This window comes from Pomacea canaliculata, linkage group LG6 (assembly GCF_003073045.1).
Source record: "Pomacea canaliculata isolate SZHN2017 linkage group LG6, ASM307304v1, whole genome shotgun sequence".
NCBI lineage: Eukaryota > Metazoa > Mollusca > Gastropoda > Architaenioglossa > Ampullariidae > Pomacea > Pomacea canaliculata.
Genome location: NC_037595.1, coordinates 25,577,708 through 25,686,304, shown reverse-complemented (window position 1 = coordinate 25,686,304; position 108,597 = coordinate 25,577,708). Strand labels below are relative to the sequence as shown.

The 108,597-nt window shown below is 40.3% G+C and overlaps 5 protein-coding genes and 1 long non-coding RNA gene across 17 annotated transcripts; 2 read left to right on the top strand and 4 right to left on the bottom strand.

The window, feature by feature from the left end:
- Nucleotides 1-1,254: 1,254 nt before the first annotated feature.
- On the bottom strand, nt 1,255-16,590 carry LOC112566604 (cytochrome P450 2B4-like). Its single transcript, XM_025242862.1, has 4 exons — nt 15,305-16,590; nt 5,034-5,555; nt 3,232-3,672; nt 1,255-2,611 (listed from the first exon to the last, which is right to left on the bottom strand). The coding sequence occupies exons 1-4, from the start codon at nt 15,669-15,671 to the stop codon at nt 2,418-2,420; spliced, it is 1,524 nt and encodes a 507-aa protein (XP_025098647.1). The 5' UTR covers nt 15,672-16,590; the 3' UTR covers nt 1,255-2,417.
- A 217-nt stretch (nt 16,591-16,807) lies between these two features.
- LOC112566606 lies at nt 16,808-22,284 on the top strand. Its single transcript, XR_003099660.1, has 2 exons — nt 16,808-19,541; nt 20,560-22,284. It is a non-coding gene; the product is annotated as an uncharacterized LOC112566606 (long non-coding RNA).
- LOC112566605 (F-box only protein 3-like) lies at nt 21,303-31,959 on the bottom strand. Its single transcript, XM_025242863.1, has 11 exons — nt 31,537-31,959; nt 30,650-30,739; nt 30,009-30,163; nt 28,046-28,163; nt 26,510-26,594; nt 25,922-26,084; nt 24,975-25,059; nt 24,322-24,447; nt 23,714-23,829; nt 23,353-23,466; nt 21,303-23,073 (listed from the first exon to the last, which is right to left on the bottom strand). Exons 1-11 carry the CDS (start codon nt 31,635-31,637, stop codon nt 22,967-22,969), a joined length of 1,260 nt encoding a protein of 419 aa, XP_025098648.1. The 5' UTR covers nt 31,638-31,959; the 3' UTR covers nt 21,303-22,966.
- A 138-nt stretch (nt 31,960-32,097) lies between these two features.
- Nucleotides 32,098-38,730, top strand: LOC112566601 (isobutyryl-CoA dehydrogenase, mitochondrial-like). Of its 2 annotated transcripts, none has more exons than XM_025242857.1 (11): nt 32,098-32,230; nt 33,236-33,336; nt 33,592-33,761; nt 34,144-34,253; nt 34,487-34,563; nt 35,162-35,299; nt 35,587-35,722; nt 35,909-36,006; nt 36,119-36,271; nt 36,707-36,809; nt 37,783-38,730. In XM_025242857.1, the coding sequence occupies exons 1-11, from the start codon at nt 32,113-32,115 to the stop codon at nt 37,836-37,838; spliced, it is 1,260 nt and encodes a 419-aa protein (XP_025098642.1). In that variant the 5' UTR covers nt 32,098-32,112; the 3' UTR covers nt 37,839-38,730. The 2 variants fall into 2 exon arrangements, with proteins under 2 accessions (XP_025098642.1, XP_025098643.1); XM_025242858.1 differs by having other exon boundaries at nt 32,106-32,234.
- A 138-nt stretch (nt 38,731-38,868) lies between these two features.
- On the bottom strand, nt 38,869-47,901 carry LOC112566602 (GDP-L-fucose synthase-like). Of its 3 annotated transcripts, none has more exons than XM_025242861.1 (10): nt 47,780-47,901; nt 44,366-44,524; nt 43,607-43,721; nt 42,525-42,653; nt 42,125-42,198; nt 41,721-41,854; nt 41,220-41,351; nt 41,006-41,085; nt 40,787-40,886; nt 38,869-40,576 (listed from the first exon to the last, which is right to left on the bottom strand). In XM_025242861.1, exons 2-10 carry the CDS (start codon nt 44,503-44,505, stop codon nt 40,521-40,523), a joined length of 960 nt encoding a protein of 319 aa, XP_025098646.1. In that variant the 5' UTR covers nt 44,506-44,524; nt 47,780-47,901; the 3' UTR covers nt 38,869-40,520. The 3 variants fall into 3 exon arrangements, with proteins under 3 accessions (XP_025098646.1, XP_025098644.1, XP_025098645.1); XM_025242859.1 differs by lacking the exon at nt 47,780-47,901 and adding an exon at nt 46,049-46,201; XM_025242860.1 differs by lacking the exon at nt 47,780-47,901 and adding an exon at nt 45,742-45,881.
- A 4,834-nt stretch (nt 47,902-52,735) lies between these two features.
- Nucleotides 52,736-76,304, bottom strand: LOC112566599 (protein quaking-B-like). 9 transcript variants are annotated; one of them, XM_025242850.1, is made up of 9 exons: nt 76,059-76,304; nt 70,030-70,154; nt 69,282-69,419; nt 68,802-68,945; nt 66,372-66,489; nt 64,801-65,070; nt 62,643-62,705; nt 61,681-61,763; nt 52,736-59,883 (listed from the first exon to the last, which is right to left on the bottom strand). In XM_025242850.1, the coding sequence occupies exons 1-8, from the start codon at nt 76,183-76,185 to the stop codon at nt 61,690-61,692; spliced, it is 1,059 nt and encodes a 352-aa protein (XP_025098635.1). In that variant the 5' UTR covers nt 76,186-76,304; the 3' UTR covers nt 52,736-59,883; nt 61,681-61,689. The 9 variants fall into 9 exon arrangements, 8 of the variants coding, with proteins under 8 accessions (XP_025098635.1, XP_025098639.1, XP_025098641.1 ...); XR_003099658.1 differs by having other exon boundaries at nt 61,681-62,705; XM_025242854.1 differs by lacking the exon at nt 62,643-62,705.
- Between the last annotated feature and the right edge of the window lie 32,293 nt (nt 76,305-108,597).

Genomic DNA, 108,597 nt, shown 5'->3' with positions numbered 1-108,597 from the left:
GCACAAATTTAATAATGGCGGCCAGGAATGATTTATTGTATGATGTTTCTCACAATGCAAACATCCAATTTAAATATTTGGCATTAAGAATTCAACATTATGATGAACAAATCTGTGTTTCTGGAGAACATTCCTTTCGGTTGATTTTTTTTCTTGATTTAGTCCATTCTGATTACAGAATGTGAAAGACTAACGAGAAACATCAGCTTCATTTCGACAGAGAGGTTGGTGGAAAGATACCGTGTGATACATACGTGAAAGTAAGTGCGCGAATAAAGTTAAATGTTACATTATTGTCGCGCTTCAGACATTTTCTGTGCCGGCCATTCTCTCAGTGCTTGGAAGGCACCAGAAAAGCCGCTTACAGCAGACGACGTTTGACGCCATATTCCAGGCTATTTTTATCCGGTTCGAGGGTAAAGGTCGAGGCCTTTTTCCGCTGACTGTAGCAACACCTGACGTCATGCCCATGTTACGTCACGGTCCCCAGGCGAGCGAGTGGGGATTGTTTCCCTTTTCGACAGCTATGATTGCTCCCTAGAAATATTTTGTTAATTTTTAGTTGTTCTAAGAATGTTGAATTAAGGTTTTTTATTGTTGAATGATTAAATTTTCTTTCTTCTTTTAACAATAGATGTTTCGAAGTATAGTCTGAATGTTCCACTTAACTCTTTCATTACTTTCATATATAAAGTATATAAATACCTGCAAAATCTGGTCGATGTTGATACTATCCCTCCTGGATTGATGATCGCGAAGGTATCTATTTCCTTCGTGCGTAGCAGACAATAACGAGGTTTTGCAACAGACTGTTGGCACGTACCGCGAGATACCAATCCTCTATATACAGATGCTTGAACCGTTTATGTGGGCCTTTGGATTGTCCAACGGTTAGCTCCTGTCATCAGTCCAGTGAGGACTGTCGGTCCAGAGTTCAGATTTCACCTCGATCACAGTTTATTCAAGATTCAAAAGAGTGAGTCGCTGTAACAGCCCTACGTAATATAGTGTAGGAGAGAGACTAAACGGTAGGCATAGTTGTCGTAGTTATAAGAATAGCTATCGCACTGTAGTAGGATAGCTTAACCGGTATTGCATACGTAGGTCATGGGACTATACACAAACTAAAGCAGCCAGATTGATACCAGAAGTTTCGTGGGGGTGGGGGGTGGGGGGTGGTTGATAGTGGGTTGCTGTGATAATAGTGACTATACGATGGCAGCACAATGGAAGACAAAAGGAATAGCTTCATGGTGTAGTTCTCTTTATTTTTTTTCACATTTTCATGGGATGTGTACTTGAGATAACAAGCAAAAGGGACTCGTGATGACAATGAAAAGAAAACAGAATCTCACTCACTCTCTCACACACTCTCACGCACTTCCTCGTTTCCTATGTTTATGCAGCCGAACACTTGGATGAGAGAAACATCACGTCTTTAGCAACCAAACAGATCCTTGTGTAAATAAATAACTTAATTAACAAATATCAACACGGTCGGAAACCATAGAGACAAGTATTGCCAGCTCATGCGCGTAAACATATCTTACAACGCGCATGCGCTAGATTAAGGTAAACACTCATTTTTTCCGTTTTGTTTCTTTACACGGTGCGTTCTATAGAGGTCATGATTTTGTTGCTTTGCCGAGGTAGGGTTAGGGAAACGAGCTTTTCTGCTCACAAAGGTTGATACAGATAAAATTGTTCCCGAACGAATAAGGTAATGAATTCGTCATTTCTGATGAGTTCCCTTCTCCGTTAGAAAAACATTGCTTTTAAAATAAAATGTACAATATCGAATATCTACAATATCGAATCTTCATAATATGACTGTTTAGTGATAACATTCAGCATTTCTGCTTTCTTAAGGTCTTCCTTCCACTGTGACTATAGATACGTGAGAAGCAGAGTGTTGCCGGCACCTGGGCAGCACGAGTTAGAATGCTTGTTAAAATTGTAAAAGACACGGTTGAAGACTAGATGAAATTTTGATAAATCCCTAGCAGTTTAAATTCCATGGTAAAGCTGGTAAATTTGCTACAAACCTTCGTAAACACACCCGATCCTAAATGCTATCTTACTGACAAAACCATTTTTAACATGAAAATACATATAAATAATATGAGTTAACGTTCTCAACATATGAAGTTAAACTTTTCAGGCTCCTCTCTATTAAAATAAATAGATGCACGAAAGCAAAAGGAAAAGTTTTTTCGAGATCAAGGAATTTCACTACAGACAAATGGAAAATTGACTGTGCCCAGCTCCAAAATGTCACACAGCATACGAGAGGCCGTCAGCGCTACTCCACCACTCCCTCGGTCGTCCATCTGGTTCGGTAGTCCTTGCCACCTGAATGTCAACGACAAAAATTATTGTCCTCGAGTTGGGCAGCCCCAGCATGCGAATACCCGAAGTTAGCTGGGAGTGACCGGTCGACAGACGAAGCGGACCTTGTACTCGCACGGCGTGTAGGTGATGCCAACCTTGCCGTCCAGCGACGGCAGCTGACCATCGTCTGCTGGCAAGATCTCGAAGCGCTGCAGGATGGTGACTATGAACAGGAACAGTTCCATTCTTGCCAGCGCCTCTCCTGGACACGCTCGCTTGCCTGCACGTGAAACGAAGGGAAAAATTGGCACGTGAACATAATAAAGGAAACTCGTGAAGGGTGTCATGAAAATGAATCTGAAAATTGAATAATAAATTGAATAAATCGGAGTGTTGCAAGAGGCAGAGCTCAAGTTAAAAGATAGCTTAAAGATTACTTTAGCCTGGTTCTCTCGTTCTTTGCACCTTTTGTTTTTAACGTCTGATGTGTATATGAATCACACCATTGCTAGTGCTCGCTCCAAGAAACTCATATATCACCATTTCTCAATGTAATATTAAAATTTTATTAACATGATCTATTTATGCAGCAATGCTTTTACATTAATTCTTAGTCCGGTGTGGAACTGATGAAATTCTTCGACTGACCCCTTCAAACATTTTAAAATGCAGAAAAAAAATCATAGGACGTTACCTGACATGTACGAAAAAATCGCATAGCAGGTGTAGAGGAATGATTGATGATGATTATGATGATGATGATGGATGATGATTATGATGATGATGATGGCTGATGGCTGGCTGGTTGATGGATAGTTGATGGATGGATGATGGATGATGATGATGAGGAGGAGGATTTAAGCAAAGAAAGAAAGAGTCCATGCCGACTACACCACTTACCCATAAAGAAGGGAATCAAGGTATCCGGCCTGATGACGTGGCCTTGGGAGTCGAGGAATCTCTCTGGCCGAAACTCCCCGGGGCAAGGCCACAACACGGGGTCAAAGTGTACCGAGTGAATGTTCGGAATCACCATGGTGCCCTTGGGAATGCGGTAGCCCTCCAGTGTGACGTCACGGGAGGTGGCGTGCGCGAGGCAGAAGGGGGCGATATCCGCGAAGCGCTGGCACTCCAAGATGGCGGCCTCCAGGTAGGGCATGAGGGGCCGGTGGTGGATGGAGGGAGTGGTGCGGCCGGGGCACACCGCATCGATCTCCTGACGAATGCGCTCCTGCACGTGCGGCCAGCGCACGAGGAATATGAGAAACCACCGCAAGGTGGTGCCCGTGGTTTCCGTGCCGCCCACCAGCAGATCCCCAACCAGCTTCAGCAGCTGGTCATCTGACACACACACAAAAATGAAGTGAGGCGAAAATATAAACAAAATTTAAAGTGGGAGAACAAAGGCGCAAAGGCTTGTGGGAAGGTAGAGAAGGAGTGACAGGGAAGAAAACTGTGACGTAGCGAGGAATTTTGGCGCCTGGAGCGAGCAAAACCAATTGCGCCCTCTGGTCATTGTCTCTTAATTAAAATATTTGCTCCTATCGTAGAGAACAAATCAAAGAGGACTTTAAAGGATTAAGCCTCTTCTGTTAATCGAAAAATATTCGCAAGTAGGCGGTTATTGCGAAGAAAAGAAATCTGAGAATCAGCAAACACTAAAACTAGAAATCTGCAACATAATTAAGGACGGTAAAGAAAAACAACAGAACAAAGTTTCACAGAGATTTCAAGGACTTAACATTTTGAATTAAACCTCCTATAAATACTTTTCTTATCGGGTGAGCCTTTAACTGACTAGAGTTAGACAATGTTTGCACCCGGGGTGACTGGATTTCCAAGGCTTAGAATGATGATGTGAGTTGTAAGGCCTTTTGGCACTACTTCGTTGTTTCACGCATTTCTTCTTTTATCTTTTGCGACGCCTCCGTATCTCGCATGGCTGAAGTGTATTCACCGTGAACTGCTGGACCACGTTAATTGCCGTAGCATTGACGTCACGTACCTGACAACTGTTTACCCACAGGCACGTGCTGCAGGCATCACACCTCAGTCCTAACTGTCGCAGGCCCTCACCATACCATTTTCCATCCCACGCCCACAAAACTTCCAGAACGTTCACTAACGGAGATAACACACCACGAGCGCCACGACTAACTTGCTATCAATGTTTAGACAGCTTGGTTGCACTCTAAATACCCATAAACTCTCACCATAAAGGAGCTTTTCAATCAAGTCCGTGCAGCTTTGCTAAAACAACAGAATTACTAGGGATTTTATTAAATATTTTGGATAGACGTCTGGTTTGTTCTTCGATTGCTTCAAATGGTGCGTTACAAGGGACTAGTTAGCTCTGGGAAAAAAGAAGGAACAGACGAAAGAGAGGGCGAGTGAAAATGAAAAGAAATATGAACGAGTAGCATAAGGCAGTAAGAGTAGCACGAAGCAGAAAGAGGGAAAATAAAGTAGAAACACAAATCTGAACAGATTCTAAACTATCTTTTAATTGTCTCAAATTATATATATAATACTGTTTTGTACATATTAGGATACTAATGCTGTGCCAATTTCTTATGCTTGAAGTACCACATCTTTGCAATCCTTACACTGCTTCTCTCCCTCAAATCTATCTCCCACCATCCCTCTCATTTTCATCACCAGCATACTCTTTCATTAAAACCCAGCATCCGGAAATCACTCACAACTGAAGGTGGTGTTGGGTTTGTTCTTCTTCTTCTTAGCCATCTCCGCGAAGTAGGCGTCGATAAAGTCGGTGACGTCTTCGGGGTTGAAGTGTTGCTGATGGTTGTCCAGCCACACCCGGAGGTAACTCTGCACGTACTCAACGTTCTTCAACGCCAAGCGAGAGCGGAACATGTCTCCGGGCAGATGGCGCAGCGCGGGGAGAAAGTTCAGGATGGACGTGCTGCCGGCGATCTTCATGTTGAAGTCAAAGATGCGCAGAAAGCGGACGAAGACAGGATCGTCGTACTCGAAGCGCTTGCCGAAGGCGATGGAGCAGACGATGTTTGCTACTGCCGTCTGCAGGGCGTACTGGGGATCGAACTCCTGGCCGCGAGTCTGTTCGAGGACAACCATGAAGGCCGACAGCTCCTCGTTGACCTTGTCCTCGAAAGACGCTTTGCCGATACCGAGGTTCCGTAAGGTGGTCAAGGTGAACTTTCGATGCTCTTTCCATACCTTGCCTGAGGAGTTGACCACACCTGCATACACACACAAAATATCAAAGCAAACGTCAGAGCCAATGTGATGGGGCGCCAAAAAGGAAAATTCCCCCACACAGGGCCTCATTATGAAAAGAACTAATCAAAATTAATGCACGAATGTATGAATGACAAGTAAAAGAATACAGAAAAGGTTAACGACCCCACGCAAATGATATTCGCATTCCCTACCCCCTCCACATCACAAGCGTCAGCTGTCTGTCTGGGGTAAGGTCAAGGTAAAAAAGTAAAGAGTAAAGTCAGGATTTATGGTCCTATGAGTAGCGAAGTGGTTCACAGTCTCTAAAGGAGGGGGAAGGTGTTTTACGTCGAGCTAGCAAGTAAAGTTATGTGACAGCAAAGCAGCCGACCTCTTCTGAACCCAGGAGATTCTGAACCAGGGACACCTAATCCTCAGACACTGCACAACCATCTCCGTGGCCACCTATTACCCTGATGAGACCCCTAACTTTCTTTATCTTTGTCACAGTTCGTCATCATCGTCGTCGTCGCCGTCGCTTCGAGAGTTTAGGAAGTATTTCCATGGGTTCATATGTTCAGTGTCATATTTCTTGCTCCTTGAGAACGTCTGTAGAGCTGTGTGCAATCGGCTCGAAAATGGGTTTTCATATTTCACGAACTTGTATTACTGGACTGCTGACAGACGATTGTTTCCAGTTAACTATAAAACGAGGCAGGAGTGTACAGAGCTTCCGGCTTAGTCACATTCATTGTTTAGGCTCGCCGAGACTAGCAGCGGAGAACTTCACAAGAGGCTCAACGTTGGTCTCGGCAGACAGCACACGTCAGTACACGTCCATGCATGTTTTTCACTGTCAGCACAGTTAACCATGACCTGTAGAACACTAACGGCTGGCCAACCGAAAACAAAATTGACCAGCAGAACAGAAACGATGTGCAACAGGAAACATGAACACTGTTCTGAGAAAACATGAACAACGAAAAAAGAGAGAGAGAGAGAGAGAAATGCAACCCAAAACCATGAGGAGTGAAACGACATTGACCGTCGTCGTCAAGAAAGCATTATTGTTCCCGGAAAATCATTCTCTCTCCTCTCCCCACACTTCCCCACTCTCTCTCTCATGCATGCCATGAGCAGGTGGACTGTTTCAGGTTCTCAATGTTTGTTCACGTTCCTCTCTTGTTTTGTGTGCCTCACTTATCTCTGTCGTCGTGCTGCGTTCTCCACTGCGGGCGACAGGAGCTGCAATCAACTGCTTTCATTCTCGCAGACAAAGAGGTCATTTGTCATAAGAACTGGGGCCCGACAAGCGAGCTTTATCCACATTATATCCCTTTAGCATAAAGAATTAAAAACGTTTGTTCATGAAAATGAAATATTTCGTATCTTTTCTACAGAACAGTAAGCGATTCATTATATTTATTTACATGGAGTGCCACTCCTCCAGCTTATCGGACTATGACGCAGAGATTCTCCCTCCCTCTCCCCCCCGGTATCTCCAAGTAGTTTTTCAGAACTTTAGACCAGACTTGTTCCAATGCTTCAACGTCAGAGTAGGGGGAGAGGGGTTAGACACCCTACCCTGACATGGAAATTAATTATGGTCGGTGACTGTTTTCAGAAGAATGTTTCTTCCACTTTTAGCAAGCCAGATGCTAAGACAACGCATTAGTCTCGTTGTGGTTATTTATTTACATCTATCCTACTCTCCAGTCTCCATGTCTCAGTCACTATTCACTCTTATTTTCTACTCACCCGAGGTATATGGGTGGAGACCAGTCCCTCCCCCACTTTCCTCCATAAAATTCCTGTAAATGTTATTAATGGTGGATTTTGGTCACTTGCTTGAGTCTAGCTCCTCTGTGACCCAAAACAGCCGGTCTAAACTGTTAAGGACTGGTAGTGGTTGAATCAAGTGCGCCCAGCAAATGTGCATATACACGATTGTACATCCATACTTGATTTTTTTTATCTGGATTTTTACGAGTTTAAATGTTATTGTTTTTTATGGGAGAAAACTGAGAAAGGTGGAGAAGGGACCTAATCGGTCGTTAATTCCATTCACCAATTCATTTTATTTCTCTCTCTCTCTCTCACCCACACCCACACCCACGCACAATAAGCACGCTTAATTGCAAATTACGAACTACACAAACCACAATCAAATCATTTCTTCCACGCAACAAAGAACAATTACAGGCATGGAGGACAAGGCTGCTTAATTTCTACACTGGCATGCAAGACACCCACGAAAATAAAACTGATTATCCTAAGGATAACACAATAACCCCAGTCGTGTGGGTAAGTTAAAAGTTCATTCTTCAATAAAACAAAATGATGTGCAGTCTACCATTTCACAATGGCACATCCTCCCATCAGGGAGGACATCCCACAATCCTCTGCCGGAATGCGCTCTGACGTTTGTCGTAAAAAGGATCAAGACCTGTCTGCGGTCAAACAAATCCCTAGCGGAGGTCCAGGCTATTCAATCTTTCTCCGTCAGAACTCTGCGGTCCTCCTGCTTAAAATATGATTAACGTATGACGGTTACCAGTGTTCGTATCCGTTTCCGTAAGTAAAATTGTTTGTAAAGTACAGCGCACAGAAGAGAGATGTGTGGCAGAGCGTTTGGACGACATTAGGACACACCAACAGTCACGTCTTCAGCCTGCGTCAAAGCTTGTGAATTATTACGTCATGTGATGACGCAGCAATGAGTCACCAATAAGTACGTCATAAATAACGCAGTTTTTTTTCTTTCATCTCCAGTGACCCCTGACATGAACCCATTTCTCCAGCTTGTGTCATGACATGCTGACAAGGTTCTGTCTCACGGACACAGGGAATTGAAGAAAGAAAAGCTGTTGTAGATGATATTAATTAATGCATGCGGAGGTACATATTCAAACATTGATATATATTTTTTGCAGCCACTTAACTACATTATCCGAACAATAATATAAAAATAAAGATAATAAAAATAATAATAAAAATAGAGCATATGGCAATAAAGTAGATTGAGTGAGAATAGATAATACTACATGTAATAAGAATGAAGATGAAGCATAACTGGTTTTCATCCATTTGAATACTCTATGAGCGCCACAATCTAGGAGAAAAGAGAGAGTTCAAAAATAATATTAATTGTAAATCTGGCGCCAATCATAAGTGTGTAAAAATATGATAAATATAATCTATTTAGCCACGCGGAAGTACCGTTACCGCCTACACATGTGTATATATATATGTATTAAAAAACCACGGTCACTATGGCAATGTGAAGCCCCCCGCACCCCCCCCCCCATACACACACACACAATCTTCCTCTTGCCTTAACACCAAACTACCCAAATCATGAACATTAATTAGTAATTTTCTCCACAACGCTTCATTATAGCAATTAACGCATTTTCTGTAAACAACGTGCGCTAACGCTTGCTGACCTCTGTGCGAAAATCATAAGCACGATGGATACATGAATGTGGTGAATAATTAAAAAGTTATTTTGCTGTTAGATTCCCAGACACAAGGTCGGCTCGATGAGTAATATTATGAATGACATATACAGATATAGCACTGTGTAACAAATTACAAATCATAGAAAGGTCAAGTACACAGGTCGCAGTCCACTTGACGCCAGGAATCTGTCACCACGCCTTTCATCAGCTTGCTGGAGATGGAGAGCTGTTTGTCAACAACGCTCTTAGTCTGATGTCCCCATATTTTTTTTTTTTTTTTTTTTTTGAGTGTGCCAGAAAAAGATAGTAAACAGCGAGAGAAGAGAGAGAGAGAGAAAAAGGAAAAGGAAAGAGAAATTTCACATACTAATGTAAAGGTATATACCAAAGCTCATACTCTTTGTTACTTTGAAGAGCACGCCATTACCAGCAGGTATGATCTGACAATATGTCTCCCTGTCAACGTGGGAGCGGGGGACAAGCTAATGGTGAGGACTAACAGGCTTGTAAGCTCAAGTGTAGTTCAAGTACAGCCGACAGACCAACTGACTACTGACTGCACGAGCATCGTGTGAAGGTAACGGGAATTCCCGATGGCGGTGCCGTTAGGTCAACGTCAGTAGCAAGAAATTGACAACTAAAACGAGCAACAATGATCTTTTATCGATGAAGGAATCAGTTAGCCACAGAAAGTTAAATTTATTCATTCCGATTTAGCAATATTCCTCCAGCAAACATAAGACGACTTTACTTACATTGGTAAACAAAATTACCAGAGAGGGAAACAATGTCAGTTGCAATGTTCGGTTTCATCTCTTATGGCGTCTGGTACTCTCTGACGAGAATTGCGATTCTATCGCAGAGTTCTTTGCTCACACACTATAATTTAGTATCTTTATTAGTCATTTAAAAATAACTTCGCACTTGATCATAGTGTGATTGAGTTAGCTTCCACACATCAAAGTAATGGCGGCAAGTGAGACCTTGTTGCCTGCGTCTCTATTTTTACCATTCAGGCTCCTGTCATCTGACACATTATCGGCTTTATCGCTGTCATTTCCATGATGCGGTTCTATCATCTGACACATTGTAGGCTTTATCTCTGTTATTTCCATGATGCGAATTATAGCATCTGACACCTTGTCAGCTATAAAGCCATCATTTCGTGTCTGTCATTTCCATGATGCGATTTTATTTTTAGCCCCTGATACCATCTTGTTGCTCTCATTGCTATCACTTTTATTGCCAGGGTGTATTTCAAAGCTATATATATAAATACACGTACAGGTGTGTACATATGTACATATTTGTAATAGTTATACGTATATGTATGTGTATTTGCGTCTGTGTGAGAGTGAGAGAGGGAGAGAGAGGGAGACAGACAAATACAGACAGAAATTCATAAACCCACATTGGCAAACGCACACATAATTATTAATTACGATAAAAGCTGCTAGAGCGAGAACTGGCCTTGCGTATTCCACGTGGGAACATGATGTAGTCCTCCCTCCTGGTGACGGGAGGGACACTAATCACAAAAAAGGGACTTAACGATGGCTGTTACGAGGACTAGGACATCACATTCGCTAGGTAACCTGATCTGCCCTGCAAGAACAAATACTGTCGCACCTGAAAATAGAGATTACAGATCAGTTTAACCTTTCCCTGTCTGCTTGGGGGGAGGAGGAGGCGGGGGAGTAGGGGCACGGACTGTTACACTCCGCCTACGAGACACGCGTTGCCCCGGCTGGTCACGTGATTAAATTCTGCTGTTCAAACATCGAACACCCTCACACGCATTTTTGGCATGATTGACAGAGGGGGAGCTGGGAGGGGAGGGTCAACGTACTGGGTTATCTCCCCTGGAGATAGCGGGGCCGCCCACGTGACGCACGCTCCAAGACACAGTCAATGTAGCGTCATCAATGCACGTGAAGCGTTCAAACATCGATTACCACAAACGGCCAAACAGGGTTTGTCATGATAAAAGGAAAAGGGAAGGTTCACACTTACAGGGTTTTGCTTTTCCTTTGATTCTTCCTCATGCCTTGGACATTCAGTGAGAGAATGATTGATACAAACCTTAGATTCTTTTCAAAAATGAAAAATTCCCTGAACGGGTAAATATTTTGAATACAACTGAAATATTAGTTTACATGATATTTAATTGTTTATGGTAGTTTTAAATAATTCTCTTAATTTAAAAAGCGATTCTGTGATAACCGCACTTTCCTCTTTTTTTCACACTAGTCATCACTGTGGATCTGACTGATCTCTCTGTGGTTCTATGTACGGCCAACGTAATCCTGGCCATGAAGGTAAAAACAAAAAAAAATGTTCGTTTGAGCTGGGTTAAACTTTCGGCAGGATGTGGTTAAAACCGTTGTCAGATCTGACCGAGAGAGCTTATTTTAGATAGAAATGAAAAAGGACAAGGACGGGTGCTTCTTCACGATGACCGACAGCAACGGAAGATGTACCGTCATGACTAAGGAGCAAAGGAAAAAGAAAAAACGACAAAGGCTTTTTACTTTATGTTGCTTTCAATACAGTTTCAATGATTATCAAAGGACTTAAGATAACCACATCAAAAGACTTAAGACAAAGTCCGAGGTACAAAGTTTGGGTAACAGTTCACCAACATTACAGCTGAGTACATTTATTTCTCTATTTTATCTATTATTTATCCAGTATTGTAATCCTTGTGTCACTGTCCTTTATAGATAACTGGGGGTTTCCATACACCCAGGAGAGGAAAAAAAAAAAAGAAAGAGAAAAAGAGAGAGACTTGACACCTATATTTTAAGTTCATTGACTTCATCATTACGACATGTGGACAAGCATAATACTAACAAATCAAAGCAAAATATAAAAACCAGTATATAGGAATGAACATTTTCGCTCCATTCGAATTCAGGAATGTATCTGTGACCATCACGCACAGCAATTTTATGCATGATTATTAAGTATTGATGCTCTAATTGAAAGTACTTCGTTTCGTCTCTTAATAATGAAGACATATAAGCATACATCCTGTGTATAATAGTATACTTGTTAAATCAGAGAAAGAGAGAAGGTGGGTGAGACTTGATATTCTACAGCTGACATCGGCCATAAGTAGTTCCATGGGTCAGGGTTATTTCGCGCAGTGGTTTTTACGCCATTTTCAGGTCCGGAGTCTGGGGTCAGTCAAGGATGCGAGCAGAAACATGGCGGCCTGCATGTCGCGCGCCTCGCGGCTAGTCACGTACTCTACTTCCGCTTGCGTCACTGGCTGACCCTGACTGACCCTGACTGAACGCTCCCCCGCCCCATTCCTCGTTCACGTCCTTTGTACTCGGAATGTACAAAGTACTCGGAGTGCTGGAAGAAGGGAATGTTCAGTTCCGGTAGTGAGAGTTGTTCTGCCGACATGTCACTAAGTGCGTTACGCGCGTGTCTTTTATAGACAGTCTCACCTGTCTACTTACCTGACGTTTGGAACGGGACCCGAATATGCTACTCCACTCCCTTCTGAGGTGGACTTGAAACAGGACTATCAGTTGTCTGACTCCTTTACGTCGGTAAGGAGATCTTGTTTTCTTCTGATTTTTTCTTTCTTTCTTCTGAGTCTCTTGCTAACTGTCGAGAAACCTACAGGTAGCATCAAAGCCTCATGGTGTAACCTCATTGCCCAAATTTCTCTACACTCCCTCGCCCTCAGCCAAAATTGATGCCCCTTTAGAAACTCTTCAGTTTCAACTAAAAGAAATAAAACTCCTTGATTAAAAAAAAAATAATAAAAAAAAAAGGAAAGAAAATAAAGTCGTCAGGGCTGCACCCTGTCACAGCGCGGTGAAGAGCCTGTAAGCACTGGCTGTGTCGGAAGGTCACTCAGTGCGTCTCATTTAGACCTTTGATGTACCGGCGGCGCGTGTTCAGCCGGGCAAGAGGTTGGCGGGAGGATGGGGAGCAGGGGGGAGATGTCTGGCAGAGCTCGACGGTTTGAGCATGTGGCGTTAACCAGGTGAACGGGAGTAGTTCGGTTTCAAGAAACAGGTAATTTTATAATAAAGCTTCCGAAAATCAGATTATTTCCACGTTAACATCCGTAGACGTCGTTCTTGCTTTGCTTTCTCTCTCTTTCTGTTTCTATAAGAAAGAGAAAGTACCAGAGAGGGAGGGGAAGAGTGAACAGACAGGCATACGAACGGATAACTGACAGACGGACTTACTGTCTCCTTGCTGTAACAATATTTTGCTCTAGTCTATGGCACATTCGCGTACACACACACAGAGGAGTGAGACAAATTAACTCGGTATAAGACAGTAAGGGTCAGAATAAGAGGAATAGCCCTGCCACACTGAAGATACCGGTTCTCGCTGCACCCTCCATAAGCACCACCCTTTCCATAAAAATGTTTATACATCGCCGTCTGATTTGTCTGCAGCAAACTGAACCTCATTCACACGCCTATTCCATCGTTCTCCTCCCCTTGCCAGTGAAATTGTTTACACGGTGCCATTTGATCTGTATGCAAGAAACTGAACCTCACAAACACCGCCATGACATTATCATCCTATTATATTCTGTAAACTGTGGGGCGGGCAGGGCTCAGTGGGGCTGACTTGAAGCGGTTGCACCATATTAAGCGGTCATGTTACTTGGGGAGGAGTGAGACAGGACCCAGTGGGAGGGTTCACGGGGAGCCCAGTGGGGAAAGTAGCAAGGTCGGGTCGTTTGGTGTGAGGGGAAATGGCAAACAATTGCCGTATACTTATCTTCACGCTAGCGAACACAAACTATAGACAGGGGAAGGACAAAGCTTACGTAGCATTATGCTCGAAGTTCTCCCATTGGCTGTGTCCTTCGTTGACGTCATTAGCTAGATTTTAGGTCAACCGACGTGGTTATTTTCAGAAAATGTTAAATACAAATTTATAACACAATTTTATAATGAATTAATGACAGGACACTATTTTGCTAAGTTTCCAGTAAGTTTGAGTTTCACTAGTCTCCTTAATATGCCACCATCCCTTTTGATGCATTACTAGTATTTATGCTGTATTTCAAAGTCTTCTTGTCGTGTTACCTGTCTCTTTGCTGTGGGTTACCAGTATTTTTGCTCAGTATTCCATGTTTCGAATGCTTCCAGCATGTCTGATCCCCCTGTCTCCTAGCGACTTCGGAGCCCGGCTTCGCAATGATTATTATCTGTTTCCCAGACATAGACTTGTCCTGAGGCATGTTCACATAACGAAATTTATGGTCACGTATTTGTAGAGACTAGAAACAATATCCAGGCATATAATCCGGTCCAGACGCAGTCAACAGAGCCCGAGGACATTCCAATGGTCGGCGAGACCTGGTCACAGTGACACAGACCTCGAGGACGATGACATCTTTCAGGCAATGGCTGAGACAACTGGACACCGCGACCCGAACTTGGATGTTTACCTTAAATTTCTAATATTTGAAACTATAGTCAGTTCCAGAAGAGCAAGAATTACTGTCTCCTCAATAAAGGAGTTTCATCGCATGATGTCCTCTAACGCAATCCTGGTGCTCTACCTCTCCAAAATATGTGATGAACATTCTGACTGAATGAGTTGACAGATGTGTCATGAATTTTACAGAGTACACTCGTATTCACTAATGCTTCCTCGGGGCCATGAATTAATAATTAAATACATTCCTCTCAAATGTGTTGCCCCTAGAAATTCATTCAAAAACAAAAGACTTCAAACCAAGTGCTTAGACTAATCTTTCTCCTTAACCCCGTGAACTTAAACCAATACCTTGATGCTACTTTTTTTATGTCGTTTCTGTGTCGTTTTTATATATTTGTTATGGATGTATGCTATGTTTATTTTGAGTTTATATTTATATGCGAATATGGGTGAATGGTTGTTAATGATTTAGTGTATGTAATATTTATATAAAGCGGTATGAGCAAATATTTGAATATAAATCCTCATTATTATTATTATCATATTCGATTATTGTACTTTGCTTTGTGTTTGGAAAGCGCACTGTTTTAAACTTTTATCATCATTATCATCGCCATCGTCGTCGTCGTATGTAAAATTTCCATTGTTAAAAGTCACTGGAGATGGAAGAGTGCAGTGACTAAGAGAACAATTGTCTTACTTCAATGATCTTGTCCAAGCACAGTGATCTTGGCTACATTATACTACATTATACTCCTTGGTTTCGGTAAACATACAAACTGAAATCCCTATACGGCCATGGGAGATCTCGAGTAAGTTCCTAGGAGAACAGCACCATCAACTCTCGAGAGGATAAAAAGGGTCAGGAGGTCACTCACCTTTGCCCTGTCCGATATGGGTGACGCTGAAGACTTGCGGCCTGTCGGAGAAGGCGTCACCCTCGTGGACGAAAGCCTCCTTGAGTTTGTCGAAGCCGTTGATGACCACCACCAGGCGGCAGCCCAGACGGAAGCAGAAGATGTCGCCGTACCGCTGCCGCAGCTGCGCAAAGAGCTGCCGCTTGTCCGGATGGCCGTTGAGCAGCAGCGACAGGCAGCCCACGAAGGGCAGACCCAGCGGCCCCGGAGGTAGTCCCACGTTCTTGACGTAGAGCTCCAGCAGGTAAGAGGACAGGAAGAAGATGAAGATAAACGTGAGGACCGTGCCGATGTTGTCGCTGAGGACTGACAGCAATTGGAACAACATGCTGAAGTGGACAAGAACAGTAACCGATGTTCGAAGTTACTTCTGCTGCAGCGACTGGTTCTGCGAACAGCAGCGTGGTCTACGTGAGGCTGGCAGTGGAATGTGTTTGCTCCGAAGTTTTGCCAGAAATGAGGCGAAGTCTTCTGCGAGTCACAGACATGTACAGACGCACGCGCTAAAAGTGAGGTGGCGGGGTGGTGGGTGGTGGGTGGTGGATGGTGGGTAGTGGATGGTGGGTGGGGTCAGAAGAGTTCAAGCGCGAGCGAGCAGGCGACAAGTTTTATTCGTCACAGCCTTGTTTAGAATCGAGCGCTCCCATCCTCGTGGATAAACCAATGTGCTGATCAGATTCCGTCTGGGGAACCTCCCAGCGTGTCGCGAACAAAGGCTAAAAGGTCATCTACCCGGAATCAGGGTGAAATGCAGTTCCTGATCTTTTCTTGCGACAGTAGGTGCACAATGTCTGATCTGACTTACGTCAGTGGGGAAAGGTTGGGGTGGGTACTGACAGGGTGTCTCTTTGGCAATGGAAGGTGATTTCTTCTCAGGAACGACACCTACAAGCCGTTACGTTCGCACATGTACGCACACACATATATATACACAAACGTTACGGTAAAAACCGACCAGGAAATGACTTACATGCACGTGCGTGACGAACATCTATAAATAAAGATGTTTGACACATAATACTTATCCGCTCTCTATTGCATCATTCCTCTCCACGTGTTTCATCCTCTGGCAACCTGTTCGTCACGCCTCTGTGCTTCGTCACCTCATAAAAACTCTCGAACGTACAGCTCCGAGTGTTTCAGAGAAAACTTAACAGCGCCGTGGCGTCACCGAGGGTCACGTGGAAGTGTACTGTACTCGCCAACCGCCACGTACAACCGAGGAAAGGGAAGTGAAGAGCCAGCTTCCTACAGGTCAGCCCCTGTCTCGTCCGCAGCTTTGTAACCGGCGAGCCACGAGGCGAGTTTTCTATTTCTGCCCCGCGGGCTGCAGAAGCTGGGCAAGATGAGAAGTCAGAAACCCACGGGGCGAGCCGGTCGATGGTCGAGTGCGATGGTTGAAAAAACAGCGGGAGGAGATGAGTAGGGTGTGGCACCCTGCACTCATAGAAACCATGTAATTTTGGGGGAGAGAAGGAAAGAATAGCGCGTGGGTGTACACAAGCAGGTAGTTAAATGTGTAGTGGGATAGGGGGGGGGGAGAGGGTGAGGTGACGTTCCCCAAGTGTTTTATTTACAAGGAATCTCGAGACCTGTGCGTGCGACACACGAACAGATGTGAAAGCAGCTTTGCCATCCCTCCCACATCCTCACTCCCCACTTATCACCTTCCCGCTGAAGGGATTGTCTACATCATTTCCCAGTGTCTACATCAGGTGTATGTCGGCTACAGATTCCCTGGAGTGCAGGAGTACTGTTCCAGGGAGCACAGCTATGAACCAGAAGTAAAACAACCGCGAGTTGCAGTTCCGGAGCGGAAACTATGTTGGTTCCTCTGCTCACAGGCCAGGATGTCAGCAGGTAACTTCAGCCACGAAACGGGAAATACAGGTCCGTGACTGAAGTAGGGCAACGGGTTGGCTGATGCCCTAAAAAGGTGACCTGTGAGGGGGAGGAATGAAGGTGATTGGGACTCTAGTCACCGGCTCGATACCGAGGCGAACTTTTTTCTCCAGTGGACCCAACCGTCAGGAACCTGTCAAAGAAGGTTGCAATAGGGAGGGTAGCAAGATAGAGGTAGACACCGTCCTCACAACAAGAAAGTTGACCCCGAAGAAAGGGATTTCTGTAACACCTGATTTCCCAATGACGATAAGGTTAGGGGACAAGCTTCACCTTAAAGGTCTTCTTAACCGGATAAACTACACTCCTTCTGTCACAATATGTGTGGAACACTTTTAAAAGACGATCCTGTTTATATTTATGTTATATGTTCGACAACAGGTGTCCGGGTACAGATCTGCACACACTGAGCAATGCTTAGGTCATCATGGGTATGAGGGTGCAGGCACCGTAACAAAATTAATGATGTTATAATGATGATAATGAATGTTGCGGCCCTATGCTCCACGAGGAGTAACAATAAATAAACTAAACTAATGATAATGAAAGGTTTGTTTGCTCAGGTCCACCCACCTCGGTCTTGCCAGCATTAACAATGTTGTCTGACGCCTAACACCTACCGGGCCTTCAGCAAGGTGTGCAGGTGAGTCAACAGATAATTGTCTTCTGTCCTGTGACTGTCATCCGCATATATCAGAGTAGCTTGGTGGTGGTGTGAATGGGACGAAGTTTTTAAGCCCTACAGCCCTAACAGCAGAGTCGGAAGATGAAATACAAAAAAAAAAAACTTTGGAAAATCTTTGAGATTGAAGAAAAGAAAACAAAACACAAAACGACCTAAACCTTATCAGCTTGTCACCCGAAGCACTCAGAGGTTCTACAGGTTCAGCGTTTGAAGGTCCTGATGTCCTCAGAAAATCTGAGTCGTCCAACTATGGGGTTACGTGCCGGTTGAGTGTGTTTACAGTTGTTCTTAAAAGCGTGACAAATTCCTTGTAATTTATCGTAAGAAACATCAGGAAGGTGAAGTCATAAAACGAATATTTACCAAGATGGCGTGTTATTCTGTCCTGTGTCCATGACACAGGGTGACGCCATCGGATACCCCACATGGGCGACACCATATCGCATTTCATGCGCAGCAGACATTCGTCTGTTTTCGTCGTTCATTTGCATTCCAAAAGGGGGAAGAACATACACACACAAAAATCATTATCTCCTGCGCAACAGACAGGGTAGAACATACCCGGTTGCTTCTTTCCCAGCGTTTTGTGTGTGGGCGGTCCAGAGGCGCAACCGCAAGGCATTTGTCACCAAGACCACGATGGTTGTAGGTTCAGATTCCCTCTCTGGCACAAGTAAATTATTTGACAGTTGTTTGTAGAGCTGAACTAGCTGGACTTGATATAGCCTCATTAACTCAGTGCAAAGACATTAAATCAGGTGGACCAGGGTACGAGCTGAATAGAGGTACCACCCCTCCCTCGTCTTTTACGGTGTGTCACTGAGCTACAGTCGTAATTCTTCTGAGATGCTAGACACTAACTGTGCAATTCTGGTGTATCCTGCACGCAAAAGCTGAATAAAATTTAGCCATTTTTCTGTATACGAAGTCAGGACAATAAAAACTGGGAAAAAGCGGTTGTGAGAACTGTGAACCGTTGTGACTCTAGCTTCACCTGAGGACGTTAAATGAGATGGATGTACACTATCTCTCCCGCGGCAGAGAAGATAGAAACAGAGAACTAGGGTAGATTTGGGATGAATTCTATTATTTTTGATGCATCCCTCTCCAGTCATAAACTCTATTTGAAAAGCCTTGCTTATAAAATATTGTGTACACTATCGAAGCACCTCGCTGTGACAAAGAAAGAAAAGAATGCTTCATCAGCGAACTGTTTTCGGCGCTGGTCACCACTAACATATACAATAAAGAAGAAAAAAAAAAACAGCGACAGAGAGAGGAGGGCGTCATGTGTAATGGAGTATCACTGAGGTGTTAACATCAAACGGCAATATATTCTCGTGAGAACAGGGCGGCTGTCACCATTGTAGGGAAAATCCGGCTTTCTATCTGCGGTCGGACAACTCTCGGATGTGCCTCAGTCCGGTGGGAGGGTCGGGGTGATGCCACCAGCTTCCATGAAACCATGCGATGCCTGCAAAATGTTGCACCCAGGTCCCGCCATTTGACTCCAGCCTGACGTCACTGGGAGGGCAAACCGTTCTACAGTTTCGCGGATTTTGTCGCAGACTGCATCCGCCTGCTCCATCCCTACTACAACTGTGGCGGCAGGTGTGAAGGAAAAACCGACATTAAACATAAACTGAATATTTTATCTGAGAGATCTAGGAATATTTTATGCGGACATGTTTGTGTATGTTTGTCAACTTTTGTTTGTGTTATGTGTGGATGTTAATGTATATATATATATGACATTGTTTACAGGGTCGTTCGCATGATAAGTGTGTGTGCTCGCGTGTTTTGCGTGGCTTTCATGAAAAAAAAACGGATTTTTTTTAAACATTTGAAAGCAGAATTGAGATTCTTCCATACTGCGCGTTTGTGTATGTATAATATTAGCTTGGGTTTGTGTCTGTTCTTTTGGCTCTTGCAGAATTCGGTGAAAGGTTTACTACATGCTGTAGTAATCTTGTTATCGCTGTTGATATCTTTGGTCTACATGTAACATCTCCCACATTTCACTGTTTACACCACCCGCCTCCCACTCTCGCCTAGTCATTTGTTGTCCACTCAGAACTACTCCCAACTTAGTTTCCACGACTCAGGGTTACAGGGTGTGGAACCTAACACCGTGAGAGAAACACTGATTGGGAGCTCCACCCAGACGTTTGCCCAGCAGTGTAGACCGAGTAACCACCAGACTACAATTTGACGGGTTTACTCAGGGAGAGGTAGGGTAACAATCATAGGGTCTCTTGTTTGCCTGTAAACACTTCGAGTTCTTCTCTGAAGCTGATTGTAACAACTGTGCTCATCGCTGTTACAACTGAGTGTAACTCCGTGGTTATAACTGTTTCAGCGAAGTTTAGAACAGCTCAGCAGGAGCCTTAAAAACACAATTGAACCCTTGTTTTCTAACCTATCACAGATGGCTGGTCAGCCTATTATATATTAATCGGACAATGATGAGGGTTTGATCGACTGTGACGATTAGAAGGCAGCGGGATCTTCTAGTTTCGCTCACACATTCTCAATGTTATAGCTGCCATATATAGCATGTGTAGAAAATCGTATTTAGGACAGCATGCATCATAAGGTTGTAACCCTTCCCCCATCTTTTTTATTGCAGTTACGAGCACCTACCTGGTTGGTGTCTGTGTAAAATGTGCAGGATGCGGTAAGTACACAAAGGAGCTGCTTCCCCTGATGACGTTTTCCCTCAACGCCTGCACGCGCTCCTCTCCACTTCATCGCCTCCCCCTCAGCGGTCTGGTGGCGCGAGAGCTTGGAGGTCACGAGCACATGCACAGTGAGAATTGGGTGTTCCAGGTTCAGATCTCATATCTGGCATGCTGTGGGGTTTTTTCTGTTTTTGTATGTGGCAGCCCTGCACGGTTAAATCCTGGACGCCTCTTATAACTGAAGTAGAAGAAGTCAATATACAACCGTCATACCGCATATTTACCCCTTCGTTGCTTTCTGTGTGTTGTTGACAATCCACTTCAACAGCTAGAGGGCTACATTACTTTAATCTGTTTTTCTTTATTGAACTAACACTATTCTTTTCTTTGTCTCTTTTTAATTTAAACTTGTCTTTTCATGAGTGCAACATTCAGATGAACATTATTATGGAATATTGCAAAACTGGAAAGTTAAGATTAAAACATAAAAACAAATTACCTGTCAACCAAAATATATTTCAGATTGAATTTAACTACACAGATGCATGTTTCCTTACAGAACTATAAAGATCCCACTAATGCCAAGATAAAACATTGTTCAAGTTTGCAAAATCCAGTATACACACTAAGCCATGAGGCTTGATGTACTACAAAACATGAAACTTGCATTCAGATCTACAACTGTGAAAACCTGGTATTTATCCCATTTATTTATCCAAATTATGATTTAATATGGGATGCACTCCAAGAAAGTTGTTGACTGCACCACAAAATAAAAAATGTGAGGTAAATCTGACACTATGTATGGTGTGCCAGCTTTTCTTTCCTATATATAATCTTGTTAGCAGTACAACAAAACACCCTGACATATATACCAATACACTGAAGGTTCATTTTTATTACCAACCAGCTAATGAAAAGCCAGTGTGCCATTTGAAACCCTGCACAGTGGTTCTGCCTATTACCTGTGAACGCTGTTAGGAACATGTCTGATATAGCTATACTCATACTCATATCTACATTTTTTTCCACAGAAATGCCCAAGTAATCCTTCCACCAGTTGAAACATATCTGAAACATATACATGCTTTTATGGATGGAAATAGACTAGAACGCTTACATAACCCTCTCCTGTATCATTTTGCTTTAGTCCAAGGAAAAAATAAATCCTCAAGGTTTCTAACAAGGGTGACGGTTCTGAAATGAATTTCAGCAGATTCTGTTTTCTATCACAAACAAGATCCTGATGGCATGTGCCAAACCCAGCTTCCAACAACAGCAGAATCAAAATAACTATGTCAAAATAACTGCGTGAAAACTAAAAATTAAAACCATCTTTATCTGAAGGTGGTGATAAGGCCAAGCAAACACTGCACTGTTATGGTCAGTCACATGCCACAACTTCCATCTGTACATTGACAGCAGTCATAGTCTTTTAATGTGACCACATACTTAACTGTAATTTTACTTCAGATACAAAGTACCTCATGCAATCGTAAAACAGAAGTACAAATGCAAAGCATTGTGATGTTCTTACAAAAAGCAGAAAGAACCACTTTCAGCTCACCAGTAATACATGCAAAACTTGAAATTACATGAAATCAGATGCATGTAACTTCATTAGAAATGTCTGTAATTAAAGTAATCAGGTCATGTCATGGTTAAAAAAAAAACTTTGAACAAAATACACTTAAATAAAAATGACAATTATCATAGCTATTTACACCACTAGCATTGCATCAAGTACAGTTATGAGCACCACAGGAATCAAACACTGCAAAACATTTATAAAGAAGATTTAAAAACATGGATGATTCTGAAGTAAATATGCAACACCATTAGTACCAAAACCCCTCAGCATTACTGCCATTTTACATCATAAACTAGGCAAAGCAACTTTCTAAGCATAAGTCAATAAAATAAATACAGTATATGCATGAAAGTTATGAATCTAAGAACCAATGTTTGCATGTTGCAAAACTGAAAAACACTGACAAAAACTGGACTTCAGTTAGAATTCACTTCTGAGGATAGGCTATGTACTGCGGCCTCTTTCTTGAATTGAAACAACTGCAGTACTAAAAATATCAGCTTTCATATCCAAATTATGATGAGTTAACTTTTAAAAACATAAACAATAATATCTTCAAAAACAATCTGTTGCTAGTTTCGGCAAGAACAAAATGAAAAAGGTGGCTTTGTAGATTTAACATAAGAAGTGGAACAACTCTCAGCCTCTGGAACCTCTCTGTGAATCTTTCACAGCAGAGTACACTACTAAACTGATGTGACAGCATTAACCAACAAGCTCCTGTGAATGGGGACTATATGCAAATCTTTCCAATGGAGCATATATCACAAATTTTTTTTCCTCTGGAGGATGTACTGCTGCCTATCTCGGTGTGTCTTGTATGGCAGGCACTTCATGTGAAACACAGGGCACTCTATATCTATCTCCTGTCCTGCAACACACATAGGTATCCACACACATACATGCAAAGAAATTAAATTGCTCAAACTACAAATCATGAAAGGAAGAAAAAATATTATGGTGTTTACTCATTAACACTTTCCTTACAGTTTCACACCAGCAAATACGAACATCATCATAGCTTAATTGCATCCATACACCAATACTGAACGAGCTATTCTATAGTCCTTTTAGTACATGATGTGAATTTTTAGTACATGTAGCCAGACTGTATCATCCTTTAAACAGAAGCACCAGCAGCATGACTCACCATTTTCCAAGCATCTCATTGTAAAGTGACCACGCATGTTGCCATAGGTAGTGCTAAAAGTCGTGCAGCTTATCCAAGAATACTCTGCTCCTGGTGTCATTATTGGATACTCCCCTGGAAATATGCACATACCCATGTGACTAAATTAACAGTTTATTTTTATTTAAGACGGATCAACCAATGAAAGTACTCTTGAAGTCTGGCAAGTGATTTTAGCAATTGGGAAATCTTTGTGGTTCATGATTCTTGTTATTTTACGCTCACTTGGAACACTTCTATATGACTATTACATGCACAAGAGTGAGAGAGAAAATAGAAAGGCTTTTCAAAGATGTGGTTGAAAGATTTTACTACCACACACCCACAACTCCTGGCCCATCAACTCTCTCTTCTCTGCCTTCGTCATCTGTGATGATCCAGTGACGAGTTTCAAGTTGACAGGATAAACACTTGTCGGCTCTACTGTCCATTGATATCCTGCAATACACAGTTTTTCTCTGTGATGTTTTTGCATAAACGTTCAAGTTTACATCCCTACTAAAGTTACAACCTGACCTTGCTTGTAAACTCATTGCTAACCCTTGAAGCTTATGAGACACACAAATCCAGTCATGAAAGGTCAAGATCAAAGATACATATTCAACAGATTTTGTGGAATGACGAAAGACCAGGTACTTTTGTGTTTCTAATATTTATCTGCTGAAGAAGTACCAGCAGCTGCTCTTATATAAATGTCATTCAACCAAAACATGCAGTTAATAGACATAACTTTAGTTTATGCTTAATTAACTGTGGCAGAGATGATTCAGAGGAATGCTGTTGTGCAGAATATGCAGAAATCATTTCCAAAAACATCTTTGAAAAACTTGTCCCAACACAAACCAGTTATCTACTACAATGTGTGTGGTAAAGATACAGGAAAGTCCAAAAAAATAAGACAACAGTGTGTGCTGATATCTTAACACTGACGTGATTCTATACACAAAGAAGAAATGTGGAGGGTTGATGGTACTCAAGTCCGGCATAAAGCATGTGCTGGCAGATGCTTTAAAGCATTCCTTAGTCAACACCACACAGCTTGGTTCATGGTAGAATCTGTGACCAAACATATATGACCCAACCAGTCATAAAATGGTTAACTCCTAAATCCTTTGATAAAAACCAGTGTTCTCCCACTCAATTTATCCCCCACCCCACTATTTGCACTAAGACATTCATGAATAGCTGAACTTAACCTTAGCAGACTGGAGACTAAAATGAAGCTGCTTCGAGATTTATGCAGTACCAATTTTTCACCAGTCATGATGGAATTGCATAGGTGAAAACAATAAAAGAATAAGATAATTTTATTGCTTCTGAATTTGTACAAGTTATGTAACCTCTCTCACAATTAAAAGATTAACTCTTTCCCGTGCTGCAATAAAAAAAAAATCCTTCTAGAGATTTGCTGGAGTAATATTTTATCACACCTTTGGTCAACTGGAAGCAGACTGCAAAAATAACTAATCATTTCAGAGGAAGCGAATTCTCATTTTTCTATCATTTTAATAAAAATTCTTAACTTAAGCTGCTGTTCTATTACTAAGTCTCCTCATCCAGGAATAATAGCAAGAATATAATACCTGTAAATTTTCTCATTCAGTCTAGGAAAGGCACCTGATTCCAAATCATCCACAAACCTGACGAACCATTCCAAAAAACTGTACCCTGTACAAATTAAAAACATCATTAAATGCTGAACATATACCCTAGGGCTGGAAAGGAATGTTCTACCCTGGGGAGGGAAGGGAGGGTACTGGGTTGGCTAACATGACCACTTGCCACCTTGACCCACCTCAAACCATTTGTTCCTGTCATAGGGTAGAAGCTCAGCCTTTAAGTGATATTTAAGTAATACAAAGATGATTAAAATAGACTACATGTTAGATGAATGAGCTTTTTCTGTAAGCAAAACTCAAAAGCAATATACACAAATCATGTTCTGAACTACAAGTGAAAAGTCAAAACCAGTGTACAAGAAATTTTAAAACAGAATAAATGAAATTAATGAGAAGACAGTAGATATTTGTTTCTGACACCTTTCAGAGACAAAGCGGTATCTAATTTACGATACAAGTGAATCAACCTGTGCTCAAAAAAAAAAAAAAAAAAAGGACTGTTGTAGGAACGGCCAAAATGCAATGCATTGCAAAAGCTTTATTTCAAAGTTTTGAAAATTGATAATAGGTTCTCACTGGTGACATAAGAGGTACATAAAACACTATTTTCGGCATCAACTGACAATAAAGACCATACAGTAATAGCCTCTAAACAGAACTTTGCAGAACCTTGTCAGCAGCTTCGTCAACCAAAAATCGCCCACAACACAAGAAGTGGAGGTCAAAGAAATGGATTGGAAATTTTAAGCATAGACTCAAAATATTCAATAGAATTAGAAAATCTGCGATGAACAAAAATTCCCAAACAAAAATAAGATATAATGGACATACCCTAACATCCACAAACCTAAGCCTAACATTAGCACAGATAAGCAAGCAATACTGACAATAGTGTCACACCCTTCACATACCAGTAATGAAATGATCTGTCTTGGTCTGGTTGCTGTTGTCAGGTGTTGGGTAAAAGATCTCTCCCACCTGGAAACCACCTATGTCTTTCAGTGCAATGTACTGAGCTTTCCTAGAGAAGAAGCAGAATGTCAATGCTGCACAACCTGGTAGTTCAGAGTCATCCTGAAAACATAAACCTCCATGTCAAAACTAAAACAAAATTTAAAAAAAGCAACATGTCCTTATGTGGCAGTACATACTCAAGCATGAAAGCATGAAGAACTGGAACATCACACAAGGGAAATAGGACCTGAAGTGATCCTCCCAGCACTATTTCTATCCAACAAGACAAGTGTCTCTACCACCAAGACTTTGTAATATCTGCTTATGCCGTGCATGCACACAAGTAGAAATTTTGACAAACAGTACAGTTCACCACTGAATATCCAACAATTCAAAAGAATATCAATTTAATCTACTGGGAGCTACAAGTATCTCTAAGCAGTACATATACAAAACAACACTCCTATCCCCTTCCCACAAACAGTCATCCATCTACTCCTCCCACTCCTGCAGAAGGTGAAAAAGAAAAATCTTTTTTTCCTTGCCTCATTGTAGCCTCTGGCCATTGATGCACAGTCCAAGAGTACTTCTGAACGAAAATAGCTGGAGATTTTCATGCAGCCTAACAATCTGTAAAACAAAGCAATCAACATGAAGCTCTGTTGACTTTAGTTTTTTTTTTTGAAGATGAATTTTACAAAAAAAGAGTGGCCAGCTAACACAAGACAGAGAATAAAGGCACAAAAATGTGTACAGATATATTTAGAGCAAGTGTATGTGGGAGTCTGGTGGGGGGACTAGTGTTTCTGCGTGTGCGTGCATGTATGTGTATATAATTATATATACAGTGGTACCTCGACATACGAGTTTAATTCGTTCCGTAACCTTGCTCGTATGTCGAATTGCTCGTATCTCAAAGCAATTTTCCCCATTGAAATTCATTGAAATGCCATTAATCCGTTCCAGCTCCCAAAACACCACCTCAGTTGTTTTTGTTAAGTGTTTTTGAATAAGAAAAAGTGTATTTACAAGAAGAAACATTTATTTATGAATAACAAATACATATTCTATAAAAAATATTAAATTTTTCGTTTGTGGAAGTGTGTGGGATCTGCTTCAGCAAATCACCGTAAATCGCTCGTGCCTTCTCACACATGATGCTTTGTGTTAAGATTCCTCCTTGAAGCTGCTTCTCTGTCACCAGACAGTCAATAGTTTCTCCATCTTTTCATGGAGAGAAGTCAGGAGCTTAGAAATTATTGTAACGCCCCTAACTGGCGTTGTACCCTTTATCAACTCCTGTTTAAGCTCAGAACATATCATTGATGTGCTACACCCGTACATCCTCGCCAAGTCAATTACTCGCACACCTTGCTCATGTTTTTCTACGATTTCGCACTTTAATTCAATAGACATCATCTTCTTCTTCGGACCCATGGTTACAAAAATAAATGTGATAATGTTTTGTAAATGTACAAAAAGCAAAAAAACGCGAACCCAACTTATCAAAAATGCTTCGAAAACGAGGGAAACAAGCACACAGACTGAGGTCTAGTCTGAGGTGGGAGAAACTGTTAGACGCTGCACACGACACCAACATCCGCCCCGCATGTTGGGGTCGTGTGCAGCGGTGTAGTGTGCGATTCCTCGTATCTCAAATCTTGCTCTTATCTCGAAGCAAAATATCGCTCGCTCGGCGGCTCGTATCTCAAAACACTCGTATGTCAGGGCACTCGTATGTCGAGGTACCACTGTATATGTGCACATGTGTGTAGTGTGCATGCATGCAAGTAGTGAGTATATATGTGTGTACTTGCAGTTAAACTGACCAAACATCAGAGGGAATGATACTATATTGATGTTCTGAGAAAAAACAGTTAACTACCAATAAACAAAGAGTGTTTACAAACACAAGCTGGCATTATATGGCACTGAGATTACCTTCACACCTGACAGCCGACATTTTCTGTACAGAAAATCAATTTACAAACCAATCTCCCTCTTCTATTCAGACAGGGTGCATGTTTACAGGATGCAGTTTTCAAACTGAGGTCATGAGTTGAGGTCATGAGTTGACTTACCCAAAACATCTGTTCATTTCCTGACCATTGTGAATTTGCAGAGAGCAGCGTAAGTCTCCAGGAAGGCTGCCTTTTATTTTTTGTTCAGCAATCTTTATCTCATCCAAACAGGCAGGATCTGTGTCCAAAAAGGAAAAACAACAACAAAAAAAAAACCTTGATGCACTCAGTCATGAACAACTGGTGCTTCAGACCAGATGCATATTTTACAACCATTTCCTCTACCTTTGCTAGTTTTAATGCTCATTATAATATGAACATCATAGTTGCTTCAACCACTAGTAACATGAACTGCTAGAATTAATGTAATATACACGTTAGAATTAACGTTGTATAGTTAGATGCTGATAGGGTAAATAGTTAAACCATATGTCTTTATCTTTATTTTTATAAGATAAGATAAGATAAGATAAGATAATACTTTATTAATCCCTAGAGGGCAATTCAGTTGCAGCTCGATTATATATATCAACCCACAGGCAGTCGTGTTGAAGTCAATCATACCAGCTCGATTAAAGTCATACATGATCGCATGCACATCACATTCATAATCCATTCAAAAGTCTGACGGCTGAAGCAACAAAAGACAGCCGCAGTCGGTTTGTCCTGCATGCAGGCATACTATATCGGCGACCTGATGGGAGCTGGACAAGTTCACCCGACAGAGCATGCCTGTCATCACGAAGGATGGCAGACACTTTCAGTAGAGTCCTCCTGTTATACAGATCCTGAAGAGAACTCTGGGTGGATCCAACGACTTTGGAGCAGGTGGATACCACATGATGTAGGCTGCTCTTGTCCTTCACCGATAAACTATTATAGAAACAGATGAACGAGAAGGACAGCACGCTCTCAATATGTGATCTGTAGAAAAGCTGAAGAAATTGGGGGGAGACAGAGAAAGACCTCAGCTTCCGTAGGAGGAAGAGGCGTTGTTGAGCCTTCTTCACGACAGATTGAGTGTTGACATCCCAGCAAAGTCACCTATCGAAGATGGTGCCCAGGTATTTAAAAGCAGAAACAATTTCCACCTCCTTGTTATGGATGACACAGACGGGACACGGTGGAGAATTCCGACGGAAATCAAAGACAATCTCCTTCGTCTTACTCACATTAAGTTCTAGAAAGTTGTCATCGCACCAAACAATGAATTCTTCCAAAGCATCACCGTGAGTGTGCACCGGCCCGCTAAGTAGAGACAGCAGTGCAGTGTCATCAGAGAATTTGACAAGATAGTGACCCTCATGACTACTGCGACAACTGTTGGTATACAGGATAAACAGAAGCGGGGATAGAACACATCCCTGAGGTGAGCCGGTGCATGTGGTGGTTAAGTCGGAAAAAGTGCCATTGACAAGAACTCGTTGCTGCCTGTCGACCAAAAAGTGAATTATCTATGACACTAGCAAAATGATCAAGGGAAAACTCGTCGAGGAGTCTTCGAGCTAGGATATGTGGCTGGATAGTGTTAAAGGCCGAAGAGAAATCAGCGAATAATAGTCTAGCATGGGCTTGAGGATTCTCCAGGTGTTTGATCACAGTGTGGAGGATGAACAGTTTAGCATCATCAACACCTCGCTTGGACTGGTATGCAAATTGCAAGGGATCAATACGATTGTTAGCGGCATTAAGAATCAATGATTTGATGATTGTCTCAAATACTTTCATGACCAACGATGTTAAGGCCACCGGTCTAAAGTCATTGAGATGCCGAGCTGAAACTATCTTTGGAACTGGAACAATGGTAGATAATTTCCAAGCAGCTGGGATGGAGAGTGAATCCATAGAACGCTGAAAAAGATGTTGAAAAATGCCTCCAAGTTGGTGCGCACAGAAACGTAATGTTCTGCCACAAATACCATCCGGACCCGAGGCCTTGCGAATATTTACTCCCTGAAACAGCTCCACAACATTATCTTTGAAAAATACAAATTAAGATTAGGGTTTTGAAGGCTTGTCATACCTCTAAGTGAATCGAGCATGCGAGGATCATTCACTTTCAAATAATCTTCCAGACGGTTCCATGTTCTTCGAACCTTCTGGTACACTGGTATGTCTTTCCCAAACCTTTTGTAGTATGACTGAAATGTGCTGATCCATGAATCATCTTCTGGACCCCTACAATAAGGCAACATCACTCTGAATGTCACTCATTGGACAAATTAATATGAATTTCAGCAAAGAAACAAACCAATTTTATAAATTCTCCAAGCTGTAACAGTGATTATGCAGCTAACTCTGTTTCATGCTCAGTACTGCTATATTTGCACCAGTCTGTCTCTTCTTCATGTCTGTTATTAACAACTTAAAAAATGCATGGGAAAGATTTCATAGTTTAAATATTTATTAACTAATGCTTATTTATCATAACATTTTTACAAACTGGTTATTTACAAAACAAAGGCAGTTTTAAATGTAACATTCTGCTTTGCTCTGTGACAAATGAATGCCTCCTCAATATATTAACGTGCTCAAATATGACTATATCAGTGGATGCCTAACTAGTCTTAACATCTGTTGCAGTCAATTAGTTTGTGAAAAGCTACAGTCTAAAATGTTGAAGCTGATAAATTCTAGCTTATGAATGAGAAACAAAATACTTACAGCTTGACCAAAAAACATTTCTCTGCCTGTTTTCTCCATAGTGTCTCATCAGCAGCAATATTTTTCAGCTGTCTGCAAGTCTGTGCAGACCTAATAGAGAGAAAGGAAAAAGAAAGCAGACCATTTGAAAATTTACTCAATGCATCTGCTGATTCAGCTGTTCATTAATATATCCCGATGCATCTCCAGACATATCTCATATGCTGTAGAAGGGGATTATTCTCTTTTGCCCCTTCCGCAGAGATTTTGAGGCAAAGGGGATACGAGTTTTTATGTGTTATTTGGTGAAATGGTCTTAACTACTGTTTACTAGCCCTTTGGAGATCTTAAAAAGGTGAGCCAGAAAGTGGTTTTTTTCCTGATGTTGATGATTTACTGTGCCTAGAAATGGTGCTCTGACCACCATTACTGCTATTCCAATGTACCCTAAAAAAATTTTTAAAAACCCACATATGTACTCCTGGGTATGAAAGTGGAGAATGCAGCTGAAGTCAGCATTCAAGAGCTTCCAACCTTTGGTTAACATGCTGCTGCAAGGATAATTACTGACCACTGAAGCAATACATTAACTGCATCAATGGTCATTCATCAAAGCTTACATGATGACTATATTGTTGATATCCAGAGTGTAAAAAAGTAATGTGCTCGGGGAATGTAGATGAACTTGTCGAAAATCAAACTGCCTTTTTCCTTCCATCAATCCAGTGTGGGCTAATTCCACGTCAACGTCTAAGACAATGGGCTAAAGCATCTGATAGTGTCATCATACATGGCTACGATTAACTGCTGTTTACACACACCTGCGCACATTCAAAGTCATTTTGCAATCATACACGCATAAATCAAGTAAGGTAAAATGCTTCTGGTGTCATTTCATGATTTCGTACCTGCAAATATCTCTGTAATCAGCAAAGGAAAAAATGTGTAACAAAATCTCTACTGGCAACTCCAGCAAGCTGCGCGCTTGGAACTTTCGCGGTATTTCCATCTTTACAATTATATCTGCATTCCCAATCTATGCCATCTAAGAATAATCTAGAGAACGTCCACAAGACAGCGTCAGTAATCCTGAGAACACTTATTAGAACAGATGATGTAGCACGCCTTTGTGGAACATTTAGGCGATCTTGAGAAAGGCATAGCAATCCTGCACCATAACATCAGAGGCTATTTACATTTTCCTTTCATCACAATACATGTAATAAAATGTATCTTCTCTTTTCTAAATGCATTTATTCTTTGCCTTCACACAAAGTACACAAAACAGCATGGTGTAACAATCAAAACAAGATCTTGCAGACCTATTCACTTTGTTTGCGCACTTTTGCTCAGTTACTTTCCTTTACATTACAGAAACATATCCAAAAGCATATTTAAGTATTATGCTTATGTAAATTTGCTTTAAACTAATTATCTTACAAAATTGTTTTCATATTAATGTTAGCTTTTCTTTCACATCTATCATGGCGAACTGCAGACGCCTTTTTGGGTTGTCAATGCAAGTAGTTTCGCAAGTCTGGAAGTGTCAAAGAGCTTCTGCCTTAACATCTAAACGAACAATTACTGGCAGCTGCATTGATCGTTGGTATTGAATTTAGTGAATTTAATTTCCTAGTGGTTGTGATACGCTTTTTTATATAATATGTGACCCTCATGCTAGTGCCGTATAGCCACAGGCAACATTGCAGGAGGAAAATCGTGCTATCATCAAAACATAAAAATTCTAAACACATTTGTTACAAATACTGTCTTTTATTCCCCGGAAGTATTGGCATTTACTAGTAGAAGAAGTAGATAAAGGTAGGTCATAATAGGACCTAAAAATAAACATTACATGTATATGCATTAGTAAGACCGCATGTGGAAAATGGTGATAGTTTGGTGTGGACAAAGCAGGTAAAGTGTGTGCTGAAGAGGCAATCTATAGTCATTGAAAGAGTGCAACAAAACTAATAAGTGAATGCAAGCATGTCATATAAAAAGAGACTGGATTATTTAAAATTACACTTACCTAAGAGAGGGCAAAATAGAGGTGACTTGATTTCAGCATCTAAATATTTAGTTGAGCTGTTGACTTGGATTGAGATCTTTTTCTTTGAAGCAGAGGGAGGATTTACATCACACATAGAAAGCATAATTTCAAGTAATATAGTTGTCTGTCATTGAAATAATCAGAGTTCTGAACTAAAACTTTATAAAGTACCAACACATCCAGTGAATGTAATTCAAAACTTTGTGGAAACATTTTGAGGTTTTGATGAACAGTAATGCCAGTTGTTGACTGACCTGACCTATGCATATCTAGACATGTAAATGAGTGGGATACCCCTAGGCTTGTGGCCTATCCAAGTCCAAAATTACTACTTCTTTGACTATATACATACATGATATTGTCTGTTGTCTAATAATATAGATGAAAATGATTTTAAGTGTGTTTTTTGTTAACTGGGTTTGTTGAAATGGTATCTTCTGTTTAGAATGTTACCAGTAAAAGTCCTTGTCAGACTGGCTTTGAATTTAACGTTAGCAATTCTTTATGCATAGGTAATTAATGTGCAGTTAATAATAAGATGCCCTTTATTGCAGCATCACTTGGCCTTACAGATGAACAGAGGCAAATCCAGCAACTAGCAGCAGATTTTGCTCGCAATGAAATGTTTCCTAACATGGCAACCTGGGACAGAGAGGTATGAGATACCATTGCCAAAATTTACATTTATGTTGTTTCATAAAAGAAAATGTTGCCTGAGTTGTGCCATACTTATAGCATGATCTGTGGGTACCTTTATATTGCATAATCATTGTCTCTATATGTGTATATGTATAAAAAATTTAATAAATTCAATGTTTGCGTTAAATGCTATAAAGTGCCTATAATTTTTCTTGGCACTGAATAATAAACTAGCCTGTGTGATTTTAATGTTCCTGCACTGATTCTTCAGGAGACATTCCCAGTAGACACATTGCGAAAGGCAGCTGAACTTGGTTTTGGGGCCATTTACTGCCAGGAAAAATATGGTGGGACAGGTTTGTCACGACTTGATGCCTCCATTATCTTTGAGGCACTTGCTCAAGGCTGCTGCAGCACTACAGCATACATCAGCATCCACAAGTGAGGCTTCAGTGAGCATCACTGACTGCATTTGTCATATCTAAAGTTAGGCAGCTTGGCAGTTACCTCCAGCACCTTAAATAAGATCAGGCAGAAGACACAATTAAAATTCAGACTTTATTGGCTGCCACTAGAAAGAAGACTTAAGATTCTTAAGTTAAGAATAATATTGTTCAGACCATAAAATTTGATCATTTTGGAAACTAAACAAAAAGATAAAACAATTACACATTAATGCTATGTTTCTATTTATTCATATTTATCTTTCTTTTAAAAGAAGTCTTTATAGTTTAGATCTTTTGTGTGCTGCATATATGGACAACACTGTCGTAGGTAGTTCAGAAAATGAAGCATTTCATTATTTTGCTAAACTTCATTGCAGCATGTGTGCTTGGATGATTGATGAGTTTGGAAATGAAGAACAGAAAAAGAGGTGGATACCACAACTGGCATCCATGGGCTGTTTAGCATCCTATTGTCTTACAGAACCAGGTAAGATACTATGCATAGGGGAGGATTTCTTGTTCTCATTTATCTAAAAAGTTGTTGGGAGAAACCTAAATGCCTTTTGAAAGTGAATGTACCTTTTGCCTCACTCCAGTTGCTCTACTTTTTTGCCTATAGGTCTGTGATGAAAATGCCGTTTCTCTTGATAATTAACTATAATAAAAGGCTCATAGCACCCACCGAAAGTGAGATAAAGATGAAAATTATTACTGTTTCAGGATCTGGTAGTGATGCTGCTTCTTTGACAACTTCTGCCAGAAAAGATGGAGACAGCTATGTTTTGAATGGATCCAAGGTCTGCATTTTAGTTAATTTTGGGGGTAAAAAAAATCATCTTATAATGGGCAGACTACTTCAAACATGAACTATTTTATTTTTCAATGACACCACCCTAACATTTTATCTTCTGGATAAGATTTTGAATCTGATATTTGTCAGTCAAAGATGAGTCCAAGAATTTGGGTTTTCTTGTTAAAGATGAAAAAAACTTTTTTTTAATGCTGTCACATTGCTTTTCTGCTTTTTACATTAGTTTTATAAGGTTGTGAGGACCTGAATGGTTGCCATTACTTATGACTGTAAATACATTTCCCAAACTTTGTTGTGCTATTTCAGCAGCATCACATAAGAACGAGACATTGAAGGAATAAATAAGTCTTTGCAAATACATTTTCTCATGGTTTGTTTGGAATATATGTTATTGTGATGCTTTTAGATCAATTACCAGTTCTCTTTAATTTTATGGTTTTGCTGTCAGTGTTTCTTTAACAGATACATAACACTGGCATATTAAAACTGCCAAAAACTTAAAGGTGGGTAAGGAGTATTTCATGCCTTATTCATGACTAAATTTTCCACTGACAACCACTTTTTCATTTATATATGTTTAATAGTCATTCATCAGTGGAGCAGGTGCCACAGACGTGTACCTTGTCATGTGTCGAACTGGAGAAGCAGGACCTCGTGGAATTTCATGCATCTTGGTGGAAAAAAATACACCTGGACTGAGCTTTGGCAAAAAAGAAAAGAAGGCAGGGAGCAACACACATCTATTTTTTTTCCTCTTGCTATTTTTTAAACCTTATTCAGATTTATTAATCATAAAAATAAACTTTGAAAGGATATACACATTGTTTTTCAGAGTTATGTCAATGTTACTGATCTACTAGTTTGGGTGATGAGTGGTAAATAATATGACTGATATTAAAAATATTGATGACGCATACATTTCCAACTGATTTTTATTTTTCAGGGCACAAGTAGTTGGGCCTGATAGAATAATTTTCACAATAACTTTTCAATTATGATGCTGTATCAGGTTGGCTGGAACACACACCCAGCACGTGTTGTTTCCTTTGATGATTGCCGTGTACCAAAAGCAAACTTACTGAGTGTTGAGGGGCAAGGGTTCAACATTGCTATGCGAGGACTGAATGGAGGGAGAATCAACATAGGTAAAGAAAAGCACTTTGGTTGCGCTGATTTCTTGTTTATTATACTAGTCTACCTGAAAAGCACCAAGCATGGAAATTAAAAAAATGTTCTTACTCTTGTTAGTATTTCTACCATTATATTTCTACCATTATATTCTTGCTCTGTATCTTATTTTAACATAATTTTGAGTGATGTCTGTGCTGCAGCTTCCTGTTCTCTGGGGGCTGCTCAAGCCAGTCTGGAACAAGCATGTGACCACCTAAAAGTTCGCAAACAGTTTGGCTCAGCACTGGCCAGCTTTCAGGTATGTTTAACCTGTAAGTTACAGAATTTGTTTTGTTTGAACTACAATAATTATTTTCTTTTTTTTTTTTTTTTCCCCAACATCTTCAGACTTAGATCGATTTGTTTTTCAGTATCTTCAGTTTCGAGTAGCGGAAATGGCAACTCAGCTTGTTGCCTCACGTTTGCTGGTTCGACAGGCAGCAATGGCTCTGCAAGCCAACCTGCCTGAAGCTGTTGCATTATGCTCAATGGCCAAACTCTTTGTTACTGAAGAGTGCTTTCAGGTAAATTTCATCTGTTTCAGATTGTTTTCATGCTTTTGGAAGTAAGTGTTATTAAGACTGGAAGACATGGTAGTAAAATTGCTTTAGGCACTCACACCAACTCTTTCATTATCACCATCCCAAATTAGCACTTAATGACTGAAAATTTGGAATAATTTGGGAGTTTCTGTTCTTTATTAAGCATCATAATGTACCTTTAACTTAGGTTTAGGAGGTTTTAATACTTTTTTAGGTGATGAAGCACATGATGGTGACCACAGAGGTCATAGGAAAGCAAATTTGAACTTGGACTTCTGGGCAATGTAACAATTACTATTCGATTTTCAACTCTAAACTCTTGGCACAAAAAAATGAAAAAAAGTGAGCAACAGTGTATTGTCAGTGTAGCAAATAGGAGTACTCTCTAAAAAAAGTAACCAATTCTTTTATCTGCAGGTGTGTAATGATGCCATGCAAATGTTTGGTGGCTATGGTTACCTCAAGGACTATCCCGTCCAGCAGTATGTTCGTGATACACGTGTGCATTGCATTCTGGAGGGTAAGTTTACAGCATTCTGACTTTGTAAACAACAGGGATGATGCCTTATCTTACCAAAAAACAAACCCTGTGTGCACATATAATAGTTTTGTGGATGAGATTTAGTCTCTGTTGGTGCTCAGCTTGTCAGGTGTACAGCCTTTACATGAATAGGGCAGATGAGGTCGCTTTTGTGCCACATGATCTAAACATATCTAGAAATGACAGAACTTCTTATGGAGTAGGCAGGCCATCAGATTCAATTGCTGCAGGATTCCCTATGAGTATCATGTGCACAACTCCTTCACTCTGGTCCTGGAAGGAAGTGCTTCTGTCACTCATTACAATATTACCTGCCAAATGACCAGCTGTACATTGGTATTAGCTACATGTAGCTTCCTGACTGGAAATTGCATACAGGTGTTCCTTCTCAAGGTTGTGTCCTGGGGTTATTCTTCCAATCATTCCCACTATTAATTATTCTCCTGTCATTTGCTTATGTTTGATGATTATCATATTATACAGAATATTTTTCATGATATGATCTCTTCTTCCTTTGCATATTCTACAAAAACTAGAAAGTAAATTTTGATGTTTGCATCATAAGCTGCAAAGGAAACAAGATTTGGCAGAACAAGCTTTATGAAGAGCAGTTTTATATTGGATCAAAATGTGGCTTAAAACTGGATTTTGTAGGTTATGTAAAAGATCTTCCTAATACACCATCTCCTGGACATAAATTTTACAACAAAAGTAAAAGGAAGCATGGCTTTTTGCAAATCACTTGTTAAATATTCGACATCATTTTTAACTGTGTATCTGTTCTCCAGTGTTGGTATTTGTGGTACACATACATGTACACAAAGTATAAATGATTTGTATAGAGCAAACAAAGTGTTTTGCATTATGTTCGCCCATCTTCTTAGCTAGATTTTGTTTTTTTGATTCTCTGAATACAATTAAAAGATTTCTTTGCTTAATGGGTTGTTTGCAGGTACAAATGAGATGATGAGGATGCTGGTGTCACGAGACATTCTTCGTGACAGATGACATCTTACACATTTTATTGTGGATAATAGATATTAAACAATTATTCAAGTTTTTTTTTCTTAATGTACAGTTCACCAGGCATGACATTATGTGATGGTTCAGTAATTCTTGCTATTATTATAGTCTAGATCCTGTAGACATTAGTACATTCTTATCATTTAGTTTGCTCAGTCTCTTAATATGCAGTCATCTACTAAATCAACTTTTGACAATTTATTGAGACTCGTGAAACATTTTGGAGACATCCAGCAGGGATGTTAAACCTTTTTTCTAGTGAAGTTGGATTTTTAATTTTTTTAATCCATTTAATTGGTGAGAGGCATGATGGGGAAATATTTTTTATGCACTGGCAAGAGACTATTTCAGTACTTTACAATTTAAATCATTTTTGGTGGAAACTTTTTTAATTCAGGAATCTTTTGGATCTGAAAGGAGTTGAGCTCCCCTCCCTTCCCTTTACAAAAAAAAAAAAAAAAGGGAATAACTTTGATGTTTAATCATATTTGTTCAATCATGAAATACCAAAGACTAATTTTGATTCTTTGAAGTTTTTTATCTTAAGATCTTTCATCATTGTGCACTAACAGAAAAGATGTGATTCTGAACAAAGTTGTATAAAACTATTTCAGATTGAAATTATTACATTTTTTGCTAATAAACACTTGTTGTGACCATCCTTTAATAAGGTTAGTGGCACATTTTAAGTGCTGAGAGAGTCGTATAAGATGTAATCTTATCACTAAATGACGAATAAATTTAAGTAAAACATTCTTTGATCTGCAACTTTAAGACTAATGGGTCATAGAAATTTTGATAAAAATTGTGATTTAGCTTGATGTAGAATTTCTCAAGTCTTCTTGAGTCATCATCTGATAATAAATTTTGAAAAGCTTGTATATTGTAATGCAGTATAATGCAAGGGTGATTGTTATTTTGGATGTGTCTGTTATACATACTGATATATTACTGATGTACAAACACAACCTGAAAACATCCACGCACACATATTCAAACTGCAAAACTATATAAGCAGTATTGTTATTTTTACCAACATAACCCACCATTAACAAATTACAAACATGTGAAACGATCTTGTTCCTTGAAAAAAGATAATGAAATGTGAAAATGTATGCTTTTACTTGTTGGGCAATTTTGTTCCTTTTGTCAAAGAGCAAGGCAGAGATGACAATATTATACATTTCTTAAAAACCAGATCTGGTTATGACACCAAATTTGATTCAAGTAATGTTCTGGCTTGGCAGCAATTTATTATATACTATCTATTCTCACTCTTTACTTGAAAAAAATTTTTTTTAACTGGTTTCCTTTCTTGTGTTACAATGTACAACAAAAATTTGTGATTTCAGAAAATTCAGTGATGATCACAATGTTACAAAATGGTCTGTTAATAGAGTTTGGACACAGCAAGGTAGCATAGCACATAAAAACCCTGTTGTTTGGCATATTAAAAAAACATAACCAAAAAAAAACCACCCTGCTAACATATCCAAGAGTACTCTTTTCTGGACACACAATCTGTTCAACCTTTCAGTGTGTAAGCAAACTCCTGAGCTGACATAAAACAAGTCCAACAATACGAAAATTAAACTAAAAAAATTACCTCGATAACATGTTAAAAAATACACCAGTTTTTTTAAAATAATTTATCCAAAAAAGCAATTGTTACATTCGGCAAGCTGACCTCCATTTAAACAACCCACTTTCCCCATATCCCACGTTGATAAGTACCTATGTGTAGCTGACTAAAGTTACTTCAGTGCAACTAAGTGCAGTAGTCATAAAATCCTCATTTGCGCCTTCAGTTATGGAGGAGTGAGATGTTTAACAATACACTTTTCTTGAGGCCACTATTTTTTTTGAGACCATTACCCATCTCCTTTCCCATGCTGACTTCTGAAAGTCTCTATGGAGTTCATGTAACCATTCCTGGATTGACAAGGGGACATTCAATTAATCTTCATTAAGTAGATGCTCTATACAGGTATTCTGGGCTCAGGTGCCAGTGCTCTAACCACTCAAGTACATACATACTCATCAGCATTGCACTAAGAATATTAGATGCAACACAATTGTATAACACTGTCACATCATAAATTCTTAATATCAGTCTTGTACTAATAATTACAACGGAAAATGTTGGAAAATGATTACTTGATCCTTGTAAAACTAACAGTCTTCAATACCAAACCTTTTGTCACCAGACTCACACTTTTGTAAAGCAGCTGTCATTTAGGAAAGGTAACATTTGTTGTAAATTCAAAAACGCGCAAAGTTTCACCAACATAAATTGAACTTTTGGAGTCAAAATGATATGTTCACATCACATGTACAGACAGCATGTGGAATGTTTTGTTAAACAGTAACCTAAACTGAACCTGTAATTCGTTACCTTCGTTTTGACTTGATCCTGTTATCACTTGTACGTTGATTGTGCAGCAACAATTAATGTCTTATGCTTATCCGATCATTTGTTACTCCTGGCCTGAAGATGAAGTTTATAAGAAAACAGAGATTGCAACAATAAATCTTGGTCATGGATTTCAGGATGTTAAACCAACAGGGCAAATATGTTGTTAGTGTGGGGAGGGGGATTTAAATCAAAAATAGAACCAAGTAGCTGTATTCCCACTGAGTGAAGCGAAGGATCTGAAGGCGTTCCCTTTATAAGCGAACTTTTGGGTAGTTTGTCAGGTACCAATCACATGTCTCTTTGATTGCTGCAAAAATATTTAGAGATAAAGTTTTAAGGCTTCATCAGTGATATTATGAAGATATGATTTAAAAACATACACAACTCTATGTCTTCCATACCTGAAAATAGCAAAGGTTCCTTAGTCTATTATTTCTGTGAGAAAATTATTACTGCTATAATTAATTACCGTTTTCACATGCTGAAGGAAATTGATATGATGTGAAGTATTGCCTACCTTGTTTAAAGGGAGTGAACCTAAAGTCAGGACGCAGTTTCTTCAGCTTAGCATTGCTAGCTGTCTTTTTGAACTGACCATCAGATTTGGTTGTATCAAGCTGAATCATTATTAAGGAAAGCATGACTGGTAGCGCATTATTAAGTTGCTTAGTTTATAATTTAAAGGAACAAGACAAGTGAACCAGACTATCGCTGTCAACAAACTTTATAAGGATACGATCACTTCTCCTTTGAAGTTCATTGCCTCTAGCACAGCCTCAGCTGCCTCTTTGATGGACACTTCCTCCTCTTCACTCACTATTGCAAGGACAACACAACAAATCATGCTTAATACCTGCTGCAACCTACTATTTGCTTTTTGAACACGATATTTAGCAAAATGATGTCATGACAAAGACTGTCACTCGACACAAGATAGGATAAATCCTCACCTGAGAGGATGATGGGATCAATCTCCTGGTACTCTCTCAGAACCCAGATCATCAGACGAGCAAGGTCAAGGGAGTAGATGAACTGTCTGCGTGGTGCTCCAGTGCCCCATATGACAAATGGCTTCTTCTCCTCTATGAAAGTGTTAATGCCCAAATAACAAATTGCATGTTCTCTGTACATGAACGTGTTAGTTCCCTATACAACATTCAGCTTGTTCTCCTCTGTACATGGCAGTATTAGTGTCCTTGTTTTCTTTACATGAAAGTATGATGAAGTAAGCATTTCTCTTAACCTTTTATAATGCTGTCATTATATCAATATCACCTTCACTCTTTCTCTCCCCCCACACCCAACATCCTGCCACACACCTGTTTTTCTCTCCTACAGACACATGTATAAGTCTCACTTATAAACAGGCAGTATCAAGAACTTTTCAGGAATGTTTCAATTATCAAACAGCTGTGTGAAGCCAAACTGACAACACAAAATAGAAGACTTACTCTGAGCCGTATGAGCTTTGTGAATAAGGCCTGGTAACACATGCCCATCTTCCAGATTAAAGTTGTCATAAGGACCATAGACATTGGTAGGCACCACAGCAGTGAAGTGGCAACCATGCTGCTGATGATATCCTCTGAGACAGCAACATTGTACTCACACATAAGGAGGAACTAGTTTGGTTGTCAAAGACAAAACTTTGTTATAGAGAACTGTTAACTCTTGTGACTTAAAGACACATTAAAAAATAGCTTCCTTGCTCCATATTCCATACCACCCTGCACCACCGTTGTCTGAAAACCCCTCACTCCACGTAAATCTATCATATGCATCATACACAGTACACAAAACAGTTTTGGTAGCACAATATCAACGAACACCTTCCAACTTTGGTCTCTGCACCTACCTGTTCTGTACATCTATCATCCTCTTTGCATAGGAGTATCCAAAATTACTAGTGTGAGGCGGCCCATTGTGGATCTGTGGAAGTGATCAGCATCTACAGTATACATCCAAATATACCCGCAAGTAAAACTGTCAAAAGTATTGATATCTTAGGAAGTTTTTGTAAAATCCAGCTCGAGATTGATATGTGATCCTGAAGTACACAGAATTTGGACTTCTCATAGTTTGCTGTTTGCCAAAGGTCCTCTTGACATTAATATTTTATGCAATGATGATTATTTTTACATCAACTGATGAAAAAAAAATGTTAACTAAAATAATGAGACAAACAATTTGGTTCTTCTTAAGGCTAAACATTGTTAAAACCACTTCAGTTTTTACAAACTGATTAATGCTGTTACCATGGTCTCATCAATGGGGTATGTGGTTTTGTCAGGAAAGATGCAGGTTGACAAGCATGATACAACTTTCTTCACACCAGTCTGGTAGCTGATGTTTAGCACATTGTCATTTATTAGAGAGTTGATACGCTGCAGAATAAGAACAGAAAATGTCACTGTGAGTTCAAATGTATAAACACAACTGAAATTGAAACTACCTTCAAATTAAATAAAGTAAAACTATGCACATTACACTTGTAAACACTAGTCTATTAGTCATTAAGCAGAACAAATAACAGCATTGAACAGGGTGAATCTGAGATAGTTGTTTGCCCTGCTAGTGGACAGATTAATAATTCTCAGGTAAATTCATGACACCTGCACTGTTGGGGGAAAAAAAAAAAATTCAAAAGCTGCCACAACTCCTTGCATTAAGAAGAGGGTTTGCTTTCTTCCGAATATTACTGCAAACACTGTCTGCAAACCTGTACACCACTTCTTCACCATTTCCTTAAAGGGATTGCAAAGGCAAAATAAAACTGCTTAAAATATCGTAAAGAGTAAAATCAATTTGAATCTCATCTATTTTCGTGTCTGTTCATGGGGAAAAAGTTGAATGTTTTATAGGATGTTATGCTTAATAAGAGAAATTACATGGGACTCTTTCGTGTGCTTCAATGTTACACACAAGTTTGTCTGCTAATCATCCCAGGAATATATTGTGGTTACTTGGCGGAAGGTGACAATGGTCGATTTCACTGGAATTTTTCAATTTTTTTTAAACATAAGCAACAGAGGTAGTGCTAATAAAGTGAGGAAAGAATCATTTATTTCTCCTTTACTGCTCTAGTGCGCTGCAATCGTAATATAATTTTCAAACATTTAGGACTGTTGCTATGGCTTTATCACCACTGTCACAACCTTTAATCCCACTTGATGCTGCTGCCCTATGCTTCTGGAAGAGTAACAAGGAATAAACTAAACTAAAACTAATCCCACCTGCTTTACCCTCTAAAAATAGAAATATTTTTATTCAGAAAGACACACTCAATGTTACTTTCTTTTATTTGACAAAACAAATCAACACCCTCAAAGAAACTCACAAAGAAATCCAAGTTGTATTTGAGATTGCGAAACAGGCCACCAACTAAGGCTGCCAGATGAATTACATGTGTTGGCTTGACTCTGTCAAAAAGAGCCTGGGTTTGGGCTCGGTCTCTGCACACAAATGATAGTGATTAAATCTGAAATTCATCTCAACACGCAATGCACTGTAAGAATTATTTAAATAAAAATCAACAGCAGCTGTCTACCACACTGTGAAAAAAGGAAATAGCAAAGCATGACAACACAATATTTAGTACACAAATTAGTTAAAAGACATAAGAAAATATCAAAACATATATCAAAAGGTTCATTAAAATCCTGATCTAGGGACTATTAATAATTATTAAATATAATTATTATTTTGTTATGCTAATATATATAAGTTCATCCACATGTGTATTAAGCATGAGATAAAAAAAAATTGTTTGTGTTTGGGATTTGAAGGGGGATGGGAGAGTTCTAATAAAAACTATCCATTGTATGTTTAATCTAGTGATCTGACAACCTTGGTGAGCTATTTAAAGTGATGAAAAAAACATGTGATCAAGAAATTAAATAAAAGCTGATCGAAAAGACAGCCTACCAACAAGAAGTCTCTGGTTCTAGGATATTTGTATTTCTTGCAGAACTAATTCCTGACTCTTTTTATCAACTTTCAAATATTGTTACCAATACATCAGTCAAATTAAAAAGTCTATCATTTTAGCAGACACAAAATGAAAATGCAAGGTTAAAAGAAACAAGCAGACTCTTACGATAAATCTCCATCTTTGCTGGAGGCAAAGAACCATTCTTCATCAGACCTTTTCTCTTCTTCACGAGCAATTGCCTCGATGGCTTTTCCCACTAACCCTGTGCCTCCAGTCACCAGAATAACTTTCTTCTCAGCTGCCATGATGCTGTATCTTAAATTACTGAAATCAATGCAAAAAGCTGATAAAATAAGTTTGTAGTTTAACAGGACAGCTGCACCAGTGGAACATATACAGCCAACCAGGAAAAAAGAGCGAACAGAGGATGAGCTTGAATTAATCTTCTAGAAAATTAGCAGTCAACACTTGTACCATGGCAAACTAGTCTTTAAACATAGCGCAAAGCTAGTTGGTGGGAATGAAGAACTATGTGAACATTTTCATGGGCAGACAGATATACCCATTTTGTGACCAGTGATTTGCCTGCCACGTGGCTGTTTAGCATGAAGTGGATCAATATCCCAACAAATGTTGCCAAATAATCTATATAAGGTAAATGCTGTTACCTGCATTGGAGATGATAAAATCAAGTTATTGAATGATGCAGATAGCAAAAAGTGGCAAATGCTACAACCAGTACTGAAAAGAACTCATAAGAAAGTTTATCAATAAGCAGATCTATACACTGCTATACCTGGCCTGGCCTGATGTGTTCACTGAAGCAAGCACTGAAGAGCAGATATGTAACTGCCTTTACTGTTTAGGTTCCACTGATGCTTTAAAATATAAGACAGAACTCCAAGAGTTCATGCCTTTAACATAATGTTAACTTTCCTTTTTCTTCAATAATACAGGCGCATTACAGAACAATCTATGCCACGGCATAATGATAAAATGTGTAGGCTTTCTGCTTTTGTTGACAGCTTGCTCATATGTTATTATATGTGTAATGGCAAAACAAACCTAAATACCAGGTATTTGGAACACAGCTAACTGAAGAATAATTTTAAAAAAAAATCTAATCTGAAAAGGCTACAAGCATTTAATGTCATAAAATTTAAATCATCAAAATTTTACAAATGCTGTTATTATAGTTCATTGTAAACTTGTTCACTGGCACCAAATGCACCTCTTGTTCCTTATCTTACCTCTGTAGCAGTAATTACTCTTTGAAATCATGCTGATTGAGAATCTTCCTGATGATCCACTGTATTTTATGGATCCTACCTATGTTAGTTATGACTTAACAAAAAACACTCACTGAAAAGTTGCCTCTACAAAAACTGTATAGTTTTATTCTGCACACAACTCTTGCACTTTGACAATGCAGTTAACAGAATTTATATGGTACTTCAAAAGATAATTGATTGCACACCTATCCTTTATGTAGGTCAAATGCCAAATACTGTTGCGTGTAAAGTATTTGTATGTAGACCTACCTGCATGCACCTGCTCAAGTTTACTTATGCTTCATTCGAAACATTTACGATAAAAGACATGCACCGGCTTGCCTACACTCTCGCATGTATACACTTTTTTTTTAATTTCCGCATGACCGCACGGCAGATAACGCTAACCCAAGATACTTTATGCAGGAAGTATTTCGCAATCCATCTACTCCGGCCGGTATTACTTTATAGCTGACCTTTACCTGTATCGCTGTCATTCTTTAAAAACAGTTCCTAATACTAAAAATTATACTACGATCCTGGAGTCGAGCATAATACCTACGCATTTTCCGCTTACCTCGATAGTAAAGGTACCGTTTGTTGTGGCGAAGCGGGTTTCGGCACCACTCAGGTGGAATATGGCAACGACTCTTCGTTAGAGACGCGTGGATAGCAATGAATATTCATAAGGTTCAAACTTCCGGTTCCGAAGTCAAGCCATTACCCAAGGGAAATAACTCACCAATAGGAAACAAAAGAAGGTTTCATTAGTTTTTCCCCTTACAGGTTTTTTGTTCAGCATACCAGTGTCTCTGACTAGGTATCTATTCATTAGTCTTCTTTCTCTTGGCTCGATATGTCATTAAGGCACATTATATTTGTAACATAATAAATTTAAAGTGTATTCACACAAAACGAAACACACGAAGAAACAACCTCTAGAAGTGTCGGCTACCCCAAGCGGAAGGATGTACTAAATGCACGAACTTGCATTGCTAAATATGAAAACAGATAGTGGGATAATTTAAAAAAAAAAATACTGCATATAAAATGTGTATTTAAAAAAAATCTCTTCTCTGTTATAATAATCTGATACCAGTTTACAAATAGGTAATGTTTCTTGGCGGGCGAATGACCGCTAACTCGGTCCCAGCCACTATACATCCACACCTAGTGTTATAATAATATACAGGTAGTCCTCGACTTACGACGGGGATCCGTTCTTAACGCGGCGTCGTAAACCGAAATTCGACGTAAGTCGGATCATACGTTCATACAGTAGTGTACCATAATAACAGTATAGTACTACAAACACTTAGCCTGTCCAAACACCTGTCCTAACACAGTACCCTACATCATTATCAATAAACATAAGTACAGTAAAATATTGTAGTACAGTACGTTTAATACTGAAATACTGTACTGTAAGTGCTGTAACAGTGATAAACAGTCTTAGGTCAGGCAGACGTTACCAAAACAAGCCTGTCTCATCCACGTTGAACACTTGTTGAGCACAGTAACCACCCTCCTCAATTATCTTACAAATGCATTAGGAAACTCAGTTGCTGCTTTCTCATCAGCACTAGCAGCTTCACTTTGCACTTTAATGTTATGGAAACTGGCACGATCCTTAAACCTCATAAACCAACCCCTACTCGCCACAAATTCTTCACTTTCACTTCCTTCCCTCTTTTCTCTTTTCAACGCCTCAAACAGTCGCCTAGCCTTCTCCTGAATAACCATAAAACTCACAGGGATACGGGGTTGATTTTGGTCTTCCAACCAAAGCGCCAATAATCTTTCCATCTCAATAATCAGCCCACTACGTTGCTTTGTTATCACTGTCGCTGTAAGTGGGAATGAGTGTCGTAACCACGAAACGACGTAACTCGAGACCGTCGTAACCCGAGGACTACCTGTATAGCGCTCAGCCTCACCATTAGTGTAATGTTCTAAGCGCTAAACAAGTAAATGGATAAGACGAAAGGTATAAATTGTACAACGGATGAAAACAGTGAAAGCTACATAAGATATGAAACAACAGCCAGGCTAATTGTGACCCAAAACTAAAAATGCTTCTTGAACAAGGACGTGTTTCGTCCTGATTCTGGGAGCGGAAAACTGCAATTATCCGCAGAAGTCATATGGGCGGATATTTCACACTATCAAGTTACCGATAGTTCTTCAGCTGTGGGTTTAAACTCAAACTGTTACTAAACATTTCACAGAAAACCGGATATTGCAAGCACTGCATAGTTTCATATACTAAATCTTTATGCGTATTCCCACCTTGATGTCGATGGCTCACCTTTCAGAATTGAGCAGGTACAATTAAACTGGTCTGAGCTGCACGCGTGTGATGTAGACGTGGCATGTCGTAGCGGTTGCCTTTGCTAAAGACGCAAGAAAAAAAGTATCCTGCACATTCATAATGTGTCGATTTCCGTCTGCGCAGGTCTTGATGACATAGAAGATTAACATCGGGAGGTGATTAGAGGTGGGAGAGTGAGTAGGGAACTGGAGAACGGAAAAAGGATACGCTGTGTATTACATAGGCCTATCCATAATTAGCAACCAAGTTCCTCTTTTTGAGGCTAAACACAACATGCGACCGTTTGGTATGGAGTCATAAGAATATGTGATGACAGAATGATGGAGAAGATCTGATTTGTGCACACAACATTAAAGCCACGGTCATTATTTTGCCTTACCGTGAATAATTCCTCCCATTGGAAAGACTAACAAAGTTTCGGTGACAGATGTACAGTGACACACAGACACTTATAGCGGAAGGAATGAGCAAAGCAGTGTCTCTCTTCTCAGAACTTCACAGAATATTACCTTTGGTGGTGATTGTGGGCATTTGTGGCGGTGGGTGGTAGTAGTAGAGAAGCGTTCCTTGCAAGAGTCCATGCCTGCATGTGTTATAGTAAAGAGTCTTTATTAAATATTACAGGTTGGGTGGGGTGATGCTCGAAAAGAACATAAAAGGTCAAAACCGAATTCTAGTTCCACATTCATGTAAGTATAAAAAAAAATCTGTGCGCTTCATACAGCCACTCAACCCGAGGAAACAAAGAGATTATATATATAGCATATGACATCAATTTAAAAGTCTACATAAAAACGGCCCTGGAATGGAAGCAAGCAGTATAGCCATCTGCATTCATATGCGTGTCCTATCCATGAGTTGATTGGATATCTGGATTGCAGTCGGAATAAATAAGTGCAAGTTCACATGTGGTGCTAACTTTGGGAACTCTTCCACTTCTGACTATGCGTCTAGTGTGAAATTCCTGTCAGAGTGGGTGTGAGTTGTCGGCTAAAGTCAACAATATTTTATTTATTTATTTTTTTTTTACCTTCTTTACATTCCATTTTAAATATCTGTAGAGTGCCTCGCAACTTAGGATATGAGACGTTTTCCTTTATTTTCGCCATTTTTGGTCCATGAATACGGCCCTTGGGAAGCCGAGCCACCCGTTAGCTGAGGTGAAAAGAGTAGTAGCCGTTTTTTTTTTTTTTCGTTCTCTTTGAAACGTGATAATCGTAGTGAGAGGAGTCGGGAGTGTACTGCACGATCTGAAAATGTGTCCATTGGCCTAGCTGAACTGTTAAAACGACTTGACCAAACTGGGTTTTGGCACGAGACAGCCACGCCACTCATTAGACCGAAGTCAGCAGATACTGCGAGTCGTGGAGAGTGTATCAGACGACAATGAGGGTCTTTCGGTGTCCAATGGCAACATCCAAATATCATTATGCGATTTTCTTTGCTCCGTGCGCAGACTTTTGAACGAGTTTCAGCATGACATACGGTTTGGTCGTCAATCCAGCTCTCCAAAACAAGCGATAAAAATGCTGATCAAAATGTATTTCGGTTGTATTTCTAAGACTGCTTTAAGTCAGTAGAAAGCACAGAAAGAGTACATATTTTTATATTTGTATCACTGCTGTTATTATTTGACAGTATGAAATGTTTGTGTACCACTGTTACGTTTTGACAGTGTGGAATGTGTTTGGGGTCGACTGGTGTGGGGTATATAGTGAACAGTGTATTTTTTTGGTGGGGTGGGTGGGCAGCGTTCAGTACGGCAACGTTGAAATGTATGAGATATACTCTGTGTTAAAGGTAAACTGTTTTGAGATGTATTTTATATTAGGGAGGAATGTAATTTTATTGTCTTTTCCTTTCTAAGCATCACGAGTTCCTCTTTCACGACGTGTATGCATTTAAAAAAAAAAAAAAAAAAAAAAAAAAAGTTCTACTTTTAGTAGTTGTTATTGGTAAACAGTTATACGAGTCGGAGTCAGTTATGCCAAGATAATGTCTCGTCTACACTATACCCAGTAGTATCGATAAGCAAACTTGGAGGGTTCCTGCTCACTAGGCAAGAGTGGCTGACGGTGTCAGCTGTCATGTGCTCCCCCAACGACAGGTACCGGTCAATGGACGAATGACTAATGACTGACTGAAACCTGTTTGCAGGGCTGGTCATCGATGATTTCTCCTGGCTTTTACTCACTTCCATCTAACCTCATAGGGTGAAATCACCTTTTCCGCCAAATCAACCAATCCTTCCTTGACTTTACTGTGGTAGGGACAGGTTTGGAAAATGGAAGATGAAGAGCGATGAAGGACATCGACAGAGAGAGTAATGGACTTAAAGCAGCTTGCCACACAGCTTAAACTTCCTTAAAGGGCAAATTGAGAGATTTAATGTAACAATCAAGAACATGTTACGGAAGCTGTGCCTGCTAAAGCTAAAGGCCTAAATGTTAATGGAGAGGTTAAAACCACTGGATTTCTCATCATTTCAGTCACTCCACATTACATGGCGTCCAGAAGAGTGCTGTTGTCAACTCTAGGGGAAGTGGGTCCCTTTGTGTCTGAACCCCCAAACGCGTGCACTCTTGGCCTGTTCGAAACCCGAACGATGCAGCGTGTTTCTCTCTGTTGACCCAGCTACAGACTTGGTACCTGACTCCTCAGAGGTGAGGACACCGCCCTCCCGAAAAGTTGGTCCCGTGGTAAGCGAGAGCTAGAATACCTTACTCCTACTCCGCAGCAAAACCGTAAGGTCACAAGACTACCGTTATTTAATTTTTTTTTTTTTTTTTTTGGTTACCACTACAGTTAGAAATGTATGGTGCTGGGTTATATCGAGACACAAGTATTTTTATAGGAAACCTGCAAGATTTCTGGGAAAGATGGTTGTCCGTAACTTTCCCATAATACTAGTCCTTTTTCACACCCTTTTGCAATGTTACTCTCAGCTCTTGTTTTTGTTATTTGGTGTTTCTTTGTGCATTTGATTTTATTCTTTGTGTAGTACGGTTGTTTATTCTTTTATAGTTCATATGTTATTTGTTTGTTTTCCTGTCCCTCGTATGCTGTCATGTTTCGTTCTTGTCCTTAGGCGCTAAGAGCATGCTCCTTAGGAGTGTGAGGATGCGCTTTTCAAATTTTGCATTAATTAATTATTATTATTATTCGCCGATAGGAAATATTTGACAAGACAGCCAAGTCATGGATCGAGTTTCCAAATCGGAGTGAAGGTACTGATGCGGTTACCTGAAAAAGCAGAACTTACACTTGGCATGGAAGGGATCCTGTGATACCAACAGCCCTGTAAACAAATCCTACTTGCAGAGAAAGAACAGCGTGCCCGAGATGAGAGCTGAACCCATGACAGCCAACCTTCAGTGTATTGGTGACAGGCGCTAGCACTACTTCATGTCTTGTACAACAATTAATCACAAAAGTCTGTTCCCTTCTACAAGCCGGCATCCTCCCTACTACCTGCACAGGCAGGCTAACCACTTATTGATGTAAACATGGGGTCAAAGTTAAATTTTCTTTAGTCCTACGTGCCATATTCAAAAGTCTGGTTGCACGAGCCACGTGTTTCCGCTACCCGACTAGTCATCAACTGGTCATGTAGTCAGCCCTCTATTGCTAAAACCTACCGTGATACCTCTAGGGCACCAGGTACCCGATTCTGACAGCTGGATCGACTGAGGTTTAAAGCGGACGAAAACCTTAAAATGTAGAGACCGTTATATAATTGTAAACACTTCCATTTGGTCCCCCGTGAGTTTGGAGACAGATTACATATTTTGGCAAGGAAAAACTGGGGGATATTAGTCACAGGTAGGGTGCTGTGATTGTGAGAGGGGTAGTTACACCTGTGGCTTTACAACGCCTTACTCTTACATCCTGAAATGCGAGTACACGCGAGAAGCACAAAGACAAGGTTTGAATAAGAGAAATAAGAGAAGCCTGTTAAATAAATTTTTTTTTTTTAGGACTGGAGATCCCCCCCCCCCCCACCAAACACTGGGGAAAGTGTGTTTATTGGGAAAGCTGGAAAATGGAATGTTATACAAGTACAGTAACCTTCAGGTTGAGTTCACGCAATCAATATGCAAGTTAGGTTTCCAGCACTGGACTTCTTGGAACAATTCAGTTTCTGCATTTAATTTTCAAATGTAGTTATGTATGTGCTCTTTAATCGCGAGCTGGGAAAAGAGGGGGATGTTGATGTTTTAACTAAGGCTATATAACGGCAAAACAGCAGACCAGGTAAACTATCTGTAACGTCAGCAAAAGTTGTTTTAAAAATGAAACGAAAGTGTCTTTCGAGAGTTAAAATACTAAACTAGATTTCTCCATTATACAGCTTGCAAGATCAGAGCTCGAGTTGTGCTGTGCATAGATGTTTGTCTGCTGCTCAACGCGACATCCTGCAAGTGCTTTGCCAATAACCTCCCCCGCTTCACCTGTGTTCTCATAACAAAAGCATTCTTTTCCTGAGTGTAAATGTCAGTGGTTTTAAATGGGGATGGGTGGGACTGTACTGAAAAGAACTATTTTTATCTTATACCTCAATGGGCCATGCCCTTAAGGATGAAAGAAGTTTCTAGTTACTGAACGTCTGCAATTATTTTAGAGTTAAAAGATTCATTTTTTTCACATAACCATCAAAAGAAATTCATTAAAAAATTTCTTTGAAATTACCTTATGTCCTATTAAAAACCAATATTTTTTATTACTATTCAAATCTTGCATAAATTTTTGTCTGCGACATATAGAATGAGCTTTGGTTGGATTCCATTGAATAAATCATGACTATCCATTAAAAAAGTGTCACTGTATCAAACTCAATACACCCTTTCTTAAAATACATTCATACCAAAGACTCTGCAAAGCTGATTGACTCTCGCACTTAGTTTTGATGTTTGGTGCACAATATTTGTGGTCTCTTTGTAGGACAGTAAACCTTTATTAACTGTTTTTTGAAGCTCCTTCTTTGCGACAGGGTAAAAAGCAGGACATGCAACAATACTTGCTTTTATTGGTAAACGTGTCACAGATCATGTCACCCCTGCCACCGAGGTGCTCGGACGACGACACACAACACTTGAGTAGCAAATCAACACTTGAATGGTACCAATTAAAAAAAAAAAAAAAAATACACAATAAAATACAGAAGGGAGATTTACTTCTACACATTCATTGAGGTTGGGGATGAGGCTGAGATGACCGGCATAGCAACATCAGGGACATAATCACAAAGACGGCTTCCAAGCTAGTTGTAATCATGAACATGCTGCTACACTTCTTTTATGTCATGGTTCTTAGCTAATGATTACAAGCTCACTCCACAAAATGAAGCCAAAGTCGAAATTCATAGTTAAGTACAAAGCCCTCCTCCTTCGCATCCACGTTTCTTACATGAAATATTTTTTTTTTAAATGAAGTTTTCGAGTTTGTTTTTCAACAACTTGAGCAATTGAGCAAATAAGAGTTAACATAAAAAACTCTTGCACAACGCAAAACAGAACTTTGAGAACTGGCAAGACTGACATTTTTGCAATGCAATAAAAATTTGGGCTGAAGGAGACGGGGAAGAAATGATGGACATTTTCATTTTTATTTGGTCAAGAAAGAGGAAGGGAATATGTTTTATAACTGTTAAAGACGTTAACTAAACAGTTAATTCAAGGTATTGAAGTAAAATCTTTCCGGATCACCTAGTTGACTGCAAAAACTACAAACTTTATCAATCTTGTTTTTTTATCTCTGCTTGCAAGTATGATTTACATATCCTAATAAAACAATGTTTTGTTCAATTAAGAGAGAGTATGCACCAGTAAAGATTCATATAATTGCTTTTATAATTAGGGGGGGGGGGGCGGGGTAATCAAATTTATATAAGAGAATTTGTGTGGCTTAATAACAGGAGAGGATGGGGGTTAAGGAATATAGGGTGACAATGTTTTGATATAAAGATTTTCAGAATGTGGTTTTTTTAATTACTTTGCTAAGTCTGTGAAACTTGCTGCCAATTCAAACCATGAAAAACAGGTTTGTGTTAAAACTTCAACAACATGATCCCAAAGACAAAAGTGTGGCAAACTCCTTCCTGAAATATCCATCAGAAATGATGAAATGCTTGTAATACAATCTTGCCAAATGTCAACAGCTTCCTGAGGATGCATCATAAATTATGCCCCAAGAACAGCCACAAATAAGAAAAGTGGCCAAAGCAGTAATTATGTCTTAATTCTTCACATACGAAAATGCTTCACTCACAAAAAGGTCTCAATGATCTTTACGATTACCCTGGAAAAGCTTGTAAAAAAAAAACAAGAGAAAAAAATCCATCAAAAAAGCTGATGGGGAACACGATGTTAACTTTGTGTTAAGCTGATTAATCTTGAAAGGCACTTATTTTAGGAAGACAGGGCACACACGAGGTAAATCTGCAGTTATCTACAGACAGAAGTTCCAAATAGCAACAATGCTAGCTCAACTAGCTAGTGTAAAAAGAAAAGAAATTATCAAAAAGTGAAACAGGCACTTTAATTTTGCTGGACATAAAAAAACTACTTTAAAAACTAAGGTCTCTTACAGCTAAATAAGGAAACCATTTCAGGATGTACAGCTTTACCTGTCACAATCTGAGAGATGAGAAGCTGATGTAACCTGCACAGGTTAGCGTGGCAAATGGAGCCGAGCGATGTTGGCGACATGCTGTACCATAAGCCCCAAATAGCTTACATGACCAAGCTTTCCACACAACTTGCTACCCTGCAGATTTTAACGGTTAATCTTGTGCATTTTTTGCTTCCCTCTTGACCCTTATTAAATTATGCAATTAACACTCTACAAAGTGCAGTCCAGACGAGCTAATGAGTGACTTTTGTGTGTCAGGCTTCCAAGCTGTACGCCATAAGCATGCTCAAAGATTAGTCTAAATTCAGTGCAAGAAATGTTCAGTGATAGCACTGTTCAACCCAAAAGCAATCATGCAGAAAGACTCCTAGTGCCTTCAGCTTCACCTGCTGTTCAGTTCGGGGGGTGGGGGACACCTGCCTGTGAGGTTAGGTCACTCACTAACCATAAGCAAACTTGCACAACGTTTTGAAAACACAACCAGAAACAAAATGTGTATTATTACAAGCTGTTAAATGTTAATACACAGTGATGAAGTGTGAGCTTTGCATATATTGGACGTTCCACAGTGGTGGTATACATATATTTTTTTGTTTTATATTATCGTAACCCATTCACGGCCAATGTAAGTTTTAACTGAGAGGAACTGTTTCTGGCACATTTCTGTGGCTAGGAATCAAAGTTTTCTTAGCCTATATAACTTTTAGCTACTTCAGGGGTTTTGAATTATCTACAACAATGATCTTTATTTACCACAACCATTGAGCTGCATGCAGATACTTTCAGATCTGAGCCACACTGTGTGTCAGAAACAGCACTAAAAGACAAAACACACAGCACTAAATAGCTGACTGGGTTAGTGTAAACAAACAGAGATGGTCTTCAAAGGTATAAAATCTGGGATTTTATTGCATATTAATGATAAAATGGTTACAAAATATGCAAAATACGTTGGCTGGTTATGATAAGCAGAGGCACCAGATGGTTAATGTATTAACTACATCAAATTCAAGTAACCAGTAGAAAGATTAATGTGATTAATATGCAGGAAAATGCTCGTCTTCGCTTGCTATATTAGTAAACCATAGTCACAGAAAGGGGTGAGAGGAAGCGACACCAAGATTCAGAAAGCAGCAATCTCTGCTGAAGTCATGTGTACGTCTATGTCCACACAACTTTGGCTGAACTTACCAAGTAAGGTAAAAATGAAGGGAGCAGGATTCATTCAAATGTCAAAAAGAAAATTCCCTAGAACCAAGTTAGAAAGAGAAGCTATACAAGTAGAATTTCAGCACTTGGTGGAAATATGGATTTAGATCATTAAGAAATCTTTTCAAATAAAAAGGACAGAATAATGTGAGAGCAAGAGGCAGAATATTATGCATAATAACTGTTGCACAAGCAGTTAATAGATTTTCAAATTTTCCCTCTCAAAAATGTTTTTCTCACTGTACAGAACCTCTTTTTTCCTCAAGGTATCTTGCATTTAAGACAGCAGTCAAAATAAGGTAACATACAAAAATATACTTTTGTGATATTCTTACCAGTTAACCCTGGGTTTGGAGGGCATGCGGTAACATCAAGATTAAGTAATAAGGCACTTGCAGGTTACAGAATAGGGCTACTGACCCAATACTGAGGGGAGAGGTTTGGAAGAAAGGGAGGTGGTAAGGAGGGGTAGGGCGATGACATTGGCTTATAAACTTCTTAATACTACTGCTTTGTAGTGTAAAACCTTTTGATAGCAAATTACATCAACAATAAGCCATAATAAACCATACAACAAAATCTGCACAACCTATGGGGACGGAGAAACCAAATGAGAAATATCTTAAATTGTTGAGTTCGTTTGATTCTTGGGCCTTATTTCAGCAATGATGCAACCCTTCATGCTATGGTGTTGCAGCATGTGTGACATTTTTCTTGGTTATGCAAGTCACTGACAGCACAAGTTTGTTACTGTCATATAACCTTTTTTCAATCACAGCAGTCTTAAGTAACATGGTGGGATATCACTATATAAATTTATACATTGTACCAGTGTTAAGTACCATGGTGGGCTATCACCCTGTAAAATTGTTTTTGATCTGTTTGACCTTTCTTTTAAAAAAATGCAGTCTGAAAAAAACAAAAAAACAAAAACAAAAAGCAATTTAAAAATTATAGCTGGTAGCTGTAAGCCACTAAGTTTTGTCAATGGAGCTATAAATATATTCCTGCAGTCAGCAGTCAATCTTAACACCACCTGCTTTGTGAAAAGATAGCCATTAACGAAACCAAAATCTGTTAACCTAAAGTTTCCTAGCTATTAACTTATTAACAGGTGCAATAGTGTTAAGTATCAACAACAGTCACCAACACATAAGTTAACAGCATGTAAGAGGTTAACAACTGTGAGTTACAAAATGCTTTGCTTGAAATCTAACAACATTAGCTGCAGCAGTCAGTAAAACTATATAGGGTTATCGTAATTCGTTGTGAACATGAACAGCAAACAATCACAAAACATGAGTATGTCAACAGGCTAAAATTCCCAACAATGGCTCATGTGCAGGTAATTAATAAACTATCCCCAAAATACGAAGGAAAATGCATGGGTAATGCTGGCAATAGTGCTGTAATGAATTTAACACTGTATAAAGATGGTGCAGCAACAGGATAAGCTGCTTGGAGATGCCATGGGCAGTAAATATAAGGTTGTAATCTGCTTTAATTTGTAAAACAATTTAATAAAATAAAGACAGTGAAATACTCCAACCTAGTAAGCAAGATAAACCTTTTTTCATAGATCTTTGTGAATTATTAGTCTACCATCTCTATTTTGCTCTTCTAACAATTTTCTACCACTGAACAAGAAGCAGAGACTGTTTTCCTCTCTTAATGTGTCTACTGATCTCTACACAAGTAGTAAAATCTACAGCACTACCACCAGCCGAACACCTTGAATAGATTCTATGAGTAAATTACACAATCCGATGAACTTTTGAAAGAGTATTGCTTCTGGATGAGATACACAAGGCAAACATTCTCATAATTCTGATGCTCCCCTAGAACATCAAGCTTGCAAATAGGAAGAACTGACACGGGTCTCAAAAATAAGCATGAACAAATGACATTCTTCTCAATCTTATGTTACACTTTAAAGGAAGCATACTTGTTGACTCCAATCCCAACCATCTAAAGGGTAAAAACTGGAGTATCCACTAATGATATGACACTACTGTGACCAGCTTTGTACAAAGTTTAAGTACATGACATAAGCACAAGAAATGTATGAAGCTGAGCCATACCAAGTTTTGGTGGAAACTAAAAAGACTCCAAAGATACCAGATCAACAGTTTTTTTAATTTGTGTGGATAGCCTTTTTTTTCGCCTACAGATAGGTCACAAACTCTTTCAGCAATTCACACCTTTGTCAGACAAATTAACGAGTGCACACTGTCTGAGTCAGCATGTGATTTCTCATTACTGACAATCTCTTTTACAAGAATAAAAAGGGTATACTCTACACAAAGCAAACTATGAGAACCTGGTGACAGAAAAAACTAAGGACCATATAAAACTGAAATTTTATCTTCAGTTTTAAGCCAACCTTCAAGTCACTAAACAGATGCTTATTAATGAATGAGACAAGAGAAGGTGAATGAGGAAGCAGACATGTAATATCAGAACAGTAAAGGCCATGCACTTGATAGGAACTGGTTCCTCAACACCACACAAAACTCAGGTAAGAAACTGCAGTTTCAGACAGCACCTTAATCTAGTTTTTCCCTTAACTGAAAAAGTTTTAAGGTGAAATCTCACTTTTTCTGTCCCTATCAACATTCAAGGTATCAATGAAATAATGAAATAAACACTATTCCAAGTAGGAAAAAAGTACACATACACTGAAAAACAAATGGAAAATGTCACCAAATATAAGCTGATGAGTATGTTTCAAAGAATGCGCAAGATCATTTTGTTCATATGTACACATACTAAACCTCTTGCATATATTACATTCCCACACCAAAGTATCTGTATCTAAAAAAACATTTCCCAAGGGAAAAAAGATATGAATGTTCTTATTTCAGCATAAAGTGATATATTTTGCATAGATATTACTGATATGGTTCTTAAAAGAAACCTTGTTCAAAGCTGAGATTCTCTGTACTTTCAAATACTGAGATTGTATTGCCAAAGTAATTTTTAAAAAAGGTAAAGAAAAGGGGTTAGGGAAGGGGCCACCAAGGATATCGATATGTTTTACAGTCATTTTTCAGCAGCAGACTGTCTTCTGTGACCTATCACTGTACTGAATGTACAATATAACTACAAATAAAGTATTGCAAACTTGGTTGCAAATTAACGAGTATTATTATCATGAAACATTTTGTACAAAGTGTAAATAATTTTCTTTTCAAGATGTATTTTGTTTTTCTCTGCATGTTTCTGCTACATTTTTACACAAAAATACCAACAAAACCATCATCTATGAAGTCTACGCTACAAACGAAATTAAGAAATTTAAAAAGTCTTGCACATATGTAATATTCAGCAAAAGATTTTTAACGTGTACTTACAAAAAAATTATATATAAAAAATAAAAATAAAAAAAGGTGAATAGAGTAGGCACATGATTTCACACACCATATTGTTGGGGTTCATCAATGATTTCTTACAATATTCAAATAGGCGTTTGCCATTTGTATTCCACATTATTGACCATTCAAAAAAATAAGACAACGAGCACAGAAGTGTTAACTCATCTGCAGGTACACACAAACATATAATGACAAGTACAGGTGACCACCAAAGCAACTGCTATTTTCAAAGTCGATCCAAGTCAAATTTTGCAAATTTTGTTTAACCTTTTGTATACCTCAAAAATATGCATGATCATACCACTTTAACTAAGGAGCCATGAACGACTATAAAAACAGCAGGGAAAATCCGACTGGACAAAAATATGGAGGAAAAAAAGACACAAACATAAAAGCATAGCATGTTAACAAATTCGTTGAATGCATGCAATGGTGGACACCTACACTGAGCCAATGTCTTGAAAGGAAGTGGGGGAAAGGGAAAGTTAAAAATATCCACACATGGATACACATTTTTGCCTGGTCTCCACTCTAACCAGTGCACAATCTGCTCTTCTTCACAAAAACCTCGTTAGTGGAGTCATTAGTTTTTTTTTTCTTTTTTGGATGGTACAGAGGCACTTAACTGGCTGCCCCTCTGCATGGAGTGAGCGGTGAGGTGGTCATGACAAGTCATTGTCCCGTGAGTTAATATCACATCCTCACTAGGGCAGTTAGTGGCGTAGGCATCGAGCTCGGGCTCCCAGCTTCAGTAATACTGAGTACGTGGTGTGAAGAGGCGAGTGAGAAACACCGAAGGGGCGCAGAGGCCGCCAGCCAAGCCCATCTCTTTAAAGGCACAGGGGTGCGACCAAGGTTAGTTGCCAGCTGGGTTAATGAAAAATAAAAGAAAACAAAATGTGTTAGGTTAGTTTGTATCTTATTGGTTTTGAGTATGGCTACAAATATCAGCATTCACTGGTAAAATTAAATCAAAATATTAATAATGATTTTTTTACGTGTGTGTGAAGCTGAATCTGAGGCAAAAATAGTAAATGTGTATTAAATACTAGTAATCAGATGCAGAGGCAATCTAGAGTATATCAACAATTGATGAGTATAAGAACATGAATATTGCACAAATAGATAATTCTCAAAGGACTCTCAGCATGCTGGTTGTCAATATCATAGTAGTAACATAATGTCAAACATGCAGCACCAATACTACCACAAGATGCTAAGCAGTATGTCCTATTAGCACTGAACCCTGCTCACTCACTCATACTGAAGCCATATAGTAATCTGCCTAAAGCAATAAGCCTGTTATTATGCAAATGGATTACTTATAACCCCTGCCACCCTACTTATACATGTTAGACTGGCTACTGCTATTAGTAATGTTTGCTATCTGTGATAGCACTTTACTATAAAAAAAAATATTGTTTATAGTATGCAGCACAGGACATTTTCCTGTCCAGTTACCAAACAGGAAAAGTCTTGAGATGGGGCTGATTTCAGGCTTTCAACGAACACTATGTATAGGGAACACATTTTAAGATAACGTGGGGTGCCACCTCTAGACAGTGGTGTAAGATATACATACATTATGTTTCATTATGTTTAGGAATTAGAATATCCATAAATTTTGGTCACTGCATGTCCTACAAGTTTAAGAAAATGTTTTAACATCTCACACAACAGAATAAAATAAAAATTAAGCAGACATCAAAATAAATGGTTTATTTCAAAAAGTCTATAGCAATTGCACATACTGAACAGTTGGATTTCTTATAATTTTTTATGAGCTTTCTTTGTACATGTCAAAACAACAGAAGTGAAAGAGTTGGGTTTGCAATGGTAAAAAATTTGTGTAAATCTATCCTAAAAAAATTTCATCACAAAAAATATATTAAATGCACATTTATAAAAATTACAAATTCGATGGGAAAATTATTATAATCATCACTTTCATACAACTTTTGGAAAGGGCGACTATTCAGAATACTTTTAATCGACATACCTAGGTGATCAACGGACATTTTTGTTTCACAAAATTAGGCAAGTGACACTTAAAACACCAGAATGCAGATTTTAGTTAAAAGACCATTAGGGACTACTTGCATCTCATTCTGTAACACAGTTACGCTGGGAAGAAGTATATGCTGAATAAAAAACAGTTTGGAGTTTACAGATATCACTTCGATTTCTCCACCTATGGATCAATGCTCTGGTACACTTTTCCTCTTGGCAAATACAAGACAGAACAGAACAAATCTGGGATGTTTTGATCAGCTACTTTAACATAAAAGTCTCTTTACACAAATGTAAAAGCATACTTACCAAGTGTAAAAAAATTAAATACAATAAAATGGGGAGGGGAACGGGAAAGGGATAAGGAGACGGACAGAGAGAAAAAAGCAATGATCCTGGATATAGTATGAGCAAATGAATTTGAATCTTGAGCACAAGTATAAACACAACACACAATGTGATCATGGTGTAAACTATAAATGACACACTATTGTTAGGTTTGACAGAAGTATTTAGTTCTCAGCATTTTGAAAACTTCTTTGAACGAAATTTACAATCCAAATAAAATTGTAGACTCGTTAAGTGTGTGTGTCACTCACAGCTGAAATAAATAGCATGCAACCTGCAATCACACTGTGTAATGAAGTAACCAACCTGTGTTAATTAGGAGAGTGTAACCCTTGTGTAAGGGTGGTCTCTAATGCCAGCTATAGAACGCCTGATTTTCGGCACTCCACCTAAAACAGGTCAAGTCTCAATAAACAACAGTTAGAAGCATCAAAAGAAAAAAAAAAACGTTCATAATATTTTACTTGAAAAAAAAACTTAATCTTTGGCACTCTGACCTGATCACTCTTGGGGAAAAAAAAAAAAACCAACAAAACAAAACAGATGGCAGACACAGCAGCACAAACTACACAGAATCTCTTATGCCCCAGTCAGGCCTTATCTATCATTTCTTCTATGACTGATGGAGTTCGCAGTCAAAAGCATGCAATCTTTTAAAATGTCATGCAAAGAAAACAAAGCACGCAGCATAGCCTCTGAAAGCAAAAGTGGCCAAGTGGATAATAAAAAGATTGAGGAATTGAAAAAAAAAAAACAAAAACAAAACAACAACAGTAAACTTCACCGAGACCTATTCTGAACAAAGCTTTTTTTCCAAGAAAATTATTTGCACCTTGGAGATTTTTAATCTGAGCATAACTTGACTCAGCGTTTGCTTGTTTTGTAACAATTATAGTCACACCATTCCCTTTCTACATACTGTATTTTTACACTGTTTGTAAAGACTCGGCCGGGTTTGTCGTTGTGGTAAAATAAAGGAGAAATTACAAGTTCTTAATCAATATTAACAGCTGATGACATATCTACAATGAAAAGCCGCAAAACTTAATGCATGTGTGCAGGGATACAGGTACTGAGGACTGCTGCTGCATGCATATCTGTAACCACACTAAGGACTCCTTGCTAAAACCATGATAACAATAAAATGCACATATCAACAAATTGATCTAGATACAAAAAACACTAAGAAAAGAAACCTACAAAAATTAAAATATGCATATGATATGCTGACTGAAACAGAGGTTTTTCTTTAAAGACGGGCAAAATACCTGAATAAAATGTGTTCAAACCACTGAATGACAGACTATTTTGAGGCAGCTGATTCTGAAAAACTGAAAACATATATGTTGCAACCGATTGAATAAGGAAAAGGAGTAAAGGCAGTGAGTATATAAAAAATTCTAATCAGGAGAAAAAGAAAGCAAGTGGGAAGATTTATCATGGTAGTGAGCATGTCTCAAAAGCCCAGCAACTGTACATGCAATATTTTGCCATGAAATGTGAAATGCTCAGCAAAATAAACAAACAAACAAACAAAAAAACAAAAAAAAACAAAAAAAAAAACAAACAAAACCGATGAAGCATGTACATCTCTTGATTGTATGCACATCATGCATAAATACCAGCAATTTATCCCACAGTTATACATACACTTAATCCTTTCCTGATTGGTAGAAAATGAATATAAAGACTTTGTTACTTGAAGTAAAGCCACCCTGTAGCACATTTAAGACGGAATAATGACATAAAATTCTATTAGCATCCTGTAGTCCTGATTAGATCTGTGTAACAGCCTTTGCCTGGATATGTTTTCGTTACAAATTCTACAGAAAGGAAAGCGATTGCAGGAATCCCTAAATTTTTTTTTTCGATAAATCCATATTTACTAGTGCTACATTTGATTGGGTGGAAAAATAAGCCTTTATGCAACAATTCTATTTACAGTTACAAGCAGGTCTAAGAATAGCTGGAATGAAAACATCTAGTCTAATAAACAAGAAATATGAAGGTGAGAAATTTAATAACCCGAACTAAATACTGCAAAACAAAACGGAACATAAAATGACTGGATGAGATCAATGACACTGCCATACTGTGAATTCCTAGGAATGTAGAACTGCAAACAATGACTTAAAAAAGAAGGGGCTGCCCTAATCAACACTAAAATCACACACATACAATTCTACAGGGTACTGAATGCACAAGCAGGGGCACTTCCTTTCTGATTAAGGCACACAGATTACAAATGTTGCACACACTGTGTCCACAAGCTAAACATCTGAAATAAGTCAGATCTTAGGAGCTGGCACTAATGTTGGTGTTAAACATTTATGTTACAGAAACCTGCTTTTATTGATCAAACCATCTGAAGAAAGGAGGAATCACAACCAGGCCTAGAGCAGCACATCTGATTTTACAGCTGCTTTACGCTGTACTTTGTACATGTCTTATATGTTTACCCCATCCTTAACAGAGCTTCAAAGTAATCTATACCATGAAGAGCTCTAAAGGAGTAAACTATGTACAAGAGAGGAAACTCAAGAATTTGTATGTTCACTGCTTGAATTTTGGTAACAGTATTGGGAATTAATAATATTTTAAATGACAGTTATGCAGACAGCTGGAATGTTCTTTATGTATAAATATTGTAGATAAATTAAAAATCATGCCCCAAAAAACCCCAACAAACCCAAAAAGCCACATATCTGGGACACTACTGACACATACAAACATGCTTACTTTAAAACATCTAATTGAAAAAAAAAGAAGGCAAAATTCAATTTTAAAAAAGTACCTGAAAGCAATAATGCAATCATGATATCCATTGTACCAGAAATAACACATTTTTAAAAAATGTTTGTCTTATTGATAAGACAAGCAGCAACATGCTTAGTTCCCCCTCGTCTTCACCAATATTACCAGATTATCTGGATTGTAAGGTTCATAGCTCTGATAACGACCAATGAGCACCCTGACAATTTTTAACAGTGCTTGAGCTGTAATCTCACCAACTACAATTTTTTTTAAATGGAGCAGACCAATATGTTTTGAAAGCAGCGTTATAGATAAAACTGAATGAGTTGCTTTAAAATATGGATTTCAAATGCACCACCTTTATCTTTGTCCTTGATATCCATTGTATCAAGTGTTTAAGCTTACTGAAAAAAAAAACAAAAAAAACCAAAAAAACAAAAAAAAAGCTGTTTTCATGTGAAAATTGATAGTCTCGGTGTCTGAAGTCTGCCACCCTGCAGCACAGGACAACCAACGCGAAGTAGTGGAACAAAATACTGGATTGTATTTCCACTTCCCTTTCATCCAACATCTCGTGTTTCCTTCACCAAATTTTCATAGGAAGCCTCTATACTAAATGGGCAAAGTTATTCATATTCTTCTCAGATATGGCAACTCATCATACAAACATACCGCCAGCAGTAGGATCAATGTGAGCAGGGTATTCCAGAATTGTTGGTGCTGCCAATCCATATGGGTAGGGGTGTTCATACGGGTTGTACATCAGCCCACTTTCACCTGTTGGAGAGACAAGTGGTGGTGGGGCACTGTTCATGATGCTTTGTGTGGTGCTCATAAGTCCATGGGGCAGGCGTGGAGCCAGAATGATGGGAGCTCCTGCTGGTGATGGTGTGGCTGTGCGCATAGGTAATTGAAGTGGTTGTGCCAGGAACCTCTGGGCATCTGTTGAAAGAAATAATGTTCAGATATCACAGAGGATGCACAAACAAAACTTTCTATCAAATGGATCCAGATGTAACCCGTGATTGTAAACTTCTTCCCTCATCTAAGCCATATTGTGGGGACATGACTTCAGAAAACAGTTGAAACAGTGAACTGTCAACAGGTTCTTATATGACTAAAGATCTTTCAAATAGTAACTCCATTTCTTTCTTTTCAAATCACTACTTGATCTTTTTTTTGTGTTAAACTGGAGACAACTTTAAAGTGTTCTGCACCACCAGGTTGACATAAGAATAATGAAGTTTTTCCTTATGCTTGACACAAAAGGATATAGTTTTGTTTTGGAATATGAAATTAAACATTTGTGTATTACATTTTCTCTTAGTCAATCACTATATATCGGCTTTTAATTTAAGAACTCACCAATTTCATTCATTTGTTTCTTTTTGGGAAAAGATACTTGAAACTTACATTCACTGAAAATAACTTTTGATGGTATGAATTATTTATTGCCTTTTGCCCGGTTATAAATGTTGGAAGACTAAAGACTTTAAAGACTAAAACAATCTTATTTTTATTGCAAGTTAGATGATAAGGGACTATAAAGAAAGAGGTGAAATGAGAGAGCACCTTTAGTTGCTTTTGAGAAAATTTTCATTTTACAAAAAAGCATGTGCAGATTTGAAAAAGCTGAACTGTTAAGTTTAAATAAAAAGGCAAAAAATGCATGTATACAGTTTTAAATACCAAGAAGAAAATGTTTGGAAGAAGTAAATGCACAACTACACTAAATTAGCTACATCTGCCAGAGAATACTTGACTATGGCAAGAACAGAACCATGAGGAATTTAAAATGCGGCAAGTACAGTCACAAAGGCTTTGAGAAGAAAACCCCAAACAGAAAAGTCAACAACATGCAATTCCATGGTAGCCACATGCATTGTAAAGTAACAAAGCCAACCAATGCAACTTGTGAAGGTGTAGAAGAAAGCAAAAGAACTGCATTTCTCACTGTAAATCCCAGAGGTGAAAAACTACAACAGTAACAGACAAATAAGATCACTGAGGGAGAGAGAAAAAAAAATTTATTACATAAAAAAAAAAAAAAGGTGACAATGCTGTGAATTGGCCAAAGTGTACAATACTTTAAAAGCAAAACCAGTGTCACAGTCCACTTAAGCCAGGTCATGCTGATCTTTTGACTATGGTGTGGACATCCCAAACATGGTAACATGAACAGAGTAGTGAAATCGGTAAGCCAAACACCGCACACATACGCTGGCGAATGTCATACAACTTACGACTTGATGCAGATGGTTGCGAAACAGTGGCGGAGGGTTTTGTGGTATCACGATAAGTTCCATTTATAATGGCTAACTCCATAAGTTGCCGTTTCTTTAAATCATCCTCACCGTCAGGCTGGAAGGTGGAGAGAGAGAAAGCAGGAGCATGTTAACACACATTCGTACAAATGAAGACAATGTTAGCACAATAGCAGGTACCACTTACGGATATGATGTACTGCAGGAATGGTTTTGGCATCGCGATATGTTCCATTTAAGATGGCCAGTTCCATCAACTGTCGTTTCTTCAATTCATCTTCTCCATCAGGCTGCAAGAAGAGTGGCAAGTTCCGCAAAATCAAGCAGGCACTTAATGCTATCATTCTGCTGCAGCCAACAAAAGCCTTTAGTTTTCAATATCCCTCATATACTTAGATGTACTTCACACAAGTCAAAAAACAAAAAAGCAGTATGAACAGATCAAGGTGTTCTGGTTCTGAAATCTTTTGGTTCATACTTGCATTAAGTCAGGGACCACAGGAAAAAAAGTGGCCTAAATCCACCAGTTTGAACCCAAACTAACACATTTGGGATTATGCAATGTGCTACCAATTCTGACAAACCATAATTATGACTGGGTGGAAAAAAGTTTTATATGAAGATCCTTTTGTACCGTGAATTTATAAAAAATCAGTGTTCTTCTTCAAACAAATGTTGTCATTCATTTTTCTTTTCTGACACGGGAGAGCACACTATGCTTCAACCCAACAGCAGCAGACAAAAGGTTTGCATGACAAGATGATATATTTTTTCTTTTTTTGCTCCAGTGATGCCCACAAGAAGCTGCATAAAAAATATTGGGGTTTGATTAAGGTTTTAAAAAAATTACCTGCTGATTTCAGGAGGTATGTACACAACCATTTAATTGAAAGCGATTATTTCCAACTTTGTTTTTGAAATTGACCAAATGTCCAATTGGGAAGAACTGCCTTTAGAGGCAGCAACTCTGGTGAGCCATTTTAATTAATTGCTAAAAATCTCGTGCTGCAGATCAGTTAAGTAAAGCTAAGTTTTACCGAGTACCTATCTCCCCTCACCCAATGCCAGGAAAAAAGTGGCAGTGGGTACAATTTACATGACAAATGTGCAAGTGTCGCTTACAGAAACTAAGGGATGGAACAACAGGGACATCTTTTCCTCTCTCACACACAGATGGGTGGAGAAGGAAAAGAGTGGAGACACTCAGACAAAGAAATTCATTATCATCACTCAAGAGCACTACAGAACAGCCCACTGTCAGCACCCTGCAGTCAGGAAAGCCTTCTTCAATATGGCGTGCCCTGATAAAAAGGGCAAGCGCTTACTACTACTCCCCAGCTCCCACATAAGAATTCTGCCTTCCCCTCTGCATAAAACCCAGGTTGAAGATGAAGCCTCGACTTTAACTGGGATAGATAACAGGAAGGTTATCATTCAACAATCCACCCAAACACCCCACCATTTTTTGCCCTTAAGCAGGTGTGAAAAACTGCCTTTTATCATGTACAGCATAAGGGATGTATACCAATGCACTACCAGTTGACTATAGAGAATATACAGCCTGAACCCCCTAGATGACTGTTATCTACCATCCAAGTTCATCAAACTGCTTAAATTTCTGTTCTCCAGAAGATTCATCAATTTCCATCAATATGTGCCACTTGATTTGACTTGAAATCAATTTGCATCCAGTAGCATCTAGAATGAACATTTAATTCAACCATGACACCACACTAAATTCTGACATTATTTTCACAGGACTATCTGTTAAGATGGAGTATTTTACAACTTCACAAACTAAATAAATAAAAATTATGACAACAATAAAACCATTATTAAAGACACTAATAATTGGACCAGAAGAATATTGTACTTCTGATTTTATCACAGAACTTGTAACTAAGCACGTCATTATTATATTAATTACTGCTTTCAGATAAACACTATATACATTGTTCTTGTAAAGCATCATTATTATAGTACAGAAAGTATCTAATTGTCATCTTGGCTGAGAACTAAAACACAATTTTTGTTTTACTTTTTTTAAAAACAGGAAATGGGCCTACAGAAATTTAATTTAAGTGCAAATGCTGATGTTCCTTCACTTGAATTATCGGACAAAAAATTTAAAGGGGTTCTGGGGCCTGGTAGGGTTAAGCTAGCTCCTTTCCATCCAGCTAGTGAAATAGGTTTCAGAACTAAACAACTGTGTTAATCTTGAATCTTGTTAATACTGCCATACACCCAATGGTGATGACTTTTTGATGCAGCTGCTTTTTAAAGCTGCTAACATTCTAGATCTTCATGAAAAGCAATGCGATCATCTGACAAGAAAATGCTTCATTATCTTGACATTTTGTTCCATTAAACATAATATGCAGCAGCTGCAAGCATCTAGAAAGTACTCACAGCAGGTACGAGGAGCTTTTTGACTTCCTGTACAGCTTTGGCTAGCTTGGCTTCTGCACGATTTCTTGAATCCTCAACTGTGATTAGCACATGCAAATCCTCATTCAAGTGCTCCCAGTTTGCCTTGCCACGATTCTGCTCCTCCTGATTTAACAGTTAGGACATAATACACATTTTCTTCCTAAGCATCATCCATCCAGATCACAAGACCTTCTTTTAAAAAAAGAATTTTTAAAAATTATACAAAAATAAGCCAATTCAAGATCAAGCATTTTACGTTTTTGTTTTGATTTTTGTTTGCAGCTGTGGCAAAGATATGTAACTGCATACATCTGAGCTAAACCTAATAAAACAAAATACTTTTATTGGGGAGGGGGTAAACCATAAAAGCTACACAAGGACTAAATTATGAGGAACATATAAATTTAGATAAAAATTATTTAAGTTTTGGAAAAAAGTGCCGAAGCTAGATAAGTATACCTTTACACAAAACCTGCTGACCTTTACTTTATCCCTCATTGAGCCTTTGCCCCGAACCATGATCTTGCATCCTGTCTGTGTTTCTAGTTCTTTGGCAGTCATACCTCTGGGTCCCAATATCCGCCCAACAAAGTTGAACTGAAATAGAATATTTTTTTTTTTATCATAGCAATCATATTTAAATAAAACAAGCGCTCAGCCATTCTAGAACAGATGCTATAATCCTGCTTTTCTGAACACACATGCTGTATTGTGTCTTTGTTACTTTCTCGTTTCAATGTAAACCCTTCTTAGGTAATGCTGGTTAATAAGACTGGTGTTAAATTCTCATTAGATTTAGCATTCCAAATGCATTTGTGATATATGGACAACACATGCGGCCTGAAAATTCAGTCTTCATGCCTATGGTATGCATTTTCAAGATTTTAAGTGTATGGGACATGCAAGTCCGATTTACATGCTTATAATGACATGCATAGTGCAGTCACACGTTCCCACCCAGCCTCCAGATACTATGACCAATTTGAATTGTTTAACCAGTAGCTCTAATCAAATTGGGATAAAAAAAACAAACTTTGGTGTTAAACGTTTGTATCAAGTGTTTTGTCTTTAATCAAATAAGAAATTTTGTGAAATTTGTTTTAAAGAACTAAGACTACTCTTCATGAAACAAATATGTAATCTACAACTGGACACCTGAAACATTAAACAACCAAACATAGATGGCCTTCTGATGGATCAAACTTACTTCTGGGTGGTCTTTGACAGGAACATAGATCTTTTCAGAAAGCGTGACAGGTGGTCCTTGGGGCTCTGGAAGCTTCAATTCCAGTCCAGGATTGTGGAACAATGCTATCCTAACTCTGTTAATCTCTGAAAAATACACACAAGAGTCGAGTGCTCTGGAGACAGCTAGCCACATGACTTCTAGAGTAACGTCTATTGGTCTGTCTTGTCCTTCCTGGTACCTGTGTCAAACATTGGTTACCACACTCACATCAGGAAAATATAATCTCTTCCTTAAGCATCTTGACCACCTGAACATTTTTTTTATATCCTTCATGCAAACTGTTTGCATCCTTTATGTGAAAGCAGGTAACCACTGATATGAGGGCATTCCCTATTTACTCAAAACATCCATAACCAAGCCTTGGACTGAAGAAATTTCACACCTACTATGATGCTGTTTTGCAATATGTAACCTTAAAATAAGACCATGTGCATATTCATCATGGATGGGAACATCTGAAAAGAACAAACTGACCCTATTCTTTAATGTAGCATCCTACATGGACGTAAAAGACAAGGCGCAAGTGTGTATGTGCAAATCCTGTTCAGAATGGACAATGCACACACCAGCACAAGTTTAGAATTTCCAAGCACACACCATGATGGCATTGTATCATGTATCTGACATTGGTGGTAAACCATAGAAGCAGTTCACACTACCTTCTTGGTTTTAACTTAACTGTACATTAGCAACTTTCAAAATTATATTTTTATTCCCACTTGCTGGCACGCAGAAACAGTATTTAAGTGCCAAAGAAAAACACTTTGCACAATTAAGAAACTCACTTTTACGACAAAAAGTGTTAAAGAACATATATGAAGTGACATTTATGATACGACATATATGACACTGAATCTCAAAGTTAATGACGCATATCAACTATATGCAAGTGAATGATACTTTAGCAATTAAATTCTGTTTCAAAAATCAAACTTTTAAATGACAAGTTTTAAACACCAGCTGCAGTTGGTATGTTGACAAAGTTGCTGAGAACTGTCCAGTATTTCTCAGTTTTTCTTCATACAAAGCCAATAAGCACAAAAAAAAAAAAAAAAACCCAGCCTATCAAGCATCCACTATTTCACAGAAATGTTTGGCGTTCAGGGTAGTGACTCACAACAAAGAACAGCTGCTCACCCACCCCCAACTACTACAGGCAGTGAACAAGCGTGCAAACCCACACAATCTTTAAAACCAAATTAACATCTGCCAGGTATGCAATTTCTGAAACGAGACCATTAAATTTCATTAATAACAAACAAAAACTCAGACTGAATTTGATCACTTTGAACTTCCTTTATAAAATAATGCAGCCCAAGGTTTGCAAACAATGTCGTTGTGACATAAAGTTTAAAGTTTCCTTCATCAATTAGTCTCTTGGCCCAATCCTCTGTGAGAGCTTAAAAAATTAAGAAATAGCAGTATCAATAAAACTTAAGGCATTACAGCAGATGTTTAAAAAAAATTACTGCCTGCATGGCAAATACCTAAAAAAGAGAGAACTTTTTTTTTACAATCTGCAATAAGCAAATAAATTTAAATTGGACAAAATAACAACGATGTATCATACTTTATTGGAAACTTGGTTGTAAGACAGATGAAAAATAATTTAATACTGGCACATTAGAAAATGGAGTGACTATTTTCATTGCATTTTATGGTCCAGATCATTGTTAGTCCCTGCCTACAAACCCCACTCCTAATAGGAAATATTACTCTCCAGAAAGATGAAAATATCACCAATCATGCTTGATCTGCCTCTAATAAAATCGAGGTGAACTGTTAACAAAAATGAATCTGCTCTATATCCATAAATCATGCTTCATTAAAGCTAAAATATGAAAAGTGATTTCTATTGTACTAAAGAGGTAAATAAAAAAAGGTCAGTCAAATTTAGAAATGTTTCTGTAAATGCTGTTTAATGTGCAATAACTTGTTTTACATACTAATGGCAATGCTGACAATAAACCTATCATTTTGACAACTAACTTTTTTTAAAAACTAAATATTGTGAGAATTCAGAATGTGAACATCTACAAAACTGATGCCATAAAGAATCTGAAACTATCAGTGATATGATTACAATATTAAAATACTTTTTCTATGTGGTTTAGGAATTATTGTCTATGTGGCACCCTATCTCTACGATAAAGTCGACAGAAAATAAAACAAATATTCTTAAGTAAAAACAGCTTTTATCAGAATTATTTGAATGTTAAATTTTAATTAAAATATACTTTCTGAAAATGCCCCACGTCGCTGCTTCCATAAGACACATAGCATTCAGTATCTTGCCATGATGGCAAGTGCAACTGTGGTCAACTATCACTACCATCATTAAAAACAAAATCGATGATGCCCACCCTCCTGCCTTTTTTTTTCCTTATAGCACATTCTTAATACCATCATGGTAAATACTGCCACTTAAACACCAGACACTCTGCGTATTTACTGTGACATTGTAGTAGTTGTCAGCTGGAAGTGACCAAAGGTTGCAGTGTGGTTGTAGCTGATAACCAGAACATCTGCTTTGTACCTTTGTTACACTGCTGCTGTTGTTATCCCAAAAATGTTTGTGATGGTTAAGTGTTGAATACTTCATATGTCTTGTATCTTCTTTACCCACAGACACAAAGAAGACATCTGCAGTCATGTGAAGTCTTTATCATATAATTCTGGTTCTAACTTTGATCACACTCTTGAGAAACTGGTCCCAGAGCGCAACAGTTAGTTCCTGTCACCAATACAGTGAGGAATGCCTGTCCTATGCTCAGATCTCATCTTGGGCTTGCTGTTATTTCTCTGCATGTCACATCTTTTACAGGGCTGGCTGCTTTGCCTTGATATAGCATTAGTTGCTGCCTTGGCATAAAACACCAATTTCCTCTCGCACCTCCTGTCTCGTGCATTCATCATTTAAACAGTCTGTTCCCTTTGTTTTTTTCGAGTTCAAACCAACAGGCATCTGGCAAATGCATTTTAAAAACAATGTAAAACACGCTTACAAACAGTTTATCTCAATTCAATATAGTTTTGCTCCAACAGCGTTACTTTTTTTCACTTCAGTATAACAAAAGCACAATGTTCCTCTCCATTTTTGAATAGGTGAAGCATGTGCAAGCATATCATTAGGAAATTAAAAAATCATCTATATACTTCTGGAACACGTGTGCAAATCCACACAAGAGCAGATACTAGTAAATGTAAACATAATTCTTAGATATTGCCTGGGTTTTCTTTTAACACCTAGCCAAGATGAAGACAGTTCACAAAGATGGGTTTGCTTTTTCAGTCATTTTCCAAAAGGAGACATGTTTGCAAGGTGAAAAGGATGCAGACTCTCTACATTTCTTTCATTCACAATTCTTTTCATCAACGTCAGAAATCCCAGAATGTCTTTGTGAATGTGTAATTCCATTTACGATGCTAACATATATCTTGTTCACATACCACTTTCAGTTCAAGCAACAGGACTAAACTGACTCTCCAGAGGCTAAGTCTGGATTGCCCATGTTCACAAGCCAGCAAAGAAAAACACTTTTCACTGCAATCTGGAATAAGCCCTTGCAAATGCTCTCTCATCTACATATCCTCCAGGGAAATATGTTTCTATCTCTTGTAGATATGTCCACTGTGTCCATGGCTTCACAACTGAAGTATAAAATAATCCTTCAGGCTGCTACTGTTCTACTCCTCCAGTGCTGCAGAGAATACTATCAAATTTATCTTGAGAAACAGTAAATTATAAATACAGGCAACATATAGAAAACCATTACTCTTCAGAATTTGTAGAAACATTGTGCACAATAATCTGGCCACGACTTTAAAAATCTTTTTAAACATTCTTTGCAGCGAAACATTGCTGACAAATTTGCCCTGCCTGCAATAAAGAAAAGGCTGTGGTCTTTATAATTGCAAGTTGTTTGAATGGCAGGAATATGTGATTTAGGTTAGAGGCTGTGACTCTGACAAACCATTGACCAATTCAAAGATGCATTTAGGCACTACTTCTTTATCTAGGCAACAAAATCAAACAAAAAATAAACAGCTCTAATATCAGTTACACAATCTATGTCAACAAAACCAAACATTTAAGACAAACATTGCAAATACCAACATAAGGAAGAATTTATGTACAGATTCTACTGAGTGCTGTTCAGTTTCATTCCCTTAAAGCAAATGTTTATGAAAGGTATAAACATCTGAAGAAAGAGGTGTGGTACATTACCTCTGTCGCATCTTCGCAAAAGGTACCATGCGGTACTGAACTGTACGTAGATGTGAATAATTCTCCCATGAACAGAAGTAAAATCTTCCAACTTTGGAGGCAAACATTACGAGGCATTGGATCACTTGAATTTCATTTGGAAAGAGGATATACTCGTGCTTACTTCATTCGTCAGATAGTGCAATTGCTAAAAAATGTGAGTCTAATTAAAATGGTGAACAAATTTAGACTAGTACAAAATCCAACTATGCTGGTATAATAAAAGGGAAGTTGGGCGAAATAAAGCACAAAAATATTAGTTGTGTATGGTTACATGAAATTTCAATCACAAACCGCACAAGTATACTAAGTAAAATGTTACAGTACACAAAGCTAAGACAGTTTAAGAGGTTATTTATTATTCAATGCAAGAGCAAGGCAAGAAATCTGAGCCTTCAGTCTTACATGAAGCTAACCATGGGAGGTACAGCTGTAGCAAACTTGTAGATAAGATTAATTATCAACATGCAAAAGATGCAAATCTATACTCAAGTGTTAACCCATTACTAACAATCATGGCTGAAGCCGTCCCCAAGGAGTGGATTACAAAGTTTTATTAGCCTTGGTGTTCACAAGTGAAATGAGAAGCATCATTCCCAGCAGTGATGTAAAAACAAATTAAGACTGTTAATAATAGCACATGTGAACGTGTAACTGTCTCAACTATCCTGAAGACCACCAGTATAAAGTAAGCAGAAAAATCTTACTAGGCAAGGAAAATTCAGGGAGAGTTTTTCTTGTAGCTAGGGGGGTAAAAAAAAACACGAAAGAGCATATACAGAAAACGTCTTTTTATGGAAGCAAATGAGCAAGCTAGACTGAGACGAAACCTGGCAAAAACCGGCATTCCTTTTAAAAATATTTGCCAAGTTACTGCTAATAACGATAGGCTAAATTGAAAATTACTTGAACACCTTTTACCTTGGGAGATCTTGCTTTTCTTTTCTTAAAACATTGTTAAAAGTGTACACCATTAAAATTAAAATTTTCAACCGATTTTCCATGTCTCAAGTAAAAATAATGCAATTACCACAAAATCTAAATTATGTGGAACTGCTTTCAATTTTGCCACTGTCATCTTGAAAAACAATAAATGTCAATTAAGTCTGCGACTTGTTGCAATCGATTTCTCAAGAGTTGGACGGGCGCATCCTGTAAGACATCAGAGAAGCCCATCCCTAAAAAACGCCGTCAGCACCTTATCTGTCTGAAGCTAGGCCAACATTTCTGCTCGAATAATTACCGCCTGAAAAGCAGAGCCACATACACGCCTTCCCGACTAAATGCTCCACTTGTGCTGCAAGCACACGGAGGTGTAGGTTTCAAAATGGCGGAGTAAAATCAGAAGCTAGAAACCTTCATTGGAATGCGGCTTTTCTTTGATTGAAATAAACAAGTATATTAAACTTTATGTATACTACGTACAAACACTCTACAAGTAGCACTGAAAATGCCATCGTCTGTGCTTTTTGTATACTAATAGTACGTTTAAATATCTCCGTCTTCCTTCTCATCGGCTCGCTTGCAAACTTTTTTTCCACTGAAGACAGCTTTCACTTCATAAGCCCGACTGCTGTCGTATATTAAAGTTTCTCGAAATCGAAACTTCTATCAAATTTCGTGCTCTAGCAAAATTTCAACTTCAGAACGATCGAATCTGCTCTATCAAAAATTGCAGGTAACAAAGGTCTATCTGAAATCTGAAACAAGTTGGACTTACCTTCGTCTAAAAGTTTTTCCACATGAACGAATATGTTTGGCAGAGCCTGAATCTGTTTCTTATCTTTTAGTAACTGGGCTAGGTACTCGGGATTGTTACGGTCATCTTTGTTAGTTTCAGTTCCCATGTTAAGAAGCGTTGAGCTCTGTAGCAAAACTACCTGAGTTAAGAAGGGTTAGATTCCAAACTACAAACCACAACTCTTGTTCTCTAAACCCTCTTTCCATCAAAATTTGTTTATGAACACGTGGGGCCACAGCGCATGCGTCGGTGTAGTTGAGTGCATTTGTGCAGCGGTGAGGGGTGTGAGGATAGTATTCATAGCCTTTTAATGCTACAAAATTGCAAGATTTAAGGTTAACAATAACAATAAGGAGTAATTTAGTAATTTATAATAATGTTTATGTGGTAGTATTATACAAGTATCTACAGGTGTATAGCTGAGCAAATATTTTGTGAGGAGAAGAAACCCCCCCTGAGAGTGGGAATGTCCTCAGGCCGCGAGGGGGCTTGTGACAGGAGTACGCTGAAATCTGGAAGTTGGAAACGTGCAGACGATGCGCGAGGCAACAACGCCAGCGAGGCATGGGTACATGGTGTGTCAGAGAAAGAATTTATGAAGTCGTGTTTACTGTTGCTGATTGGAGGAAGCCGGCAAAGAAAACTTAGTCGCAGTAGTCAGTCTGGCGCACACGAAAACCCGCCTCAAGTTGGAAGCGTTCGCCTGTGGTTCTACCGTTATTTCCCCCCAACACCTCCTACTGGTTGTCAGGCATTCCCAATGTCGAGCGATGTTTATCGAACGCCGCTCAGTCGCATATGTAAACTGTGTGCTTTACAAATCGTGTTGCATGTTAGTATTGATACTTTAATGTATCTTTTTCGTGATAAATGCGGGAATAGATTGTGAATGCAGCTTCGATTTGCAAACTTCGCCATGTTCGTTTGGCTTCATTCATATTTTGTTGTTTCATTTGAAATTAAGAAACAACCACGCTTCCCCATATATTCTTGCTTGGCAGGGTGCAAGTGAGGATTGATTAATTTGTGTGATTACAGTTTTTTTTTCTCTCTGCTGACTAAACCAAACATAGCAAGAGAAGAAAAGAGACAACTACATTCGTGGCATCTGTATATCAACTTTCTATCGTGCCCCTCCCACCCCGGATCAATGATAGCAAATGTGCAAATATTGCGACTCCTATCACTGACGTATGTCTCTGGAGGGCTTGGCAGACGAACTTTCCACGTCACTTCTAGAACGCGGCAAATTCTCCCAATTCATTTTTGTTTTAGCTATATCAACATGGAGAAGAAGAGCAGATCGACGATGCGAGCTCTCGTGTTGACAGAGGCACAAAAGCTCAAACTCGTGAGATGTTGGGGTCGACGACTTTTACCAACAAATAAATAAAATGTATTTAATTAACAAACCGATTGCAAATGACCCGTTGACTTAAAAGAATTTGAGCATAGTTCTGAATACTTCACAGTGTTTCGCCGAGACTGACAGCCTGCAACTCTGCGAAAGCTTAGAGTTGGTCTCGGCAAGCCGCCTGCAGTCCGGAGTCTGCTCCTATCGACAAAGAACTCAACGGCTCATCCAGTGCTACTGTTGCTGCTGCCACTACCAAATCCTGCTTGTGCTTCTCGGGTTCTCAAATCTCTTTTTCTCTTTCTCGCTTTTCCCGACATCTTGAAGCAGCTTGGAACGCAAATGGTGATGCCTTTACCAGTTCGTCTATGCTTCCATTGAATTTCCTTTTTAGGGTTGCCAGTCAATGTCGGTAGAAAAGATCGGCCTAAAAAAAGCATCTTTCGATGCACGCTGCTGGGTGCAGAATATAGTTTTCCAGAACACCATGTGGTTTTCAGCTGACTGAGGACAGTTTAGCAGTTTTATGATCACAGTTCGCTGCCAATGTTCCAGATGGTTGTCATCGCTGGGGGTTTCTTCAAATACCATCCCCAAATCTTTGTCTGCAAAACTAACACGCACACATACATACTCAGAATGCCTCATTAAGCCATGGCGCTTGTTTCCCGGTAGCAGTTTTCTTAAGGATAACAGTTCCCACTCTTACTTTATCTAGACAGTTCTTTTGCTGCCAAGATTCCACAATGGAAGGATGTGATTTCGTGGAAAGTCATTCTCAGTACTATCGACTGTAAGAGACTCTTGGAGATTACGAGCTCGTGAAGTGCAGAATCACATCAGGTCTCTTCACAACCGGTGACAGATGAGTCGTTTTTCCCTGCTCACTAGGTTTGGGCACCATGAGCCCACTTATCAGCTTAATTCTGTGGAAAACGAAGAATATTCTGCTAGCTTTAAGGATACACTGGTATGGTAAATTTTATTTAATTGGATGAGGCCATGAAATCAAATCACCTGATTCAGAAGTTTATTTCGAGTTTCGCACCTGTGTGTTCGCTCTGTTATTTGTTAAAATAAACACAAACAATTATTTATTAAAATTTCCTAAAACTGTTTACAGTTCGTCTGTTTTCTTCGTCTTTTTATTTTTTGAAAGTAATGTGCTTGTTTTCATTGTGCTAGAAACATGTCCATGTATTCATGGGTTAAGATACATGCAAATACATGTCGGATTTAAAAAGGAGAAAGTTTTGGAGGCTGTATTCTTTAAACGTGTGTATGAACCATAGAGTAAGCGCCGATACCCAACACAAGCAGTTTACGGTGAGAACTGTTGGCATGTCATGTGGACTGTCGACCAGCAAGTTAGCAGTCAGCTGCAACTTTGAGTGGATCATTCACTAATAATGTCTTTGGGAAGCAGAATAATAACGCGGGGGGAAAAAGATGAGGATGGAAGGGCGGGGAAATATGACTTATAGCTGCGAACTCTCAGTTTCTCTGTCCTCGTCACCTTCTTGGAGTCACTCTTGCTAACAGGAAGATTCATATTTTTTTTTCCACGAGTGCAATGACATACTGCACTTCCCAGTGGATGCCGAACTATCTTGTAAAAGATTCTATAGAAATCTCTAGCTAATTAAAAAAAAAAAAAACACATTACTTTCCCAGCCTGCCTTGTAGACTTGTAGTTAATCCAGTAATAGTAAAGCAAATATATATTAAAGACAGTGAAGCCGCTCTTTAAAATCTATTTCTCGTTTATGTCTTTTATTAATGATGCATTACCCATTTAGAACACTAAACCTTGCGACTAAGAACAAAAACCACAGGAAGCCAGAACGTAGCTCATAAATATTTCCGTTCAGCTCTTGTAAGCTGTAAGCAAGGACAACTTTATATCCTCCACAGCTCTCCACCAAGCAGAACCATGTTCCTCTCGAATGTCTCCACTGCTCTGGAATAGGCCTGACCACGCTCTAATAATGTGCCTTCTGCGGGCATCATTTATTTTTTAAATACACACTTCCTTAGAATACACGTTTCTTGTCTTTTATTCGTATTTCTCTTTTAAGGTGAACGAGGGATGGAAAAGATTTGGAACGCGCAAACGAGTAATCAAAATAAAGCTATCTTTGAGAATTGACCGATTAATCGATGAAATTTAATGGAGAATTTTACTTGGTTCTTACTTAGCAAGCGAGAAAAAGAAGTCCATTGCGTAACTAACAGCTGGATTGCTGACTTTCACCTCTACCCTCACGCCTGTCGACCTTGACCTCAACTTCACACCTCTCACCTATGACCTTAGTTCCAGATCTATTTCCCCAGTCAGCAAGACGCCCACCTCCCCCTGACAGCACACAACGAACACTTGACAAGCGCGATAGAGAGCTCGCTTTGCCAAATCGACAATAGTCGATCTTCGAATCAGTCTGCTTGTCCCAACGGTATTTTCGAATCCCGTCTGCAGTGAAAGGCCTCTTTAAGAAGAAACCAGTGGAGAGATATACACTCACGAGGTAATGAGGCAATTAAAATGGAAGAAACGTCTCCTTCCGCGAGTTATAAAGTTACGACTCCGTAGGAAGAAAACAGCCTCATTACCCGCAGACACCAGCACTCACACCCAACAAGCACCCGGAATGCTTCATTAACCCATACTTGTCTCCCCCCACAGACAAGACTTGGAGTACTTGGAGGCGATAGCCTGCTCGCTGAAAATGATTGCACGTCGCTGGTTGTTGTTTCGCACAGAATGCCAGGACAGGATGGAGTCGAACTGTACCCTCGACAGGTTTTGTGGTGTGGATTTCCGGCTACGATTATTTTTACATACTTCTAGCCAATATCTTGCTCTTTAAGTACTTTCTTTAAGTACAACGACTGCATCCATGGCCTGGACCAGACCACTAATAGAAAACTAAGATTAAGAAGGTAAATCTGGTCCCGTCTTACGGTCATTGGGGATGAAAGGTGTTACATGCGGGAGATGAGTATGTGAATCTTACTCACCAGGTGGGTGTCACTGAGGGGTGGGGATGTTGGTCAAGGTCAGGTCATCGGCTCACAGGCTACAAAAACGGAGCCAGCCTGCTGACTGAACCGTGGAATGACCACCCAACCCCGAACAGGGGAGTGAATATGAGCGAGGTGATGAGAGAGGTGATGAGAGAGATGGGGAGGGAGAGCTTACACAGTGAAGGCTGACCTCATGACCCAGCCACTAAGCTTGGGGGTAGTCAGATTCTAGCATAGGTCTGTGGAAGCAGTTTTAGTCCCGTTGCTTGGCGACGGCAAGTAAAGACGAATGGTGGCGGGCTGATCAATAGCTTTGCGTCGTATGTCTTTTGAAAATGACACTATCTCGGCCAGAACACGCCGCCCTCGTCGACAGAGAGAATCTTCAAAGTGGCGAGCATCAGAGGTCCCACTAATGGTTTATGGCTTTCAAACATACAACTACATTTTTGTTGTTGCTGTTGTTGTTGCGAGAACACGATTAAGCAATAGCCCAGACACAGGTAAAGTAACTATACTTATGAGAAAGGTCATGCACCGTGACCACGAACAAAACAGGGCGCAAGCAGGACTCGTGTCTCCTTTAAAAATAACAATAAAAGATAATAAAACACCCAGCAGCAGGGTTCTGATCACTGTTTGTACGGGTATTGACAGGTTGAAAGAAACTGTGTCAGTCACACGTTCGATCAAAACACAACCATTGGCAAGTCCTGAATGTCGTTACTCCACGACCGGTGTTCAGGTTGTAATGTATATTCCCGTGGACTGTTTAGCAGACATGAGGTGACTTTCAAGGGGGAGCTCAGACCCGGTGGGCGACAACCTAGGTCCACAATAGACAGCAAGTCAGGCGTAACGGCAGTTTCTGCCACTCTTGAAGGAGAGAGAGATAAGTGAATGAACAGATGTTTGTCCACTTGACGACCCAGTAAACCAAATGTAACTTGTTGCAACTTTTTGTCAGTGGTAGGACTGTTATCATTTAATTTAAGTCGATGATCAGAGATGAAGGAAATATATAAATTAGACCTACAGTTTAGTTTTTCATGACTGGATAACTATGATGGAGAGGTGAGGCAGTCAGGTAGCGCAGTGGTTATGAATTGTTCGTTCAGACCTTTTCTCTAAACTGGACTAACACCTGTACATTGGACCACTGCAGTTCATTTCACTGCCTCTATGATCTTTAATTATGGAGCTTTTATATACACATCCTTATAACAGAGGGTGTTTGGGGGAGAGAAACAGATGAAGGAAAATTACAAAAGCTCTGTTTCTTAGTTTTTAATTGACATACCAAGGCAAGTACTAGTAATTTCTGTTACCATATAAACACTTTTCGCAGCAATTATGACCCAGTCACACCTCTGTAGCCACATGTATACAGTATTCTACACAGCGAGTAAGTACAGTATGCTAACGTGTATGCTCATTATGCAACACTGGTTGCGAGAGAGAGAGAGGGAGGATTTCGTTCCCCTGTGTCAGGCGGCAAGTGTAAGTGGGACTCGGAGATGGGAGGTGAGACATGGGGGGTGGAGGTGGGGTCATAGACAGGTCGGCAGCGCACCAAACATCTCCACGTAGGTTTTAACTTCCAAGCCATTGTAGGAACCTGTGTGCACAATACGACTGTATCGGTTGCCGCAGAGCCGACATTCTACACTCAGCTCTTGTGAAATTCAGTCAGGTAAATCGGGTCCAAGTCGCAGTACCCCTCACATGGTCCCGCAGGTAACCGCAACCACGCAGTCAGAAATAGCCTTCCTCGCGCACCTGTGCCTCTGTGGCCCTAGGGGGGAAGCGGGGTGAATGTAGCTCTGTGTCAGCACACGAGGGCTCCGCGAAGACTACGGGTGGTCGGGTGGTGGTGATGGTGGGCGGGAGAGGTGAGTGGACACGCATGGATGCTTAGCCTGGCTAGGGTTACCCAGCGGCGCTGACTAAAGGGGCAAAATATGGAAGGTTTTAGTGTGGCTCTGTCTGAGAGTGTACCCGTTTCTGTCTTCCTCCTTTTGCGTGTGTACACGTGCGTATGACCGACACTCCCATCTCCTCCGCCCCTAGGTCACTGGACACACCTCTGTCAGTATTGCCGGAGGCACTAGCTTACATGTCCACCATTATACTCGCCATGTGTCCAGTAGAGTATGGTCTCGGGTAGATTTCTTCTCTTAGCCACGGAAAACCACAGCGCTGTGCTGACAATCTGAATCAAGTTGGGAATTGAAAATACAACTGAGGATTTGATAACTACTGTTCAGCTGATCATTAATCGTCGGAAAACTGATTCAGAGAAAATAAAATTTATTACTTACAACACTTCATCTACTGCTACTACTAAGAGCAGTAGATTGTTTCCGTGTGTGGAAGAGAGCTCAAAATGCTGGACACGAAGGAGGCAAAAAAAAAAAAAATAAAAAAAAAAATAAAAAACAAAACAAAAACCAAAAACAAAATGCCCATAACAAAAACAAAACAAAACAAAAAAACCCCAAAAAACAAAACCCAGAAACGAGCTGAACCAACGAGGAAACACAAGACACAATCAACGGGTGACACTGGCAGAACACGGATGCAGTTAAAGAATTAAGGAGCGATGTGAATTGTGCAATGTATTGTATTGACGGCCTGCGTATGTATTCGCTCTCACGCACGCGGGACTATTTTGTGAAGAGCACTGGTAGCGGAGATTAGACTATCAGCAGACGGAGTGGTCTGTCGTTATCCACTCGTGGTATCAGCAGTCTGAGCACTGCTCGCCTCGTGCCGAACACAGCGGGATACACATCGCCAACAGACATCCCCGGGCCCTTCCCTCCCATCACCCCCCAGCCCCCAGCAGCAGCAGTAGCAGCACTACACTGCTCCTCGTTTGCTGACCTCAGTATCTCACGGCAGTGAGTGTTGCGAGTCCGACGGCTGAAAGAACAGGTACAAGATGACAAGGGAGTCAGTGTTATTTTCTATATTTTTATTCGTTTGTGACAAATGCATTGACAGTCCTGCTCCTGTCTCTGTAGGCTGTAAGAAGCACAATCGTAAAACATGACACAAGTTCGGTCAGGGTGTACGCCGGGTAGGTTGGTTTCCTCCCAGCGGCGTCTCTCCAGAGTGGGAAACAACCATTAAAGCTCATTTCTATCCAATAAACCAAGCAAGCAATCAAGCAGACGAGAGCTTGCTCCTTCCCACAGACACCGACCGAGGAAACCCGAGAAGGTCGATCTGCACTGATTCCTCCGAATCTCTTGCATTCCGCACACGGTGGGAAGGGTCAGTGTGTTGGAGTGGGTCATGCTTTTTTGGATGACCGACATTTTCGGTGATTGAGTCTGTTAACTTATAAAATGAGCATTGACATTCATTTGAGTGAGTCAGAAGGCGGGTATCCGTGAGGACAATGGATTGCTAGTGCATAAAAAGATGGACTTATTCTCAAAAGTGACTAAGTAGAAGGCGTAAGCGGTAAAAATTTACCCCTACATGTGTAACAAGACAGTGATCACATCTTAGTGTAGTGTAGGTCTTGTCAGTGGAGAGTGGACCTGTGGTACCCAATGTTTGCCTATGCAGTGGCGGCCATGAAGGACATTTTCATTTCAATTTTTCAAGATCATGACAAAGTAGACAGTTGACATATTTTGTCGACAAAACCACAGTGTTTTATGACTGTGCCCTGAACAAACATACTAAAAGTATAAAAAACCAATGAAATCATTACTGGTTCTTAGAAACTCTCAACAACAGCTAGTTCCTGGAGGAACCTTAATTCTCGAAGGAAAAATGTTTCACTAGCTTCTTTGAAATATTTTTTGTTATCGATATCAAATAAATATTTAAACGTGTATGGGTTTAGATTTCTCTCGAAGAATTTCGAAACTTCTGTACATGAACATGGTAACTTTGCAAATGTCAATGACCAAAATGTTAGCAAGCTGAGGTGATCACGAAGCTTGGGATTCCCTCAGTCGAGGCTGTCTTTCACAAACCACATTATATTCATACAAGAAAGCTCGGATCATTATAAATGTTTCGCAAGCTGCATTCGTTTGATGTCAAGAAGGCGACTAGGAAGCTGTCCTACAACTCCTTCAGTGAAGGTCTGCTCACCTCGGTCCTTGTCCAACCTGTCCAATGCAGGTAGCGGGTGACTAAACAGCGATTGTCCAGATGTCAGGCAAAGTGATCGGTACACAGTTGCACAGTCTAGATAACACTGTCAGTCAACACACCATAACTTGAGGTGAGAAAATACTTTCTTGTTCAGTCTTTTGTCCGCTTCCTTCAGACGATTTGAACCCTTTGATAAAACGGAAAGGTACAGTCCAGCTTTATTCCCTCAGCAATTCGACTGCTGAATACTAAAAATTCCCACCTGTAGCATGTGTGAGAGTATGTTTGTATATTTATTTGTACGTAAACGTAGGTGTGTAAGGCTGATGTTGGTGTATGTATAAGACAGATGTTTGTAAGTGTTTTGTGTATGTTTGTGTACGAGCTCCGTTATTGGCACATCGGTTAGCTCCTGTGACCGATACAGTGAAGATTGACTATCCTCGGTTCAGATCTCGTCTCGGGCACGCTGTTCTTTCTCTACATGTGGCATCTGTTTACAGGGCTGACTACTCTGCCGTGATATAGCCTTAGATGCTGGCTCAGTGTAACACAACAATTACTCACCGCCCGTGTGTAGGTGTGTGTTTTTTATTTCTTTTGCTCTTGCGGCATGTGATTAATCGCATTATATTTGTATAACATGAGTAATGTGTTTTTTTGTGAGCCTTTATTTTAAAACATGAAGACTTACTACATTAAGAGTTTATCACTGTTCACATCGACATAATGAAAGTCATCTTGTCTTAAATCTTTGTAGTGCCACAGGACCGCCCATCCTGCCAGGTTGCATACGATAAGATGACGGCTGGCATCCCACTGCATAAGTAACTAGGAACGAGGAATACTTTTCAATTGTTTATCTCCACACATCAACAGACAAGTAGCCAGTTTCTCTAACACTCGCCAGCACGCAGTGACTTCCGGTTTCCATGCTTGGCTGGTACTTGTGAAGAATTAGGTAAAACCAGACTAAGGAAGTGCTTCCGGAGTTCTCGCGATAATTACTGTATGGCTTCCCTTTCGACAAGTGTGGGATTAATTTCTCACAAGCGTATGAACCCTACTCTATAATCAAATATTTTGTATATAACCGTCGCTAAGCTAGTTGACTGACTGGGGTGACATGGAAGTAAACAGTCACGGCTTTTGCAGATTGATTGATTCAATGCGCATGCGCAGTAGGTGGGTGGGGAAATATTGTTGCCGCGAAAATGGATGCTGGTCAATTGAAATCTAGTAACTCAACCAGAAAGGAACTCAGTGAAGAAATGAACGGCCAGCATGCGGCCAAACGCCCCACTGGCTCAGTCAGTGCCCTTCCTCTCTTCATCTCTGTCCAGTCCATTCATTCGTCCCTTTCTCCGTCGTGTCTGCGTCCGCTTATACATCAGAAAAAAAGCTGCAGATAAAGCTTAGCACACTGTTAACAGCCACAGAGCATCATTGCGGACCCTTGTTCCTGAGAAATGAACATCAGGCGCTGCACGGCGTGTCCACCCGGAGGAAACCTAAAAATGGCGAGAAACAAAACACGACTTTCATGGAGACTGACTGCAAGTACAGAGCATGCGCTCGCTGCCAGGGTCTTCAGCAAAATCCAGTTTCGACAGCCCGGTAATTGGCCGTTGTAAGTGGGATGACGCAAGGTCCTCTTCTTATGGCCGTTGTGTCTACTGACCTTGCCCTTGACAAGCGCAGCCAGCCATCTTCCGCCAGAGAAATATTCCTTCTTTCATTCCGAACGTTTGCTCTTGCGAAGGTCCTCCCATCCTCATTTTGTTTATGCACTCAACTCTCTACAAAGCCTGGCCTCTGTCCAGGGTTTAAGTGGGATTAGGTTCTGCTTGGACCATCCTCATCAAAGTAGAATTCTACACAAAGAAAAGAAAACACAAGTACGATTAAAATTTGTTGTTGTGATAACGAACATCTGAATATTTCAAACGAATACGTACACGTTTAGCTACGTATTAGGTAGCAATAACAGAGATGTTTAACGAAGCTAATAAAGTTTATAAGAATAATAAGTGTCGGCCTCACCGCGAATAAGGAGAATAAAAAGCTAAGATCATTGTTTAATTCCTTTTTTACTTATCTGCACGTGCACTCCGTGTATATACACACGTAGTTTTCCAGATATTTTGTAATTTCTTTATTGTGTGATGCGTTATTGCGGATAATACGGTTTCTGTTAAATACCTCCATGAGGGTTGTGAATAAACCTTTTTTTTGTTGTTTTTTTTTACTTGGACTTTGGAATCGACTTTAGAAAACATAATATAGGAAGGAAATATTTATTGACAAAGAAACAAAAAAACAAAACAAAACAAAAAACACAAAAAAACCCAACCAAAAAATAAACAAACAAAAAACCCTGCAGTGATGGTGTTAGTTTTTGTCTCATAGTTTATTCCTTGTTACTCCCCGAGGAGTCCAACAACAGTTTGGCCCGAGCACACGGCGCCTTTATTTCGATGTCCTTCCTGATGGCAAATTTATCAGCCAGATAATACAGGGTTGTTCCAATTGTTGTCATCAACAGTGAAACTATCGAGGTGCAAAGTAACCCATTCAGACATAAATATTTAAAATCAGTTTTAAAATACCTGCAAAACATTTCAGTTGACAAAAGTTTTAAAAAATTTTTTTTTAACTGCTGACTTTGAATCTTAGCTACTTTGTGCTCGGGTATTTTTTTTTTTTTTCATTATTTTTGACTACCATGTCTGAAAACTGGAGTACAGATCACTGAAGTGGCAAGCTGCTCGTAAAGCGTCCTTGTTGAGATGGTAAGCATCAACAAAATGAATAAAAGATTAAATTAACGGCATTGAAAAGCTTCGTGAGTATGAATTAACTGACTTAACTCTAACGTCTGTGCCTTTAGAAAACCTCTGGTGCGGTGGGATTCCCCCCCCCCCCCCCGCCACATACTCTGCAACCGCCAGCGAAGAGATATTTCAACATGACGGGTGCCGGGTTGGTGGGTGGTGGGTGGAAGGTCATTATGCACAAACATCTGACGATGACACCCAAAGCACTGACGCGTGACAGTTTGGTGAACATGCCGAGGTGCACTTTTTTCTCTAATGATTGGATAAAGCTCAGTGTAATGTACTGTTCCTCCACACTCTGGGTGAATACCCCACTTCCGGTGTCCAGATATACGTCTTCAAACATCCCCCCCCCCCACACACACACAAAAAGAGTTAACAATACAAATGTCAGGATTGTGTATAGGCATGTTTATATTGGGAATGCCCAGACAGTGGGGAAGATGGACAAGTCATCAGTAACAATTTTGCTGCCCAGTAGAACTTTAAAACAACCGTTTGGGGTGGGTGGGGAGAGAAGCATGGTTTCGACCTCCATCACTCTATGTTTGTGGGGTTGTGTATGTACATACATATATGAACTGATTTCATGACTTGCGTGCCAAGCTTCCTGTAGCGGAGAAATCACACGGAAAAGGGTTTTCACAAGACTTTCACATTTTGCTATACTTAGAAAATATTTTGGGGAATTTACATTTCTCGGAGGATGGTTCCAACGTCGCTTGTGATAATGTCGGAATGTAAGTGAATATGACACAACCCACACTAATGCCGGCGAGCGTTTGGTTGCTAATTGAAGGAATCTTCTGGAACTGGTCTCGAGCGTGAAAAGACAGACGCACGGTGACTCAACGAGGGCTGTTAACAGCTGTTAACTCCCACACAACTACAGTTGAAAGTGGGAGAGGAAAGGATGATTGAGGTGTTCTGTAAAGTTCTTAAACTCCCTCACAGCTCCACCTGCTTCTGTGAGTTGGCACGTGACTAACTTCTGCAACAGGAGCATCCTGCGAGTTGGGGGTGCCACTGGCAGTCAGATGCTGCATCAGTGTCTGTGTCTGTCTCTGTCTGTGTGTATGTGTGTGTCTCTGTGTTTGTGTCTCTGTGTCTGTGTGTATGTGTGTCTCTTTGAGGTTTGTTTTGCAAACTTTACTGTGGCGCATTTCCGCTTACTTTGAGAGGTCATGTTGAGTCATGAGGTCATGCAAGTTGAACCTTTGGCTGATTTTGCCGAGTCTGATGGCCAGCAAGACGACCTTTGTTCTTTATCCGCGCCTCCCACACAATGCGAGAGGCTGTCCCGAGTGACGCAACGGTGAGCGCCTGTCACCAATACAGTAAAGGCTGGATGTCATGGGTTCAGTTCTCGTCTCGGGCACGCTGTTCTTTCTCTGCATGTAGCATTTGTTTACAGGGCTGGCTGCCATGCCGTGATATAGTTTTAGTTCCTGGCTCGGCATAAAACATTAATTCCCTTCCCACCCACCCCCTGACACACAATACCACAGTAGTTTTTCCTGCAGACATATACAGTCAAGCCTGTTGAATTTACATCCTGTCTCTAGTCTCTCAACAGTGTATATGTGTGTGTGTGTGGGTGTGTGCACTTACACATATCAATGTATGATAAGTCGTGTTCGTACAGACTAAATGTTGCAGCCGGAGGTGAATGTAACACATCTACAGAATGTCTCTAAGTTGTAACCGGAGATAAAACAAACATGGCGGTGTGGTTTTTATGACTTCTGTTAGGCTTTGCACGTGTTTGATATGACGGGCATGACCGAGGATGTAGATATCTGTCTGAGATGACTTTTATGTTAAATTATTGGCCGAGGATATACTTTTATTAACTCCAAATGTGACGTGTCATGCTCTTTTCTTCATAGCACGAGTTCCTTTGACGAGGACCTGTGCACGTGCAAACTCTAAACTATCTTTTCTGGATGTAGTTGCCATGACGACAACAAATATGGCCTGTATTTTCCTCTTTAAACTGCGCGGGTGGCTGTCAAAACTGGTTATCCTGTTTGATTTAGAAAATGGGTGTGTTTTGCAAAATGCTACCTGAAAAAGTGTGAAACGTGACACTTTGTTTTCTCTCTTCTCTCTGTCTCTCTCTCATTAATTTGTCGGTCGTTTTGCGATGGAATGTGCTTATGCTACAGCAGCTCCAAACCCCATTTCTCACAACCCTTCATCAAACGTGCTACGTCACGCCGATCCAGCCATCACGAACATCACAAATCGAACCTCGAACCCTCGACTTACACTTCTTTCCCGAAACGCAATTAATTGTTATTGTCTAGCATTCAAGAATCTTATTTTTAATAACTAAATAAAAACGGTTACAAAAGAGTGCAGTTAGAATCTGTATTGTCCATTGGAAGTGACTGGAAGACATTAACACAAGCTGCATGCAAGTGTAATTACACAGACACAGACAAGACCAGCACGAGAAAGTTTGGCAGAAATTTAGGAATATTTACAGTGATGCATGACCCACAGCTGCAGCTAATGTCATTAGCCAAATCCGTTTCTAGCCCTGACTAAGCTCTCTGTGTACGAGGGCAGCCAGACTTGAGAAGTTCAAGGTGTCGTCCTGATGATGCCAGCAACAAAAGTTTTGTATTAAAGCCCTCGGAGAATCAAACGGATGTAGACCTCAGCTACACGTCAGAGTTTTTTCATCTCAAGATAAATAAAGAGTCCAAGAAACATAACACCGTTAATTACTGTGGCAATGACTTCGGCAAACATTCCGCTTCCAAAAAAAAAAAAGAAAAAAAAAAAAAAGAAATCAACAAAAACATGCCCAACCTCTTTAAAATCTCAACCTCTCGTGCATAATTCAACCACAGACATCGAGACAGCGATGCGCGTACACAAGAGAGTTGTAACTCTGCCTCGGGGGTGAGAGAGAAGGGAGATGGGGGTAGTGGAGAAACAAGGTCGAATGACACACGCCGGAAAACCTGACAATTAAACATGAAAAATGAGAGGACTGGCGGACTGGGTCACGAGAAGTGAGTCTACACGGCCATGTCATGCAGTGAGCAGTGCGCAGTCCGCACAGCCAGGGGAGGTAACTCCCAACACTAATTTTTCTTTTCAAAACTTGCGATTTTCTTTTATGACACTGAGTCTACAACTATAACAACACACAAACAAATGTGCAGACAATAATTACTCAAAATTTCTTTTTTTTTATTTTAACTTTTATTACTTGTGAAGATGCGATAGATTACTGTCGCGAGTACTCTCCCCTTATGCTATCTTCCTTTTTTTTTTTTAAGCAGGCGTCTCGGTGTCATCGCGCGACGCGAGACTGCCACTGATGACACAATCGCGCAGGGAGCCGGAAATGCCGGAAGTGCTGCAATGGCATGAAAAGTCGACTTGGTTGTCACGTTTTACATGTCGTCATGTCACACGAGCTGGTAATTAAACTCTGCCAATAAAATACAAGCCCGACAGGCAGACGGAAATATCATACGCTAGTTTTTTTTTATTTTAGATGGTCACGCTTCAACTGCGTTGTGTGGACCGTTGTCTGAGAGAGGGAGGAGAGAGAACATTAATTTATCGTCTCAAAAAAAAAAAAAAAAAAAAAATGAAGAACCCCCTGCCAAGGTTCAGAGCAAATAAACCTTATAGTGAACCTTCTTCTTTATCATTATTGGGAATCGCAGATTAGGATTGTATTGCAGCACAAGAAGTATGGCTGTTCAAGAACAACATTTTAATAGGTCTAGTTTTTGTTTACATGGGGCATGTCATGCATTAATAAGGATCGGAGATTAAATTTCCAGTTGTTATGAAGGGTAGTTACACTGCCAAGAGTGGAGTTGAGCGACCAGTTATTGCAAGGGTTAATTTTACAGAAAAATGAAGTGCAGAAATGGTTCAACCCCTCTAGTGACTGAAGAACGAACGAATAAAGGCAGTAGAGAACAAGGTGAAAACCAGGAGAACCAGGTAGTCGAAAAACTTACAACCGATCCCCCAAAACCTTTTTTTTAAATATTATTTTTACCCTTGAAGCTGGTACTCCTGTGAACAAATCTTGCCTTTCGATCTTCAAAGTGCTTCTCCGCAGTTTGGCCTCCTTGCTTCCATCTTGAGAAATTCCACGTGACTGATTAAGGCCGACGAAGAGCATGTGCTCACTCCCTTTGAAGTGCCGCCCGCCTCGCCAGCGGTTCCTGTAACTTCCATCGTCAGGATGGGAAAAAAGTGGGACAGCTTTACGGTCTGGCAAGGAAACAAGTCCCATGGGACGTGTTCTGGGCTGCTGCCTGCCTTAGTGAATTGCCCCAAGAATGCTTACTACCTTCGATCAAGCTGTCAAGGCGTTTGAGAGAAAGAAAGAGGGGAAAAAGACCCTCCATCACCTAAATCTTAAGAAAGAAGAGTTTTTTTGGTCCTATAGTAAGGAGCGACAACCATGTACAAAAAGGTAAATATTTCAGCAATCAAGCACATAAATAGTATAAAATCAAGTTGCTAGAAAGTCGAGACAATTTACTGCCTGGATAGCTTATCGCCATTGTGATAAATTCACTTCCCGAATTAAAATCTCCCCCAAGAGCAATTTTGTTTCAAGTGTGAGGTATAAATGTGTTACGCGATATTAACTTTTCATACCTGAGCCAAAATTTCCGTTTTCAAAGTAAAAAACTTTGAGTATTATAGTTCTCTCTTAATGTCTCGGACAGAAGTGAGGCTTCATTTCCTGCAAGATCACAAAACACACTCAATGGCCAGCTTCACAGTCTCGTGTAATTAATTCTCTTGCATTGGCTGCAGCCTTGTGTGATGCTGGTGATTAGAAATGCCACCAATCCAGGAGCAGTTCCTGACAAAATAATTAATTTAAAACTCGACATTGCACGCTCGTATTAAACTAATGGCATCGCTGTGCTTTGATAACTTTACAGCAACTGCAACATTTATTTATCTCTCATCAAGACATTAGCACAAGACAATAAATCATATTCCGCCTTCCGACAAGAACATGGCGGCCTCCTAGGTGGCGCCTCTAGCTGTGTTTTGCACACACCAACCCCAAAATTTTGAGCAGAAGAGGTTCAGAAGGTCAGCTTGTCATTTCACTTGACATTTCCTTTAATGAAAGTTGCGTCACCCATCAAGGGTTGGAGTGGATGAATGGAAGAGAGAATGAAGAGGAAGGTGAAAGGGTGACAACTCTAAGCTTCTAAAAAAAGCAAGGGGAAGACAATCCAGGCAGATATGACCGTGTCTCTTGTCAGAGCAAGACATGATAAGTGAGACAATGAAAGGCAGTTTTGCTGGTGGGTACTGAGAGATTTCATACCCCAGCCACCCGTCAGCTCGTGTTCGTCAGTGCACGTCTGTCGGCTGGTTAAGACACAGTCCAGATACCCGGATGATAGATTTAGTGGCGCGAGAGAAGTAAGTCGCGTGCAATTAGCATATTTATTAACACATTAACTCGCTGCAGGAAGGTGAGGGGAATATTCATGTTCTTCTCTTCCGGTGCATATATCAGTGGACTATTTATTGCTGTTGTCTCGGGGTGTGGGAGAGGAACGGGAGAAGGAGGGGTGGGATTGAGTGAGGGGCAAAGGACTTAGGACTGAGTGCGGAGGGATTCAGTGCGGATTTGTTTTATGGTTCTAGGACCGATGACTAGGAAGTTGAGACCGACAACCGACGATGAGAAATGGGCGTGTGAGTGCGAACATGAGAGTGTATATGCTTGTCTGTGTGAGTGAGAGAGAGAGAAAGTCTGTGTACTTGCGCGAGCGCGTGTGTAAACGACAAAAATAACAATAATGTGTACTTACAACGCGCAACATCACGACCAAGATAGATGATGATGATGATGATGATTGATGATGATGATAATGATGATGGTAAGGGGCCATGTGACAGTGGGAGGAAAGGTAGCTTGGGTAGGAGGGTTCGCAGGCTAGGGAGTAACTATGCCCCAGTTTTACCTCTCGATTGTGATCGTCTCAAACCAAGACTATTTGTAGGTTTTCTTCGAGACGATCGCTTACAGTGTTTGGTCACGGAAGCCTTTTCTTTTTGTGTGTCTCAGACACAGACATTCCTGGCCGAGGGAGCCGATTGGGATCATGATCTCTGACTCTTGGCAGGCCATCACCATGGCAGCCTCGTCTGCTTCATCTGCCTCCCAGTCCTTCTTTAAGGTGACCAGCTCATGATGTGGAATATATTGACAAAAATATTTTGCGTGATTTGCAAAAAAGGTTATTATCAAAAGGAGAAGAAAATTAATCAAGGAATTGGAAATTAATAGCGAATAAGTACAAAATATAAATGAAGGAACAAAAGAAAGGAAGCTTCATTGTATATTTAATTAAGGAAACGAAATTAAACAACTGAAAAAAAAACAAACAAAAACAAATAAAATCAGGAAATTAGGGAGCAAAACGTAAAAACAAATTATTTAATTACTTGTTTGTATTCGGACATAACATTTATTATCCTGCTCACAAAAAAATGAATAAAACTTTTTTCTTGACAGAAGACAATCACGGTAAGCAAATTCCGCATTCAAGCATGAACAGAATTTGGATTGTAAACATGCTTGCACGCGCTCTGGCAACAACACAGGTCCTCGGACAATGAAACGATGAGAGAAGATAGACAATACCGCTCTAGCCAAGGGTTGCGGGGAGGGAATCAATATGGCCGCGACCGGGCATAAGTTTGTCTAGACAGACCACAAACTGATTGGTGTTCACGGGAGTTGATTTAGTGCCGTGCTTTGTGCCATAAACTGATCTGGCAGCCGCGAATACGTGTAAAAACAACTTTTATGTCTACTCAATTTACTTCCGACAAGGGCAGTCAAGAAACGACAGCTTTTTTTGCTCGGAGCTTTTGTCTGAAGCTTGTTGGGCATTTAATGAGTGAGGAGTGATCAATGAGGTTAGGGTGAGAAATAAAAGTCACATACGCGCGCACAAAAAACATGAAACTGAGTGAGAGAAAAAGAGAAAGAGAGAGAAAGAGAGAGAAAGAGAGAGAGAAAGAGAGAGAGAAAGAGAGAGAGAAGGAGAGAGAAAGAGAACATGAAAACTAACCACTATCCTGGTATAAAAAACGGGGTACATCTGGAAGTGGAGGCAGTAATTAAGACTGAATTATTTAATTATTGAAGGTCTTTTTTAATAGAAAAGATACCGAGGATAGTTTTGCCAGGATTGACAGTTTCTATACCGTCCATGTAAAAGCTTTGCCGAAGTCGGCTAAACGCGTTTAAGAAAGACAGTTAAGGAATAAAACGTAGAAAACCGCATTGTTCGATATAGGCGGAAAAAAAACCAAACCAAAACAAAACAAACAAAAAAAAACCAAACAAACAAAAAACAAAACAAAACAAAGACAAAAACAAAAAAAAAAAAAAAAAAAATGTGCATGGGTGACAGATAAAAAAAAATTCTCTCTCTCTCTCTCACACACACACACTCTGTATTGATATTCATTGCGAGTCCGCTCAACAAACGCCGCCTGTTGACACGTCCCTGACCTCACCACGTGACTGATGACAAACCATTGAGAAACCCATCTTCTGTCATTCATGGGCAACTGAACAACACTGAACAGCAGTGTCCTGGTTCACTGCATCCTTCACCTGATTACAGGTGACCGGTGCATACACATGGTTTGCCTTCAACCACTTTATCACAACATCCACAGAATGACCTCAAGATGTCATCTTCTTACACTTAGTGTCCTGTACATGACATTATGTGTTGTGTAAGTAAAGTATTATGTTTACATGGATGGAACATTTGTTGCACGGTCCAGGCAAAGCATGAACCTTTTATAAAGTGTGAACAACCGGTCAGTGCCATCTCAAGATAAGTAAGATTAAAAAAACAACAACAAACAAAACTCTGCTTGCCAACTTTCCACGTATTCCTTTGAGGGCCATGGAAGGGTCAGGTAAGAGTTTGGATGAACTCGGATGCTCTGAGACTAATTTCCACACATAAAAGCCGCTATCTAGAATCTTCCGCTAATGTTAAACAACTAACCTCACCCACTCGCACACTATTTCATTCTGCCCAACATTGTAGGAGTTTTCAGAGAAGTTCAAATTGAAAAGATAAGGTTGGCAGAGGAGTGGAGGGCAAACCACAGCCTACACATGGGCGCCAAAGGGGAGTTGGAGAGAAGGAGGCTGAGTGCTGCGAGTTCGCTTCTTATAACCATTCCTTGAACTGAGAACGAGATAGCGCGAGATAACTGAGATGTTCTCGTGGTGAAAATGATTTCTTGACTGCCATCACAGCATGGACTGTAAATAAACTGGACTGCTGGCGGTCTGCCCATACCACCGGTACGACTCTTGTTTGTCAGGTCTTCTGAACATCAGGAACCACAGGAACTTGAAGATGGACCACGATGAAACTCTTAATGTCATCATTATCCTACATTGTTTAATTACTGGTAACACCTGCCCTCTCCTCGGATTAGAGACAAAAACCAAAAACAGACTCTAAAGCTTTTATACTTCCACCTCGCAATGTCTATTCTTTCTAGCTTTCATCATCGTTTCTTGTGTGTTGAAAACAAAACCAACAGCTCATTCGCCGAGGTCTTCTTCTAGAAAATGTGTTTGCCAGCAGTTCATTTTTATACACGATCCTTGGCGAGATGTTTGCCTGACGAAACGACTTCTATTACGGATCCCTTGCAAGGGATGGGACGAGGAACGGGAATTAAATCATGTTTTTAAAGGCAGCAGGCACGATTCCTCGGATCACTTTCCCAGGACACTCTGTCATAAGTCAGCTCGATGACATTTCTCCGTGTTTTTCACCTGCCTCGAGAAAGATAAGAGCATCGACGACCGAAACCAGTTTCTTCCCTGCCCGCAGTTTGTCAACACTTCCCTACTTCTAGGAGCGCTCCACATCCTGAGGCTGACCCAGAAAAACGAGTTTTTTAAAATAATGGTGGTACTTAATATAGATGGTATTCAAGTTCTTTTTTGGTTGTTATTGTCTAGGTAAAGTCAATGATTTTAATGCTGTATTCCTTTGGAATCATAAAAAGCTGAGAATGTTTTTGAAGGAAAGATTATCTCCTAAACCAAACATTTGGAACGATCTTCTCAGACTTTTGTGGTCCCCACCTACTGCCTCACTTCACCCAACCCTCCTGCATTTCTTCTTGTCCTTCGTTCTGTTTCTTATTCCGTTATTTTCACCCCCTGTCGTGTCTTTCTGTGTTTTTTTCATGCCCCCGCGCATGCGTAATTGTGTGATCTGTGTGAAGAAGAGTAGGGGAGAGGGTGAAGGAGAAAGAGGGGTGAAGGTAAGAAGAAACAACCTGGTGCATTTTTCTCTTTTACTGGCAGCTGTTACAAGAGTATGCATATTCTAACTTCTAGCTTAATGTCAAGTGTCTGAAGCAAAACATGTGAAGAGTAAACACAAAGATGCGACATAGAGCTCTTCTGAACTTTCTTTCACACACACACACATGAAGGCACACACACACACGCAAACACATTCACATACACACACAGTCCCTCTCTCAAATCTTCCGACGAGCCTACTCATTTATTCTTTCAAGAAGGACAAGAAGAAACAAAGGTGTCATCAATCTGTATCAAGAAATGCAGTGAGACAGACAGGGCAAAGAGATTGAGGAGATGACATGCACCCTAGACTTGTGCCACACCCGTTCTTGGAGTGGAGAAGACAGGTTGGGCCTATCGCAGAAAGCTTCCACCAAAACCCGACAGACGCCGGGGAACTGCACTCGTGAAGTTAATGACATTTCACACCTTGGGAGTCCGGAGCCCCTCCACCCCAACCTCCAAAAAAAAAAAAAAAAAAAAATCCCAAACCTGAAGACAAACTCTTTGATCACAGAAGTTACAGCGTTTTGTATGGCGCTGCCTATAATCTTGTCAGTCCACAACAACAAAAAGGACGATTTGCCAGTTCTAACCGGCGGATACACTGTGTTTCCTGTGAAGGTTTGAGTGCGTCGTTAAAACTCTTTGAACTGGTGGATCTCCAAACCTTGAATAGGTTAAAGGAATTCTTCTGTCGTGGAGAATGGGTTAAAGGAATTCTTCTCTCGCTCGTGGCAGAGCTCGGCGAGGTTTGTATTGAGAGTGACAGAAGAGGCACTTAGCACAAGCGTGACGTCACATGGCCCTAATGTGTGTAAGGGTGCGTGGAAGGTTCACTTTTCTTTATTTCTTTCTTCACACTGGCCGGCGCTCTTATTCTCAACTGGTCCCCTGTCGTGCCACATCTGTCTCTGCCAATGTCTCTTGTGCATGCCGAGGGCGGAGACCCAGCGTACAATCCACGCCAGGCATAGAGGGCGCTGGGAGCTTCTCTTCCGGCCTGCGAATGGGCCTCTCCCTCAATTCCCCTTTCCCTTTTTCTGCTTTGTGTCCGTTCGTCTCCTACAAGACTCTCCATGTCCTCAGTGTCAAATAATATCCGAAACTGTCGACGATGGCATTAAAAAATATAATAGTGATGGCAAAGATGGTGATCACGATACAATCAGAAGATTGAAGCCTTTGAACACAACAGAAATCTCCTTGTTTAGAAACAAACTCTGTGAGAGAGAGAGAGACAAAAGAGGGGAAGGGGAATTAAAGGGAAATAATTTTAACTCATTAAAAGACATTTTCATGGAATAAATCATGTACGCAGTTTAACTGCAGCCTACACTTTGTGTATTACCTATCTTGTCCTTATTCTCACTCCTGCCTTATCTTCCTTTTACTCTTCCCTTATCTACCCTTTACTCTTGAATTATCCCCCTTTACGTTCTTCACTTTATCCTTCCATTACTCTCTTACTATTTACTTTTTTAAAATGATCTCCCCCTTTCCTTTCCTCGGTGGCGGGATCATCGGTGTGTCGTGTTTAGCAACCATCTGTTGGTGTTAAGTTCCTCAATGCAACACAAAGTACAACAGAATACAATACAATATGATAATACAGGATTATACAGCAGTTTTCAATGTGGACATGTTTCTGTAAATAGCTCTCCGACTCCATGATGGCGCACGTCTCCCTCGCCCCGTCTCCCCGTCTCCCCAGGCAGGAGCCGCCTGTCGAGGACTAACTCGATTTGGGATCAAAATAAAGCCGACCTAGGCTGTGAGTAAGAAAGCATTTCCCATGATGATCGTGGTTTTCGTGATTGCATTAATGGATTTGCTAGTTTTCGGGCAGAAAAAGGATTTGATTTTTTTTCTTTTTTCTGATTTTTTTCCCTGACTTCAGGATTCTTTAAAGTCCATTGATTTTCGTCTGACACGTCTGCGGCCCGATGCTAATCGTCAAGAAATAGAAACCTGCAGGATCACTGGAGAGACCAGACGTGTGTATTGTTTCATCTCAGTCGGCTTCTGCACGCTCTAACCCTTTCTTGATGTAAGCGGCAGAAATATAAGAAAGACGGCTGGTAAATTTTTTAAAGTGAAAAGAACGTGTCCGGTAAATTTAAAAGGGAGAATGTTTGAGGTTCAGTGACAGAAGTGACAGTTCCTTCGCAAAAAGTTAGGACATATTACTAAATTAACAATGTAGACACCTAAGTGGTGGTGGTGGTCGTCGTCGTCCTCCTCATCATCCATTCATCCCTTGAGTGATCTTAGCTCATCATCCAATGAATAAGCCCGTGGGAGCCTGTGGTCATCGGGAGGACCTGACAAAAAGCAGTAGAAGACAAGGCGCCGTTTGAGGTGGACGCACAGTGCTAAGCAGGTCCTGCATGGGGCCACCTTCACATTTGAAGGAGGTGTGACTGGTGTCACAAGCGATTTACTTCAGTTCCAAACAATCAACTACATGGTTTGCCCTTCAAAGTAATCTCCCTCGAGTCTAATGCACTTTTCCATCCTTCTTTGCCATGCTTCTCTGCACTGCTGGGAGGATTCTTTTGGGATGCCACTCAGCTCCGTTGTTACGACCTTCTTGATGGCCTCCACGCCTTCAAAACGGGTCCCCTTGATGATCCCCTGGAGACTGGAGAAAAGAAAAAAGTTACATGTGGCAACATTCGGTGAATAGGGAGGTTGTTTCAGTACAGCGATGTTCTTCTCGCAATGGAACTGCTCAGGGCGTTGTGACCAGGTATATTGTCGTGATGAAACTGGATGCCCCGGAGAAGGGGTCTATAATAATATACATGTATATATATCACATTGCATTCGCGTATTATTTAAACAATTTTGTTTCACCATTGTGCAAATAAATAATCAGGGTTAGAAACGAACACGCTGACAAACGTCCCCAAACGTAGCTCTGCCCACCAACCAACATTTACCATATGAATAATTAATTTTTTAAACCTTTTATTATTTTTTTAATGATGTAGAGTTCTTTCTTCACATGTAGAGTCAGCAAGAAAGCTCCTGAAAGAAAATAGAGAAGTTAAGTATGTAAAAATGTGTTCATATCTGCGCACATGCAGAGCCATCATCCAAGTCCAAGCTTCGGATTAAAGAATCGAAACTCTAAAGAAAATCCCGGTGTCAAAAGAACTAATAAAATGTTAATGACAAATAAAATATTGCAGGAAAACGTTAAAATATTGCAGTATTAGGGATAGGATTAGTTTTCTGTAGAATTTTCCTTTCCATCTGACCCGGGGATCAGTCTTGAACACCAGTGAATGCAGCTCAGAGGAATTGTCCTCGATGAGCAGTCTATAGAGCTGTCCTTTAGACCTTTCCAATCCAAATAGAAGTGAGCCAGAAGCTCTGGCCGGTGGAAACCAGCCTGGACACTCAGCTCCTGGGAAATGTTGACATCTTGTACCGGACGGTCAGTTTATTGGAAGAATTCGAAGAAGAAAAAGAAGCAGTTGATGCCTCCAGCAGGACAAGTTGTGTACTAATTAGGGATGTACACAGCGAAGCTGCTTTCACGAAAGTCTACTTCTAGGAGTTATGAAGGAAATTTCTTTTGCCAGCAGTCTAGAATGTGCACGTCCGGGTACAACCTCAAGAAAACCGGCGCATGCGTGACCGGAAATGAGCTGTTCACGAGACTTTCACTACCGAGCTTCATCTCCAGCTATCTTCATTTTTACTTGGGGAGGGACGGTGCTGATGGCACGCATTCATGTCTCGCTATCAAAGTTTAAAAAACCCACCCTGAACTTTGTTGGCGATGGTGACAAGAAATGAATAAGGAAGCAGCCCAGTCCACAGGACAAATTTGTTTTTGACGAACGCGCCTCAGCAGCAGAAGAGGCTGTGGGCCGAGAGTGGTCTCCCTTCAATATACCTTTACATCCAGAGTGAAGCTGGAAGCTGCGGTGTTCAATGCTGCAGCCTGGTGTAGCAGCTTTCACTCTTCATTCTGTCTTCAACATCAAACATCTGTTGTTCTACAATGTGAAGATTCGGCGCCATGCTGTCTAGAGTCTCTGTTGACAGTGGTTCGGGGACGTATACCTTCATGGATTCCTACTTTCTGTCTGTCCTCCGTCCGTTTTAACGCTTCAAACGTCTGGGGGAGTTAGCTTTCCTTTCTGATTCCTTCCCCTGCTCCCTTCTGTTCTTCCAGCATTCCACATGTTTCCCTCCGCAGATTTCTCTTATAACAAGTTATATTAAGATTTCTTATAACGCGTCAATAGAAGTTTTCTTATGACAAGTTAAATAAAGTTTGCTCCCTACCCTAACCCAAATACTGTATGCATTGCTTCTATTTTTCCTTTCCCTTTTTTTCTTTCTTTTCTTTAGAACTATACATCTCTTGAACATGTACTGTGAATGACAGGTGTGCTTCTAATCAATCCTTCACCTGATAATGTTTACAATTCTTGCTCTAGTCGTAACCACGGGATAAATAAAAATTCCGAAGAGCCAGAAATGTGTATAAAAGAGGGGAAGAGAAGGAACAAAAATAGAAAAGAAGGTAGAGAAGAGTAGAGGGAGAAGTAAATTGTTAACATTCAATTTGCTCTTCGTATATCTAACCTCTTCGGCCTAATAAATGATTAGGGTCTAGCAGTATACAGTCTATACAGGTAGGCGAGAGAATTTGTAATTTATTTTAAAACCTTGTTTTCACACACACACACCTACACACACACACTCGCGCGTGTCAATCACTATGCTATGATATGACAACTATTCCATCTGTTCACCTCTTCCAGGGCAGGGATTGGTGAAAATGTTTCCAGCGAGAGGATGGATTTGTTGTTGAGCCCCCTCCCAGTGATTGCCGGGGATGAAGAAGCTGCTCCAACTATTTGCGGCATTAAGCTGAAAGAAGGCATTGATGATGTCGAGCCTATCCCATTAACAGACACAACCTGCACAAGAAGATCAAAGTATAATTCTACCTCAGGCTGGCATGAAAGAAAACAACAGCATCACACACACACACTTGCAGCTAGAAGTGGGAGGGACGAGTTGTCAGTATTGCAACCTGTGAAGGCGCATTATTTTGGACACGATTCCCTCCAAAGGCGAAAAGAAGACTTCTAACAGCTTGCGTGCCAACGGGAGGACCACTCCATCACGGCGGGAGGATAAGCTCAAAGCAGAAATGTGAGAGCGCGCGCTGCACTTCTTTCTGTCCGACGGCCAAAGTCCCGGGCGAGAGCCGGCATCGCCGCAGCATTAAAGGCATCGGAGCCAACAGCCACGGAGTGAGAGAAAGAACGAGAGAACGAGAACGAGGGGGACTTTGGAGTGGCCGGCCCCTTGTCCGGATCGATGTGTATGAAAATGATCGATCTGTACCTCGACATTAGTCGCCTCACGTGCCTGGACATGTCGCGTCAAGACGGGCAAAGGCTGCACGTGCATCTGGCACAAAGCGCGAACGGACATGCGCACGCGCTATCATGTGACCATGCAAGGTTGGTTGGGAGCTGGGAATGTATGTTTGTGTGTAGGGTGGGAGATGACTGCAAATATTAGGCAGCATCTTCCCCTTATGAAGCAATTAAAAAAAAATTCTCCACCTCGAATGATTATTTCCGCCGAAAACCGTTTGGCAGTTATCGAGGCAGTTAATTACAGCACTCCCCCCAACCGCTTCTACTCCTTTCTCTGTTTTCCCCATTAGAGCTGCGAGGCTCCACAGCCGCGGGTGGAAGAAGATCCTTACGCTGTCTGGTTCACGTAGGGTCACTTCCGGTCTATCTCCGACGTCGGCGTGACAATATTGTAGCTGTTACGAAGTCGACGACCGCGGTGGTAGAGACAGTGGGTTCTTCGAGATATTTTTCCCTTTCAACACCTCTCCCCACTCCCGCCCAACCTAGGAATAAAAGGTAAGAAGAACGACAGTAGAGAGAAATGGTGCTTTCGCACACTCAAAGATCGTTAGGAGTCTGTCATATAAGAGAAGAAAATTTCGTTGTGGAATAAAGACAGTCATGGAATGGCGACTAGGGAGGAAGACGAGATTGACACAAGGAGTTTCAACTTTGACTCAATGGCTCAACCCCTTTCCTTCATCTCAAACTATTTTCAAAGGCCTGCACAGTGCATGACAACAAATATCACGATAAATATATTTGAAATGGGACATAAACTCGCTTTAACGAATTGTTTCTGACAACAAAAATGAGTATCTGTTAGCCCTTTACAGTTTCGATCATGCATCCTTTGGAGACTTTCATCGCAGCTGGACCACATCGGAACGGGAGAGAGAGGAGAAAAGACAAAGAAAGCCCTATACCTGTGGTGAGGGGCTGTAACAGTCTAAGTGCCGAGGCTTCAGTCATTCAATGGGTTGAACGGAGGCTTTCCATGCAACCCGGGTGGGGCGGGATGGAGCGTTGAGGACAACACGAGTGTAGTCCATTGCTGCTTTCATTCAAAGTCGGCGAAAGAGGTAGTGCTTGACAACAAAGTACTTCTTCTTCATCATAGTGAATGCTCATTAATCTTTAAAGGATGTGAGATAATAGCGAGAGAATTCTTCACGGCAAGAGCGGAATAGAGAAAGCTAAACAAATTAGAGAATCAGAGAAGACAACAAAAATGTAAGAGAAAGGAAGAAAGAAATAAAAAGAAAAGGAAAAAAAAAGGACGGATGAAAGCTGGCTGTGTAGACTTCAAGCTTGCTTTTGTGGAGATGTGCACATCTTTTCAAGATGGTGGAAAGGTGGAAATTGCACATATTCACGTTCACTTGCATAGAAAAGAGAACATCACAATATTAACATTTCTTTTAAATTTGCTTAAAATTGAACATGTATTTCTGGAACATTGATTCCCGTGTAAAAACCTGGCCGAATAAAAAACAATGTCAATCTAATTATTATAATTAGCTTTGCCTCTTAAGTCGAAGCCAAGAAAAATTCTCTACACTTTATGGAGAGAGAGAGAGTGGCGGCGGGGTGGATTGGGGGGTGGAATGAATAAAAGGACACTAAATGCGGGTGGTTCTTAACATTTTCCTTCCCTTACCCATTTTACAAATGCAGAGATTCAAAAATCGAATCGAAGTTCTCAGATATAATCACTGGAATCCTCCCTAGCAACCCAATCTTTGAAAAAGCGCACGCAGACCGTTATATTTTCTGAAACGCCTGACTCTGGTGAAGCCCCACTGATCTGAAACTACTGGACAGGCCCTGGGTGGGCTTGCTTGAGACTGACTACCCGTAATATTGAAACTAGTAAGAGAGAGGATAAAGTCCGCGTATCCTGGATGTCCTCCTGCTGTATTTTTGTATTTTTCATACATGCGTGAAAACTTTTTGTTTTCCTCAACTGCGTGCCCTGCTTTGGTTTCCAAACTGAGGAGGAAGGCATCAAGGTGTTCGTATTTCACGACATTGTGAAAGGATACAAGATGGCGTGCTGACTTCCGGAAGTTCTATTACAGGGCGCGCAAGGTCTGTTCAGAAGTTTTAGCAAGAATCATCGGAAACCATCGAGCAACACCTTCCGGTCTCCAGACCTTGATGGCCCCTCATGGAGTTTGATCGATCATGCGACCCTGTTCGAGTTGTTTACAACTGATTTACACCATCCAAAATAACTCTCTTTTACTAGTTGTATGAAAATAATTATATATACTCTTCTTAAAGTAGCGACTGATATTTCAGATGTTTACGCAGTATTTCAAGAAACTAAACCCTAACCCTTAGCCTAGAAATAATTAGCTTTCTTATTCACTATTTTGTCTTTGACATTTTTTTAGGAAGTCGATTAGCTCTTGTCAATGGGGTCATGTGTGGGGTGAAGTTCTCTCTCGAAGAGTGACCGTAAAACTGACGTGACAAACCGCCAGGTCGAGAAGGTCTGTCGGGAACGACGATTCAAAAAGCGGCAAACAAATAGGAACTGCAGGCAGGTACACAGAAAAAAACCCCAAAACCCCCAAACCCTCCCCCCCCCCAAAAAAAAAAACAACCTAAACCAGAGCTGATGCAGTTTCAGATCCTCGGCATTAAAGAGTAGAAAAGTGGGGCAGAAGACTACTGAGGTTGGGTTGGGATGTAATCTGACGTTTGTGTCTCGGGGTGGGATGGGAGGCAGTGAGTGGGGAAGATGAGAGTGTCTAGCAAGGCATCATTATCTCGGCAACAGCGAGTTATTGCACGCTGAGGGTCTCTCACCCACATCAAGGACCGCGCCGAGACGTCGCAGCAGCTGAGTGAAGCCATGATCTTCAAAGAGACAGAAGCCGGAGAAATACAGGGACTGGAACCTAGCGAACAGATTTCACAGGTCGAGCAAAATGAGGTCAACACTGCCAGTCAACATGGTCTGTGGAGAACTTAGTCACTAGGGTGAAGTGTGTTCACTAGTTTCAGTGAGGGTTCGGAGCCAGGGAGGGACTCCACACACTGGCCGGTGAGAGGTTTTCAGTGTCCGGCGCCGGCGTCCCATTCACCATCGGGTGTCTTCGGGAGGCAGGCGGCCTTTGAAAGCTGGGTGCCTGTCAAAAGGAGTCTGGCAGAGTCATTTACCGTGGCCCCTCTACCGAAGCTCATGTCCACCCTGCGTAAGTTGTACGACTCCCTGTCTTTTGCGAGCAGCAGAAGCCTGGGTGCCAGACAGAAGGCAGGTGCCACACGTCTAGCAGCTTCCACAACGTCAGGGGAGAGGACTCTACCGCGCATTGAAAAACCTCTCAAGACCGCCGTTTGTCTCGAGTAGGAAGACCGACAGAGAGAGAGAGAGCGGAAATGGGATGAGCTGGTCACGTGACAAAATGGTGGCAGCTTGGATGTCAACAGGATAAGTTGAAGTCGAGACCGGTGATTGCAGCCGCACCTAGGAACACCATCAACAGCGCAGCCTGATATGTCATGTAGGTGTGTATGTATTAAATGTATTATTGCAAGTAACAATATCTGACTAGTCTATATGTACATTTATGTGGTGTATTCTTGGGTATCTATATAGAATTCTAGATTGACAGGCACGTGGATAATGCAATATGTGCAAGTAAGAAAAGATGTATAAATGCATGTGTCTTTTGATATGTATAGTATTCATGTAGGTAGTACTGTGTGTATACACATGAATATGGGATGCACTGCTTGCACATAAATAGTACTTTATGCATACATTTATGTAAGGTATTGATATAGGTATGTACTGACTATAAAATAGCTCTATATTGTATATAAATAGGTAGATACGTATGTACTGTATGTATATATAGTACACGTATTCACGATAGTTGTGTTTGTTCCCAGAGGTGGAGGAATGGAGTGAACCAAGTCACCTCCTCCCATCCTATCAGACTCTGTGCTCAGATGCCCGAGCTACGTTGAGTAGTCCTGGATGTGTGCGTGTGCGCATGCGTGTTTATCCTGACAGGTATCATTACTTACGTGTATACATTGAAAGCAGATACGACCTGTAGGGCAGCTCAGCCCAGAAGAGGACTGAACGTAAATGTCTCCATAAATCACAGAGGGCGAGCGGGCGATACGGACATTTCTGTGTATGATAAAGTACAGTCCATGCACAAGGACCTTCTTACATCCCGAGCCTTCATCATGGGATCATCTCGCATTTCGAGTGCAACGAGCGCCTTTGCTAGGGAAGGGGAAGATAATTTCCTTGGTAGCGTACGCACCTTTCATTAGTTCACGAGGTAAGGGAGGGGAGACATTTCACACCCACCCACACACACACACAGGTGTACAAACGTCAGTTTGTGGCCAAACTACAGGTGCATGAAACAGTTTTACCACTATCTCTCATCCTATCCCGGGCGCTGGCACAGAATCATTACGAAGGTGTACTCTAGATGGTATTAATTTTCTTGCCCTCGAAATGTTTTTGACCTTTCACGTTTGAACAAGGCGCTCATGTCGCGTGCCCTCGTATCGACTGCTGCTGCTGCTGCTGCCGCCACTTCTCGGTCTAGAAAGTGCATCGATTTGAAAAAAAAAGACTGTCAACAAACCGTAACTATAGACAATAAAGCTCCAGCGTGCTGCTCTTTTTACCTCCATTTCCCTTCTGATTTGTTCCACTCCTTCCTACCTCCCACAAGCTCTATCGTTTATCTCCCCCGATGGGTCGAAATGTGTGACTAACAGCAAACATACGGGACATGAGAGAAGAAAATAAATAAAGAGTGGGAGAGAGAGAGAGAGAAAGAGGAGAACAAGGAAGGAGATTGAGGAATGAGAGTTATGCAACTCCTAGTTCATCTTCTTTATTCCGTCTCACGTGACTCCTTCATCACCCATACGTCGTGATGTCGTCGGACGTTGCACACGTAGTTCCTGATATCGATTGTGCGGCTGCGGTCTGTGATGGCTTCATCAGGTCTGAACAATACAACGCCGCGTGGACCCGCTTCCTGTGTGCACCCGTTATGAATGAGTGGTGCCGGGTGCTGGCACGTGGTCAGACACGTCACGTTTAGCGAAACGGGAACGTGACCCCTCCACAGGGTCACGCGTACGACAGTATTTGTACTCGCTGACATGTAAAAGACAGAAGTAAAAAGCACGGACAGACAGACAGACAGATGGACAGACAGACCTAAGGACAACGACTCCTAGAAATAGAGATCTTGTCCTCCTGTCTTCACACTGAAAATGATGCTTAAAGTGTTAATCAACCTATCTTCAAAGATGTAATGCCGAGACTGAACTTACATATGATTATATCATAAAGCAATATAAACACTGGCCAGCTAAATGTATATATGATTATAAAATAAATAATACACTGGTACGTATTGCTGAGAGTGAAAATGGCGAATGAAAGCCTTGTTCTTGTTCTTGAAGCATGCGACAATAGACAGACGATAGAACCGACCTGGCGAAACAATTGCTTTCACCTACAATGGAGGCGACAGAATATCCTATAGTGGAAAGAGCAAGGAGTGTTTCCGACTAATGTATTGTTTTAAAGAATTTATCGACATTGTCATCATGCTCGGGCTTTGTACCTTGAAGAGAGTTGTAGATGGAGCTACGCTCTCGAAACATTGGAATGGCAGACAGCCGCTGAAGCAGAACTACAAACATACATCGATGTGTTCTCGCAGTGCGGTTGTTGTGAAAACATACAGGGACAGGCAAGAAAAGGGTTTTTTGTGTCTAAAGTAACGGCTGTGGACAGGTCGTTAATAAATAACAAAAGGGACAGTGTCCAAAGAAGCCCTGGTCTTGCTTTGTCCCACTTCGCGTGCCTTGTATGATTCTATTCTTGACGCCGGGTCCACGGGGACGGGCATTGCAGCACAGTTGGTCGGGTGGGAGTCGGTGTAGGGAATGTGGGCGGTGAAGAACGAATATCTAGGTCATACACCAAGCAATTTGTAAACAAAAAGTTTAGGAGGAGTAAAAAATATGAAAGATATGAGATCTCCTTAGTTTAGTGAGCTTAACTTCAGGGCTCATTGTGTGGAGTTCTTTTCCTTCCGCCAATGTTCACCTTCCAAGACAGTATTTTCCAAACACATCTGAAGAAAAGGTCACCAGTCATTGTGACCTACAATTCATTCATTTCATCCCGTAACTGGCAGCGGCAGGTCCAGACGTGGGGGAGATCTGATGGAGCGCAGCCAGAAGTGAACTCACGCCAGCAGGGCCGGTCTTGTCCCCGGATGAGAAGGGTCCCCAGTGAACACCCGGTCCACTCCTTCACGTTAGTCATCTGGATGTGGCTAAAAGAACGGAACGAGACAGCAACCACAGACTGGCCCTCGCTAGGAATGGG

Coding starts and splice junctions, on each gene's coding strand:
- LOC112566604 (XM_025242862.1), bottom strand. CDS start 15,671: ATGTTGTTCCAATTGCTGTCAGTCCTCAGCGACAACATCGGCACGGTC. Junction 5,556..15,304: donor CCATATCGGACAGGGCAAAG/GTGAGTGACCTC, acceptor GTGTGTATGCAG/GTGTGGTCAACTCCTCAGGC. Junction 2,612..3,231: donor CTTGATTCCCTTCTTTATGG/GTAAGTGGTGTA, acceptor TTTCACGTGCAG/GCAAGCGAGCGTGTCCAGGA.
- LOC112566605 (XM_025242863.1), bottom strand. CDS start 31,637: ATGGAAATACCGCGAAAGTTCCAAGCGCGCAGCTTGCTGGAGTTGCCA. Junction 28,164..30,008: donor CATGCTCGATTCACTTAGAG/GTATGACAAGCC, acceptor TTTTGGACACAG/ATCCTGCCTGTTTGGATGAG. Junction 23,074..23,352: donor AATGAGATGCTTGGAAAATG/GTGAGTCATGCT, acceptor TGTGTGTTGCAG/GACAGGAGATAGATATAGAG.
- LOC112566601 (XM_025242857.1), top strand. CDS start 32,113: ATGGCGAACTGCAGACGCCTTTTTGGGTTGTCAATGCAAGTAGTTTCG. Junction 32,231..33,235: donor TACTGGCAGCTGCATTGATC/GTTGGTATTGAA, acceptor CCTTTATTGCAG/CATCACTTGGCCTTACAGAT. Junction 35,300..35,586: donor TTGGCAAAAAAGAAAAGAAG/GCAGGGAGCAAC, acceptor ATGCTGTATCAG/GTTGGCTGGAACACACACCC.
- LOC112566602 (XM_025242861.1), bottom strand. CDS start 44,505: ATGGCAGCTGAGAAGAAAGTTATTCTGGTGACTGGAGGCACAGGGTTA. Junction 41,352..41,720: donor CAAAGCTCATACGGCTCAGA/GTAAGTCTTCTA, acceptor ACACTTTCATAG/AGGAGAAGAAGCCATTTGTC. Junction 40,887..41,005: donor ACTTCAAAGGAGAAGTGATC/GTATCCTTATAA, acceptor ATAATGATTCAG/CTTGATACAACCAAATCTGA.
- LOC112566599 (XM_025242849.1), bottom strand. CDS start 76,185: ATGGGAACTGAAACTAACAAAGATGACCGTAACAATCCCGAGTACCTA. Junction 70,155..76,058: donor GGAAAAACTTTTAGACGAAG/GTAAGTCCAACT, acceptor TGTATTTTTCAG/AGATTAACAGAGTTAGGATA. Junction 62,706..64,800: donor CATTGATCCTACTGCTGGCG/GTATGTTTGTAT, acceptor ATATGTTTTCAG/TTTTTCAGAATCAGCTGCCT.